Here is a 109,178-nt window from a genome sequence, read left to right on the forward strand (position 1 = left end):
CCCTAAATCCCATGATTTGCTTTTATTCATTTCCAGTTTGTCCTTTGGATACTGGAAAGCATCGGGGTAATCCAAATATAACTACAGGTGATAAATTTTGCTTCTCAGTACAGGCAGTCCTAATTTTTGGGAGCATGAAACGGCCCCAGCCACAGAGCCAAGGATTTGGCTCTCAATACCCCCAGGAAATGCCCCCAGAGCAAAGCTCAGCTCAGTGCAGGGAATTTTCATTGGAATTAAAGGTTAGCGGTCAAGCAGGGACTTACCTTGGCTGTGAAGGCTCTGGAGGAGGAGTGGAGCTGAGTGAATGAGCTGCTCTCCCCTCCAAGGACTTTTATACAGTTCCCAAGTCTCTTCCTGAAAATGCAATAACCCCCTGGGGAAAAATGACCAAGGTATTTACAAAACAGCCACACCCCTAATTACCCACCACCTTCAAAAGCTCCTTCAGCCCGATTTCTTTGATTGACTTGTCAGGCTCTGGATTGTCTTCCTCGTGTTACACAGCTTTAATTGCACCCTGCCCGTCGAGGGCCGCGAGTGAAAACCGTGTGGGTGGCTCGGCTGTCTCACCCTCACGGCACGATGAGTTTTAGGGTTGCAAAATGGATGGCAAAGGTGGTGAGTTTTGGGGTTCCTATCCTCCTGAAACCTCTCACCTGGAGTCTGGCAGGAAGGAGAGCTCCCAGTGCCCAGTCCTCCCCGAATGGTCTTGGCAGGACCAGGCTCTTGTGGAGAAAACCCACCATTCTCAGGTTCTCGCGCTGAAAAAAGGCAAATTCTTAGAAAGTTCTGGTTGGACATCCTTGGAAAACATCTTTAAAGTAACTTTCACCCTGTGAGACACCTGCAGGTACCAGAACTGAGCTGAGGGTCCCCTCTCTCTGACGGGCTCGTTTCCCGAAGGAACAAAACCAGGATAATGAAATCTGTGGCCACTGTGGGAGGCTCTGGTTGGGAAGTGACCTGTCAAACCCAGGTGGTGGCACAGGCCACTTTTGGAAGTGTTGGCTTCTACCTGTGAATTCCCCCAAAATGTAAGAAGGTTTCCTCAACAGGAGGGAGAACTTCTTCCCGTGGAGGGGGGCAAAGCCTTGGAACAGCTGCCCAGGGAGGGCCTGGAGTGTCCCCCTCTGGAGTCATTCCAAACCCACCTGGACATGTCCCTGTGTCACCTGCTCCGGGTGACCCTGCTCCCCAGCTATTCCGGGATTCTGTGATTTTAAGGTTCAGGGATTCTGAGGTTCTGTGGTTCCATGATTCCACGGTTCTGTGATTCCCTACCTGTGTCCATCCATTTCCCACCTAATTTTACGGCCATTCCACCATCACTGACAGACTCACCACCAATTTTCATTGCTGACATTTTTTCTGGCCAACACCAAGGTGCCCCACACAGAATTTCTCTTTGAAAATGGCAGTTTTGCTCATATTTTACTCTTTTTTTTTGCTGGCTTCTGGAGCAATGATGGGAAATCGGTGCTCGCGGAAGCCGCTTGTGCAAACCTTGCACCCATGAGTAAGCTGTGAGTAAAATGCTGGGTCAGAGACCACACATCCGAGCTCCCCACGCATCCCGATCTCCGCCGGCTCTTCCCTGGGGCGGGATGGGAGCACCTGGGTGCAGAGCACCAGGATGGTGCAATCACGGATGCAACCATGGCTTCGCAACAGCCCCGATTTCTCATTTTCCCTCCCATTCCCAGCCTGACCGTGGAATTCCAGCAGGACTCCTGATGCGTTTTCACTCATTTTCCCACTTGAACTCCCTCATGGAGCCACGAGGTTTTGTTGGGCAGAGATCTCCTGAAGCCAAGGGGTGGCTCCCGCTTGCTATCACTGAAACAATTTCTGGAGTTTCTATCCAGAGGCGCCAGTTGGAGGCTTTCATACAGAAGCCAGATCCGTGTTTACTGCTCAGCCTGTTTACCAACAGCTGCAGCAGAGGGGCCTTGGTTTAACAAGCACCGACAGGCTCGGGGCTGACTCCTGTCTTATCAGAGCTGGGGATGGAGCCTTGTTTTTATCAGAGCTGGGGATGAGTCCTGTCTTATCGGACTTTGGGTTGAGTCCTGCGTTATCAGAGTTCAGGATGAGTCCTGTGTTATCAGAGCTCCTCAGCCGACGAGGATGACTCGTCCCTGCCTTGTTGCACAAGGAGAGGGGAGGAAACCTCCCTGTGCCAAGGATAAAACCCAGCCTCGGACTCCTCCCAGCCTCAGGAGCTGAGCTCTGGAGAGGGCGGATCATCTCCGGCTCCTCGTGTCCAACCTCTGGATGTAAAACCATCCTGTTCTCCCTGGGTCTATTAAATATTGAACCATCCAAACTTGGGGAGTGCCTTTTGACAGCAGCCTCAAGAACCAGGGAGTAAGAAATGGAATTTTCAAGTCTTTTCTGTTTTCTTTGCTTTGGGAGGGACTGAAATTTTGGAGTGGTTTTTGGTCAGTTGGATAAATGCAAAGATTTGAAGGCTCCGGACTTGGTTTTCTGGGAGTCTCTGGGAATTTGAGCTTTCAGAGTTCTTTTGCTCCCTTGATGAAGGAAGGAAACCCACAGAAATATCAGCAGTGAAGTGGTCGATTCTAGAAATAGATGGAAATAAATGATAACACCGCCTAATTTTAGAATGGAATTTAATGGGGCTGGTGACAAAATCCTTGCGTCATTTTCCCACGTGATGATCTTATGACATTTTACAGTGTGAAAGATCCTCACTGTGGCATCACAACATGGCTTAGAGCTCAGAAGATTTGGGTCTTCGGTGTTCAGGGCAAAGTTTTCTGGATTTTTATTGATTTAAAAGGGTCAAAATCCCCCCAGGTGGGTGAAAGCAGAATGGTAAAAACCAAACAATGTGATTTTATGTCTCACTTTTAAATGGGCCCAGATCTATGGGTGGTTTTTTCCCTCCTAACAAGTATCTGGATGAGTCAAACAACCCCAGAGAAGAGTCCTGGAAGATTAAATGTTGGGCAAACCCCACATCCCAACCAGCACTGGAACCGTCCTCTCCCTGTGCCTAATTTAGGGCCTGATCCTATCAAAAAATGCCATAAGCAGGTTATGGGGAGGAAGCCAAGGAGCTCGTTGGAGTTGCCTCATGCACGAGGTTCTACGTGCTCGGGGTTACGCCATCCCCAGCAATCTCTGGGACAGGAGCCTGGAATTGTTGCCAAGTAAACAACCTTTCACTCCCGAGGTCAGACTGTAAATAATAATCAGTCGGAAATCCCCCGGGAGATTTGCAGATCTCATTAATAAGGCTTGTAAGGCCTGGGCTCCCTGTGGTGGGAGGAGCATCTCCAGCAGGAGCCAGGTTAATGAACAGAATCCCAGAATTCTGGAGTAGTTGGTGTTGGAAGGATCTCTGGAGATCTCCCAGTCTCCACCTGGAGCAGGTGGCACAGGGACACATGCAGGTGGGTTTGGGGATGGATGTCTCTGGAGGGGGACACTCCGCTCCTTCCCTGGGCAGCTGTTCCAGGGCTCTGCCACCTGCACGGAAAGAAGTTCTTCCTCATGCTGAGGTGGAACTTGGGGTTTGGTTTATGCTCATCCTCCTTGTCCTGTCACTGGGCACCCTGGGAAGAGTCTGACAGGGTTCCCTTGCCACCTGAACTTCTCTGCTGTTGAAAATGTCGTGTTTTGGTTCTATTAATACAAATGTTACGTTTAAGTGTGGGTGTCAAGTACATGTGAAAAAGGTTGGAAGAAACTCTTTGTGTTGTGGAGACTCCTTGAGGACCCATTTGCATTTTGAGTGGAGGAGCCAGAGATGAAAGAAATCATCCCAATATTGAAAATATCCACAGACTGAAAGGTTTTATTTTCTGACCCATGATCCAAAGGAGAAGGAGAAAAGAATCTTTTCCTGTCACCACAGCACAAACCCCTTTTTCCAGCAGTTCTTGGGGGAGTGTTGTCAGCACAGCCCCATGCGAGGAACGTGGAGCTCTGTGGCCGTAATGACATGGTCAGGGAAAAATTCCATTGTGGCACATCCAGGGACACTTCTGGGATGTGGGAGCTGCTGCTGGGCCAGTCACTTCTTCTGGATGGGGGACCAGCGGGTGCTCTGCTTGCACTGCTGGGTCTTGATGGTGGGGACAACCACGGGGCATTTCTGCTGCACCACCTGGGCGCATCCCTCGCCTTCAGGGCTGAGCTCTGGACCTGGGAATGTCCCAGTTTCATATCCCAGCCCTCCACCATAGTACCCTGACCCCTCAGTGACCCTCCCCGTGGTTAGGGTATCACTCAGGGGTGCAGGGTATCCATACCCAGCCCCTGCTCCCTCAGCGATTCCCAAATCCCCTCGGTGGCAGACGGATCTTCCCCCTCCCCCCGCACTGCTGATGACCGGACCCAAGTCCTCGCTGCTGTATCCCATTCCCACTCCAGAGCCATACACTGGGACTGTCCCCACCGTGACATCCCAGCCAGACGTGACCCCACAATCCCCACTGATGGACCTGTCAGAGTCACACGAGTACCCCCCTGAGATGCTGTAGGGGGCTGGCGCTGGCCGGGCCGGGCAGGACAAAGGTCTCCGGCTGTAGGTGATGGAGCCTTCACCCTCGCAGGAGAAGGAGGCGTTGCCGTGGGAGTTGGAGAGGGCCCTGGTGCAGAACCTGTGGTGGCTCAGGGAGATGTCCCGGCTGTAGCCCCGGTTCTGCCATCTCCGCCGGAGGCAGTGGTAAAGCTGGAAGAGGAAAGCAAAACACCCAAACTTGCACCACTTTGCTTCATGTTTGTACCGGGGCAGGTGGGGAGCCGCCAGGTGGTGTGGCCAGGAAAGCTTGGCCAGGGCTTGGGGCAATTCCAGGCTTTGGAACCGAGTGCTGCTGAGCTGTTAGAGAATCATGGAATCATGGACTGGTTGGGGTTGGAAAAGATCTTAAAGCTCATCCAATGCCACCCCCTGCCACGGGCAGCGACGCCTTCTGCTAGACCAGGTTGCTCCAAGCCCCTCTTCTTCAAATCCAAAGATATCTGGACTCTTCCTGGGACAGCCTTCCTCTTTCTACCTCTATTTCCAGAGAATCCAAAAACTGAAATATATTCTGAATCCAAAACCCGAAATATAAAATCTGAACTATATTCTTTTCCCATCTAATAACTGTCAGGGTTTTCCCCACTCATTTTCATGTCCACAGCCATGGAGCTGCAAAAATACCAAGGGTCATCCTCGTTTCTGTTTCCAAACCGTTGCAAGAGCGATGGATCAAAGTTTCCACCCTGGCTCTGTTATTGCAGCCCCAAAATTCTTTCATTGAAGGTGATTGGCCCAGACACAGAGGTTTGTGGCCATTCTGAGGTCCAGCACAGGGTTGTTAATAATTACCATCAAAAATGTGTCCTGCACATGCAAACCCACAGAGGTTGTGCAGTCCCCACGTGCTGGCCCTGCCACAGACCCATCCGGGTTTTTACCCTGCTCATCCCTCTGCACCCCAGCCTGGTGCCTTGATTTCACCTCTCTCCCCAGGGATTGGATCCATAACGGAGCAAGAACCGAGGACTTGGCTCAGGCAGAGGGGTCCTGCTGCTAGCGTGAGCCAAGGTCTCAAGTGAGCCACATCCCACTATTAGGAAACTACAAAATCCCAGGAAAAAAAAAAGCAGACTTACCCTCTTCAGCCATCGGAAACACATTTAGAAGGTAAAAGTCGACGGAATGAGGAGCTTTAACAGCCTCTGGAACATTTATATGGCGTTTAACATATATGGGAAGTGAGACACCCTCGGGAATGAGAAGGATTTATTTACCAAACCGGCGTTTCAGTGTTTGCTTTGCCTCCCGATCCGTATCTCCCTTCACACCGCTCATTTCGCTGCCCTAATTGTTACTTCTGCCTAATGAGCCTATTCCTGTGCCCCTGCCCTGGGCTACGCAGGAATCCTCCGGTCCTCAGCCCCGGGAGAGGTGGGTGGGGATGTGGGTGTAGGAGAATGCGGAGCGACATTAGGGAGTGTGGGGCACAGGGCAAGAAACGCTCACAGTGCTCTGGTGACAAGTTGTTCCCTGCCGCAAATCCCTGGTGGCCCCAGGGGGAGTTTTTTTTCCGAGGAAAACATTTGCATATGAACCAGAAGGTCGCCAAAAGTGATTGATGCCCGGATATGGAATTTTGCAAGGGTGCTGTAAAGAGAGCTTAAGGATAGAACAGCGGGAGGTGTGAACGTCCTGATGCTTAAACCCAGCCTGGCTGGATTACGCTTTAATGAAGGATTATGCCTCCAAATCCCTCTCTTCCTTCTTTTTCATATCCTTCCTCTGGTTTGGAAAGAGCACCAGGCCGCAGGGAGTGGGGGAGTCTGGTGGGGGTTGCAGATCCAAGGTGCTCCAGCCCGGCCCTGCAGAGCAGCTCCTGGAGGCTGGACCGGCTCTGTTCAGCTCCGGGAAATTTTGCTGTGGGGACAGAGAGTCCCAGCTTTGGCCAAAGCCCCATCCCCTGGGCAGAAATCCGTGTACAGGGTGGTGGTGCTGCCAGGGCAGGGTGCAAAGCCTGGGAAGGGAGAGATTTGAGGGCTGGAGGAAGATTTGGAGCTGCCTGAGGGATTTGGTGCTGGTTTTATTCCCTCTTGCCTGGCTCAGGGTTGATTTAGGTGGCTCGCAGGTGAGGCTTCCCTCTGGGTACAGATCATGGAATCCCAGAATGACTGAGGTTGGAAAAACCCTCCCAGACCATGGAGTCCAGCCTGTCCCCCCTTTGTCAGCCAGCCCAGAGTGCTGAGTGCCACCTCCAGGCATTCCTTGGACACCTCCAGGGATGGAGACCCCAAACCTCCCTGGGCAGCCCCTCCCAAGGCCTGAGCACCTTTTCCAGGAGGAAATTCATCCTGATGTCCAACTCGACCCTCCCCTGCCACACCTTGAGGCCGTTCCCTCAGGTTTGCGGCAGGAAGGGAGAGGATGGCAAGGCCGTGGGTGTTGTCATGGTTTTATTGCCTGCCTGGGGCATCACCAGCTGCTCTTGGGTCATCCCCAATCCCTGCTCTTCCCAACTGACCCTGCTGGACCTGGTCAGGTCTCCCATGAGCTCCACAGAGGTCATTGGGACCTTGGAGGACACAGGAGGGCCTGCACCATGCCCAGGCACCAAAGGGGTGTTGGTGTGGATACAAAAATGCTGCTAGCAAGGATTTTCTTGCTATTTTCTAAGTCTGTGAGAGACTTTTCTCTCTCACAGAAGAGGCAGCAGAGTTATGTAAACAACCAAACACCTGCAACCTTGAAAAGTCTTGTTTATGGTACAGTAGAAAAATATTTTGACAATGCATGTTTTAGGATTTTGGCCAATCGCCCCAAGGGGTGGCTGATCTTTGTTCAATTAGACTATGAAGAAAAAGTCTATTAAAGAGTTTGTAAAATAATTAAATAGATCAATCTTGCTGAACAATTCCTGCCTGCTGGATCTTCTCTCCTCCTCCCTACAGCTGCAGGACACGGTGATATACCGTGGGGCATTTTAATATGTTGATGCTGTGGTTCCTTCGAATTTTGGGATCTTCTGTTCCTCCCTCACAGAGCCCAGGTGGAAAATGAAAGTGCAAAGTCTCTGGGACAATAAACTGGGTGGCTTTGGAGTGAAACATCTCATCAGAGACATTTCTACATCGCAAGACCATGAAATGCAGGTTGATAATGCAAGAAAGAAATGAACTCTCAAAAAAGGGGCAGCTTTGAGCAATTACATTTATTGGATATAAAAAGTGCCTTTGGAAAAGCAACAGGACATTATCAAAGGCACCCCGACACCAAGGCACAGCAGGGGAATCCTGGAGTTCTCAGATGAGGATGCAGTGTCCAAGGGCGAGGGGAAGACATGCTGGGAAGGATCAGGCAGCCAGAGGCAGGGCTGGAGGCATGCTGGGAAGGACCAGGCAGCCAGAGGCAGGGCTGGAGGCAAAGAGGTGCCGTGGCAGAGACTCAGAGCTGGAGTTGCCCACGGCTGTTACTTCTGCTGGCTGTAGGGCCAGTAGGAGCTCTGCTTGCTCTGGTGGGACACGATGCTGGGGATGACAATGGGACATTTCTGCTGGGAGGAGCCTCCGCTGCCACCTCCAGAGCTGATGATGATGGTCTGTCCCGAGGAGCCGCCGCCGTATCCCCCTCCCATCCCGTAGCTGGATCCTCCACCACAGTATCCAGAGGATCCTCCACTGCCTCCCCCTACAATGATGCTCTTTGATCCTGAAGATCCACCACCATATCCTCCTCCCATCCCATAGCTGGATCCTCCACCACAGTATCCAGAGGAACCACCACTACTTCCATCTCCCATTATGATCTTGGTTCCTGAAGATACACCACCATATTCTCCACCCATGCCATAAGCTGAAGATCCTCCACCACAGGAACCACCACTACCTCCCCCTACAATGATGCTCTTTGATCCTGAAGAGCCACCACCGTATCCCCCTCCCATCCCACAGCTGGATCCTCCACCACAGTATCCAGAGGAACCTCCACTGCCTCCGCCTACAATAATGGTCTTTGATCCTGAAGAGCCACCACCGTATCCTCCACCCATCCCGTAGCTGGATCCTCCGCTGCAGTATTGAGAGGAACCTCCACTGCCTCCGCCTACAATAATGGTCTTTGATCCTGAAGAGCCACCACCGTATCCTCCTCCCATCCCGTAGCTGGATCCTCCACCACAGTATCCAGAGGATCCTCCACTGCCTCCCCCTACAATGATGCCCTTTGATCCTGAAGAGCCACCACCGTATCCTCCTCCCATCCCGTAGCTGGAGCCCCCACTGCAGCACCCAGAGGATCCTCCACTGCCTCCGCCTACAATAATGCCCTTTGATCCTGAAGAGCCACCACCGTATCCTCCACCCATGCCATAACCTGAGGATCCTCCACTGCAGCACCCAGAGGATCCTCCACTGCCTCCACCTCCAATGATGCCCTTTGATCCTGAAGAGCCACCACTGTATCCCCCTCCCATCCCATAGCTGGAGGAGCCCCCACTACAACAGGATCCACCTCCTCCACCACCAGAGCTGATGATGACTTTGCCAGAACCCCCTTGTCCCCCGCAGCAGGAGGAGCCCTGGGACTGGTAACTGGAGGAGCCGCTCCCGTGGCAACCGGAGCCCTCGCTGTGGCATCCACTGGACTGGGAGGACATTCCGTGGCAACCTCCAGAGCTTTGTCTGGAGCACATCTTGGAGCAGTGACCCTGCAAGGAACGGAGCTGTCAGAGAGGAGAACCTTGGAGATGCAGCTGAGCCTTCCCAGCAGACAGAGAAGGAAGAGTTCCCAGGAATGACCCCTTTTGTCCCATCTTCTGCAGCCCTACAAGGATGGCAGCTTTAACCTCCCTCACCCCTGTGAGAGCTGCCGTGACATCCCAGGGAGCTCTCTGCAGGTCACAACAGCTCCAGGAAACCTCTGCGTGCGGAAAGGTTGGGAATACTTCCCGAGGTTTGCACACATGCTCTGGCACGCCTAAAAAATTGTGTGGATCATTCTGGATGTCTCACACTGACTCAGCAGCTGAAAGTTCAGCTTTCAGAGATCCAGCTGCAACTCCCCTCTCTAAGGGAGGGAGTTCTGTTGGCACCTCCAGTTGGTTTTTGGTGGAGCCACCACGGTTCAAAGAACGCCCAAAGAACAACTGGTGGAGAGATCTCCCTGCATAGAGGTTCTGGCAGCTTCCGTATCCACGGGCTTACCTTCAGTGCTGGTGGGAACGTTGTGATGCTCGGTGTTGGTTGAATGAGGAGCCCTGGGATAGCTGAGCTTTTATACTGGGTTCATCGTGCTCCCAAGGGAAGTGAGACACCCTAAGGAATGCTGAGAGATTTATTTACGGAGCTTGGCTTCAGCTGCCTCCTTCCTTGACTCACTTGCAGCAGAGGTGATGCGAAGGAGGCGCATCAGCCCCGTTCTGTATCGCAGTCGCTAATTCTGGTTAATGGTTCCCTTCCGGGAGCCTCACTCTGAATTTTTGGGGCAAACAACATCTCAAGGTCTGTTTTAGGGGGTCCCCAATGTGTTTCTGCTGGGCTGGAGCTTCTCGGGAGCTCAGGAGAGTGTGGGGACTGAGCAGATGCTGAGGGATGGGGACTGGAGTGAGTTGGAGCCAGAGAGTGATGGAAGGACAAGGATAAAGGATGTGCTGGAGCAGAATCCCAGAGAATTTTGGGGAATTTCCTCAAGGACTGGCGAGATGGGGAGCAGGAGTATGTCCATCCTGCTGACAAAGGCCAGAGGTACCACGCCGATGGAGTGCCCTCCATTGGAGCTGCCCAGATCTGTGTCAGAAGATGGTGTGAGAGTGACAAGGAGAATATTTCCCCTCAACCTTTTGGGAGCCCAAGGTCCTAGCTGCTGTGGGTTTGAGCCCAGAGGTCCAAGCTGCTCCAGCTTCCAGGAGTCTCCATTCTCCAGGTTGGAGTGGGGAAAGCCATGAAATCCTGCTATTTTCGAGGTTGCACTTGAAGGCCATCAAGACCTTACCCTTGAACTCCAGGACATTAAACACCCCCTCTGCCTCAACAGCACCCGTTTCTGAGGGTCTCCACTGGCCACCCCCCCCATACCTGAGCTGGGGAGTCACCTGGATATTTTCCCTGCTGGAGGATGACAGTTTGTCAGCACAGCTGTCCCAGCACTGGCTCTGTGTCACGCGTGTTTGGAGCCTGACAGCAGCATCCGCCCTCCTGGGACACTGAGTAGACGAAGGACTAATAGGGGGTTTTGGCAGTGGGGACGTGTGACAGCAGCAGCAGGTCCCAGCTGTCACCACGAATGTGACTTTGAACAAGCACACGCGACACCCTTAGGATGGGGACAGGGCCACCAGCACCGGGGACACACGTGCAGGGGCTTCCTTTGTTCGGCTTTGGAGTCCCTCCCGTGGCCTTATCTTTGTTCTCATCTCCAGATCTGAGGTGTCACCGCCGTTCTGGCTCCCAGCTCTGCCGTGTGGGTGTTGTACTCCTGAGGATCTCACCACCTTGATCCCTTCCGTGCCTTCGACCTGTAGGGACTTGCCCAGAGGGACACCCAGGATTAGCAGCTCGTTGGCACAGAGGGACACCCAGGATGAACAGCTCATCTGGACCCAGGGATGAGGAAAGGCCATGGAGGCTTTTGGAGGGGTGGTGAGAGGAGATCCTGCAAACCACGGAGTGTGGCGAGCCCAAGGTTGGACCCCCTTGAAGCACTGGGCCTGTAGCACATGGATTTGTTTGCCAGAGGTGTAGGAAAAGTGTGGCTGGAAGCACAGCTGCGGAAGGGTCGGCACTACCACAGCCTCTCTCCCAGGTTAGGGAGAAACTTGGATACCTGTGTTGGGGAAAGGGGAATGGGGATGTAAAAGGCTCCAGGGCCACGTTCTGAGTTTTGTGATGCTCCGCTGGGCCCTTTTCCCTGCAGTCCTGGAACCCTTTGGATGGGCTGGTGTCGCTGTTGTGTGCAGGGACGGCGAAGAACGACGTGCACTCAGGTCAGAGAAGATGGTCGAAGCCGACCAAAACCCATCTTTTTATAGCATGGATTGCAAAAGAGAAATTACATGATTGGCCCATCGGTCAACGACCTACCAAGGTGATAGGCTCTAACCACCCATTTCAAAATATTCTTCCCAATAAACTAAAACAATTCCACTACGTTCTCACAACAGCCTTGCACCTGCAAACGTTTACGGACTAGCCAACCATCAGACAGCTGGCTTGCGTGAGAACAGAGACCTTCTCATGAGACAGTACAAAGTGGAGAATTTTTCTCTGCTCGCCTCCTCAGCATCTACAGAGAGGCTGGCAGATCACGGTACCTCTTCATCTCCTCACTGCAAACACCTGGGAGGGTGGTTGATATGAGAGAGGACAAATCCCTGGCCAGATCCTCCAGCAGCCTGGGTCCCTTTTCCCAGCAGATTCCCTTGCGCACAGTGATGCTGACAGTGTGGGGTGTGGTCCTGGAGAAGAACTCTCCAGTTTTTCTCCAAAAGGCAGGGGCCTGTCAGTTGTGATCCCTCAAGAGTTTCATGGTTGATGATCCCTCTAATTCTTAATTTTGTTTCCTCCCTACCAGCTGTGTTTGTGAGATGGACAAAAACCCTTTGGGCTTAAAGTTTGCTAAACTCAAGACTAATCCCTCCTGTCCCAAAGAGGACTTTGGGAGTCCTTTTTGAGAGGATTTTCCCACTTTGAGAGGAAAGCCAGCTGTCTCTGGGCTGCGTCCAAAGGAGAGCAGGCAGGTTGGTGAGGGAGGGGATTTTTTTCCTCTACTCTGCTCTGGTGAGATCCCACCTGGAATGATGTGTCCAGTTCTGGTGTCCCCAACATAAGAAGGACATGGAATTGTTGGAGCAAATTCAGAGGAGGCCATGAAGTTGATAAAGGGCCTGGAGCCTGTTCCCTATGGAGACAGGCTGAGAGAGCTGGGAATGTTCAGCCTGGAGGAGAGAAGGTTGTGTGGAGACCTCAGAGCCCCTTCCAGGATCTGCCGGGGTTCCAGGGAAGCTGGAGAGGGACTTTTCGTCAGGAACTGCAGTGGAAGGACACAGGGAATGGGTTCAGGCTGAAAGAAGGGAAATTTTGGTTGGATATAGGAAAGATCTGTTAATGAGCACCTGCTCCAGAGCTGGAGGCTGGAGAAATTTTCCCAAGGGAATGTTTTGGATGTTTTATTCCTTTTTGGGAAGGACAAAGGAGAAAAGCAACCTCACAAACCAGTTCTGTCCGTGCACAGAAATCTTTATTTCCCGTCACATTTATGGCACAGAGGAGCCACCTGGGCATTCACAGCACAGGGATGCAGCACCGAGGGAACACAAGGCAAGGGGATGTGCTGGGAGCGAACTTGGAATGCAGAGACTCGGCTGTTCCCAGTGGGAACCGGAGCTGCCCATGGCTGTTACTTCTGGCTGCATGGCCAGTGGGAGCTCTGCTTGGTCTGGTGGGACACAACACTGGGGATGACAATGGGACATTTGTGCTGGGAGGAGCCTCCGCCGCCACCTCCAGAGCTGATGATGATGGTCTGTCCCGAGGAGCCGCCGCCGGATCCGCCACCGCAGCATCCGGAGGATCCACCACCGCCTCCCCCTCCCATGATGATTTTCCCTCCATAAGAGCCACCACCAGATCCCCCTCCGCAGCATCCAGAGGAGCCTCCTCCTCCTCCACCGCCAGAGCTGATAATGATCTTCTGGGCTGATCCCCCACTGCCACCACCGGATCCTCCACCACAGCACCCAGAAGATCCTCCACCTCCCATTATGCTCTTTGATCCTGAAGAGCCACCGCCGGATCCTCCACCACAGCATCCGGAGGAACCTCCACCGCCTCCACCTCCCATTATGATCTTTGTCCCAGAAGAGCCACCACCAGATCCTCCACCGCAGCATCCGGAGGAACCTCCACCGCCTCCACCTCCCATCATGCTCTTTGAAGAGGCACCACCGGATCCTCCACCGCAGCATCCGGAGGAACCTCCACCGCCTCCACCTCCCATCATGCTCTTTGAAGATCCACCACCAGATCCTCCACCGCAGCATCCAGAGGATCCACCACTGCCTCCACCTCCAATGATGATCTTGGTTCCTGAAGATCCACCACCAGATCCTCCTCCCATGCCACCACCGGATCCTCCACCACAACATCCAGAGGATCCCCCACCTCCCATTATGCTCTTTGATCCTGAAGATCCACCACTGGATCCTCCACCGCAGCATCCAGACAAACCTCCACCACCTCCACCTCCCATCATACTCTTTGAAGAGCCTCCACTGGATCCTCCACCGCAGCATCCGGAGGAACCTCCACTGCCTCCACCTCCAATGATGATCTTGGTGCCTGAAGATCCACCACCAGATCCTCCTCCCATGCCACCCCCACCACAGCATCCAGAGGATCCACCACTACCTCCACCTCCCATCATGCTCTTTGAAGATCCACCACCGGATCCGCCACCGCAGCATCCGGAGGAACCTCCACCGCCTCCACCTCCCATGATGATCTTCCCTCCTGAAGAGCCACCACCAGATCCTCCACCGCAGCATCCAGAGGAGCCTCCTCCTCCGCCTCCTCCACCGCCAGAGCTGATAATGATCTTCTGGGCTGATCTGCCGGAGGATCCTCCACCGCAGCAGGATCCGCCTCCTCCCCCGCCGGAGGAGCCCTGGGACTGGTAGCTGCTCCCCTGGCAGCAGCAGCAGCAGCCGCAGCCGTGGCACCCGCTTTGTCTGGAGCACATCTTGCAGCAGTGACCCTGCAAGGAGCAGCTTTTTACTCCAGGGCAGCCACCACCCTCATGAGAATTTCCCAGGGCCTGTGACCCCTGTCTGGCCCAACACCACTTTGTCGTGTCCAGGATCATCTTTTAAAGACTTTTATCCCAAAGTTATCCTATCTCCTTGTCCCAAAGCCATTCCATCTCCATCTCAATACTGATGAAAGACAGCCTTCAGTAGCACGGGCTGATCCTGCTTCTGTTTGGTCTGGTGGGACCAAGGCATCCCCAGGAGATTTAAATTCATCCCAGCAACTTTCCTGCCCTTCCACCACCACCCCCCGATGTTTTTAACCAAAACTTCTGTGTTTTTGAAGCAGAAAAGGAAGAGAACAATCCCTCCCTTGAGCAGACCTGGACTTACCCTCCTTGGCTCTGACCACGGACGCCTCAGGGCAAAGCTGAGCGAATGAAGCACCCCGAGATCCACCAACTTTTATACCATTTTTCCCGAGTGGGAAGTGAGGAATGGTGTAGGAATCCACAGGAATGGTGTAGGTTTATTTACCAAACAACCTCTCCTCCTTCATCCCACTTGTCCTGACTCACTGGATGCGGACAATGCCTCTCCCGTGCATCACTTCCTCGGCTGCCCTGCATCCACTGCACGTCCCACACATGAGCTTGGCTCCTGTGGTTGAGTTCCAAGATAGGATTCTGGGCTTCTAGTAGGATTCTGGAGGTTGCCACCCTCCACTCCAGCCGGGAGATGCCGCTGGTGACCGACACCAGAAGGGGCTGCGGAGCCTCCTTTTGTTGAGTGTTACAGACTGGAGGCACAGGGGCGGATTAGTGGGATGTCTGTGCAGGGAGCTGGACTTTGATGATCCTTGGGGGGTCCCTTCCACCTCAGGATATTCTGTGAGAGATTCCCAGGGGAACAGGGGCGGGACTGGTGTTTCTGGGGCACCAAAGGAATCCCTCATGGCTGTGGGAGATTTCCCACCACACCAGTGAAAAATTGATCGGGATTTTTGTTTAATTCCACCACTCTGGAGAGAGCAGAGGTCAGGCAGGCCCCGCCACGTCAATGATGGAGATGAACATCCCCCCTGTGCAGCAGCATCTCCATGGATATGGACCAAAAGGATGAGTTCCTGCCCATTTTGGGGATAACTCCAGCATTTCCAAAGAAGCAACAAGATTTGAGGCCGTGCTGTGCTCCTGCAGTCACCCTGAGAATCTCTGGAATTTGGATCCTGGTTTTCTTGGTCCTGGGCTGTTTCTGGGAGTGGGGATGTCTGACAGCACTGTTCCCACCTCCCCAGTGTGGGACCCCAAACCCTGGCTTTGCTCTGTGTCAGTGTTTGTGCAGTTCTCAGGTATTTTAGCACCCTCTGGCTTCCCATAGTAAAATCCCAGGGAATTCAGCTCTTCCAGTGGCAAAACACTGGCTGGAGGGGCTCATCTGGACATTCTTTGAGGTTGTTTGCATCGCTGAGGTCCCCAAGGGGGAGAGGGCAGAAGGTGGAGGGACAGGAGAAGCCGTTATAGCCGTGGGTCACTCCTGGGACAACTCCAGGTGTCCGTCACCTGCCTCCCGTAGAACAATTCCAAGGTTTAATTCCCTTTCCCTGCTAATTGCCAGAGTAGACCACATCAAAGAGATCACTTCCCACAGGGAAACTCCCTCTGAAGACTCACACCCGGAGCTGCGTTTTAGCCCTGTGGGAATGAGGAAATGCCCAGGTGTTCCAGGCTGAGCATCCCAGCCCTTGGAAGGGCCTTGCTGAAGCCCTGGGCCTGCCTCTGGTTCCACTGGGGGTTCAGAGCTGGAAAAGTGCTGGAGAACTCCCTCATTTCTCTTCCACAGCTGCCTGTGAGAGCACCAGGAGCTCCTGCACCATCTCATGAAGGGCCTGAGCTTCTCTCACCCCTGTAATTACACCTTGAAGTCCTTTGTAGCAGAATTTTGACATCTTCTATCTCTGAACCCACTCAGAACTTTCTTGGGCATCACCAGAATCTTGGTGAGGTAAAGAGACCCCAGTGATCAGCTTTGTGGTACCTCCTCTGACAGGCAAAAGTCAGGATCGTCATCATCAAGAGACATTAAATAGTGACCTGAGAATATTTAGTGAATCCAAAATCTCTTCTACCAGTGGGGTTTCGGTGCAGTTTTGCTCTGGAGCTTTATTGCAACAGCACCAGCTCGGAATAAAACCAGGGATGGAAATAAAGCAACTGGGACCAGAAAATCCAACCACGCACACACAGAACTCTCTAGAACTGCAAGTTTTATTGTCTGGTGCAAGCACTAGAAAATTGAGGCAGGAACAGGCACACGGAACAACCCTGGCTGGAATTACGGAGACACAACACCAGAGGTTCCGGTCAGAACATTCCCGGGGGAAAGGAGAAGAGAACAATGCAAATAATCTTAAATTTAACAGAGGAGGAAATGTGAGGCATCTTCGTATCTTGGGCTTCCTTGGTGTCAGAGTCCTTCTGGCAGCCACTACTTGTGCTTGGTCTGCGGTGGCCAGCAGATGGGCTGGGTCTGCTGCTGCATGGACATTCCTCCAGAGCTGGAGGAACCACCTCCACCTCCACCTCCGCCTCCACTTCCGATGATGACGATGGGACCTTGGCCCTGGTGGCCTGAGCCACCTCCACCTCCTCCTCCACCTCCTCCCCCAATGCACACAGGGCCTTGGCCCTGGTGCCCTGAGCCACCTCCTCCTCCACCACCACCACCACCGCTAATAATGATGGGACCTTGGCCCTGGTGCCCTGAGCCACCTCCTCCTCCTCCTCCTCCACTGCCACCTCCAATGCAGATGGGACCTTGGCCCTGGTGCCCTGAACCTCCTCCTCCTCCTCCTCCACCACCACCACCACCGCTAATAATGATGGGACCTTGGCCCTGGTGCCCTGAGCCACCTCCTCCTCCCATGCCACCCCCACCAATGCAGATGGGACCTTGGCCTTGGTGGCCTGAACCACCACCTCCACCTCCACCTCCACCACCACCACCACCACTAATAATGATGGGACCTTGGCTTTGTTGACCACCACCACCTCCTCCTCCTCCACTGCCACCTCCAATGCAGATGGGACCTTGACCCTGGTGCCCTGAACCTCCTCCTCCACCACCACCTCCTCCTCCACCAATAATGATGGGACCTTGACCACCTCCACCTCCTCCTCCTCCTCCACTGCCACCTCCAATGCAGATGGGACCTTGACCCTGGTGCCCTGAACCTCCTCCTCCACCACCACCACCTCCTCCACCAATAATGATGGGACCTTGACCACCTCCACCTCCTCCTCCTCCTCCCTTGCCACCCCCACCAACACAGATGGGACCTTGGCTTTGTTGACCACCACCTCCTCCTCCTCCACCACTACCTCCTCCAATGCAGATGGGACCTTGGCCCTGGTGGCCTGAGCCACCTCCACCACCACCTCCACCACCACCACCACCGCTGCCTCCACCAATAATGATGATTCCTTTGCCCTCGTGGCCTGAACCTCCACCACCACCTCCACCACCACCTCCACCACTTCCTCCATCAATGCAGATGGGACCTTGGCTTTGCTGACCACCACCACCTCCTCCTCCCCCTCCGATGCAGATGGGTACATGGCTCTGGTGGTCAGAACTTCCTCCTCCGCCACCTCCACCCCCTCCAATAATGATGGGGCCTTGGCTTTGTTGCCCTGAGCCCCCTCCTCCTCCACCTCCTCCTCCTCCTCCTCCTCCTCCTCCAATAATGCAGATGGATCCTTGGCTCTGCTGGCCACCGCCTCCTCCTCCTCCTCCTCCTCCACAGGAGGATGATGGCATGTGAGTCTGATAAATGATCCCGCCACCTCCACCACTGCCGCCGCCGCAGCCGCCGCAGCCGCCTCCTCCTCCATGGCAGGACGACCCCTGGCTCTGGTATCCCATAGATCCTCCTCCACCGCTGCTGTGGCAGCATCCTCCTCCACCCCCTCCATGGCAGCCGCCGCCGCCGCCGCCGCCGCCGTGGCACCCTTGGGACTGCTCAGACATCCCTTGGCCATCTCCTTTCTGCTGGTGGGAACCCATGGTCTGTGTGATGGGAGTCCTGCAAGAGAGAGAGAAACCAGGCCTGAGCTCTTCTGGAGGGAGAAGTTGTGTTACTGGGCCACCCCATCCCCTTCCAACATGGAATTGTCTTCTCTTCCAATTTTGCTCCTTCCTCCACCTCTGACTGATGCAAAAATTTTCAACCTAAGGAATTAATGAATTAAACTGAAAACCTGTGAAGTTTTCAGCTTATTCCATCTACAGAACCTCCTTATCCAGATGTAACTGTTCTTTTTTTTACCATTCCTTAATAATTCCCTCTTGCAGCGGGTGTGTCGCTGCAAGAGGCACATGAGGCCATGGTACCCCAGAATTACCCTCATCCAAGTGTGGTTTGGGTATTTTGAAAGGGCTGCAATGCTCAGGGACAGGGATTAATATTCCCTGGCTGCAGGAAAGAACCCGGTTTGTCATTTGCATAACAATAACTTCACTGTGCTTTGAAATTCTTCAATCCCGCTTTCAAAGGAGCTCAGTGTTTAATTTCTCCTTCAGAGAGGAGAAGGAAGAGGAACAGCCTGTGGAAAAGTTGTCAGCGATGCAAAAGAAGGGGAAAAAAAGCCCCAAACTTCAGCAGTTCCAGGGCAGCACTTGCAGGGTTTGATGTGTCTGTCTCCGAGAGATGCTCTGAAGTTTGAGCACTTAATCCCCCCCCCAGCCACGTCCTTGTCTGCCGGCAGCAGGAATTGATGTTCCTGTGAAAGGGAAGGGACAGCTCTGAAAGGAAACGATCAGCAGGATCAGGTGTCCAAATGCCTAAGGAGAAAACAAGAAGCAAAGTACTCAAAAGAAACCCCTTTCCCATTTAGATGAAAGGCTGGAAAATGAGGATAGAGCCCCACTTTGTGTTTCTGTTCCTTTGTTTCCGACTCTCTGCTGAGTACCTGCAAACTCCCTTTTTCCTGCCCCTTCCTGCAAGGTTTATTTTCCAGGAATATGTGTGTGTGTGTGTGGTGGCACCACGTAGTGCTGGGCCCAGAGAAATCCAAGGGGCTCCAAACCCCCCATTTTCCATGTCCCAGTGCTCTCCTTTTCCTGTGTGATTACATAATCCCTGAATTGGTAGAAAAACAAAAAATAACTGCAAATAAAGAGGAATTTTCAGACTTTGAGACCCAAAAGCCGTATTTAATCCCACATTTCCATTTTAGCATTCCAAGCCTAATCAGCCAAATGAATTTTCATCAATTGCCTGAAATCTCTTACCGTGTCCCACGGCACGAACCAGTGGAAAGGAGTCAACGGGAGTGAGGGAACGTGGTATGAGAGAACTTTTATATAGGATCTGGTCCTCCTCTTGGAAAGAAACAATGATTGATTTATTTACAGCCAAACCCAGCCCCAGCTGCCCACTTACTTCGCATAATCTCGGGCTCGTCATTGCAGAGATCGGTATCGCCCTTCCTTCCACCACTTCTTTTGTTGTTGGCGGCGTTAAAATTATTGGATGGCTCCACCTCCTCCAGGTAAAGTGAGGAAATAGGGAAAACCAGACACATTTTCAGCCTAAACAAGTGATTGAATTTTATGTCCCTCTCTAGATAAAGTCCAGCATTCCAGAGAGGAAACACGAGGGGTTTTTGTCTTTATGGACACAGGAAATTTATTTCTCATCCTAGAAAATATTTCTGAGCTGCCAGACGCGGCCCTGGCGTGTCATTAAGGTGTGATGCAACCCAGATTGTGGATTATATGTTCCTAATGACACCCACATTATTGCCAGGGGCTGGAGGGACACGTTGGGCTCCAATGAGTCCGAGGACCTGGAGCTCCTCAAAACACAACAAATGCCTCCAGAGGCAGAGGTTGGAGTGATGCAAATCTGGGAGGCTCCAGGTGATTTATGGCCTTTGGAGAGTTTGACCTACAGAGAAGTGGAGGGAAGAAACCCAAAGAAGGAGTGAAATGGTCTTTGGGTAGATTTGGAGAAAGGCTGAGGCAGTTGGGATTGTTCAGCCTGGGGAAGAAAAGTTTTGGGGTGACCTTATTGTGGCCTTCCAGGACCTGAAGGGGCTACAAGGAACAGGGGGAGGACATTTTTATAAGGGTTTGGAGTGAGAAGGGGGAACGGGTTAAAACTGAAAGAGGGGAAATTTTCCTTGGATATAGGGAAGAGATTGTTCCTTGTGAGGGTGGTGAGGCCCTCATCCCTTAACTGCAGGGGAATCCACTCTGGATAGGGTTTGCTCCCACTTCTCCTGTCTTTCTTCTGCCAACCTGGAATTGTTCCAAGCAATTGAAGTTCCTCCAGCAAAACTCTCCAGCTCCAGGCAAGCTCCAAAGTGCCAGAATTGGGAGGATCTTTCGCTCAGATGGAGCTGATTGAGGCAACAGGAACTTCATTTATTATTTCAGAGCTGTTCTTGGTGACAGAGCCAGAGGCTGCGCCACCCAAGTGCCACCTTCCTGCCCAGTTCCTGCCCTGGAGCATGAGGCTGCTCAGCCTTATCTCATCTTTATCTCATCCTCCCCAAACCCCACCACAGAACCTGGGTGGAGGTGACACCACCAGCGGTGGCACAGGAGAAGGGACCCCCTCCCCAGCACTCAGGGCTGTGCTGAAGGCTCTCGTCTGAACGGGATTTCGTGGGATACCTGTGGGGTTTTGTTATAAGAAGCCACAAAATTGTATTAACATTTCTTATTATGAAAACTTTTGGAAGTTTCTTATCTGCGTCACTCCTGAGTGCTCACTCCTGGCTGTTGGAGGATGAGCAGCCAAGAGGGTAGAGCCAAATACCCACAAAAAGGTTCAATAAAATAAATTTCAAAAACAGAGCAAAAAAGTGAAATAAAATAAAAATCATCTCCCCTTCCCGCCCGGCCTTTCCCGAAGTTTGGTGCTGTATTTCCCACAAAACCAAGATGAAGTTTAAATTCAGGAACACCCAGCTGAGACCACCCAGCTCCCAACGGGAATGTCCAAGCCCCTCCATGGGGTGTCTGGGCTGGGAGGAAAGTAGGGCAGGGAAGGGAGCCGTGAAGGGATTCCGGGGCTGTGGTTGCAGCACATGCTTTGCATATCTAGAACAGCTTGTTTATCTCTGCTCTTGGGACCAAGGGTGCTCAGGACACAGCTGTCAGAGCTTCAGCACGTTCTGGCACAGAAAAGATGAATCCTGGGATTTCATGTCCGTGTGGGGAAGGACAGAGCTTGGTTTGGTGGCTCTCAGTGAGCGCGGGACTGGTGAGGGGCACCTGGATCCCGTGGCCAGATGTGGGCACAGATCTCACTGCAAGGACATGTTGAGGGGCTGGAGGAGGGAGTGGAGCTGGGAAGGGGCTGCAGAGTCAGTCCTGGGATCATATTCCTGAAGTTCCCCACAAAGAGAAAGGCTCGCATTAACTGGGCTGGACTTTACTGCCAGTCTCAGTCCTCGGTGCCCATTTCTCCACACCAGGCACAGCTCCTGCTCAATCCCCGGTGTCACACGGGAGCAGGAACTGGAAATGAAGGATTATTTTTAATCTGGAAATGTTTGTGCCTCCACCCCTTGGGTTCTGCTCCTACTTTGGGGATCAGAGTTTCAATCCTTTGCTCGCGTCGCTGTCAGCTCTCCCTCCTCAGGTCTGTCCATGAGAACCTGTCCTTTTGTCTTTATTTTGATATTAAACCCTCTGGGATCATGGCCAGGGCTCCTTCTGGGAGTTATTTCTAATTATTATTGGCAGTGTTTCTCTTGAGTTCTGGGTGCATTTCTCCTGAATCCTGGGAGCATTTCTGCTGCTTTCAACACCTGCTGCGATTGGTGTCTCCCTGCCAAGAATTTCGACACAGCCAGTGAGGTCTGTGTACCCCAACAAGGGCAACTTTCCCCCATAATTAATGGTCGGTAGTTTTGGCAGTGGAACAGTCGATTGTCCAGCTGTGCCATCCTTCCCTAATTTCACTTTTATTTGGTCCCTGCACTTGGCCACAGACATTTAAGCCACGGCCACACCCTGGTTTCCATTTTCTTCTTTCCCCCATCCTGGTTCCTCATTCTTTCGAGGCTCATTGGGAAATCATCGGTGCTTCACTGGGAATTTGGGAGCTGGGAGCACTGCAGCTCTGAGATAGCCCAAAGCAAAGCTCAGCTTAACACAGCCTGGCCTGGCTTTAAATCCCAGAGGATCGGAGATCAAAATGTTCCCAACTGCTCCATTTAATTGCTGGCAAAGCTTGGTGGTGTTGGGGTGAAGGATCAGGAGGCTGATAAAGGGGATTGGAGCCTGTTCCCTATGGAGACAGGCTGGGAGAGCTGGGAATGTTCAGCCTGGAGGAGAGAAGGTTGTGTGGAGACCTCAGAGCCCCTTCCAGGATCTGCGGGGAAACTGGAGAGGGACTTTTCCTTGGGAAATGCAGGGACAGGACCCAGGGAATGGGGTCAGAGTGGCAGAGGGGACATTTCAGTTGGATATTGGGAAGGAATTGTTCCCTGTGAGGTTGGGGAGGCCCTGGCCCAGGTTATTCCAAGAATTCCCAGTCCCTGCAAGTGTCCAAGGCCAGGCTGGAGGGGGCTTGGAGCCACCTGGTCTGTGGAAGGTGTCCCAATGTGGGCAAACAGAAACGATCACTTTTAGACAACCGAAATTTCTGAAAAAGGGGAAGAACGCTTTGAAAAGAAATTAAATCTGAGCCTTTCTGGCAAACCAGGAGCTGGAGCTGAGTCTGAGTGAGGCAGACACCGGCAGCAGATGAAACAAAAAGGAGGAGAAGTCAAAATTGAGCAAGAGCCCCTCTCCACCAGAGGTGCAGATCCCTTATCACACCCACAGCCTCATCACGGGAGGGTTTGGTAATGGCAGCAAAGATTGGGGCCACTTCCTTCCTCCACACAGCAATCTTTGGCCTATTTTCCTTGCGTCATTCCAGTTCTAGTCCAATTATCCCTGGTGCTGGACTTCCCACCATGGTGGTGACCAGAGAGAGCCCCGAGACCATCGTCCACCACCTCCTCAGGTGGGAAAAGACCATTTCCTTCTGCTTCCAGATGGGGAATGAGCCACGAGAGGGTCCCCAAGCCCACACCCACCCCAGAGCCCTGTGGGGTGACCGAAGCGTCACCTCAGAGCCAAACTTCCTGTGCTGATAAGGGAAGCCGTGGTTTGCCAGGCAATTATGGACACTCAGCTGGAGATGACCAATCCATCCAGCTCAGGGCTGTGGCTCAGGCACCTCCATGGGTTTGGGGATGGCACACGTGACGGGATGTTCCCAGGAAGCAGCTGCCACTGCCCAACCCACTGGCACGGGGTGGAAGGAATCTTTTCAGTTTTAATGGAGCTGTTCCTGGGCTGGGGCAGCGTGAGGAGAGCCAGGCCTGCCTGGCATTTTTTCCCAGGTTATTTGCTCGGGAGGATCCCCTCCCAGGAGGGAATTCTGCTGGGGAAGGGGTCCCTGCCCATGGCAGGGGGTGGGACAAGGCGATTTTTGAGGTTCTTTCTAACCCAAACCATTCGGAGGTCCTGCAATCTTAACATTTCAAAGCGTCCCCAGAGGGAATAGCATCCACCATAAAGGGATGGAAATAAATCCCTGTGGTTTTCCTTGGGTCACTCCCTGCAGCTCTAAATATTGGAGAGAGCCTTTATTTGATCCCACTTTGCTCCAAACTTTTTATCTTCACACGCAGGAGTTTCCAGAGCACCTCCTGGGCATTTTTCCATTCTCTCTCCTCCCCACCATGGAACGGAAGCATTTCTGAGATGCCATGAGGGCTCGTTGGCCAAACCTGTCATTGTCACCCAGACACCAGCAAGGCCCCGACTGCGTCACTGCCAACCCCATTCCAGCGTCCACCAGGGATCTGTGGGGACGTGGCAGGACAAACTCCTTGGGAAGAGGGAGCTGCTCATGCCCTGGCCAGTTTAACTGCATTGCTTCCTATTTTTGAGGATCCACCCAGCTCTTTACTGGGTCATCTGCCCAGTTTTTCCCTGTGACACTGAGGCAGCTTCCTCCCCTTGTTATTCAGAAAATTACAGTCATCAAATGGAAAGTCTTAATTGCTCCATTCATTATCCTCGGGAGTCATATCCGACTGTTAATTTATTTGCCTTGGAACTCCCCAAAGGCTTTGTGAGGTTTTTGGCCTAAATCAGAATTAGCTGCTCTGAGGACAGTTGGAGGAAGGAATGTCACCAACACAGGGGACCCTCTCCAGTGCCCCCAGCTCCGGGCACCACTGGGGCCACCAAAACCAACCCCAATTTTCAGCTGCCAACTCTGGAGCGGGGAGAAGCCTTGTGGCTCCAGGGCACTGTGATTTTTTAGGATGTTGGAGCATTTCCCCCTCGCTGACAGCTGATGTTTGGTTATTCCCATGAGGATTTCCATAGAGGACAGGAAAACCAGGACCTGGTTTGTAGGACACGTCTGAAATGTGATGTTTTGTGTGGGGTACAGGCACTGAAAGTCTCCTTATCCTGTTTCCAAGGGCCTGGAGTGACAGGACGAGGGGGAATGGCTTCGAATGGACAGAGAGAAGGTTTAGATGGGATATTGGGAAGGAATCCTCATCTGTGAGGGTGGGGAGGCCCTGGCGCAGGTGGTCCAGGGAAGTTTTGGCTGCCTCTGGATCCCTGGAAGTGTCCAAGGCCAGCTTGGATGGGGCTTGGAGCAACCTGGGATGGTGGGAGGTGTCCTGCCCATGGCGGGGTGGGATGAGATGAACTTTAAGCCCCTTTCCACCCAAACCATTCCATGGTTCCATGATCCTTAAGGACTCACATTTCAGGGACAGGGTCCCTCCAGATTCTCCTCCTGGAACTGCACCTCCAGCACAGTTGGGTGAGGTCAGCCCTCGCCACTCCTCAGCCTCATCCCATCAGCACCACCCAGAGAGAGCTCAGGGAAGTTGGGATGGAGAGGGAGAAACGTCTCCTGAGAAAAGAGCAAATCTTAATTCTTCCTGCAGCGTGAAGATTTGATCTGGACAACCAACAGGGTTTTCTCCTTTCCAAGCCTCCGGCTGCTGGGAACGTTCCCACAGGATGTGAGCAGGGTAAACACAGGCAGGTGCAGGAATAAACTGATGGAGAGCCTTGGATAAACTCCCAGAAGCTCAGCTGTGACCCACCGTGGTCCCTTCCAGCCTCCCCCGGTCTGGGATTAATATTTATCAGGTTTGTCCCTCCTTTCCTTGGAGCGCTGCCTCATTTCTCCATCACTTCGCTTGGTCACGGGCAAGAACCACCCCGGAGGAGCCCCGGGGATCCCGGACCTGCTTTTCCACCTCTCCCCACAGGCCCTGCTCCATCCTTTTATCACAGCAGCGTCAGCAGTGCTGCAATTTGGGATTTCAACAGCCGGGAACGCCGGTCCTGCTCCACCTTCCCCACCCACAGCCAGTCCGAACTCCCCAAATCCCCGTGGGCAGCACCTCAGAGTCTCCCTTCCACGGGAAGGACAAAACCTGGCAGAAATGTGGGTGAAATGTGTGTCTTCTGGGGGTACATGTGACAGGTTGAGGGCCCTGGAGAACCTTCCACAGCCTGTCTGTCTCTCTGTCTGTCCCTGCGTCTGTCCGGCTCCTCCCTGGGCAGCTCCCACGGCGGGATCCGGGCTGGCAATCAGCAGAGCTCGTTATCCAGCAGTTCATTACTAGCACCTCCTTCCCAGCGGCTCATCCCATACGCCTCCAGCCGCTCCAGGAATGAGTCAGGAGGGAACATTCCAGCGGCTCGGCACCCGCACAGCCACAGGATGGGGCTCTGAGACCGTGGAATGGTTCGGGTGGGACGGGACTTTGAAGATGATCTCATCCCACCGCTGCCATGGGCAGGGACACCTTCCACAGTCCCAGGCTGCTCCAAGCCCTGCCCTTGGACACTCCCAGGGATGGGGCGGCCGCAGCTTCTCTGAGAGACCTCCCGTAATATCGTCAGGGGCAAATTTAGCGTCAAGTGACAGAATTGCTGTTTGTTTTCAGCTCTGAACATCCCCGGGTGAGGCCGGGGCAGCCCAGGCTGAGCTCCCCGGGGCACGCTGGCTTTGCTGCCGGTCCTGTGGCACTTCCAGCACAGCTCTGACCCCAAATCCCCTCCGTCTCCCTGGGCTGGGATAACTTCACCACCCAGCATTTTGGGTTTAACCCTCTCGGTGCATCTGTCTGCCTCTCCAGACGGTTCTCGATGGAGGTTTGTGGATGGCAGAAATTCTCTGAATGCCCTCTCTAATTCCTCATCCTCCGTGTTTTAAATTAGGAATAATAAAGAGCGCGGCCGCCCGGTTCATTGGAGGAGCAGGCTGCTGAGGGGCTCAGACGCATCGAAATGCAAATCCCGGGGAGTTTTGTTGCGGTGCTTTTGTCCAGACGCGGTGGAGCTCGGCAGGGCTGGGTGGATGGGGAGGGTGATGTGGAGAAAAGGATGAACTGAGGGCATGAGGAGTTCTGCAGCTGAACACGCACACCTGGGACCTCTTAAACCTCCCCTCCTAATGGGGGAGAGGAAGGTGAGGGTGAAAAACCATGGGGAGAGGCAGGAAAGGTCCTTTGTTCGTGTTGGTGCTGCCAGGACCCTCCGCTGGTGTGGGTTCGGCACAGGGGAGGTCACACCTCCATCCTGGGGCTCTGCCGGTGTGGGATTGGCACAGGTGGGGTCACACCTCCATCCTGGGGCTCTGCTGGTGTGGGATTGGCACAGGTGGGGTCACACCTCCATCCTGGGGCTCTGTTGGTGTGGGTTTGGCACAGGTGGGATCACACATCCATCCTGTCCTTCTGCTGGTGTGGGATTGGCACAGGTGGGGTCACACCTCCATCCTGGGGCTCTGTTGGTGTGGGTTTGGCACAGGTGGGATCACACATCCATCCTGTCCTTCTGCTGGTGTGGGATTGGCACAGGTGGGGTCACACCTCCATCCTGGGGCTCTGCTGGTGTGGGTTTGGCACAGGTGGGGTCACACATCCATCCTGTCCCTCTGTTGGTGTGGGTTTGGCACAGGTGGGGTCACACCTCCATCCTGGGGCTCTACTGGTGTGGGATCGGCACAGGTGGGGTCACACCTCCATCCTGGGGCTCTGCCGGTGTGGGTTGGGCACAGGTGGGGTCACACCTCCATCCTGTCCCTCTGCTGGTGTGGGATTGGCACAGGTGGGGTCACACCTCCATCCTGGGGCTCTGCTGGTGTGGGTTTGGCACAGGTGGGGTCACACATCCATCCTGTCCCTCTGTTGGTGTGGGTTTGGCACAGGTGGGGTCACACCTCCATCCTGGGGCTCTGCCGGTGTGGGTTGGGCACAGGTGGGGTCACACCTCCATCCTGTCCCTCTGCTGGTGTGGGATTGGCACAGGTGGGGTCACACCTCCATCCTGGGGCTCTGTTGGTGTGGGTTTGGCACAGGTGGGGTCACACATCCATCCTGGGGCTCTGCTGGTGTGGGTTTGGCACAGGTGGGGTCACACCTCCATCCTGTCCCTCTGCTGGTGTGGGTTTGGCACAGGTGGGGTCACACCTCCATCCTGGGGCTCTGCTGGTGTGGGTTTGGCACAGGTGGGGTCACACCTCCATCCTGGGGCTCTGTTGGTGTGGGTTTGGCACAGGTGGGGTCACACCTCCATCCTGGGGCTCTGCTGGTGTGGGATTGGCACAGGTGGGGTCACACCTCCATCCTGGGGCTCTGCTGGTGTGGGTTTGGCACAGGTGGGGTCACACCTCCATCCTGGGGCTCTGCCGGTGTGGGTTTGGCACAGGTGGGGTCACACCTCCATCCTGGGGCTCTGTTGGTGTGGGATCCGCACAGGTGGGGTCACACCTCCATCCTGGGGCTCTGCTGGTGTGGGATTGGCACAGGTGGGGTCACACCTCCATCCTGTCCCTCTGCTGGTGTGGGATTGGCACAGGTGGGGTCACACATCCATCCTGTCCCTCTGCTGGTGTGGGTTTGGCACAGGTGGGGTCACACCTCCATCCTGTCCCTCTGCTGGTGTGGGATTGGCACAGGTGGGGTCACACATCCATCCTGGGGCTCTGCTGGTGTGGGATTGGCACAGGTGGGGTCACACCTCCATCCTGTCCCTCTGTTGGTGTGGGTTTGGCACAGGTGGGGTCACACCTCCATCCTGGGGCTCTGCTGGTGTGGGTTTGGCACAGGTGGGGTCACACATCCATCCTGGGGCTCTACTGGTGTGGGATCGGCACAGGTGGGGTCACACCTCCATCCTGGGGCTCTGGCACAGGTGGGGTCACACATCCATCCTGGGGCTCTGCTGGTGTGGGATCGGCACAGGTGGGGTCACACCTCCATCCTGGGGCTCCCTGGTGCTCCCTGAATCCTTTGGCCACACGATGGAGCACAAGGAATTCCCGGGCTGTGGTTTCTGAATGCACACGGAACGATTTAGGGGAGATTTGGTTGGGATTCTGTGGTGGACAGGGTCGTTCTCATCCTTTTTTTTTTTTTCAGTTTGATGTCCTGCTCTGTCCTGGCAATTCCAGCACACGGCACTTACTGATTCCCTGTTTTTGTCATCCCGGAGCTGCCCCGGGTTTTTCCTGAGTTGATTTAAGACCCACTCTGGGGATCGGGGTGATTTTTATCAGCCCCAGTGGGCGTGGAGTTTGTCTTTCCATGATTGATGTAGAACGGGGATTTTCAGCTCTGAGTCGAGTGAAAAGGGATGGAGGAAAAAAACCAAATTAGAAAGGAAGTAGTTTGATGCAGTTAGAGGTTTTATTGTGCGTGTTGGGGATGTGCCAGAGAGAATAAAATAATGCAAACTACGGAGCAAACTCTCTGACTTCCAGCTGCTACGCCACAGGTGGATATTTAATATATTCATTATATTTAAGGAGTTTTTATTATTCTATTTAAGGACTAAATGCTTTGAGAGTGAATTGCTTGACACAAGAGACCCCCCTTGACTTGAAAGCCAAGTTCTGTTTTTCATCATTTTCCATTTTTTTTTTGGTCTTATTTCTGTTAGTTTCGTATACAATTAAAATCCCTGAATCCCTGAGGTTGGAAAAGCCCTCCCAGACCATCAGCTCTGACCTGTGCCTTATCCCCACCTGGCACTGAGTCCTTGGACACCTCCAGGGATGTGACTCCACCACCTCCCTGGTCAAGAACACCCAGATTTCTTTACAAATTTCCCTCTGGAACAAAGTTGGAAGCAGAAAATAAATGTTTATTTTTTAGCGGCATTGGCGTGGGGAGCCCTTTGGTGGCACTGAGGCCACCTGGATGTGGTGTCATCCATGTGAGTGGCCGGACTCACATCTCCTTCACACAGCCATGGAAATCTCCTCGTGCCACGGGGAGATAAGAGAAGGAGATAAGAAGCTATGAGACCTCGAAATCTAATACAGAGACTACACGGAGAGGATTGAATAAGGGCTGGCTCCTAAAGGTGCCAGAAGGTTCCCAAAGGTGCCAGAAGGTTCCTAAAGGTGCCAGAAGGTTCCCAAAGGTCCCAAAAGGTTCCCAAAGGTGCCCAGGAGTGATTTCAGCAGGAAAAGCGTCATGTTTGTGGGAGATGCCCCTCAGTGCTGGATGTTCTCGGGCTCTTCACACCCTGGTTGTCCCCCGGGCACCCTGGTGAGGTTTTACTGCCCACAGTTGTACTGGTAACTGTTGGACCACTGGTAGGAGTAGGGGCAGGAGCTGTCCTGGCACACGGGGGCCGGGGCACACACCTGGGGACACCTCCTGACCACGGCCTGCCCGCAGCGGGGCACACACAGCTCCCTGCCCTGCACCAGGGGCTGCGGGAAGGGCACGGAGCAGGGGTCCAGACACCTGGAGCTGCTGCAGGACGAGGAGGACGAGTGGTGGCCTTCCACCACGTGGGTTTCCACGCAGCCCGGCCGGCAGGGCCCGGGGCACCGCGGGCTTGCCAGGGTTTTCCTCATGGTGCAGACCTTGGTCCCCGTGGGGGCACAGGGAGAGCAGGACCCGCAGGTCACCACGCCGGGGCTGTGGCACTGCTGGGTGAAGGTGGGCGCGGAGCACTTCATCCCGCCGGGAATGTAGCACTGCTGCTTGTACTGGTACCCGTAGTAGGACATGGCTCTGGAGGATCCTGGAAAACATGGGAGGGAGGTGAAGGAATTCCCTGCTGGGCTCTGGCACAGGAATTTGAGCTCTGGCTCTCAGCCCTCAGCTCTCCATCCAACTGCCACGGCAGGGACACCTCCCACTGTCCCAAGCTGCTCCAAGCACCATCCAACCTGGCCTTGGATGCTTCCAGGGATGGGGAATCCATGGAATAACCTGGGCCAGAGCCTCCCTGCCTTCACAGGGAACAATTCCTGCCCAATGTCCAACTGTAATTTCCCCTCTGTCACTCTGACCCCATTCCCTGGGTCCTGTTCCTGCAGTTCCTGAGGAAAAGTCCCTCTCCAGCTTTCCCCACAGCTCCTGCAGATCCTGGGAGGGGATCTGAGGTCTCCACAGACTGAATGTTCCCAACATTCCCAGCCTGGCAAAGACTGATCCAAACCTGGATAATTATCACCTGAACCAGCAAAATAAGTGGCCTGCAGTAAAGGAGAGGTGTAGAACTCAATTTTAACAAAGCAAATAAAAGATATGGACCAAAGAAGAAGATGGAGAAACATCACATCCCAACTTGGGCGAGGCTCTGTAAATCTCAGGCTCAACTTTAAACTCCTTTATCTGTCTCTGCCTTCAAGAAAAACAGCAACAAACCCAAGAAAGAACCTTTAGAAGAACAACCCTCTTAATTCCCAGTGTCAGGCTATTCCTGCAGGATCCAGATTCCAGTTCCAAGTCCCAACAAAATGGTATTTTCTTAGGAATAGAAACAGGGAAACAACTTACCGAGCTCACGGTGGAGAGTAAGGACTGGATGGAAAGCTTGGAAATGGGGGTTTTTATATGGACTTTTTATAGTCCTTCAGACTTCATGGAAAACCTGAGCCACTGAGTATCAAATCCTAATAAACCACAGCAGGGAATTTGTTCACGTGCAACTTTTTCACTGGCTGTAATTATTTTACTCACTTGGGCTCGTTAATGCGTTGCTGTCCCCAAATCCCATGAAAAACACCTCACACCCTGCGGGTTCTTTCCATTTTAAAGCTTTATGGGGAGAAGGAAAAGCCACCTTTTATCCCATTGACCTCGTTAGGTACCTAAAGAAATCCATCTCTGTCCTCCTAAAGCTCCTTTTGTCGGAGTGACGATCGGGAAGCAGCAGTGGGGGAGCGGGAATTGATGGTTCTCACTCCATTTTTCCTGCATAAAGGCAGCCGGGACACTGAGGAATGAAGCTTTGGAAAGCAGGACTGGGAGAGATGCACCCAAGGCTGGCACTGAGCTGCTCCTCATGTGGCTAATCCTGTGCCCCTCAAACTTCCTAAGAGTCATTCCCTGACTTTGCTCCAAGCCCCATCCAGCCTGGCCTTGGACACTTGCAAGGATGCAGAATCCATGGAATAACCTGTGCCAGGGCCTCCCCACCCTCACAGCGAGGAATTCCTTCCCAATATCCCATCTGAGCCTCCTCTCTGTCAATCCGAACCCGTTCCTCATCATCCTGTCACCACCTGCCCTTGCAAAACGTTTCACCCCAGCAATAACAGAACAGGGAATTCTTTCCTCATGACCCCATTGTCCCACCCTGCGATGATCCCAACAGCTCTCGGATCAGCCCAACAGCTCTGCTTTGCACCCAGAGCTCGGCTCTGTCCCTGTGCCTTGTGCTGGGCCCTCCGAAGGGATCCTGCTGCCGCAGTGTGATGTCATTAGGGTAATTAGCAGCCTTTGATGTGCTGAGACGCGGCCCTGAAATTGACTCTGTGCTGGCGTTGTTCGTAATGGGGCTGAGCCAGGACAGCTTGGCTCGTGTCAGACATTAATGAGCATTTGTGAGGGGTTTACGAGGTCCTGTTATGAAGGTGTTGTTTAACGTCCTGTCAGTGCTGCTCCTGCTTTATGAGCGGGTAAACACCAGGGTGAGCCAGCTCAGCACCCCAGGAGTGTCTTCATTAATCAGTAATGTCCTTATTTATCACTAAAATGTCTCCATTTATCACTAAAATATCTTCATTTACCAGTAGAACAAAGCTGAGTTTTGGGGTGAGAACAGGCCCTGATAAAGGTTTTTTTCCTTCCTTCCAGCTCTGAGCATCCCTTTAAAAAAAGCCCCTGTGGATGTGGTGGTTTAGCTCTGATTTTATGCATCTATTAAATATATGTATTGGAAAGGGGAGTAGAGTTATCAGGGAATCAGGGAATGGGTGGGAAGGACCTTAAAGAACATCTCATTCCATGGGCATGTGGGAGGCGGAATTCCCTCTCCAAACTCCTGACAGGAGCTCCCACTGACCAAGAGGGAACGGCCTCAAGCTGTGCCAGGGGAGGCTCAGGGTGGATATTTGGGAAAATCCCTCCTGGAAAGGGTGGCCAGGCCTTGGGAGGGGCTGCCCGGGGAGGCCATCCCTGGAGGAAGGACTGGACGTTGGTCTGGGTGACCAGGTGGGGATCGGGCACAGCTTGGACTCGATGACCTTGGAGCTCTTTTCCAACCTCAGGGATCCTGGGGTTCTGTGTTTGGTGTTTCATTGGTGTCAGTGATGGATCCATCCCTGGTCCCCGCTTTATTGAGCACTTCACCCCCACTGGTGTCCTCAGGGATCTCCCTCCTCCTGGGCTCAACTCTTGCTTGATCCTTTCTGTTTTATCTTTCCGAAGCCAGTGATTTTTGTGCTTTTCATCTTTACCTTCAGAGGAGCTGGAATTTGCTCCTTCAGCCTGTTTGAGCTGGTAAATTGAGCTGACACTGCTCTGTTGTGTTCCTCACTCAGGTGCTGAGTTTTGGCCATGCTACACCTGTTGATTCATCACTTTTATTTCCTGGTTGTGTCTGAGCTGTTAAAACTCCTGTTAACAACGATACAATGACAACGTCAGGGCACTAATGAGCTTTTATGATGTGTTTGGAAGCACTTCCAGAAAGCCTTGACATGGCTCTTGTCAGGGTTACTGTTCATGTTCACAGAAATCCACCCTGCAGTGACAGGAACCCCGAGCAGAGAGAACAAACCCCAGCACTGCTGATTCCTCCCACGCTGGAGTAAAGATATTAATTTTTAATTATTAATAAATCCCTGAAATAAGATTTAACATTTAATCTTATCTTCAGCTGGCTAAACCCAGTACCCAGGTATTAATTCCAATGTTTTTGACTTTGGGGATAAGTTGCTGGCCAATCTAAGCTGAGGTGAAGGCGGATGTTGCAATTCCCATGGTTATCTTCCATTATCAGTTGTGGCTGTCCCACCCCTGGAAGTGTCCAAGGCCAGGATGGATGGGGCTTGGAGCAACCTGGGATAGAGGAAGGTGGAATGGGATGGTCTTGGAAATCCCTTCCAACCCAAAGGAGAAGGCTTTGAGGTGAGGTTTAATAAAAGAGAGCAGAAGTAGGAAAAGACTTTTGTTTTTAAACCAAATGGAACCACAATGGAGCAGCTGCTGCGGGTGGGAGTGTCCATCCAGCTCACACCGGTGCCATCCTTGGCATCCCTGACTCCACTCCTGGCTGTCCCAGAGCCTCCTCCTCAGGTTTAGCAGGATGATAACCCCAATCAGCAGCTGGGATTCATCAGCAACTGGGATTCCAGAGGCATCTCCCACTCATTGTTCCCAACGTGCCGCGTGAGTTGTTGTTCCAAGGGCTTTGGGTGCCCTTTGATTGGAGAAGTGACTCCCTGGAAAAAATGCCTGCCAAGGTCTTGCCTCGGTCACACCCCATTTATGGCCTTTTTGCCATTCCCTAAATCCAGCCATGATTGATGGTTTTGAAAGTATGGGGTATTTAATGTGATGTAAAATGTGGTCTTGCCTTTCTTTCTGTTTTATTGTTGAAACGTGTAAAGGAATTGTGTGCTTGGTTGAAATCAGGTTGAAAGAGGTGTCCCGACTTATTTGGGTCAATAACTATAAAATTCAGGATTTTTGCAGTGTGCCAGAGCTCTGATCAGACTTTGTATTAGTCTGAAGAACCCAGAACACAGATTATCCCTCTTCCATCAAATATTTCATCCAAGAACCCAGAACTCCCCTTTATCCCTCACTTTTTCAGCTCTTCCTGGGCTGACTCAAGGATATTTTTATCCAGAGAAGTGCCTGGTTCCCCCCTGCCTAGGAATGAGTCCATCTACGGAGAAGATCAAGCCTAAACCCCATAAACCTTTTGCCTTTGAGATGCAGAGATGAAGAATCCCCTCTCTATAAAGTTGAAATTGCAGAGTGGGGAAGGCAGTAAAGGACAGGTCATGCGGGACAGTAGGACAAACCAGTAATTAGCAAGAGTGAGTTATCTAAAACAACTGACATCCATTAACAAAGTTGGATCTTGAAAGAATCGTGGTTACTAATTGATTAGGAAGTTCTGCACGTGGGTGATTCACGTGCTGGGCACTCTGGGGACGGGTATAAAAGCGTTCAACCGCACACCTTGCCACGATCATTTCTCTTCTCTCACTTCTCTTGTGCTGTAGGTAAGTGAATTCCTGAATTCCTGAATTCCTGAATTCCTGAACTCCTGAACTCCTGAATTCCTTCTCTAACCGAGCCTTTGAGTGTGGTTTTGGGATCAGTCTGACATTCTCCTGGTGGAAACCACCAGATGTGGCACTTGGTGCTCTGGTCTGGTTGCGAAGGTGGGGATTGGTCACAGGTTGGACTCGATGATCTTGGAGGGCTTTTTCAACCTCAGTGACTCTGGGATTGTGAAAATGAATCCATTTGTGGCTGTTCAGCCACTGGGAGATGCAGATCTGGGTGAGATCTAATTACTATTCCATGAAAACTCTTTCCCCTTGTGTTCAATACATGAGTTAGGGACGTATTTTAGGTGCTGAGCTATGAGAATTCTCCCTGTCCCTTGAGCCTCTTCATAGCCTTTTCTGCTCATGTTTGATTATGAAACTGATACGAATTTGTGTTTTATTTTCCTGCCCTTCCCTTGCCCTGCAGATCCCCATCCCTGAGCCATGGTTCACTCCCTGAGCCCCTGCACCGACGGCAGCGCCTCCCCCTGCGGCGTGGCTGTGCCCCAGCCCGTGGCCGACACCTGCAACGAGCCCTGTGTCCGGCAGTGCCCCGACTCCACGGTGGTGATTTACCCTCCCCCTGTGGTCGTCACCTTCCCTGGGCCCATCCTCAGCACCTTCCCGCAGCAGAGCGCCGTGGGATCCGCGGGAGTCCCCGAAGTTGGAGCCGGTGTCGGAGCCGCTGTCGGAGCCGGTGTCGGAGGTGGTTTTGGTGCTGCCCGAACCCCTGGAGCTTCCCAAGTTTACGGCGGGGCCAGGTGGAGCCGGGGGTACCCAGCTGGGAGCTGCAGACCCTGCTGCTAAAGCCAAGGAGTGGCGGCTGGAAGATGGTGAGCGGCAGGACGCGGATCCACGGCTGAGCTCCGGGGCACAGCGTTTAGGGAAAGGAGCATTTGGGGCAGCATCGAAAGCATCGGTGGATGTTTGAACGCCTCAAAAATCCATTTCCATCCTTCTCCTACCCTTCCTGATTTTTTTTCTCTAAAGCTTTCCTCTCTTTCCAAGCACTCTGTTCTCAAAGCTATGGACTGTTCCTGATTCCTTGGGGGCTTGTAGGGATCTTTGTGGCTTCCCACTGACAGTAGGTTTAGATTAGAGTTTAGGCAGAAATTAGGAGGAAATTCTTTCCTGTGAGGCCCCGGCACAGGTTGCCCAGAGAAGCTGTGGCTGCCCATCCCTGGAAGTGTCCGAGGCCAGGCAGGACAGGACTTAGAGCAACCTGGGATAGCGGAAGGTTCCCTGCTCATGGCAGGGGTGGAACTGGATCATCTTTAAAATCCCTTCCCACCCAAACCATTCTGTGCTTCTGTGACTGTGGCAATGTCAAGGATCTGGTACGAGATCCACTTTAGATCCATTTTCTAGCACTTTCCATGGTTACTGATGGATAAAAAGGGTTCTGGAGTGCCCCAGCCCCTGCTCTGCTGCTGTGCCGTGTGATCAGGGCTGGGTATCACCACAGGAGAAGCAACCCCACACATTACCTGAGTCACCCTGGACCAAACCACGGCTTGTGGGCAGTTTGTAACCAGTGCTGTGTCTCACCTCTTCTTCCTCATTAAACCAGACATTGCAGCAGGTTTGTTGGCGTGTGGGTGTCTCTGTGCGTTCCCTGTCCTTGTCCCGCTGCACCAACCTGATCCCATCATCAGGATAATGAAATTCCTGAGGACTCTGGCCAAGGTCTGTGGGTGCATCTCCTTTGCACAGCCACAGCTGTCCCTTCCTTCCCCACATTTCCAGTCTCTGTGGAGATTGTTGCTCAATACTGGCTTTTCTGGCACCTGCTCCTGGTGTCCTCGGGCTCAGCCTCCCCATCTTGGCAGTGACACAGGATTGGAGAAGCCCTCCAGGATCATTGAGCCCGAGCTATGCCCGATCCCCCTGTGGTCACCCAGACCAACGTCCAGGAATTGACTGGACACCTCCAGGGATGGCCACTCCAACCCTCCCTGGGCAGCCCCTCCCAAGGCCTGGCCGCCCTTTCCAGGAGGGATTTCCCCAAATATCCACCCTGAGCCTCCCCTGGCACAGCTCGAGGCCGTTCCCTCTTGTCCTGGCCCCATTTGCTGGGATAAGATCCCAAATCCCCCCAGGAAGAGCCCGAAATTCCCTCTGGATCCCCCTTTTCTTTGGGATGAGCCCCCCCAGCTCCCTCAGGACTCTCCATTCCCTTCTCCTGCTGCTCCAGCCCCTGAATATCTCTCAGCATAACCTGGACATGATGGTGATGCTCCCTCATGGAAGTGGGGATTTCTTCAGGAATATATTGGTAATAAACCTTTCCCAAGCTCTCCTGGCCGTGTTTGAAACGTTATGTAGCATGTGAGCAACAGCACCAGTGGCACTGAGGATTGCAAGGGGACCTGGGGATGTGGGGTTATTCCGGGTAGTCACTCTTTGGGGAATTATTATCCTTACATGGAAGGAAATCAGAGTTTCCCAGGCACCATAATAATGTGTAATAATGTTGGTGAGCCCTGGAGCAGGTGATGAAACCAGATTCTCCCCAACCACATAAACCCTACGAAAGAGAAATCCCCCAAACTTCAAAAGCCAGGGATCTTTGTTGTTGGGAGGATGGAGTGTTTGGGAAGGAGCTGCAGTTTATTGGGGCTTCCCAAGATGCTCTTTTATGGCCTAAGTTGAGATCTGCATTTACCACAAATCAGAAATATCAGTGAAATTATGAAATTCTGCCGGTGGGATTTGATAGAACTATTTTGGACACATTTTTATTCATTTGGATATAAAAGCTGCTCATGTGAAATGTCCTTTTGGGGACTAAAGATATCGAGTATCTCACTAAGAAGATTTAATGCCTTTTTAAGATAGAAGCGTTTGCTAATAACTCTTAGGTTCATTATTGAGCCTAATTATTGGGGTGAGCGATAATTGTGAGTTAACAATATCCATCTAAATAAGGCGAATTTTGAAATTCTTTTCTCCTGTCGTTTCCAACAAGGCCATTTTTTTCCTGTTTCATGTCCCACTTCCCCTTCTCCTAAAAGGCCGCACTCTTTAACAAATAATTGGAAAAATTAGTCCAGTTTGGGCAATAACCAGGGGCCCAACTTCTCATTTGGGACAGCTTTAGTCTTCAGGGAGGATCCTCAGCCTTGCAGGGAATCATCGTGCTGGCAGCTCCTGTGGCGTCACCCCTGTGGTTGGTTCCCAAGGGAACATTTAAATGGATAATTCCCCAGTAAATACATCCTGCTGGAGGCTGGCAGTCTGGAGTTGGAATGGAATCCCAGGAGTTGGTTTTCTGTTAGTTAAATTACCCGGCTGTTGGCTGTTATGATAATATCTCACTCAGGCCGCAAATTCCTCCCATCATCCAACTTTTCCTGAGCCTCGGGGCATGAATGAATTCCAGGTTTAGGATCTGAAAGGGGTCTACAAGGAAGCTGGGGAGGAGTTGATGGTCAGGAACTGGAGTGGCGGGACACAGGAGCTGCCAGCACGAAGATTCCCTGCAAGGCTAGACTCCAGATGTTAGGGACTGTCACCACATCTCCACCTCAAAGACTCTTGCCCTGACTCACTTCTCCCACTAGAAGGAAAAACCTTGAGTAACCCTTGACCTTGGGTTTATCCAAATATTTCACCAGAAACAGCCATTGCTTGATTGATTTTTCCCCCACAGACACTCCTGGAGCAAAGCTGGGCTTTGTGCTTGGGCAATAAATCACAAGAATGAGAGATTGAGGGGGAGTCTCGTGGTCATCCAAGGCAGGAGATCGGTGGCATTCGAGGTGAAAGACACCTAAAAGACCAAAGGCAGCCAAGCTGTGACCATCTTCTGGAGGGTTCAGCTCCTCTGCAAACGCAGCAGCCGGTTCTTCAGGGAGTTCCTGTCAGCCCCTGCCCTGTTGCCTCAGGAGACTGAGGAGCCCTGATTTAGATTTAGAACACTACAGATGATTTAGCTTTAGAATATAAGAGATGATTTAGATTTAGAACACTAAAGATGATTCAGATTTAGAACACTAAAGATGATTTAGCTTTAGAATATGACATGATTTAGATTTAGATTTAGAACACTAAAGATGATTCAGATTCAGAACACTAAAGATGATCACGTGGCACAGAACGAGGTGGTTCAACAAGCAGAGCCCAGACAGAACTGCCCAGATCCCCTGTGAGCCCAGTTCCATGTCAAAGACATCAGCCAGAGTCACAAATGTCACTGCAGAAGTGGCTGTGAGGGGGCACCTCTGGGCTGATTTCCCAGGCATAGCCATGGCCACCCCTCCTCTTGCCGTGGTGGCCTCCTGCAGAAGCATTTCCTAATGTTTCCCAGCTCTCAAAGAAAAGTAGAGGAAGGGCTCAAGAAAATAATTAAGGGAGGAGGTTGGAGAAGCCATTCAATGGGCAGAAAACCAGGACCAGCCAGCAGAAATGGTGCTCCTCCAGCCCAACATCCATTTCTGTCCATCATGTCATTGATTTCCCCGAAACTCTTTGACCAGGAACCAGCTCCAGGTAGCAGAGATGTGCTCCACAGCTCCATTTCCTTCTCTGGGAAGGGGCAGCCCCAGGCAAGAGTTAGGTCTGGTCTGATTTCCCAGTGGCCCAGTTTGAGAAGGACAGCCCCAGATCGAGATGCCCCAGGAAGAGGCGTCAGGGAGGAACAGCCACCCAAGCAGAGCAGCCCTTAGAAAATGGCAAAGCTTTTAAGAAAGGTTTCGCAACCCTTCTGCTGTCAGCAGCAAAATGGGCTGGGTTCCCCCGGGAAAACATTAGGAAATGCCGGAGTCTCCCAACACTATAAACTCAGCTTGTCTCCCTTGGATGCCTCTGGCACCCCAAGGCTTTTCCTATCTGCACGGAGAGTGTGGAAGGGCTTGGACAGCCATGCACAGCAGGGCAGATGGAATAAAACCCAGGAAGCCAAAAATTTGCGTAAAATTTGCAGCCCTCCCCAGGGTCCTTTGGCCCAAATTTAACCTCCATCCCTGCCCAAGTTTGCCAGGACGGCATCATTTGTGAGGTCCTTCCCTTACGACTTCCCCCTCTGATCATTCCCGAGGCAACACCGCTTCCCCCGGGGGACAGGAGCTGCAGATGGTGATTTCCTGCCAGTCCCAGCCCTGTCACCTGCCTTCACCTCCTGTCATCTCTTATATTCTAAAGCTAAATAGTGTCCTAAATCTAAATCAGGGCTCCTCAGTCTCCTGAGGCGACAGGGCAGGGGCTGACAGGAACTCCCTGAAGAACCGGCTGCTGCGTTTGCAGAGGAGCTGAACCCTCCAGAAGATGGTCACAGCTTGGCTGCCTTTGGTCTTTTAGGTGTCTTTCACCTCGAATGCCACCGATCTCCTGCCTTGGATGACCAGGAGACTCCCCCTCAATCTCTCGTTCTTGTGATTTATTGCCCAAGCACAAAGCCCAGCTTTGCTCCAGGAGTGTCTGTGGGGGAAAAATCAATCAAGCAATGGCTGTTTCTGGTGAAATATTTGGATAAACCCAAGGTCAAGGGTTACTCAAGGTTTTTCCTTCTAGTGGGAGAAGTGAGTCAGGGCAGGAGTCTTTGAGGTGGAGATGTGGTGACAGTCCCTAACATCTGGAGTCTAGACTGCCCTCTTATTGCAGGGCTCCTTAGGGTGGCTGGGGGTCCTTTTAAAGTGCTGGATGAGCCAAGACAAAAGCAGAGCCGACATTTGATGCTACTAAACAGAGTAATTTTAATGAAAATGAGAAGCAGGGAGGAACAGAAAGAAGAAATTGGCAGAGATACAAAAGGGGCTTTGGCAAGTTCCCTATGGTGAGCGATGTTTTTCCCGGTGGAAATGGTGGAGTGTACCAGACCAAACGTGTTTCTTCACCGTGTTCGGTGTCAGGTGAGGCGCAGCAGGGACACAGAACAGGAGCTGCTCTGCTAAAAGTTACCTTTGGTCAGAGTGGAGCAAAGTGGACTTTGTTGCAGAAATTCCCACTACTGTGGCAACACAAAGTGGCTGCGAATGAACTTAAAAAGCTCTTTCCTCACACCCAAAAGTCTCTCTCTACTCCACCAAAGTGCTCTAAAGGTGCCTCAGCCCTTTCAGAGTGACAGCTGGAGAGACAGGAGATCCCACAGAGGGTTACATTTGGAGTATCCTACACCACCTGGCACCCACACATCCCCCAGAGTCAGAGGCGTGAGCACTCGTCTTTTCTCAGCACCGTAACCTAAACCATGAATCCAAGTCCTGCATTTCATGCCTTGGGCGCTAATTCTGCTGGGAACAGCTCAGATGGTTCTGTTCACAAACTGAACGGAGAAGGGGAGACTTAATCCGCAGTTTCCAAAGTGACCCAGGAGCCCAGAGAGCCCCTCAAGCTCCCCAGAGAGCCTCCCAACAATTGAGGTTTGCACAGACGCTCCCACAGAGGCTCCCAGAGGACTTCACGAAGCTCCCGATGTTCCTGAAGCCGGCGGGGGGGACGTCTTGGCACTGGTCCCAGTAGCAGCTGAAAGGGCGCCCAGACCAGAAGCTGCAGAAGCCGTCATTGCTGACTTGGGTGCAGCACCCAAGACTTGCCAGCGGTCTTTGAAGGAAGTCATCCTTTGTTGATTTGGAGAGCCTGGAACACACACCCAGAAACAAATTTTATGGGCTGCTGAGGGCAGAGCAAAGGCTCCGACTTGGTGCCTCCTGCGCATCGGTTTCAGCCTCTTAATTAACTCATTTATTTTGCTAATCTCCTGAATCTCAAAAAAGAGTTGTTGTTTTTTTCGCCCATCAACTTTTGGAAACTGCTGACTAAATGTGGTGCATTAGGGTTTTGCCAGCTGAGAGCTGAGCTTTCCTGCCCCAGAAATCAGAGAAATGTAATAAATGAGAGAAAAATATAAAAAATATAACCCAGCACTGAAAATGACTTTTGACTACAAAATTGCGGTAGCAAATTTCCAGTTTTCAGCACTTTAAAGCCTAATATTAAACAAGCACAGGAAAGAGGAGCAAAAAGCTTTGAGCGGAGGAATTCCTTGAGATGGCAGGGAATTTTGCATTTGGGATTGACTCTAAAATGACAAGAAATTTCTTACAGAATGTCTGTACCTGTACACAGACACAGGTTACATATAAATATACTCATATATATAAAAATATATATATATGAATAATATAAATGATAATATATATTTTATATATATTGTATTTATAGACATAAATACAATACATATATTATATATATATTTATATATATATAATATATATTCATATAAATATTTACAGACACCGCAGTACCTATCAAATAAACAAAGAAACAGCATGTATCTTATATATATTCATATTCATATTCATATTCGTTGTATGCATTTATACAGAAATATTTGGGCAAACATACACACATGAGAGTAGAGTCAGTATTGCCTTACCTGCTCTGCGAAGAGGCAAAGTCGGGAGGAAAAGCCGAGAGGAGCGAATGATTTTTCGGAGTGGGGGTCTGTTTTTACACCTTCTCAAACTCGGGAATTATCCAAACGTCATCCGACTCTTCATTCTTCCAGCTGGCGTCACTGGAGCCAACCGTTTTCATATTTTCCACATTTGGCATCGTGGCACCAACGTCAACCCCTTATAATTTCTTTAATCTTAAAAGAAGGACATGTTTCTGGGGAAATTGCCCGGAATTCCTTGCGGCCGGATGGGGAGATGTTTATTTGGGGAGGTGTTTATTTGGGGAGATGTTTATTTGGGGAGATGTTCAGACCATCAGGAGTTTCACGGTTGCCTCGTGGGTGCTCCGTTGGCTTGTTTTTGGCGCCTGTGGTGCCGCTCGTGGAGGACTGAGGGAAGAGGTTTTGCTTTGCTGTGCCGAAGGTTGAGGAGCCTCTACTGAGCATTGCCACTACCTGCCCAAGCTTCCCGGTGATCCTGGTGGGGCTTTCCCGCCGGATTTGTATCCCAGGTTCTCCAACAACAACCCAAAGATGTTTTCCAACCGCCTTGTGGGCGTTGCCGAGTATTCCTTCCTCTTTTAAGTGATTTTTTTGGGATACTTTTTGACTTTCATCGAAGTTTCAGCATCACCTTAATAGGGGTCAGGAACCAGAGACCTTGAGGAGTGACCATATTATTGAATCTGGAGGCCTCTTTTGGTGTCAAACTATTAATATTTAAATCCTGCAATACTTTGCAAACTGAAATCATTAATGAGTGTTTACGAAGTGCTTTGGTATGCAAAATTCAGATGAAGCCTCTGCATCCTGTTTGCTCATTATTACACTTATTTTATATTCAAATTAATGCCAGAAATTAGGTGAAGGTCACCCAAGGAGTTCTGCCCTAACCTCCAGCGTTCCTCACTATCGTCATGTCTACACATGGTGATACTTCGTGGAAAACGTACCAACAGGGTTCTTTTGGTGTTCATGTAATGCTCTTTTAGTGCTAATCCTGATCATTTCTTTATTGCCAGATCAAGTTCAGCCTTGAATTCTCCACTTTGCTCTGCTGAACTTGGGTCAAACCCTCCAGTGAACAGCACTGCAAAAAATGCGGTTGTAGTTTTGTTAAAAACATTCTTCCTGCTCCTGCAGCAGCATGGCTTTGATTCAGGAGTACTTTGGAGGAATGGAATTAAGATTTATTTATAGTTTTGGTCCTTTTTCTGAAGTTGATGAGGTTTAACATAAAATCCCTATGTTTACATTTCCTTTAAATAAAACCCCATGGTGCATCTTTCTACTGAACACAAATATTTTCAAGCATGTGGAAAATTTTTCCTTTTTTACTGAAAACTCCTCTCTCTCCAATGACTTGGAGAAATTAGAAATGGCTTTTATATTACGCCAAAATAAGCTTCGGATTTGACAACAGAGACAATAAAATGGTATCAGGAATGTTGTTGGCCCAGAAAATGTGAAGATGAAAGAAGCCTGTAATATGTGGGACACACGGGAGGCTGGGAACACACTAATAAACCCAAACAATGAGGAAGATTATATTAATTGAAGATATGACGTGTACAGGCAAATTTGTTTCCCAGCTAATACGGCTCCAAACCTTTTGAATCCACAGGGCGTCTGAGATAAGCCAGGAGGGAAAGCTGGAGTATAAAAAGGGCTCGGAGCTCAAAGCTCCTCATCAGCTCTCCTGCCTCTTCCTCCCGGTGAACTCGGTAAGCTTTTCCTCCTTTCCTCCTCTGGACTGGGAATTTTCCTTCCAGAATTTTTTGTAGGACTGTGGCTCCTCTGAACTGTCAGGTTTCTCTGTTCCTTTTATCTGGGCTTGCTGGGTTCGAGTTTTAAAGCTGCAAGTGGAACTTTCCTGGTCCTGTTGGTACCTGGATTCCCTCATAAGGGATTTTAGGACAGCAGAGGTAGGAAAGGGTTTCCCCACCATGACTCTTGGTGGATTTTTCCTTAAATCTTCTGTTTTAAGGGGGATTTCAGGTCTGTTTGGCAGCACAGATGTTCTCATGTGTGTTCACGCTCCGTGATTTCTTCTGTGGGCTCTCAGCATTTCCAGGTGCAAATTAAAATGGGTGGAAAGCACTGAAATGGGGCTTGCAGCGATGGACCCAAAAACTGAAGGGTGTTATCACAGTAGAACTTTGGAAATACTTTCCTGATGGAGTTGGGAATGCAGAGCTCCATGAAAAGCTGATATCCTAAAAGAAAATTAGGGTTCCTAACCAGGTTCTCTCAGAAAAAACCCTAAGGCAGCATCAAGGTTTTGATCTGTGGCCGCTGATTCCATAGTCAGGGGCTCCTCCAATCCCAGGAGTACAGAAATACTTTAATATGATTATATTAAATCTATATGAACATAGAATAGAAAATAATTTAAAGACAGTGGGTAAATGAGCAGATTATACAAACGGGGTGTAATGAGGAGCTGAGGTCATAATTTCGCCTCTGCTCTTGGTGTCACAGGACCAGCGAAGAAGTTCTGGGCTCTGACGTTGTCGCTACTCCTTTGGAGTATTTACCACTTTTCCTTTCCTCCCCGTTGCAGGTTTTACCTCCATCTCCCAAAGATGACTTTCCTCCAAGGCCAGTGTGAGGATGACTGCTACTCCTCCTGCAACTACGGGAGCCTCTATGGCTACCGGGGCTACGACTGCGGGAGCCCCTGCAGCTACCGGGGCTACGGGGGCCTCTACAGCTCCCGTGGCCTCTACGGCTTTGGGGACCGCTATGGCTACGGTGGCTTGTATGGCTACCGCAGCCTCTACGGGTCCGGGGACTGCTACGGCTCTGGCGGGCTCTACGGCGGCTGTAGGGGCTTCTACGGCTCTGGGGACTGCTACGGATACCCCGGGTTTTACTCCGGCCGCTACGGGTACCCCTTTGGCTCCCGCTACGGCCAAAGGTTCGGCTACGGGGGGTGCTACACCTGCTAAAGCTGGGGGGAGCGACCCCGAAACGCAGACGGGGTTTGGCAGGCGTGGATTGCTGGAGAGTCTGGCAGCAGAGCCCCTTGGTGTGCAGAGCCCACTTGGGGACAAGAGCCACCCCCGGGGTGCTCCGAGTGCTCTGCGCTGCTGCTGAAGGGCTGGCGGTGATTTGTCTTCATGCCACTCATGCTGCCTCAGCCCCAACTCTCCTCTTGACCCAGATCTTCTCCTCAGTTCTCCAAGCAAACCAATCTCCATGGTTTCGGCAATGCTGTACAAAACGTTCCCTCTGACTGGATGGTGCGGGCAGGGTGTCGTGTGACTTTGGGAATGTGGTCTTTCCATTCTGTATCCCTTTCGAATTATATCTGCCTTGCACTCCTATTAAAGACTTTTTCTGCATCAATTCAGCATTTCTGGGTTTATTTGTCACCTGTGTTTCTCGAGCAGCTTGAAATCTTTGGTGTGCAACATTCTCAGGAAGCCTCAGCATCCTGTTTGCTCTTTAGTATGCGTGTTTTAAATTCAAATTAACGCCAGAAATTAGGTGGAGGTCACACAAATATCTTGAAATCCTTCACAGCAAAAGGATTGGGTGACAAAATTACGAACTCTGCAAGATTAAGGACTGGAGATGTCAAGGGTAACGCTGGAGAGGTTGGACCTCAGTCCTGTGACTGCTCTTTCTTGGGAGAAATTTTCCCAAACATCCAACCTGAACCTCCCCAGCACAGCTCGAGGCCATTCCCTCTCATCCTGTCCCTGTTCCCTGGGATAAGATGCCAAATCCCCCCTGGCTGCCCCCAGGAAGAGCTAGAAATTCCCCCCTGGAGCTTCTTTCCTGCAGACTGAGCCCCCCCAGCTCCTTCAGGATTCTCCAGACCCTTCTCCTGCTGCTCCATTCCCATCCTGGACATGCTCCATCCCCTCAATGTCCCCCTTGCCATGAGGGGCCCAGAGCCGCACATGGATTTGAGGAAAGTCCCTTCAGAATTCCACAGCTCCCAGAATATCCACGTAAACCAAGGACAGAGGCAAGAAAACAACTGGATCTCCAGAGTTTTTTAAATGCAGGAAGTATTTAATAGAATAAGAAAAAGAGCTGGCAGAGATACAGAAAGATTATAGTTTTGGGATCCTGGATGCAGCGCCGGGAGATGAGTCACTGCACTCCAGAACACATTGAAGCCATGTTGTTCATCCTTCAGGTCCTCGTAAATCCAGATCAAAGGCGAGACAGTTGTAAATCTTCCTTACCCAGGGCTGCAGCACCCTGCTGGAAGCGCTTATTGAAAATGCAGATGACTCCAAATCTGATTTCACAGAGGTCCTTCAGCCCCATTGCAGCAACCCTGAGAAGTTCCACATAAATTGCAGATCATCCCTCCCGCTGCCGAAGGGGCTGTGGGAGGCTTTCAATGCGGAATATCAGGAGCGTGGAGAAAGACAGGAAGGAGCGGACAGAGAGAACAGCAAAAGCAGAAATTCCAAGAGGTTTTAGAGCACAGCAAAGCCCCCATTTGTAGCAACTTCATCCTGGGGGCTCAGCACTTGTGCAAACAGCAGCCGTGGGCTCAGCCATTGGTCTTCAGTTGGTGCAGATCCGGTTGTGGGCATTTTTCCATGGGATTAGCAGCAGCAGGGGTAGCAGCAGGAGTAGGAGCAGCACGAGGGGTAGTAGTAGCGCGTGGTGCAGGTCCTGTAGTTGCAGCAGGTGCCGTAGGAGCGGCGGTAGCTGCTCAGGGAGTAGCAGGGGCTGCAGCAGCTGTAGGTCCGGTAGCAGGGGGAGCAGCACAGGGTGTAGCAGGGGGAGTAGCAGCAGTAGGACATCTTGGGATGGAGGGGTGGAGGGGTGGAGGCAAACCTGGAGTAGAGTGGGAGAAAAAGGGTGAGCTCAGTTTGTAGGAGCAGAGTTGTGATGTGAGTGAGGTGGGCTTGGGTGGAAATGTTGAGGGAATCCCTTGGGTTTGGGGGTGATTTTCATGTGACAGATTCCCAGAATCCCAGAACCCCAGAATCCCAGGATCGCTGAGGTTGGAAAAGACCTCCAAGATTGAGTCCAACCTGCACCCAGTCCCCACCTTATCACCCAGCCCAGAGCACTGAGTGCCACGTCCAGGAATTCCTTGGACACCTCCAGGGATGGGGACTCCAAACCTCCCTTCCAAACCCTGAGAACCCTTTCCAAGAAAAAAAATCTTCCCGAAGAAGGAATCTGTGGGTGTTTGCTGCCCAGCCTCCGAGCACGGGCAGCTGAGGTAAATCCCAGCTCAGGGTAGGGGCGTGAAAGAGTCCCGGTGTCTGAGTCGAATCCCTCACAGCGTTTTCTAGAGTTCTTAGAAGTGCTCACGCACAACTCAAGGAGTTCATTAAGTCTCCAACCTCTCTATCTGCTTTTAATCTTGGCACATAAACAATTCCGTTTCCTGGGCAATTCCGGCTTTGTTAGAGCCAGTTCTAGCAAGGACACTCTGCTGGGCAGTGAAGGTTAAAACCCTGCAGCTCAGAGCTTCCCCGGGGACTCCAGAGGGACAAAAACAATTCCTGGGACTTTTCCATATTCCCCGTTGCAACACCCTGCCACAAAAAGTCATTTCCTCCTTGCACAATGATTCTGCCCAGGCCTGAAAATTCCAGGTGTCACCATGGGAAAAAAAGAAACCCAGAACTTCAAACTGGGCTTCCCATGTCTCCGAGGAATGGGAATGTTCCCGCATCTGTGCCCCCCGGATTAAAAGCAACCGGGAGAAAACACCTGTGAGCAAAGGATTTCCCCCCAGGTTCAAGGATTCTCCGCAAGAACAGGATCTGGACTTACCGAGATCAGTGGGAAGAGCAAACCCAGAGGAGCTGTGTGAGGAGCGCTGGGGTTGGGAGCATTTTTATATTCCCATGGTGGAAGTCGGAGCAGTTCTCCGTGAACTTCCCTTCGTCACGGGGCAAATTTGGGAAGTACATCAGCAGCCCAATTGCTATAATTGTTTTCCTCCGCATTTAGGGCAATTTTGGAATTCCTGGGGCTGGGCACTGTGATTACAGCCTGGGAGATTCTTTCATCTTGAGACTTTCCAGGACAAAAGGATTTCTGGGAAAGCACCCCAAGGACAGCTGGGAATGGGACTGGAGGCTACACAGAACAGCTCCGGCCACAATTCCTGGTGAGCTGGGAGTCCATGGATTGGTTCTTTACCTTGTGGGCCCACAAGGGAGGTGGACACTGCACATTTTGGGGTGACGTAAAACACCGGGGGAGCGGAAGAGAATTACCCTGAGTGCTCCAGGATTTCCGTCACAATTAATGACAGGCATTCCATTGATTCTTTCAGGTTCTTCTCCTGCCTATAATTTGTCCTCGAAGAGGTGCAGGCCAAGGCACGGGATCAATTAAAGCAGCATCTGAGAAATGTGGTTAATTTTTATGGTGTGGGGGTTTTTTCTTTTTTTTTTCCAGAGGAAATTATTGGAAAAACTCACTTGCGTCAGTGTCTTGTGATAGCATCCACGTGTCCGATATTTATAGGATTTATATATGGGATACCTGGGCATGAGCTGGCCGTGTGAGCTCAGCCCAGAATCCATCCCTGTGCCGGGCTGCATCCAAAGGAACGTGGGCAGGAGGGTGAGGAAGGGGATTCTCCCCCTTTGCTCTCTCTGGTGAGATCCCACCAGTAATATTGGGTCCAGTTCTGGTGTCCCCAATGTTACAGGGACGTGGAATTGTTGGAGCAACTCCAGAGGAGCCACGAGGTTGATAAAGGGACTGGAGCCCCTTCCCTATGGATCCAGGCTGGGAGAGCTGGGAATGTTCAGCCTGTGGAGACCTCAGAGCCTCTCCCAGGATCTACAGGGGCTCCAGGAAAGCTGGAGAGGGACTTTTCCTCAGGAACTGCAGGGACAGGACCCAGGGAATGGGGTCAGAGTGACAGAGGGGGAATTTCGGTTGGATTTTGGGAAGGACTTGTTCCCTGTGAGGGCGGGGAGGCCCTGGAACAGGTAATTCCATGGATTCCCCATCCCTGGAAGCATCCAAGGCCAGGTTGGATGGTGCTTGGAGCAGCCTGGGACAGTGGGAGGTGTCCCTGCCCATGGCAGGGGTTGGAATCAGGAGATCTTTAAGGTCCTTCCATGATTCCACATCTATAATAACGAGCCAAGGATTTTTTGTCTTAAAAAACTTTCGGGGTCCTCCTCAGCTTTAGTGACGAAATCCAGGTCTCAGAATGGACAGGGGAATTCACAGGAGGTAAAATGATAAAATGATTTTGCTGAGCAGCCTCTGCCTTTGACGGGCTGGAGAACACAAAGGGTTGGACATTCCCCCTGAGGAGGGATTTTCCTGAGGCAGGGAAGCAGGAATCACTCCCTGATCTGCTGTCGAGGCATTTTCCAGTGAGGTGCACCTGGATCTCCGTCACTCTGCTCCAGGGGATGTCAGGAATTAATTTAAATAAAGAAAAAACCTTCCTTAGCCCCGGGGCTCCCTTCGCCGTTCTGGTTGGGTTACACGAGGCGCCTTTCAGCAACAAACCGGGAGGATTTAAATAACCCAGACGTTGCCAAAGGAGCTTTTAATGACTGTTTGGGGAGGACATTGATACCATAAATTCTGTTGAGGCTCAGCACTTCCCCAATGTCTGTTATTATCCTCATTTAATATGCAAATGAGGCTTGGCTCACTGCAGGGAAGGTCATACAGGGAGGTATTTGCTGAATTTTAAAAAAGCCTCTTGATTTGTGCTGAGAAGCCATAGGTGAGGCTGAAAATCAGCATTAATGAGATGTGTTGTACAGTTTTATAATTTTAACTCCTATTAATTCCCTTCTCCATTCTGGATTCCATCACTAAAGCTGAGGAGGAGACAAAAAGTTTTTTAAGACAAAAAAAAAGGTGGTTTTTTTTTATATTGTCGGGTTGAGTTGAGAACAGATTAATGATCCCTGATGGCGAGGAAACCAATTATTTTAATTGAAGTTGTGACGTGGCCAAATAAATTTAATTTTGTTGCTGTTTACATTGGTCAGATCATGTCTGAGTGACCAAAGCACCTCCCAAAGAGCTGAGGGACACTGAAAGGCCAGGAATTGTCCTGGGAAGTTCAGTAAGTGCAGGACTTTTTCCAAAGTTCCTTCCCTGCTCCAAATTAATGCAAAATTTGGATGTCCCAAATCCTGAAAATCCAAAATGGAGTTGGAGAAATGGGAACTCACTTTTGTGCCTACAAACACAGGGAAGAACTCAAGACAGGGTTCGGTCATTAGGTGGAAATCTAATTTATAGAACCTCTTATTAATTAGAGAAACATGGAGTCAAATTCCCAGGGAATAATAAATTGAGGCGTTTAATGAAGTGCTCTGATTTATGGGAACAGGTTAAAACCTGTTCATCCCCAGGAAACTTCAGTGCTTTTCACCATCTTCATTTGCTAAAGAATTTTTTTCTATTTTATTCCTTCATTTAATGCATTTTTCCAGCTGTTCTGGGCTGGCATTTAGGCCAGAGCAAACACAAATATTTCAAAATTTTGTGTTAAAACGTACTTCTAAAAAATTTACCAAAATGTGTTTTTTCTCTCCAGATTTTGTCTTTAACTATTTTGGCTTTAACTTTTTATGTCCTTAACTTTAACTCTGTTTTGTCTTTAGCTTTTTTGTCCTTAACTTTAACCCTATTTTGTCTTTAACTTTTCTTTTATCAGTGCAGAGGCATTTCATCTTCTATCCTGTCAGTAATAAGATTATGCAGAAATCAAACAATTCTAACTGCTCACAAATAGGGAATATTTGTGTGTGCACATAAAAATCACTTAATTACTAAATTTCTTGAGCTATGATCCACTTTTCCCTATTTTTTTCTGAAACCCTGCTGTGACTGAAATCAGCACCTCTTTTAAACGTTTTTTCCTGTGTGTCGAGTAAATAGTTAGCGAAGCCCAACAGAATATTAAAAAGAACATTAAAATATAACCGAAGGCAGCAGCGTGATGCAAGAGATCTTTTAATGAGACTATGAAGAAGTTACAGCTTGGAGTAGCACAGGAGTAGCCAGAGGTTCACATGATCGTACACCGAGGAGTTGCTGCACCTCACAGCAGAGGTTTGGCGAGTAAAGCTGGTGTTGGAGGCTCTCGCACCTCCTGCTGTGAAGTTACACCTCAGAACACACAATTTCATCCCCAAAGACTGAGAAGGAACAGCGAGAAAAGTGAATTATTCAGAGTAACTCAGCAGGCGTTGAGGAGATCCCAAACCCTCAGGACCTGTCCGCAGCTGCCGTCAGCGGAGTTGAGCGAGAGCAAAACTCATCGCGGGGCCTTGTACACGGATTTTGGGGGTTTTTCCTGCCCGGCGCTGGGTTTAGCACTGGTAGCAGGGGTAGCAGCTGCCGTAGGAGTATCTCTGGAAGTAGCGGGTGGAGTAGGGGGAGCAGTAGCGCGGGCTGTAGGAGGGGCAGCAGTCGCGGTAGCCACAGAACCTCCCGTAGTAGCCCTGGTAGCCACAGGGGCTGCCGCAGTCGTAGCTGCGGGAGCTGAACACGGTCCCGTAGCTGCAGGGGGAGTAGCAGGAATCCTCACACTGCCTCTGGTAGCAGAAAGTCATCTTGGAGCTGGAGGGAGGCGAGTCTGGAAGGTGGTGGAAAAGAGGAATCAAAGAATCGCGGAACGGTTTGGGTTGGAAGGGAATTAAAGCTCATCCTTTGTTCCAGCCCTGCCATGGGCAGGGACAGCTCCCACTACCACAGGTTGCTCCAGCCTGGCCTTGGACACTTCCAGGGATGGGGAATCCATGGAATATCCTGTTCCAGGGCCTCCCCACCCTCCCGGGGAATGATTCCTTCAGTAACTCTAACCTGGACCTGCCCTCTGTCAGCTTGAAAGATAAGATCAGGTTTGTCCCAGAGATCCAGCAGGAATTTGCTGCTTCTAGGAAACCCCGTGCAAGCATGGAAAACAGGGAGAGGAGAGAAGGGCCAACGCAGGAACCAACTGAACCTCTCCATTCAAGGCCACCCTCTGTGGGAAGAGCCTTTCCCTGCTATCCAACCTAAACCTCCCTGACACGGCTAATCAATAGTAAATCCTGAAATAATTCATCATATCATCAAATGAAGCACTTCTCACAGTGCATGTCTAAATAAGCCAAATTTCGACATCTACACGGCACCTGAACACCCCGTTTTTACCAAAAGCCCTGAACTGCATGGCCATGAAATCACTTCTAAAATACAATTTTAAAGTTTAAGTTCCACCCCTACCCTGCTACAGCAAAACCCAGCAGCAAAGCCCCTTAAGCCTGACTTACCACGCTGAGCGAGAGCTGAGGCTGAAGGTGCGAATGGAGAGCCTCAGATTTCTCTCCCTTTTATACATTTATCTGCCCCAGCCTCTGGTGCTTTAAACTCCTCTTCATCACATCCCAAACTCACCCTGTGCACGTCATTCCTGCAGCTGATGGAATTGTTTTCCTGGCTTTGGGATCGTTACTCAGTTCTTGGCTGCCAAAAGGATGACTTTGTGTTGCTCTTTTCTTTCATGTTCAGACTTCCTGGGTCAATTACATTTGCGGAATTAGGGTGGCGAAATCCTGAGTTATAGCTGGAAAAGGAAGGAAGGATATTGAGAGCAGAATTAATGGATGCTTGCAATCCCAATTTGGGATGAATGGACAAAGGTCAATATATGAAACCTGTAATGACTCTGGGTTCATCTGAGGAAGAAAGAATTTAAATTATTTTTCAAAACGAAAATCCCTAGAAACAATTTATGGTTTGGGTTTATTTCAAAATCGTATTTTTAGGCCAGAATATTTATATTATTTTTATTTATATTTAAAAAAAAAATATTCTTAATTAATTCGACCAAACTTCAACAAACTCCTAAGTCGTAGAAAGAAGTGGGGATCCTTTTCCAAGACTGGAAATACATTTGAATGAAACCAGACATCAACGACTTTATGAGAACCTTAAAGCAGCTGGAAATCCCCAACAAGTCTAAATTATTTCAAGCAGAAATAACGATATTTGAAATCTCCAGGTTCATTTTATGATATTTGAAATCTCCAGGCTTGTTTTATGAAATCCACTCACAATTTCCTGCAGAGCCAGCCCAAGCAAGGCAAATCTTGCTGGTCCAAAAAGATCTGCTCAGTGTTTGTTTTTACTTAGATCAGAAAACGATTCACTCAGGGGTTCCTGACAAGGACAAAGATAAAAACCCCAGGGATTTATCTCTGTAATAACTGCAGTTTTCCCAATAAATCCTCCAAATTCTAAAAATGACTTAATGTAACTTCTTCTCAATATTGTTGAGGTGTTTAATTCACCCTAATGAAGATGAATAATGCTGAGCCCTGTGGAGGTGCAGCCCCAGCCTGGGGTTCCCTGGTGACCTTCACCTCCAAAAACCCTGTTTTGCTGTTTACTCCCATCCCAAGGGAGGATAATGACAGGCAGCACATCATGAGTTCTGGGCCTTTCTCTGAATTTCGAGTATCAAAGCCTTCATTAAGACTTATTAAATATTTTCAGGCACAAAGAGATTTATTATTTCAATATTAACACCACGTTGTTACGCCCGGCTGTTATGTAACACTCGCTCTAAAAACGTGGATTGGGGTGTCCTGTTCCCTGGCTTTATTGAAGTTGTAATTTATAGCTTCGGAATTGGGTCTCTGGGAGCTTTTCCCCCTCTAAAAATACATCCCAGGCATACCATTTCAATGCTTACAGGCCAATTTTCTGGCTGAATCAATATCCCCTTGCACGGCGGCTCCAAATCAAAGAGCTGCTCGTTCCCCCTTTGGAAGTCACCGGAAATGTTGGGAGGGATCGGCAGGAACGTGCTGATGTGTTAGTAGGAGTTATGAAATCCATGAAAAGCAGGGGTTGTGCTTCCCTTCCATGAGTGTTCCAGAGGCGGGGGGAAAAAAAGCACAACAAAGCACAACAAAGCACATTCGCTGCTCTTCCAAACCTGCCGCGTTCGGAATTCCGCAGGTCTTTGCTGATTCCGAGGAGTCGTCGCTGTCCCAAAGAGCAAATTCAGCACGATGATACCAAGGCTTAATTAGCCGGAGTGGTTTTGGGATGAAAGGGACCTGGCGGGCGGAGCTGCCCTGTCACGGTGCTGGACCCATAATCAGAAACCCCGGGGAGCAGCGGGATATCAATGAGGGAAGGAAAATTCCCACCTCACAGGCTGGAAATTGGAGCTGGCGCAGGGAGCAGGCACGTGTTCCACGTGTGGGGCGGGACTGGGAGCTCCATAAAAACCCCCGCATCCCTGAGGAGAAATCATTCTCTTCTCCTGCCTTCTCCTCCTTGTAGACGAGGGTAAGTCGGGAAAGATCTGGGAAATTCGAGTGGATGATGAAGGGATGAATTTGATGCTGCTCTTCCTCCTTTATTTCCCTGCTAATCTACAAGTGCTGCAGCTAAAGGGAATTAAGGTTGTGACTTAGGCGTTATTCCTATGCAAAACAGTCTTTTCTCCATGGATTTTTAATATTTAAGTGTTTGAAAGAGTCTCAGTCCTGCACGGATGCCCTTTTCCCTTCAAGTCTTCGTCTCAGTGCAGCTCTGAAGGATTTTCCAGCCCATTCCCTGCCAGCCCTGCTTTGACGCAGGGTCACGGTTCACAATCCCGTTTTTCAGTGGGGCTGTGTGGGAAAGCCCAGGAAGGCTAATCAGAGTGGAGGATTAGGGGGAAGAACTGGCACTAAATTCGGGATGGAACAAAGGATGAGGACAGTGGCAGTGGTTTCCTGTCTCTTCCTTCCCTGCAGCGTTTACTCGGGATTTACTCCCTGTCGGGAACACACCTCACAGGCTTTTTCTCCCTTCCTGCCTTCCAGACTCGCCTCCCTCCAGCTCCAAGATGACTTTCTACTACCAGCGGCAGTGTGAGGATTCCTGCTACTCCCCCTGCAGCTACGGGACCGTGTTTAGCTCCCGCAGCTACGACTGCAGCAGCCCCTGTGGCTACCAGGGCTACTACGGGAGGTTCTGTGGCTACCGCGACTGCTGCCCCTCCTACAGCCCGCGCTACTGCTCCCCCTACTCCACCTGCTACACCCAGAGATACTCCTACGGAAGCTGCTACCCCTGCTAAATCCACGGGGGTTTCATAGGGAACCGGGACTGGGAATTAATGATGGAATTCACGGCTGCTGCTCCGGGGAGGCTTTGCCGGAGCTCCGAGTCCAGGACTGCGACGGGAAGATGCAGCCCTTGGGAGAGCTCGGGGTTCCTGTAAAGCTTCTTCAGTGTTCTTCCAAAATGTTTTGTTTTCCTTTTTCTCTGCTGTATTTCTTACCCCTCACTGGGTTTGCTGATGTAAAGGAAACAGGGTTTAGTACTTGTTAACAAATAACTCTTTTATAGCTCTTTCCCAGCTAAATTTAATGAAACCTGGGTTGTGCCTGTCCTAGGGATGCATTTCTGACTTAAATGCCTTTGAAACTGTGTCAGAGAAACCCTAAATCATCCAATCGGCTTCGTTTCATTGGACTGGAAGCAAGTGGAAAAGTCTGGAAGTGGAAAATCAACAGCAAAATTGTTCCAATGAAACCGGGAGATTTTCTGCACATATAAATTAATGTGGTGCCCATTCTTTCTGCTCTCTGTGCTACTTTAGGTTGTGAATGTGAGCTTTACTCTTATTAAAAACGTTACAGCATCATAAAATGGCCCTGGTTTGCTTTTTCTGGCTTGCATGGACACAGATTTTTGTCCCCAGCTTGATGTTTTATGGAGCCACAGCACCCTGTGGCTTTTGTGAAACTCCTTGTCAGCTCAGCTGAACCCAAGCACACATTTTGCAAACCAATAATAGCTCAGCAGAATCTCAGAAAATGAATTCCAATTCCAGAATTTCCTAGGAAATATTTGGAAATACCCCTTTAAATTTGCTTTCACATCCCAGCTCGAGTGCAGACATTGGACATGACACAATCTGTAAATCACTAAGGCACAGACTGGCTACACATTAATTAAATTTTGGGGGATAAGACAAGAAGCTGGGAGAAAACCCCTCTTTCTCCCATGCTTTTGTGCTGGCAGTGTGTGGAATTTTTCCATCTTTCTGGATGGAGAGACCTGATCTATTCCAGAGCAGAAAATTTCACTTTACCTTCACTTCATGAAGTGCTGGTCAGGACAGGTGAGTGCAAGCGTTGCTCCCAGGCTCCATCGGAATGACAATGGAAGTGTGGAGTTCCCCGGCTGGTCCTTGGGATGAGGAGTGACTCAAATTATTCATGACCGAGGTACCTGAATGGCGGCAGCAACAACCTTGTAATAGCCCGGTGCTGGCCTCAGAGTCTGGGCTCAAACAAGCTCTGAAAGCTCAGTTAAACCCTCGAACCCTCATTGTGAGTGTAATTGCTGCCCTTCGAACACACAGAGGCGATGCCAGCATCCCAGAATCCCAGAACTATGGGTTGGAAAGGACCTCTGGAGATCTCCCAGGGCACAGTCCCGCCAAGGGAGCAGACCTGGCTTGGGCTCAGCGTAAAATATGAAAGTAAAATTCATTGAAAACCTTTCCCAGTAAAACTGGAGATTATATTTCCAGCAAATTTCAGGATGGAGCTTTCCCAAGGCTTTTGATGAATTTTGATTGATTTATCCATTCAGAAGCACAGCTCAAGTTGCTGTTCAAGCTGTATCCTGACATTAAGGCCTCTAAATTTAGCGGCAACTGGTCATAATCTCAATCTTTTCTCTAACTAAAGCTAATCAATAAAATCTGGGGAGTTACAGACAAATTCCTAAGTAAAAACTGGAAAGTTTCATGTGTCTCAGGATGCACAAGTAAAACCAATTGAGACTGAAATAAATTCTACTGTCTCAGCTCTACAGACTGATTTAGCTACTTTTAACAGCTAAAGAGTTAAAATTAATGGAATTTTAACATATGTTTTGCTCACTCAAAGAAATCTAAAGATAAGACTAGAAATAAATCCGAATTTGGAGGATGAGGAGACAAAGCAGTTCATTGTTGGGTCTCCCGTGGCTGTTTGTGCAGAGCCACATTTGAATGAAAAGTTTGAAAGGTATAAAATAAATTCTGACGAAAGCAAACATCGAACTGCTTCAACTTGTACCTCTGAAGTGACTGTTTTTTAAATAATGGAGCGTCTGAGAAGAGAATTAGGCTTTAAATAGACTAATAACAGCCTATAAATCCACAAAATAGTTACGGGCGTCTGAGAGGTGCTTTGAACTTCTGAAATTATCGACTGTGGAAAAAAGTGAAGACATTGCAGTTTTTGGTTGCAGGACCACAAAGGAATAAATAAATTAATTGAAACTTTTCCGTTTAAACCTGTCCCTTGGAACAGGGATCATGACTCATCTCCATCCTTTGTGTGCTACAAGACAAAGGTGTCTGAGCTGCTGAACCTCTCACAAGCCCTGGTCATTCATCTGCCTCCTGATGATAAATGTTGTGGTTTGAGCTTCATCTGGGGAAGAATTTCTTCCAGGAAGGGGTGGTCAGGACTGGAAGGGGCTGCCCAGGGAGGTTTGGAGTTGTCATCCCTGGAACTGTCCAAGGAACAACTGGACATGGCACCCAGAGCTCTGGGCACGGTGACAGAGTGGGGACCAGTCAAAGATTGGATGATGGTCTTGGAGGTCTTCCCAACCTTAATGATCCTGGGGTTCTGTGAACATATCCCAGCTCAACATGGAAAACCAGAGGACCAAACTCATAAAAACCAACCAGAAGCCAAATTGTTCATGCAATGCAGGTTCTTTATTGTGGATGAAGCAGGCCGTAGGCAGTGTCAGCAAGAGACAAACCAGCACAGCTACAGTGCACTGGAAACACAAAAATCCTAAGGCAGCAGCAAGGCACAACCCAGGGCTCCACCCCAGAGGTTCCCCCTTCCCAGGGTGGGTGAGGAGTCTCGGAGCTGGGCAGAGCAGGGCAGACCCTCACCCGAGGGTCAGCACAGCTGGGTGGGATGGCAGAGAGGGGGGAGCTGGTGGAGGCAGTGCTGGAAACCCCAAAGGCGCCGGCTGAGGGGCTGCAGGGTCACCCTGGCAGGTGATGGGGACCCTGCAGCTCCCGGGGCTGCTGGGCCACCCCTCAGCAGGGGCTGCAGCTTCATCCTGGCTCAGGTGGCAGAAGACAGGAGGGGCTGGTGGTGGAGCCCATGGGCAGAGGCAGCACTGAACTCCAGGGAGATTTGGGGTTTAGCAGGGCCCACAGCCACCCCCGAGGGACCGGGAACCACGGCCCCAGCCACCACAGGCTCCATAACCCCCATAGCCTCCAAAGCCTCCATAGCCTCCAAAGCCCCCATAGCCCCCAGAGCCCCCGAAGCCTCCACGGCCTCCAAAGGAGCCACCAGAGCCGCCTCCAACGAAGGGAGCTCCGGCCGAGCCCACAGAGCTGTGCTGCGGGAAGGAGCTGAGGATGGGCCCAGGGATGGTGACCACTGAGGCCGGGGGCTGGATCACCACCGTGGAGTCGGGGCACTGCCGCACGCAGGGCTCGTTGCAGGTGTCAGCCAGAGGGGCCGGGGTGGCCACCCCGCAGGAAGGGACACACAGGCTGGAGCAGGACATCCTTTGGTTCAGCAGGGAAAGCTGCAAGACAAGGCAGAGCCACGGCTCAGGCCAAGGACTCATCCCAAATCCCTGCTGGCTCTCTCCCCCACCTGGAGCCTGTGTCCCAGGACACGCTCTCGAGCATCTCTGGCATTCCGAGCAGAACCCCTTCCACAGCTGAAACGGCTGCTGAAATCTCGCTCCCTCACCATCCCTGGGTCTTGCCTGCCCATGGGAATTAAGAAAAACTCCCACATCCAAATCACCAGGCTCCCAGAGGACTTGAGCCCACTGGTATAACCCCAACCATCCTCACTGTGCACTGCGAGAGCTGGTGGAGCACAGAGACAAAGATTCCCTGGGAAATCCACAGCCAAAGATTCCTTGAGAGAGGCACAGACGGTGAAGGAAGGATGGAGGGAAGACTTGGACTTACCACAACGATCAACGAGCAGAGACAAGTGGAGGAAGCTGGATGGAGACCTGTGGAGCCCTTGGATCTTTTATACACCCCAGAGTGCCTGGGGCATTGTCCAGGAGGTGGTGACAGGAGCCCCAGCTCACCACGGAATCAAGCGGACAAACCTCATGACACAAATTGCAATGGCAATTACCTCCATCCTAATTGGGGCTAGGAACAAGTAAACGTGCCCTGGAGAGCCAGCAGGCCCTGGGAGGGACAGACAGTGACCAATCACTGCGTGAAAGATCAATTGTTGCTGCAGCTGAACTCAGAGCCCCAATAAAACCCGACGTGTCCCTAATCCCTCACTTTGCTTATGCACGAGAGTTTTGGGCATCATTCAGGAGTGCTTTGAAATCCTGGGCACAGCCAGCACATCTCTCATTAATCCCTTTTACAGGCTGCTAAATAGGGACGCCGGGAGGGAGAAGCCATCCCACCCACTGAAGGCGCATCCCACAAACGCCAAACGTGGCCCCATCCCGGGAAGGGCAGGGGTGGTCACAGGACCACAGAGTCCCAGAGTGGGTCAGGATAGAAGAGGGTCATCAGCCCCAGTCTTCTGCCCAAGCAGGGTCATCCCACATGGCACAGGGCTGGGCACAGAGGGTTCTTGGAAGGAGAATCCCTAAGGAATTTTTCTGCCACTGGAGGACTTGTGAAGCCCCTGATTCACTTGACGGTCACGCAAAAAGCAGCAGAAATGGGTCCCATGTCAGATGAAGCTTCAACAATCCATCTTGGCATGGATGTGGGTGGGACACGAGTGGGGTCAGGAGCTGGATACCTGAGTAAGGGGACACCAACACAGAGGAACAGGATCAAGAAACAGGATCAAGAAACGCTCAGCTCCTCCAGCCCCGTGTCTGTGAGCTGGGTCCTGCCTGAGCCCTCCTGGAGGGTCTGCATTGCCCAGCTGGTCCCGAGGGCTGGGCCAGGGGGTGTTGGCCGAGCCCCCCAGAGCCAGGCTGACCCTGCCTGTGGTCCCAGGACAGGCCCAGCTGGGCACTGCTGGCTCACGGGAACAGCCAGGCTGAGGCTCAGGGTGGCGGGGCTGGGCACAGCCTTATCCCAAAGGCAGCCCAGGCTTCTTTGTAAGCAAAGTGAGGGATTAGGGAAAAACAAGGGTTTATTGGGGCTGTGAGTTCAGCTCCAGCAGAACCATGCCTGTCATGTAATGATGGGCCATGGCTGTCCCTCCCATTGCCCCTCTCTTGCCCATTTGTTTCCACACCAATGTCCACAATGAGTGGATGACAGAATTGTCCCGCGCCCCTTCACTTTATGAAGCTGGTCAGCGTGAATTCCGAATTATTGGGGGTTTGCGCCCCCTCCCTGGACAATGCCCCAGGCTCTCTGGGCTGTATAAAAGAGCTGAGTTCCTTGCAGAGTCCATCCAGCTTCCTCCACTTGACTCTCCTCATCAACCGGGTAAGCCCAGCTCTCCAAAGCCTCTCGGGGATCTCTCTCTGCCTCTCTCAACACAACTCCTTCCTCACACCTTGGCCTCTTCCTGGGGGTGTTTTCCAGAAGTCTTTGCCTGTCTGAAGGATGTCCTGCTGTGTCCCTTCCTGCGGAGTGGCCACCCCGGCCCCTCTGGCTGACACCTGCAATGAGCCCTGCGTGCGGCAGTGCCCCGACTCCACGGTGGTGATCCAGCCCCCGGCCTCAGTGGTCACCTTCCCCGGGCCCATCCTCAGCTCCTTCCCGCAGCACAGCTCCGTGGGCTCGGCAGGAGCTCCTTTTGTTGGAGGTGGCTCCGGTGGCTCCTCTGGACGCCGTGGAGGCTACGGGGGCTCTGGCGGCTATGGGGGCTATGGAGGCTTTGGAGGCTATGGGGGCTATGGCAGCTGTGGGGGTGGTTGGGGTTCTGGTGGTTATGGTGGCTGGGGCAGCTGTGGGGGCTCCAGAGGCTATGGCGGCTGTGGGCCCTGCTAAGCCCCAGCCCAAGTGCGGCCTCAGACCCAGGAGAGCTCCAGGAACGCCCCCAGCACATCCCAACACGCCAGCACCTGAAGGAAGGACATCCCTTGGGCCCTGCCGGCCGCCGGAGCTGCGACGCCTCGTGCCCGCTCAGGGCCCCGCTCTGCCGCCTTCCTGCCGCGCTTGAATCCCTGCAGCAATCGCTGCCTGCTCCCAGCACGGCCCCAGCTGGGCTCCCGCGGCTCCGCCGATGCTCCGCTGGGCTCTGCCCACGGCCAGGAGACACGGGGAGCCCTTGGACAGGGCCCCGCTCTTCTGCCAACTCCCTCCTGCCCTCCCACAGCAATAAAAGCTGCCTTGCATTGCAATGTTCACCCTGCTCTCGTTTGGTCTTTGCTCCACACCCAATGCTCCGAGTCCAGGGGGGTTTCCAGGAGGGTTCCACTCAGCCCCACTCACACAAGGCGCAGGAGAACACCGGGAGCTGCCAGGACTCCTCCTGCCTGTCCTTGGCCACCCCGCCCTGGGCAGCAGAGCTCCCCCGAGCCAGGCCCTGCTCAGCTCCCTGGACAAGGCCTCTCCCCCTCTCCCTGCCCGGCTCCTCCCCACTTTGGGCTCCTGCTCTGACGCCCCACAAGAGCCCCGGCCCACACCGCCAGGTCCCTTCCCACTCCGGACACTCCCAAAGGGCTGCCTGGAGCCCCATGGCCGTGGGCATTGGGGTGCAAATGGAGGCCCCCCAAGGGACACAGCCCAGCTCCGGGGCTCCTGGGAGGCCCTGGCTCCAGAGGGGAGAGGGAGAACAACCCCCAGCACCGCTCCCACTCCTTTGCCTCCATCCCCTCAAGCATTCCTGCACCCTGGCACCACCTCCTGCTCCCACTTCTCCTCTGGATCCCACTCTCCTTGGAGCACTTCTGGCCCCACCTCCTCCCCACTGCTGGTGCAGAAGCCCTTCCTGGGATCCCCAGTGTCACCCGCCCCTTGCCTGGGACGCGGCTCTGCCCAGGAACAGCAGGAGAACTTCCCACAGCCCCGTGCTCTGGGCCACTCCGTGGTGGCCCTTTGTTGCCCTTCCTCACACTGAATTGCATCTCTGAAATTATATTTATCATATTGTTAATATTGGATATATTGGAACTATTGAGATAAATGAATAGAGCACGAAAGAATATTGTCTGAAATGGATCTATATGAACTTACAAACGAATTTTACTTCCCACAGCCCCGTGCTCTGGGCCAGACCATGGCAGGCCTTTGTCGCCTTTCCTCACACTGAATTCCATCACTAATATTAAAATGTTATTTTATATATTCTGAATATTGGATATACTGGAATGCTTGGGATAATATGAATAGAGTATGACGCAATATCAGCTAGGTCTGGCCTGTATTAACTTTCAAATAAATATAAATCCAAACCCAGGGAATTGCTGGTGTTAATTTGATATCCGAAATAAATTTTCAGACATATCGATAGACAAGAATAAATGATGTTTTTTGCAATCGTCCCATTGCTCCTCATGTTGAAAATCACTCTGGGAAATGCTCCACCACTCCTTTGGGGGATCCAGGAATGTTCCCAAACCAGGCCACAAATGACCCCACACTCTACACCCCACCCAAGCTGCTGGCCACAGCCACCAGGCCAGGGTCACCAAACCCCTGTCACCTCTGTGCCCTCAGCGGGGGCACAGGCACAGCCCAGGAGGACACAGCAGTGGCCAGGTGTCACCACAGGGGATCCGGGCAGGAGTTTGGAAGAGTTGGAAGCACCGGGAAGAGTTTCTGTGAGAAACTTGCAGCACATTCCCATCATTGCTGTGGGCTCGGGCAATGTCCTGCATGTCCTGCTGCTGGAAGCACACGGGAAGCTGGGAGGGATGGGTTCCCCACGCCCAGTGAGGTCCAACGTCCCCAGAAGGAACATACGGAGCCAACTGTCCCAAGGCTCCAAGAGCACTGCCCAGGGCGATTCCAACAGCCCTCACGGACACCCAGGAGATTGGGGGGAGAGGGAAAAAGGAAGGATGAAGGAAAACCAGGAGTCAACATTGCAATGCAGTAGAGCTTTTATTGCAGGGGGAGGGCAGGAGGGGCTTGGCAGAAGAGCAGGGCCATGGCCAAGGGCTTCCCGTGTCCTGGCACTGGGCAGAGCCGGGTGAGCAGGAACAGGAGCCCAGGGCGAGTCTCTGGGATCAGGGCACAAGGAGCCCTGTGGGGATGCTCAGGCAGGGCAGGGACAAGGCACAGGTGGTTTCCAAGCTGGCATGAGGCTTCCAAGGTGCAGAGCCCAGCGATGCCGAAGGGCTTTTCTTCCACATGGCATCGGGTCGGGATGTGCCGGGGTTTCTCCTGGAGCTCTCTTTGGTCTGAGGTCGCACTCGGGGTGGGGCTTAGCAGGGCCCACAGTTGCCGTTGAGGTACCGGTGGCCGCTGCTCCAGCCTCCGTATCCACAGCCCCCGAAGCCCCCATAGCCGCCGTAGCCCCCGTAGCCCCCATAGCCTCCACAGCCCCAACCCCCATAGCCTCCACGGCCTCCATAACCCCAACCCCCATAGCCTCCACGGCCTCCATAGCCCCAGCCCCCATAGCCTCCAAAGCCCCCGTAGCCTCCATAACCCCCGTAGCCTCCACGGCCTCCAAAGGAGCCACCAGAGCCGCCTCCAACGTAGGGAGCTCCTGCTGATCCCACGGCGCTCTGCTGCGGGAAGGAGCTGAGGATGGTCCCAGGGAAGGTGACCACTGAGGCCGGGGGCTGGATCACCACTGTGGAGTCGGGGCACTGCCGCACGCAGGGCTCGTTGCAGGTGTCAGCCAGAGGGGCCGGGGTGGCCACCCCGCAGGAAGGGACACACAGGCTGGAGCAGGACATCCTTTGGTTCAGCAGGGAAAGCTGCAAGACAAGGCAGAGCCACGGCTCAGGCCAAGGACTCATCCCAAATCCCTGCTGGCTCTCTCCCCCACCTGGAGCCTGTGTCCCAGGACACGCTCTCGATCATTTCTGGCATTCCGAGCAGAACCCCTTCCACAGCTGAAACGGCTGCTGAAATCTCGCTCCCTCACCATCCCTGGGTCTTGCCTGCCCATGGGAATTAAGAAAACTTCGACATCCAAAGCGGACGGAAAATCCTCAAGCTCCCAAACACTTTGAGCCCATTGTTATTATCCCAACCATCCTAACTCTGCATGGGGAGAGCATGAGGAGGATACAGACTAAGGTTCCTCAAGAAAGCCCTGAAAGATTCCTTGAGAAAGCCAATGATGAAGAAGGAAAGAAGAGGGAAGACTTGGACTTACCAAGTTGATAAGGCGAGTCAAGCAGTGGAAGATGGATAGAGCTCTGTGGAACCCTTGGACCTTTTATACATCTCCAAGAGGGCCTGGGGCATCAGGAAAGGGAGTGGTGGCAAAAAAACAGGTAATTAGGAATTCCAGCTGACAAGCTTCATCAGAGAGATAATAATGCAATACAATTATACACCTCAACATCAGGGAGATTGGTGTGGAACATGCCCTGGACCAGAAGGAGGCAATGGGAGGGACAGCCATGGCCCATCATTACATGACAGCCAAGGTGCTGCTGGAGCTCAGATCACAGCCCCAATAAACCCAGATCTGTCCCTAATCCCTCTCTTTCCTTACAGAGAAGCCTGGGCAGCCTTTGGGATAAGGCTGTGCCCAGCCCCACCACCCTGAGCCTCAGCTCAGCCGTGCCCATGAGCCAGCAGGGCCCAGCTGTGCCTGTCCTGGGACCACAGGCAGGGTCAGCCTGGCTCTGGGGGGCTCAGCCAACACCCCCTGGCCCAGCCCTCGGGACCAGCTGGGCAATGCAGGCCCCCCAGGAGGGCTCAGGCAGGACCCAGCTCACAGACACGGGGCTGGAGGAGCCACAGGGACCTGGCCCCGCTGCTGCCCTTCTGCTCCTCCCGTTGTGCCCCCTCTGTCTGAGCTGTCCCGGGCTCTGTCCTACTGCTCTCCCCATTCCCCGGGGGTTTGGGGTCTGCCACGAGTGAGATCTGCCCCCTCTGCTCTTCGTATGGCTATCAAGGGTAACTGGGACATGGAAATCCCAATGTCCTCCAGAACCTTGGATTGTGGTAATTCGTAGAGATGTTGACCTTGACCTTGGGATGAGCATCTCTGTCTGGCACTGGGAGCTGGTGGGATTTGGAGACACCCCAAGAGTAGCTTCTCCTTTTGCCCAAGCTGCCGCTGCCTCTGTTTACCAGCCCGTAAAAGGGACATAATGACAGGGCTGATGGCATTTCAAAGAGCTTCTGCAAGATGCCGGGAATTGTTCTCTGTAAGCAAAGTGAGGGATTAGGGACAAACCAGGGTTTATTGGGGCTGTGAGTTCAGCTCCAGCAGAACCGTGCCTGTCATGTAATGATGGGCCATGGCTGTTACTCCCATCACTTCCGTCATGTCCAGGACACGTTTTCACACCTGTGTCCCCAGTGAGGGGATGCCATGGAATTATCTTGCGACATTATCTCACTGATGAAGCTTGTCAGCGTGAATTCCTAATTACTTGTGGTTTTTGCCACCGCCCCCTTTTCTGAAGCCTCAGGCTCTCTGGGATGTATAAAAGGGCTGAGCTCCTTGCAGAGTCCATCCAGCTTCCTCCACTTGACTCTCCTCATCAACCGGGTAAGCCCAGCTCTCCAAAGCCTCTCGGGGATCTCCTTCTGTCTCCTTCCATGCAATTCCTTCCTCACACCTTTGCCTCTTCCTGGGGGTGATTTCCAGAAGTCTTTGCCTGTCTGAAGGATGTCCTGCTCCAGCCTGTGTGTCCCTACCTGCGGGGTGGCCACCCCGGCCCCTCTGGCTGACACCTGCAACGAGCCCTGCGTGCGGCAGTGCCCCGACTCCACGGTGGTGATCCAGCCCCCGGCTTCAGTGGTCACCTTCCCTGGGCCCATCCTCAGCTCCTTCCCGCAGCAGAGCACCGTGGGATCAGCAGGAGCTCCCTACGTTGGAAGCGGCTCTGGTGGCTCCTTTGGAGGCCGTGGAGGCTACTGGGGTTATGGAGGCTACGGGGGCTTTGGAGGCTATGGAGGCTACGGGGGTTATGGAGGCTATGGGGGTTGGGGTTATGGAGGCCGTGGAGGCTATGGGGGTTGGGGCTGTGGAGGCTATGGGGGCTACGGGGGCTACGGCGGCTATGGGGGCTTCGGGGGCTGTGGATACGGAGGCTGGAGCAGCGGCCACCGGTACCTCAACGGCAACTGTGGGCCCTGCTAAGCCCCACCCCGAGTGCGACCTCAGACCAAAGAGAGCTCCAGGAGAAACCCCGGCACATCCCGACCCGATGCCATGTGGAAGAAAAGCCCTTCGGCATCGCTGGGCTCTGCACCTTGGAAGCCTCGTGCCAGCTTGGAAACCACCCGTGCCTTGTCCCTGCCCTGCCTGAGCATCCCCACAGGGCTCCTTGTGCCCTGATCCCAGAGACTCGCCCTGGGCTCCTGTTCCTGCTCACCCGGCTCTGCCCAGTGCCAGGACACGGGAAGCCCTTGGCCATGGCCCTGCTCTTCTGCCAAGCCCCTCCTGCCCTCCCCCTGCAATAAAAGCTCTACTGCATTGCAATGTTGACTCCTGGTTTTCCTTCATCCTTCCTTTTTCCCACTCCCCCCAATCTCCTGGGTGTCCGTGAGGGCTGTTGGAATCACCCTGGGCAGTGCTCTTGGAGCCTTGGGACAGTTGGCTCCGTATGTTCCTTCTGGGGACGTTGGACCTCACTGGGCGTGGGGAACCCATCCCTCCCAGCTTCCCGTGTTCTTCCAGCAGCAGGACATGCAGGACATTGCCCGAGCCCACAGCAATGATGGGAATGTGCTGCAAGTTTCTCACAGAAACTCTTCCCGGTGCTTCCAACTCTTCCAAACTCCTGCCCGGATCCCCTGTGGTGACACTTGGCCACTGCTGTGTCCTCCTGGGCTGTGCCTGTGCCCCCGCTGAGGGCACAGAGGTGACAGGGGTTTGGTGACCCTGGCCTGGTGGCTGTGGCCAGCAGCTTGGGTGGGGTGTAGAGTGTGGGGTCATTTGTGGCCTGGTTTGGGAACATTCCTGGATCCCCCAAAGGAGTGGTGGAGCATTTCCCAGAGTGATTTTCAACATGAGGAGCAATGGGACGATTGCAAAAAATATCATTTATTCTTGTCTATCGATATGTCTGAAAATTTATTTCGGATATCAAATTAACACCAGCAATTCCCTGGGTTTGGATTTATATTTATTTGAAAGTTAATACAGGCCAGACCTAGCTGATATTGCGTCATACTCTATTCATATTATCCCAAGCATTCCAGCATAACCAATATTCAGAATATATAAAATAACATTTTAATATTAGTGATGGAATTCAGTGTGAGGAAAGGCGACAAAGGCCTGCCATGGTCTGGCCCAGAGCACGGGGCTGTGGGAAGTAAAATTCGTTTGTAAGTTCATATAGATCCATTTCAGACAATATTCTTTCGTGCTCTATTCATTTATCTCAATAGTTCCAATATATCCAATATTAACAATATGATAAATATAATTTCAGAGATGCAATTCAGTGTGAGGAAGGGCAATAAAGGGCCACCACGGAGTGGCCCAGAGCACGGGGCTGTGGGAAGTTCTCCTGCTGTTCCTGGGCAGAGCCGCGTCCCAGGCAAGGGGCGGGTGACACTGGGGATCCCAGGAAGGGCTTCTGCACCAGCAGTGGGGAGGAGGTGGGGCCAGAAGTGCTCCAAGGAGAGTGGGATCCAGAGGAGAAGTGGGAGCAGGAGGTGGTGCCAGGGTGCAGGAATGCTTGAGGGGATGGAGGCAAAGGAGTGGGAGCGGTGCTGGGGGTTGTTCTCCCTCTCCCCTCTGGAGCCAGGGCCTCCCAGGAGCCCCGGAGCTGGGCTGTGTCCCTTGGGGGGCCTCCATTTGCACCCCAATGCCCACGGCCATGGGGCTCCAGGCAGCCCTTTGGGAGTGTCCGGAGTGGGAAGGGACCTGGCGGTGTGGGCCGGGGCTCTTGTGGGGCGTCAGAGCAGGAGCCCAAAGTGGGGAGGAGCCGGGCAGGGAGAGGGGGAGAGGCCTTGTCCAGGGAGCTGAGCAGGGCCTAGCTCGGGGGAGCTCTGCTGCCCAGGGCGGGGTGGCCAAGGACAGGCAGGAGGAGTCCTGGCAGCTCCCGGTGTTCTCCTGTGCCTTGTGTGAGTGGGGCTGAGTGGGGCCTGCCTGGAAACCCCCCTGGACTCGGAGCATTGGGTGTGGAGCAAAGACCAAACGAGAGCAGGGTGAACATTGCAATGCAAGGCAGCTTTTATTGCTGTGGGAGGGCAGGAGGGAGTTGGCAGAAGAGCGGGGCCCTGTCCAAGGGCTCCCCGTGTCTCCTGGCCGTGGGCAGAGCCCAGCGGAGCATCGGCGGAGCCGCGGGAGCCCAGCTGGGGCCGTGCTGGGAGCAGGCAGCGATTGCTGCAGGGATTCAAGCGCGGCAGGAAGGCGGCAGAGCGGGGCCCTGAGCGGGCACGAGGCGTCGCAGCTCCGGCGGCCGGCAGGGCCCAAGGGATGTCCTTCCTTCAGGTGCTGGCGTGTTGGGATGTGCTGGGGGCGTTCCTGGAGCTCTCCTGGGTCTGAGGCCGCACTTGGGCTGGGGCTTAGCAGGGCCCACAGCCGCCATAGCCTCTGGAGCCCCCACAGCTGCCCCAGCCACCATAACCGCCAGAACCCCAACCACCCCCACAGCTGCCATAGCCCCCATAGCCTCCAAAGCCTCCATAGCCCCCATAGCCGCCAGAGCCCCCGTAGCCTCCACGGCGTCCAGAGGAGCCACCTCCAACGAAGGGAGCTCCTGCCGAGCCCACGGAGCTGTGCTGCGGGAAGGAGCTGAGGATGGGCCCGGGGAAGGTGACCACTGAGGCCGGGGGCTGGATCACCACCGTGGAGTCGGGGCACTGCCGCACGCAGGGCTCGTTGCAGGTGTCAGCCAGAGGGGCCGGGGTGGCCACTCCGCAGGTAGGGACACAGCAGGACATCCTTCAGACAGGCAAAGACTTCTGGAAATCACCCCCAGGAAGAGGCCAAGATGTGAGGAAGGAGTTGTGTTGAGAGAGGCAGAGAGAGATCCCCGAGAGGCTTTGGAGAGCTGGGCTTACCCGGTTGATGAGGAGAGTCAAGTGGAGGAAGCTGGATGGACTCTGCAAGGAGCTCAGCCCTTTTATACATCCCAGAGAGCCTGGGGCATTGTCCAGGGAGGGTGGGCAAAACCCCAATAATTCGGAATTCACGCTGACCAGCTTCATAAAGTGAAGGGACGCGGGACAATTCTGTCATCCACTCATTGTGGACATTGGTGTGGAAACAAATGGACAAGAGAGGGGCAATGGGAGGGACAGCCATGGCCCATCATTACATGACAGGCATGGTTCTGCTGGAGCTGAACTCACAGCCCCAATAAACCCTTGTTTTTCCCTAATCCCTCACTTTGCTTACAAAGAAGCCTGGGCTGCCTTTGGGATAAGGCTGTGCCCAGCCCCGCCACCCTGAGCCTCAGCCTGGCTGTTCCCGTGAGCCAGCAGTGCCCAGCTGGGCCTGTCCTGGGACCACAGGCAGGGTCAGCCTGGCTCTGGGGGGCTCGGCCAACACCCCCTGGCCCAGCCCTCGGGACCAGCTGGGCAATGCAGACCCTCCAGGAGGGCTCAGGCAGGACCCAGCTCACAGACACGGGGCTGGAGGAGCTGAGCGTTTCTTGATCCTGTTTCTTGATCCTGTTCCTCTGTGTTGGTGTCCCCTTACTCAGGTATCCAGCTCCTGACCCCACTCGTGTCCCACCCACATCCATGCCAAGATGGATTGTTGAAGCTTCATCTGACATGGGACCCATTTCTGCTGCTTTTTGTGTGACCGTCAAGTGAATCAGGGGCTTCACAAGTCCTCCAGTGGCAGAAAAATTCCTTAGGGATTCTCCTTCCAAGAACCCTCTGTGCCCAGCCCTGTGCCATGTGGGATGACCCTGCTTGGGCAGAAGATTGGGGCTGATGACCCTCTTCTATCCTGACCCACTCTGGGACTCTGTGGTCCTGTGACCACCCCTGCCCTTCCCGGGATGGGGCCACGTTTGGCGTTTGTGGGATGCGCCTTCAGTGGGTGGGATGGCTTCTCCCTCCCGGCGTCCCTATTTAGCAGCCTGTAAAAGGGATTAATGAGAGATGTGCTGGCTGTGCCCAGGATTTCAAAGCACTCCTGAATGATGCCCAAAACTCTCGTGCATAAGCAAAGTGAGGGATTAGGGACACGTCGGGTTTTATTGGGGCTCTGAGTTCAGCTGCAGCAACAATTGATCTTTCACGCAGTGATTGGTCACTGTCTGTCCTTCCCAGGGCCTGCTGGCTCTCCAGGGCACGTTTACTTGTTCCTAGCCCCAATTAGGATGGAGGTAATTGCCATTGCAATTTGTGTCATGAGGTTTGTCCGCTTGATTCCGTGGTGAGCTGGGGCTCCTGTCACCACCTCCTGGACAATGCCCCAGGCACTCTGGGGTGTATAAAAGATCCAAGGGCTCCACAGGTCTCCATCCAGCTTCCTCCACTTGTCTCTGCTCATTGATCGTTGTGGTAAGTCCAAGTCTTCCCTCCATCCTTCCTTCACCGTCTGTGCCTCTCTCAAGGAATCTTTGGCTGTGGATTTCCCAGGGAATCTTTGTCTCTGTGCTCCACCAGCTCTCGCAGTGCACAGTGAGGATGGTTGGGGTTATACCAGTGGGCTCAAGTCCTCTGGGAGCCTGGTGATTTGGATGTGGGAGTTTTTCTTAATTCCCATGGGCAGGCAAGACCCAGGGATGGTGAGGGAGCGAGATTTCAGCAGCCGTTTCAGCTGTGGAAGGGGTTCTGCTCGGAATGCCAGAAATGATCGAGAGCGTGTCCTGGGACACAGGCTCCAGGTGGGGGAGAGAGCCAGCAGGGATTTGGGATGAGTCCTTGGCCTGAGCCGTGGCTCTGCCTTGTCTTGCAGCTTTCCCTGCTGAACCAAAGGATGTCCTGCTCCAGCCTGTGTGTCCCTTCCTGCGGGGTGGCCACCCCGGCCCCTCTGGCTGACACCTGCAACGAGCCCTGCGTGCGGCAGTGCCCCGACTCCACGGTGGTGATCCAGCCCCCGGCCTCAGTGGTCACCTTCCCTGGGCCCATCCTCAGCTCCTTCCCGCAGCACAGCTCTGTGGGCTCGGCCGGAGCTCCCTTCGTTGGAGGCGGCTCTGGTGGCTCCTTTGGAGGCCGTGGAGGCTTCGGGGGCTCTGGGGGCTATGGGGGCTTTGGAGGCTATGGAGGCTTTGGAGGCTATGGGGGTTATGGAGCCTGTGGTGGCTGGGGCCGTGGTTCCCGGTCCCTTGGGGGTGGCTGTGGGCCCTGCTAAACCCCAAATCTCCCTGGAGTTCAGTGCTGCCTCTGCCCATGGGCTCCACCACCAGCCCCTCCTGTCTTCTGCCACCTGAGCCAGGATGAAGCTGCAGCCCCTGCTGAGGGGTGGCCCAGCAGCCCCGGGAGCTGCAGGGTCCCCATCACCTGCCAGGGTGACCCTGCAGCCCCTCAGCCGGCGCCTTTGGGGTTTCCAGCACTGCCTCCACCAGCTCCCCCCTCTCTGCCATCCCACCCAGCTGTGCTGACCCTCGGGTGAGGGTCTGCCCTGCTCTGCTCAGCTCCGAGACTCCCGACCCGCCCTGGGAAGGGGGAACCTCTGGGGTGGAGCCCTGGGTTGTGCCTTGCTGCTGCCTTAGGATTTTTGTGTTTCCAGTGCACTGTAGCTGTGCTGGTTTGTCTCTTGCTGACACTGCCTACGGCCTGCTTCATCCACAATAAAGAACCTGCATTGCATGAACGATTTCTTTTGTTATGGATTTCTTGATCCTGGCAGTCAATGAGTCTCTGACTGAGCCATGGTGTGAAATGTCCAATCGTGGAACGATAGGATGGTTTGGGTGGGAAGGGACCTTAAAACTCATCTCGTTGCACCCCCTGCCATGGGCAGGGACACCTCCCACTGTCCCAGGTTGCTCCAAGCCCCTTCCTACCTGGCCTTGGACACTTCCAGGGATGGGGCAGCCCCAGATGCTCTGGGAAATCCATCGCAGGGTCTCCCCACCCTCACCGGGAGGAATTCTTTCCAAATATCCCATCTAAACCTCCTCCCTGTCAGTTTGAACCCGTTCCCCCTTGTCCTGGCACTCCATCCTTTGGGGAAAGTCTCTCCCCATGTTCCTTGTAGCCCCTTCAGGTCCTGCAAGGCCACAGTTGGGTCACCCCTGGTCTCTTCCCAAAGCTGAGCAATCCCAGCTCTTCCAGCCTTTCCTCCCAGCAGAGCTGCTCCATCCCTCAGATCCCATCCTGGAGCCTCCTCTGGGCTCTCTCCAGCAGCTCCAGGTCCTCCCTGTGCCGGGCCCCAGGGCTGGGGCAGCTCTGCAGGTGGGGTCTCACCTGAGCGGGGCAGAATCCCCCCCTCCCCTGCTGCCCACGCTGGGGCTCAGCCCAGGACACCCCTAAATCCTTCTCCCAGGGCTGCTCCAGCTGCTTTTCCCCAGCCTGGATCCATCCTGGGGGTCTCCCCAATCCCAGTGCAGCTCCATGGCCTTGTTAAACCTCCTGAGAAGGGAATTCTTTTGCTAAAACCCCTCGTGGCAGCTCTGAAATTCTCCCAGAAAAGTCTTTCGAGCTGCGCGAGGCAGGAGCTCGGGCTGTGGCCTCAGGTAGGTGGGATCTGTGTGTGGGCTGCACATTCCTCCACCCACAAATCCACGTCTCGCTTTGGGCTTGGGAAAAAGGGATGGAAATTTGCCCTGTCCTGAGATGGAGGTGGTAAATCAAGGGCTAAGCATCACCTGAGCCCTTTCAGGACCTGCTGTAAAAGCAGCCACTGCCAGGGGTTCAGGAGGGGCCCGGGGAGTGTCAAATGCTCAGCACACATTTAATGTATAAGAAGTGTTCCTGGGATTTCGTGACATTTGAACTCCAAGAAGAAACATGGAATGTCTATAAATGAGGATAAACAACAGTGTAGGTTCAACTGAAAATAGAAGAACAGGGAAATTATTATCATAGAATGCGGGGATTTATTATCATAGAATTAAAAAATGTCCTGAGCTGGAAGGGACCCACAAGAATCATCAAAGCCCGGTTCCTGGCCCTGCAGAGACATCCCCAAATCCCAGAATGTCCCTGGGAGCATTGTCCAAACGCTCCTGGAGCTCAGACAGCCTCGGGGCTGTGCCCATTCCCTGGGGAGCTTGTTCAGTGCCCCACCACCCACTGGGGGAAGAACCTTTCCCTGATATCCACCCAAACCTCCCCTTTTTTTATGTGATAAAGGAAACCAGAAAATGTATTTTGGTACAGAAAAATTTATTTGGAAAGAGAAGCTTTCCTACAATTGTGGAACAAAACTGTACAGGATACAAAGAGCATCGTTCCAGGGGTTCAGTGAGGCTCTGGCAAATCACCAGCATCCGAGTGATGCCGCCTGTCAAAACTGGGAATTTCCCTTTTGGCGGCGTCGCCCTGTGCAATTCCGAGCATTTTAAGTCACCTCTCTAAGCTCAGTGCCAGTAAAAAATCCGGGATAAGCCAAAGCACCACGGAAAGCGGATGACTACGCTGGAAAGCTGCGGGAGAACAGCTCTAAACTAAAGGAAAAACGAGGAATGGCCACACGAGCCTGCCTTTCCCGGGGGCTGAGCTCCTGCAGCTCCTCAGGAGGAGCCGGAGCAGCCCCGGGCCCGCTGCTGCAGCTCCACCCCAAATAACAACTGGAATTTATCTAGAATTTCCTTTGCTGCTTCTTCGCACGGCCCCGAGCTCAGTACGTCCAGCGCTTCCCGGAGCGGTAGGAATTGCAGGGATGAGTCCATTGGGAAGAGTAGGTGTAGGAATATTTGGGGGCGCAGCGCGGCTCGGGACGGGCCAGCACCGGGGCTGGCACTTTGTCCCCTGCTGCCTCCAACCTGCCGGCGACCTCCGCGGGCAGCGGGGCCACGGCCGGGGGCTCAGTCACGGCCACCTCCGCTGGCTCCGAGGCTCCCACGACGGTTTGCTGGGGGTAGGTGGTGAGGATGGGCCCCGGGAAGGTGACCACGACGGGCGGCGGGTAAATGATGACCCGCGAGTCGCCACAGGCCACCACGCACGGCTCGTTGCTGCTGCTGGCCAGGGGCTGGGGACACTTGGCCTCGCAGGGGGTGGCACAGGCCAGCTGGGTGGAAGCCATCGCCCGGCGGTGGTGGGCAGCGCCTGCAATTCGTTCGCAGAGTTCAAAAACCCGAACAAAACCACCAAAAACGAAAGCAACAATCCCTCCCAGCTCCTGGCTCTTGACATTTGGCTCTAAGGGATCGTTAGAGATAATTTAGATAAAGACAAGAGTTGCGCATTTGTTTATTGACGTTTGGTTCTAAGAGATCGTCAGAGATAATTCGGGTAAAAACAAGAGTTGATCGCTTGTTTATTGCCATTTCGTTCTAATATCTCGTTAGAGGTAATTGAGATAAGGACAAGAGTTGAGCTCTTGGCTGTTGACATTTCAGTTTCAAGGTCTTGTTAGAGATGATTGAGATAAAGACAAGAATTGATCTCGTGATTATTATCATTTGTCTCTAATGCATCCTCAGATGCTTAGAGCCAATTTATCTCTCACCCTTTACTTCCCCGCACCGATTTGTTCTGAATTCCTGCTTTAAACTTTCCCTCTTTTCTCCTCCTCCTCCTCCGGGAGCAGAACTCCTCCTCTTTCCTTCCGTGCCACCTCCGAACCCCAGCCTTGCCCCAAACCCTCCCGGCCCTTGGGAGGAATTCCCGAGGACGCGTCCGAACTTGTTCCCACAGCACCTCTGTTCCTCCCACACGGGGGAAAAAAAACCCAAAAATCTGGATTTTCCACGTATTTGAGTGTGGAATAATCTGCTTAGCACCCTGCTTAATTTTTGTATTATTTCCCTTGCAGATTCCTGTTGTTTTCAAGCAGGAAAATATTCTGCTAAAACACAGGGAAAAAATCGAAAGGCTGCGAGTAAGTGGGAGTGCAAAGTGCTCGTTTAATAAGTGAAACATATAATTAAAATACTTATATAATATTATATATATAATTTTTTTACAGTGATATAGTCAACTCAAAAAAGAAAATTACAGTTTCACCTTGGGGGAATGTATTCAATCGTCTTTATTTCTTCAGGTTAAATCCTCCCACCACTCGCCTGGTGTAGCATCAGAATAGTTTTTTAAGCTTGTAAGTCAAACCTTTCGTTGTGATAATTAAAAAAATAAATGCAAAAAACCCATGCAGGGCATTTTCCTCCGAATTCCCTCAAGTTAGAACGTAGCTTTGACCTAGAGAAATGCTGAATTTAATCTCCGTGAAAGCACTTTAGAACTTTAAATCAGTTTTAAGCGTTAGAAATGAAAGTTATTAGCACAGTTACGTTAATAGGCTGTAATCATCCCTTGGTGTAGCTCGATGTGACTCCAATTAAATTAAAGATGCGCTGATTCAAACAACAGCAGAGCTGCACGTCTGGAGCTGCACCGAGCTCACTTCCAACCAGGTTTTCCATGAATTCCCCCCTCCCCAGCCGCTGAATCCCTGGATCTCGCCCTCCACACCAAAGCAGTCCTAAACCCCTCTCCCTGATCGTGCCACACAATCAAACCCGAATTTAATTTCCCCGAATATTTTTCAGAATTAAAAGACTGAAATTCCTCATTCTGCCATAATTTAAAAAGCCTTGGAAAAGCCCCCGCTTTTATTTTTGCATCCTTTACCCAGCACGGAAAGCACCTGCAGGAAAGATCTCCTAAATCCCTCAGAGCCAGAATATTTAGGCAGGGTTTAGCCCCGATTTTAAGGAGAAATCCACCAAAAGCAGAGGGAAACTCAAGGTTTTTAGAGCCGGGGAATAAAAACTTACTCAGAGAGGCAGAGAGAACAAGTCAGGAGAGGCAGTGAGAGACTCCCGGCGTGGAGAGAGTTTTTATATCCTCGCCCGGATCGCCGGGAGCGGCTGAGACACCCTTTGTGTAAAGCGCTTTAATTACTCCGGGAGCAAAGCCCGGTGCAGGGATTGCTCCTGGAGTTGCAGGAATTGTTTTGCTCACTGTTTATGATTATCTAAAGCCGCGTTAGGCAATAACCCCAAAATGCAGATGGGAACCCGCCAGGTCTTTTCATCTCGGAATTTCCTGCTTTTCCCCTCCTGATTTCATTAAGAGGTAAAAACACACCGAGAATTAATGAGGCTTTTTAGCTTATCTTGGCTAAAAACTGGAGTGCACAGGGAATCTTGGAGATGCCGGGCGTGCCAAGATGATTTTCCTAATGGAAGCACAACCAAACACTGGGAATTTGTGCCCATGCCTCGTCTAAACGCTGGAAAATCAGGGATTCTTTCCAAAATATTGATGGGATTTACAGCTGTGCTCCTCAGTCAGGAATCTGGTGCAAATCTAAAGAGCAAAGCTCGGAGTTATCTTTGGAATAAAAACGAAGCCGTTTATGAATTATGCCGATTGTGAAGTTTAAAATGAGGAGTTGATGAAACACTTTCCATAATTTATTCTTTGTGAGGTCACAGCAGCCCGGATCCTCTTGGATGTCATTATTGTGATTACCATGAGATGATTTCCCTGGATGACAAACTCCCAGAGTTTTTGAGATCCTCTTTGAAATCTCATTTTCTGATGTCTCCGGAATATTCCTGATAAGCTCCAAAGCCCTGGGGGATCTCTGGAGGTGCCTCATAAAATCGGAATAATTCCTGTGATGTCATAGACGCCCCGGGATGGTTTTGCCTCATTTCGATGTGGGCATTTCCATGCACAAAGGTTCCCTCCGGAGGGATGAGAGAGTGGACTGAGCCCCAGGAAAAGAGCACGGGGATTTTGGGAAGGTCCTCCCAGTGGCCTCTTCACGAACAGGGAAGAGCTGGGGCTGTGTGGGATTCTGTTCAGCCTTTTGGGGCCATGTCCATGGTAAAGGAATCCTCAGTTTTCCAGGATTTAATCCAGACCAGGTTGGATGGATGTTGTCTATGAGGAGGAGCTCAAAATCCTGCCAAAACCCGTCCATTTTCTTCTCCTGAAATTTTCCATGTCTCTGTTACAACCCTTTGGAATTTCTTGCTCCAAGACCTTCCCCCTTCCAAGGATGCCTCTCAAAATTCCTGTTCCAAACCAGGAGAATTAAATTATTGCTGACATGGAGCAAATGTGAAATTCATCCCAAGTGTGGAATTCACCCCTCCAAAAGGATTCTGGTGAAGTCGCCTCAGCTGATCCCTGTAGGATTTGGGAGTTCCCAATCCAGGAACCAAATCCTGGCCGGCAAAATCAGTCCCTAGAATACAACAGGACCAACCCTTCTCAAAATTCCCCAGAATCTTGTCCAGAATTTTCTACTTTCCACCCAATTTTTGTGTTGTGCTCCAGTGACTGCGGCTGATTGATCAGGAATTGTGGGGCCAGGACGAGGGGGATGGATTCAAACTGAAAGAGAGGAGATTTAGGTGGGATATTGGGAAGGAATTCCTGGCTGTGAGGGTGGGGAGGCCCTGGCACAGCTTTTCCAGGGAACTTCTGGGAAAATCCGTTCTCAAAACTTTTCCAAATATTTTTTCAGAATTAAAAGACTGAAATTCCTCATTCTCCCATAATTTAAAAAGCCATGGAAAACCCCCCGCTTTTATTTTTGCATCCTTTACCCAGCACGGAAAGCACCTGCAGGAAAGATCTCCTAAATCCCTCAGAGCCAGAATATTTAGGCAGGGTTTAGCCCCGATTTTAAGGAGAAATCCACCAAAATGAAGAAAGCGTCCGAGGCCAGGCCGGACGGGGCTTGGAACAAGCTGGGATTGTGGCAGGGGTGGAACTGGGCGAGTTTTAAGCTCCCTTCCAGCCCAAACCATTCCGTGAGTAACAAAGGGAATAAAGAAGGAGCGCAGACTTGAAACCCCACAACACAGAGCCTTAATGTCGTCGGGGCCCATTAATCCTAAATTGTTTTAGAAAATTACATCCCTGTGCAGGGCAGGGGCGGCTTTAATGACAGCCAGGGTGGTTTTTGTGACCGAACCGGTTCCGTGGGGCTGCAGAGCCCCGGGGCTTGGCTGGTCCAGCTGAGTCAGGAGCGCTGCCTAATGAAGGAATAATCAAAGGACGAGGATTTGGCGTGGGTGCTCCGCTGCTGGAGCTTTGCAGCCCTCGCTGTCCTCACTTCAAAGAGGCTCTGCCCGCTGACATCACCGGGACAAACATCGCATCAGCAACAATTCCGCCCACGAGGCAGGAGGAGCCGAGGTGCAGCTCCGGAGTGGTGGCAGCAGGTAATTAATGGCAATTAAATTGTCACTCAGCGTCCGGATCCACGCGTTTCTGCACTAGCAGGAATTCTGATTTCGCACAGCGCCAGTGAAAGTTGAATAATCCCCAAAATCTGAGGCGGTGACCCCCGGCCTAATCAGGACAAGGGCAGAGATGACCTCGGTTGACCTGCTCGGAGGTGATTGTCCAAGAGGAGGCGTCACCCGGGCTGGGGATAAATCCCAAATCTGCACAGGCAAGGGATTCCTGGGTCCGTGGAACCTGCCCAGGCCCCAGAGCACGCCCAGGGTGGTGCATCCTGCGGGGCATCTGCAGAGAAACCTCCCCAGTCCCAAATTCCTGCAGCAGGAGGAGGGTGGAGCAGAAGTGCGGCTCCTGAATGAACCATCCGTGGGGTGGGTGCGAGGCAGGGAGGGTCTTCTCCGAAAATATGTGCCAGGTCGGGAGAGCAGAGCCTTTTCTGGAGGGTTTTTTTGGTTGATAAAAAAGGGAATTTTTCTTTTAGGACGGTCCAGCCTTGTCAGGACCCCGAGGTGTTTGGGGCATTGAGGTTCACTGGGGTTTTTTAGTCTTTCCAGGGCTTCACAGAGCAGCCAAGCCCCCTAAATTCAGCAGCAGAACCCAGGATTTGTACTTTTTGTTCACTTCCAGCTGGGATTAAACCCGATTTTAAATCCTGAGCAATGACTGAGACCTGATGGCAGGATAAACTCAGGGAAATAAATGTTGGAGGAGAACAAAGGGAAAGGGAATGAAGGGAGGAGGCAGAAGAAAAACCTCTCCCTCAACATGTGCTGACCAGAGCTGTACTGAGATGTTTTATTTATATCTATTTATATATATTTATACACATATAGTTTTATTTTTATATATTTATATATTTAAATATTTATGCATTAATATATTAATATATTAATATATATATTATCTATTAATATATTTATATAAAATATATTTATATATTTATATATTTATATTAACATATATTTATGTATTTGTATATTTATATTTTTTATATAAATACGTGTATATATTTATATTAAAATATATAAATATACACAAATATTATATAAATACAATGTAAATATAACATAAGTATTATATAAAAATATAAAAAATATTCAAATTATGCACATTATGTATAAACGTTGTGCATAAATATGATACATAGATATGATACATTTATATATAAATATAAAATTACGAGAAAATTGAAATGCCAGGTTGGTCCGGGCAGGAAAGCAAATTCAGTTATTTAAATGATATAAAATCTGCTTGGAGCACACCTGAATTCCTTGGTTTTTTAAATTCATCCTGGTTTTTGGTGTTTGGGTGGAGCCCAGAGCCAGGCAGAGCCCCAGATCCGAGGCCCTCTGGTGACTTTCCGTCTCCCTCTGCTTGCCCCAGGTGGCATTGCACAACCTGCCTCAGCTTCCCCACAAATCCCCAGGTTTTTCTTCTCTCAGCCACTCCAAACTCTTCGTTTCAGAGCACAAAAAGGGTGCCCGTTTTTCTTCTGTCCCATGATAACCCTTGAGTTAGGAAAAGGCACCAGGGGGGGCTCCAGGGAAGCTGGAGAGGGATTTTTCCTCAGGAACTGCGGGGACAGGACGCAGGGAATGGGGTCAGAGTGACAGAGGGGAGATTTGGGTGGGATATCGGGGAGAAATTGTTCCCTGGGAGGGCCTGGCCCGGGTTATTCCATGGATTCCCCCATCCCTGGGAGTGTCCCAGGCCAGGTTGGAGCCACTTGGGATAGTGGAAGGTGTCCCTGCCCTTGGAAATAGATGAATTTCGAGCTCCATTCCAACCCAAACCATTCCAACATTCCATTCCATGACGCCGCGAATTTCTATCTGCTTCAATGTATTTATAAATAGGGATGCTGAAGGTGCCGCTCATTTTCCCGGAGTTAGGCATAGGATGAATCCCAGGCTGGTTTGGGGTGGAAAGACCTTAAATCCCATCCCATTCCACCCCTTCCCGTGGGGCAGGGACACCTCCCACTGTCCCAGGCTGCTCCAAACCCCACAGACCAATGTGGGTTCCGTGTCCCTCCGCTTTGTCCTGTCTGAGGTGTCACATTAAAAACAAAGCCTGCCCCGTGTTGGCTGTGACAAAACAACCCCAGGGGTGATCCCTGATCATTCCTGGGATAACCCAACCTGGGAAAAGGTGCTGGAGGAGCTGTTGGCACCAGCAGGGCAGAAATGGATGTGGGAAAATAAAAGGCCCAAACATCCCTGATCTGTAATGTGGGGCCTGCAAATGTCGTGCTGCCTTCCCAAAGTTCTTTGGAATTTATTGCCACTTGGCTTTGGAATTTATTCCCACATGTCTTTGTAATTTGTTGCCACTTGGATTTGGAATTTATTCCCACTCGATTTTGGAATTTATTCCCACACAATTTTGTAATTTATTCCCGCTTGGATTTGGAGTTTATTCCCACTTGTCTTTGGAATTTATTTCCACTTGGATTTGGAGTTTATTCCCACTCGGGTTTGGAGTTTATTCCCACTTGTTTTTGTAATTTATTCCCACTTGGATTTGGAGTTTATTCCCACTTGGATTTGGAGTTTATTCCCACCCAGCTTTGGAATTTATTCCCACTTGTTTTTGTAATTTATTCCCACTTGGATTTGGAGTTTATTCCCACTCGGTTTTGGAATTTATTCCCACCCAGCTTTAGAATTTATTCCCACTCGGTTTTGGAATTTATTCCCACTTGGCTTTGGAATTTTCCCACCCGGCTCCCAACAGGGTGGATTTACCCAGTGAGTTCCTCCCTCCGGGGGAAATCCCACACGAGCTCCTCCGGTTTTCAGGAGGATTCACGGCAGGGAAAGCCGGGGTTATTTAATCAGGAGCAAACCGCAGGAATGTAAACAAAGGATGCAGGAGGAGGACCCGGGTATTTTTAGCAAGCTGAGGGTGTGGCAGCTGCATCTGCTGGGAGTCACCCTGGTCCTCCTGGGGTGCTCTAGGGTGACAAATTCTGGCCAGCACCGGCCTCTGTTGCCACCAGCGTGCCCTGGGGGGCTGAATTTAATGGAAATTCAAATGCTCAGGGGCTGGAGTATTAACAAAGCACCATTAATGAAGTGTCTGTGCCTAATTAAGTGATGTTATCACCTGGTATTTGAACAGCTGGAGTATGATAAGACATGGTTTGATTCGTCCCATCTTCTGTTTCGATGTTTAGGGTAGGAAAAGCAAAAATAGCTCAAAGATGAGGATTTGGGATTTATTTCTTCTAAATATCTGTAAATGTTTCTGTCAGAACGTTCCTTGAGAGGGCAAAACAGAAACTTTTTATGAAGAAAATAAAAGAAAATGCAAATTTAGGAAATGAGGGAAGAATAAGAATATGATGAATTGGCGCGGTCTGTGCTGGTCCTGCACTTGGGGGAAGCTCCTCTGGAGGTGGAGGGGGAAAGGCAGGGATGTCAGGGGGGATTGGGAATGGAGATTCTGCTTGCTGGAAAGGTGATGAACATTCCCTTTGCACATTCCAGGGTTTTATCAGCTGCATCGGATCTCTGCAGGATAGGAAAGGTCTGATTCCAGGACTCCTGAGCTGGGTCACATGAGGGAACTCTACACCAGGCACTTTGCCTATGGAAATCCAGCCACAACAGTCATGAATATTCTGAAACTCCTTCCTTGAGGACACTTGGAGATTTCCCAGGGAATAATTTTGCCCCTTCTGACCCTCGGAGAGGCACTTCCCATGCTGGAGGTAGTTGGGATTACAAATCTGATTAAATCAAACCTCAGGCACTGCAGGAGCTGTGAGAGGGAGGAAAACCAGAGTAAAACCTGACTTTAATCCACAGTCTGGGCCTGAGAGATTCCCATTCCTGCAGCCCTGTGGAGCTTCCCGGCGCTGCCACCACGTCCTGCACGCGCCACCTTCCTTCAGAGCCCTGGGCCCTGGGGCTGCTGAGGGAATCTGATGCCATGAAGAGTTTTTGCCTTTTCTTTTATACCCCTGTTATACCTTTTTACAACTTCTGTATTCCTAGTGCTTTTTGCCTACATTCTTGGACTTGTTTGTTAAGCTGAGAGATTAAACATTTTAGAAGCTTCGTAGTTAGGGATCAGTGTGCCCCAGACCCCAAGGTCCTCTCCAGAACATATTCTGTAAACTAAGATAGAACCATTAGGGGAAGGTTCCTTGAGGAGGGGGGCTCACTTGAGCCTCTCATTGGGGAATCTTTGATAGATCTGCTAATTAGTAAAACCTATAATGTTATACCCAATGTTGGGGGGACAGGGAGACACAGAGATAGACTCGACGGGGTGCATCTCGATGCATATGACCTGGACGTGTACACCTAAGGATCCTTAAAATAAACACCAAGGTAAAATCCCTTTTCCCCTTCTAACCGTGTATGACTCTTGATTTTAAGACCAGGAAAAGGCATCAAATCCATAGCCAAATTTCACGTGGGACACGGATTCCAGGGCACTGGGGGCCGCTGAGCAGCGCAGGCGTGGCGCAGACCCCAGCGGAGGTGACGGAGGAGAGGCAGCATCCCCTCCTTGGTCCAGGGAGCAAAAATCTCCCGTCACAGACTCTGGGACAGTCCCTGGGGTGAATCTGTGGTTGCAGAGGAGAAGAGGAGGTTGTGTGGAGACCGCAGAGCACCTCCAGGTTCTGCAGGGGTTCCAGGGAAGCTGGAGAGGGACTTTTCCTCAGGACAGGACACAGGGAATGGGGTCAGAGTGACAGAGGGGGAATTTGGGTGGGATATTGGGGAGAAATCGTTCCCTGTGAGGGTGGGGAGGCCCTGGCAGAGGTGATTCCATGGATTCCCCATCCCTGGAAGCATCCTGGGCCAGGCTGGAGAGCCCTGGGACAGTGGGAGGTTCCCTACTCATGGCAGGGGGTGGAATGAGAGGATTTTTAAGGTCCCTTCCCACCCAACCCATTCCATGCTCCTGTGGGGGTGGATTGTAATTTATTAACTTTATTAACAAACCATTGCTGCAGTCAGTCCATGGGGCCATCCAAGATACTCAAAATACCCAAACATCCCAGATTCCTGCCCAATGAAACCCTGGGATGATGCAACTGCATCCCTGAGGGGAAGTGAAGTTTGGCTCCCACCACCTTGGAATTTCTGCCAACTCCTTCCCCAAGCACCGGGGCGTGCAGAAGCTGATTCCCTGAAAATCCAAACCAGCTCCTGACGAAGAAAATGCAAAATAACCATCTTGAAAAACCGCCGCTCCCAAAATCCCCATCCGTGTGTTTCTGAAGTGCAGCTGTTGCTCAACATCTGGATGTCCAAATCCAACGTGTTTGTGTTGCAATGCTCTTGTGTACAAAGATAATTAATGTTTGTGGAGCATTCTCTGTCATTAGGGGAAGGATTGTTCAGGAGCTGGGGCTGATTTACGGACAAAGCAGATTTGCAGATTTCAGTTGTGGATTCCAAGAATTTAAATGGATTCGTGTGGACAGAAAGGCCCGGGGGGGGGGAGTGAGGGAGGGTGGTGGAAACGGGATTCCCTGGAAATTCCAGTGGGGGAACGTGAGCTCATTAATTCTCGGCTTAATCACTTCTCGCTATTACCAAATATATATATATATATATATTTATAATCTTTATTTATTTCACATTTTAAGCTGCACATCCCCACGTTGCAGATTGTCCTTGCCTGGCTTGTCCCAGGGAAGGTGACAGGTCCTGCCCGCACACGCCTGACCCAGGATTTTTGTCCTATTTTTGGGGAACAGCCTTGTGAGTCGGCTGGAAAATTCATTCCAGGGCTTCAATTAATTTAGAAAAAAAGAATCTGCATTTTTGTGCTGGGCCCAGCAGCATTTCACACCGAAATCCAGGCTGGATGAACTCTTCGAAAAGGCAAAATCTCATCAGTTTTGAGTGGTGGTTTGGTTAATGCTGATTTGGGGCTGTTGAGCCTCAGGAAAAGGCCCCAAAGTCACTGCTGGGACTCACAAGGGTTCAAAATAAAATGTAGAGGAAGAAGTTTTCCGTCAGAACTGGAGTGACAGGACAAGGGGGGTGGGTTCAGACTGAAGAAGGGGAAATTTGGGTTGGATTTTGGGAAGGAATTGTTCCCTGTGAGGGCGGGGAGGCTCCGGCACAGGTTATTCCATGAATTCCCTGTCCCTGAGAGTGTCCAAGGCCAGGCTGGAGCCACCTGGGATAGTGGGAATGTCCCTGCCCATGGAACTGGGGTGGGATTGGATGATCCTTGGGGTCCCTTCCACCCCAAACCATCCTAAAAAAGCAAAACCCAAAAGTGCATCTGCATGACAGCATTTAATGGGAATGAGAAGCTCAATTTACAAGTGCAAAACTCGCTGGAAAGGATAAAATCAAAGAATTCCAGGACTTCAGGAGGGTCCACAACAAATCCCCACTCCCATGATTTTCATAGATTTGAGAAGAAGGATTTTGCAAAGAGATTTGCTCTTACAATTGCTGTAAATATTTTGATTTTGGTTGGGTTTTTTTCCCCTGGCTCGCATTAAATGAGATAAAGGCAGGAAAAGAAGCTGGGAGAGCGTTACAAGGCGGGGCTAAGCAGGAATAAAGCACAGCAAGGAGCTACAAATTCCTAATTTTCAGAAATGCCAAGTAGAGTGGATTTATTTATTTCCTTTTTATGCTGGTTCAGCAAAATTTACAAATGAGGAGGAATTTGGATAAAATTTAATTTTGGAACCCAAGATTTTCAGTCGTATTTTTTTGGATGGATTTTATAATTTTTTATTTTGAGAGAAATTGATAATAAAACGTCCGGGTTGGCATAAAAACGAATTTATTGACACACAGCTTTTAGCAAACCAAAAAAAAAAAAAAAAAGAAAAATAGAGATCTATTTTTTAAAATCTTGTTTCTTGGGAAATTCTGGGCTTTGGTTTGTCCCAATTTGGAATGAGGTCAATAGAGAAATTTCAGTTTTCTCGTAGTTTGGAAATTCTAGTCCTCGGGCAGGTCTAGTGCCAGGAATCCATGGATTTGTGGACTCCATGGGAACCTCGGGAGCTCGGCACTTCTACAATCCAGTATCCATAAACTTAGTCGGGCTCTGTCTGACTGCTCAGTTGTGCTTTTCAGTCTATCCACAGATATCCAGGCAGGGTTTAGGTTGGCCTGCAAGTTCCACAACAAAACAGTTGCGATAAGTGAGGAGGAAAAGGATTAAAATTCCCTGGATCCCAAAAGGAGAACCCGGGGTTAAAACCTGACCCCAAACCACACCTACCCCTAAACCCATGGGATCCCCTGGGGCCCAGGAACTTCCTGAGGTCCAGCAGAGCCGTGGATCCCACGATGGTCTGCTGGGGGAAGGTGGTGAGGGTGGGGCCGGGGTAAATCACGGAGTAGGGGGGCAGGTCGGGCTCCACGATGTCCACGATGGTGTCGGGGTATTTGATCACGCAGGTGTCGTTGCAGGTCACGGCGAAGGGCTCGGGGCACGCCAGGCCCGCGGGGAGGCAGCACTCGTGGAAGGGAGACATGGGGCAGAGGCAGAGCTGGAAAACAGCGGGAAAAGAGGGAAAAGTGAGAAAAACCATCCTCGGTCGAGCAGGAAATTTCTGTGTTAAATAGTAAGGTTTTGGTAACGTGGTTATGGGGATTTTTGGCCAATTGGGAATTCCAGAGCTCAGGTGGGAGTTGAGTGTTCGTCCAGGAATTCCAGCCGGGAATTCTTGTCCTTCCTGAGAAACCCTTCTGAACTTCCTTGTTGTCAATAAAATGGTATTTTTTAGACCACCACTATTTTAATCCCAAAAAGCTTTTATCCTATTGCTTCTCTTCCCAGGATTTTCAGTGTGTCCCTCCCACTCCTACAGCCAATGGAAACCCTACTGAAAACCACAACTCCCAACTCAATCCCAGATTTTAAACTTGGATTTCAATCCTCATTTAAATCCCAAATGTGGAGGCTGGAGCTTGTTGCCTCCTCCCACCCGGTCCCAAGTGGAACAGTGAGATCCAGGCTGGAGATCCACCCATTTTTTATGGGTCTCATTAGGGACCAGCTGGATATTTGAAATCCCAGAGCTCTTTAAACCGAGCCCGATATTGAGGCCAGATTTTTTCTGGGCATTGTTTAATTACAGATTCAAGGCCGTGCTTGCCCTGGATTGTGCCCACACGAATTGGGCAAGGAAAACATAGAGGGAGAAGGGATAATTTTCCTCACTTTATCTCCCTGAAGCTGCTGGGGAAGAAATTAAGGACTGGCAAAGTGGGGGCTTGAAGTGATTTCCTAAATAAGTTCCCACTTCACCCCGGGAATCTGCGGGGGAGACAAAATCCAGGGGGGATTTCTGACGTCTCCACCTGAACATCCTGTTTTAACCTTCTCAGTCCTCAGGGAATTCTGAGGTTTTTTCCAATGCATTCAAGTCCAATCTCCTCTAGACTTGAAGGTGAGGAAAAGGCAACCACGGAGGATTTTTCCAGCGGGGTGATTTTGGCTTTGGGAAAAGAAGATTGGTCTGAGGGTTGGGATTATCGAGTAGTTCAATGCAGACAAAGAATTTGGCAAAGCTCATCCCAGAACTCCTGAAAGGAGGTGAAAAAGGAGCACTTGGATGTTCCTTCTACATTGGGAATTCAACACTAGAAATGTATTTTCACCCAAACCAGCAGTAAAGTGGCTTTCGAGTACGGAAAATCCGTGTTCTGCTCTCTGTAGGATTGGGAAAATATTTAGGACAGTTTCTCCAACTTAAAAGACACCGGAGGCTCCTGGAAGACAGCTGAGGGTGGGAACATGGTAGAAATTAAATTTTTAATGACCATTTCTTTAATGACGCCGAGTCTTTAGAATATGAAAAGAGCACCATGGAATTATTGAGATCCTTTAGGATTCAGAGGGAGTTTTCTGTGCCCTCCCTGGTTTCCATGAGCTGAACTCTCCCCTCTGAAATGTAAAACTTCAATTAACTCCGAACTAAAGGATAATAGAAAGGCTCTTTCTGGCAAAAACACCCCCTCGTCCTTTCACGAGCTCACCCTGTCATTTGATATTCAGATAGCAATAATAATAATAATAGTAATAATTGATTTAAAATTCAGTAATTGAGTCAAAATTGACTTACCCGGATCACCCAAGGAGAAGAGTAAAAGAAAAGTGATTAGGAAGCTTCTACGTAGCAAATGCTTTTATACCCGTCCCCAAACCGCCTGGAGGATGTGACACCCTCTTTGCATGAAGTCTTAATTAGTTGCAAAACAAACTTTGCTGCCTGCATAACTTCTGCAAGTAATGAAACTGTTTTGCTCCCTGTTTGTGTTTGTTCCCTCTCGGAGCTTCCCAGAGCGTGCTACGCCCTCGGGGCAGGATTCACTTTGCCCTTTCAAGGGCCAGAAAAGGGCTTGATCTGCTCCTAATTAACCACATTTCAGTTATTTCAGGGCCTGATCAAGGGTTCTTTTATTTGCATTGGGTTTTCCCTCTCAGCTTCTGTGGAAGGGATTCCAGGGAGGTGCAGCGGCATCATTTCCTATCAGGGAGCAGCGTTGTTTTTATGATTTCCCAGGGTGGATGGGATTTTTTTATTCCAAAAACCCTCCCAAGGCATTAACTGTACCCCTACACAGCTGGATATCCATGGATAAGGAGAACAATAAATCCCTAATTCCATAATTCTCGATAAATTCCATAAATTCTCAATAAATCTTGAATTTCGCGGCATCAGCCTCTCTTGGACTGAACTCCTCTGAACAGGGCTGACCCCAGCGAGAAAGCTCTGCCTTATCTTCCATCTGCTCCTTACAAATCCTGGGATGGGGTTTAAGTGGAGCAGCTGGATTTGCTCCTGGGCTCCGCAGGGTTTGACCCCGGTGCAATTAAAGGCACCCAGATCCCACCCACGACTTCTGGCTCCTGACTCAAGGTGAAGTCACCGAGTGTCACACGGTTTTGTTTGTTGGGGTTTTTTTCCCCCCCTCCTCTTCCCCCAGTTTTTGGGTTGTAAAGGATAAAACTGTGGGAAAGGGAAGGTTGGAACTGGTTTCCATCCAGGTTTTCTCGGACAGAATTAAAGGGGAAAAAAGTAGGCAAGAAATTGTTCTGTCCTGATGAAAACTTAATTTAACACAAATTGGAGATTTAAGTTTAATATAAAACCATGAAAATATTGGAGAAAACCGGGGTGGGCAGTTTATCAACATTTTTGAGTGAGCAGACATGGGTTTAAAATATTTTAAAAAATACTTTAAAGGGGAAATCAATGTCAGAAAAATCATAATAAAGAGACAAATTAGGATTCCCACAGAAAGAGATTTCTGAATGAGCCACTGGTTGTGCAGCCAGGAATATTTTGGGATAACAGTCCCCCAGACAGTTCCATTTATTTATTTTCTACATAAAAGGTGTCCTTAATTTAAATCCTATTGGAATACCGGGATAGGGCTCACTTAAATATTTGGGGACACCCTTAAAAGCACAATTCCAGCCTCTGTGTTGCATCCTCGATGCCCAAATCTGCATAAACCACTTGGGATCAGCCCGAACCCTTCTGTTCCCAGCTTCCCATAAACGCTTTTGCCTTAGGACCCCTCTCGGGCTGCAGATAATTTATGCTGGGGGGGGGGGAAGGGGGAGGGAAAATTTAAAGTAAATAATAATTAGGAACAAAGGGAGGCAGGGAAGGAAGGCAGCTCAACTTCCTGGCACCTCGCAGTGGCTTCACTTAGAATACGAATCCGAGGAAAGAGAAATAAGAATTGTGGATGTCCCATCCCTGGAAGTGTCCGAGGCAGGTGGGGATGTCCCAAGATGTAACTCTAATTAACCTGCCTAAGGTTCTATGAAAGCTGAAATGTCATAGATGAAGGTACAAAGGGACACTAATGCACATTTCTATATTTTTTTATTTTTATATTTTTATTTCTAAATATTTTTGTATTTTAATATTTTAATATTTTAATATCTTAATATATTTATTATTTTATCATTTTATAATTGTATAATTTAATAATTTAATTTTTATATCATTTTTATATTTTTATATTTATATATTCATATATTCTTAGATTTCTATATTTTATATTTTTATAATTTTATAATTTTATATATTATATTAATTTTATAATTTTATAATTTTATAATTTTATAATTTATATTATTTTTATATTTTGACATATTGATATTTCTATATTTGTATATTTTTATATTATTTTTATATTTTTATATTTCTATATTTTATATTTTTTATATTTTTATAATTTATATATTTTATATTTTTATAATTTTATATTTTTATATTTCTGTCTTTTTATATTTTTATCTCTTATTTTCTTTCAGAATCCACATATGAAGATTTGGTTCTTGCCCTTTAACCCCTTAACACTCTTTGTAAAGATAACAATTAACTGTATCTACATAAAATTCACACAAGGTGCTGCCAGGTGATGCTGGCATTCTGTGAGCCCTCCCCCAGACACTGCTCAGTGCTCCGTGTTCATTCCATTCCCCTTTTCCAGCCCCTTGCGCCGCAGAACATTTCGGGACACCTGGGGATTTCTGCTCTCTCTGCGTTTTTGGGCCCTCTACAAAAAGCTCCTTCGCCCTTCCCTCGCAGCCGAATTTTCCGTTGCCTTTGGCAGATTTTAATTCCAGTTATTATCTGGGTTTAGCAGGGAAGCACGGGAGGCAAATGAATTGTCAGAGGTCACCCTGGGAGCAGCTGGAAGAGCCTGGAGTGAAGCGGGCCCTCCTGGCTGACATTTATCACCTTCCCAGCCACCGCAATTCCAGCAGCTCTCGGAAGCCTTGGCTGCCGTTCCATTGGATCCGTGGGGCACAGGAGAAGTCCCCACAGCCAGGAATCGGCGGATTGGAGCTGGGAAAGAAAGGAGTGGGAGTTCCATCCTCCTGGAAACACCAGGCGGGGATTAAGGGAGGGGCTGGGAGCGCTTTTGGACGAGTCCTGAAATGGCTTTTCCAGTTTGACACCGGAAATCTCTGGCACGGGGAGTGAACACGGCCCTGGGTTTTAACAAATTATTCTGTTTTAGAAGTGCCCTTTATAGTCACGTTCTCCCAATGTGTTGTTTTATGGAATTATGGAATGGTTTGGGTGGGAAGTACCTTGAAAATCATTTTATTCCCACCTTCCACTATCCCAGGTGGCTTCAGGCCCTGCCCAAGCCAGCCTTGGACATTTCCAGGGATGGACAATCCACAATTCCCTGGAAAACCTGCACCAGGGCCTCCCCACCCTCACACAGAACAAATTTTTCCCTAATATCCCCCTCAGAATGAACAGTGAACTTGGATTTCTTTCCATTTTCCCTTCTCCATCAGGCAAAAAGAAAAAAAAAGAGCTGAGTTTTCCAAAGGTGCTTAAAGCCTTTAAGGCCCAATCCCTAATTAATCCAGGCCTTTGTTTATGTCTTTCGAAACCTAAAGCTGCCGCTTAAGAAATCTGCAATTACTGGGGCCCTGCAAATTGCTCACGATGGGGTAATGATCCCCAGTCAGAAAATAATTCCTTTTTAATGAAACTCCTTCCTCAAAAATCATCCCTTAGGAAAGACTTGGTTCCCAAGGAATAATCATATCAGTGTGGATTTATCTGCTTTTTAACAGCTAAAGAGGGGGGGAACCAAGCAAATTTATAATAATAATAATAAATAAAAACAGGAGGGTGAAGCTGCGGGAATTTTCTTCAATTAATTGAAATATTAACGAAGCCTTTTGTGTGTGTGTGAGGTCCTAATTAATTCCAGGTTAATTTTTCAGGACTGAGTTCTGCGTTCTCTCGGTGTGGGTCACACCAGCAGCCTCGTTTGCATTCTCTGACCTTCCCACTCTGCTCAGGTTCCCTCATCAGGGATGTTTTCTATCCTAGAATTCCAGAATAATTGTCTTTTTTGGACTGTGAGGCTCAGAATCAAACTGGAAAGCCAAATTCTCTGCTCAAATCATTCCCCTGCCAAGCCCCAAAATCTTTATTAAGTCTTAATAAAGGGTTTTTATTTGTTATTTTTATATCAATCTGAAAAATTCAGCTGTGAGACCTTTCCTTAAATCCAAAATTAACCGTGAGTGATCTCCGCATTTTGATTTAACAATTATTCCCTTTTTGTGTAATTCCTGAGAAATCAGTGCTGTCCAAGGACATCCAGGTTTTCTCTGGAACAAATTCCAGCATTTGCCTGTTCTGGGAAATCTGGCAGAAGTAAAATACCAGTTTTCAAATCAAAATCAAACCAGAGAAAATATTTATAATTATTAATATTATATTTAGAATAAGTATTATTATAAACTTAATGTATTTCTAATACAATATTATTTCTAATACATATAATTAATATTTATCATTTATATTATTTACAATATTTTATTCTTATTTCTAAGTATCAATATTATATATTTATTATAGTTATATTTAAAATATCTATTTATGACCAGAGAATGCCCATTAACAACCTTGCCACGTCCTTCAGGGTGACTTTGTGACTCCCTTTCAGAGCTCTGCAATCCTGCTGGATCCCTAAAAGCTGCTAATGAGTGTTTTACATGAATAAATCATTAATGAGAGTTTGCAAAGAGCTTGGAAATCCTTTAATCTGAAACTTCCTGGGGCCGTTCCCGGGGACTGGCGTTGCCTTGGGAACTTTGCAGAGTCACCCATTTTTGCAGGAATAACTCCAAGGAGGGGCCTTTTTTTTATTTCTCATTCTTTTAAACGGGATGAGTTGCTAAAGGAGGGGAAATAGGAATAAAAAGGGGAAATTAAATGATTTTCAGGGAAAGGGGATGGAGCATGAGCCCTTTTCCTCCTGAAATCTCCCAATATTCCCGCTTATTTCGGGGTGCCCCAGCAGTGGGGAGGTGGGGGCGAGGGAGGGAATTTTCCCTGCTCCAAACCTTCTCCAAGCAGGAATGATGAGGCTCTGCTGCAAAATGGCACCTCCTGCCCAGATTTTTTGGAGGGAAGGAGCGCTAAAATTAAGGAGCAGAAAAACCCCAATTCCTTCTCCGTATTTATGGGGTGATGTGACCCTGGAGCCCTGGGGGAGGACTTGAGAGACGGCCTGGAGCTGGTGGAGCCAGTCCAGAGGAGGCTCCGAGAGGATCAGCGGGACGTAGGAAAGGCTGAGGGAATGGTTCTGCCCCCACAGAAATTGGGGTTTTATTTCTCATTCTTTCAAAAAGGCCATTTCTGGCCACCCCCACTGTGCCCTCGGGCTTCGGTTGCTGCCTGAAATGCCTCTTTGGGCATCACTCTCAATTAAAGCTCTGCCAGGGCGAAGAGCTGCACCAAGGCTGACAAAAAACCTCATCCCCAAGCCTATTTTGGGGCTGTTTTGGCAAAAAAACTGCAGCTTTCAGCCCAGGGGATGAGTCAGGGAAAGTGCCCAGTGCCCCCTGAGCTCTGCCCTTCCCTACACCCAGATTTCCTGCCTGGAGCTGTTTACCTGCTCCTGGTTTGCTCCTTCAATAGAGCAGTAATTTTTTTTTTTTTTCTCTTTAAATCCCTCTAAATGACGAGGTGTGACGGGGAGAGCCCCGAGGCGGCGACTCTTACAGCAGAGCTGCTCATCCTGCGTGCACCAAACGTCCCAGTCCCAGGTGCTCATTAATGTGTCATTATCCCGAGCATGGAATTGGCTTCGGACACCCGTGGCGGGTTGAGCAACAAAAGCCCTTAAAGATAAACAGATCAAAGCTCAGCTGTCATTCCAGTAATCAGCTCCTAATGAGGTCAGGATTCTTGGCCTCGTAAGGCTTTTTTTTAAAAAAATTTGTTTGCAACACTGTATCCATGTTAAATCCCAAGAATGGAATAAATTTAATGGAATAAATTCTGTTAAATGGATGGAATAACCTGGATGAAGGGAGGGGCAAATAAACTCCATTCCCTGGGATTCACAAATCCATTCCGTGGGCTGGTGTTATCACAGCGATTGCCCGTCAGTGTGTGAGGAGGGGTTACAGGAATCCATGGAATGGTTTGGGATGGAAGGGGCCTTAAAGATCATCTCATTCCAGCCCTGCCATGGGCAAGGACACCTTCCACTATCCCAGGCTGCTCCAACATGGCCTTGGACACTTCCAGGGGTGCTTATCCATGGAATAACCTGTGCCAGGGCCTCCCCACCCTTGCAGGGAACAATTCCTTCCCAATATCCCATCTACATTTCCTTTCTGTCAGTCTGAACCCATTCCCCCTTGTCCTGGCGCTCCAGGTCCTTGAGAATTGTCTCTCCTCATGTTCCTTGTAGGCCCCTCCAGGTCCTGGAAGGCCACAGTTGGGTCACCCCAAAGCTTCTCGTCTCCAGGCTGAACAATCCCAGCTCTTCCAGCCTTTCCTTCCAGCAGAGCTGCTCCATCCCTCAGATCCCATCCTGGAGCCTCCTCTGGACTCTCTCCAGCAGCTCCACGTCCTCCCTGTGCCGGGCCCCAGGGCTGGGGCAGCTCTGCAGGTGGGGTCTCACCTGAGCGGGGCCCTGTTGGTACCCCCCCATTCCCACCTCACTTTGTTCCCAGTGCTGCTGCGTGAAATCGTCGTAAGAATCCCAAGTAGCCTTGGATCTGTTCCAGGGGCTTTGTGGGAGGTTGTTACAACACACAAAACAACTTTTTAATGAAAAAATTAATAACCCTGGGTTCTGACGCTGTCAAATGTTGTCTGCCCAGGGAGTAACCAAATTTCAGCTGACGTTACTGCCCGAGTGACAAAACCATCCCAATTTTGCATTGTGGCTGCAATATTTCCATGGCTGATGCACTTTGTGTGTCTCAACCATTAATGAATATTTGGGATTGACTTTGAAGTTCTTCCCTTTCAAGAAGCCAAAGCTTCAATTGTTCTCCAGCCCCGGGGAGCTGCAGACAGACACCTCTGAGGCTTGGGAATATGGGATGAAGGTAAATGAGAGATGGAGGTTCTGATACTGCTGGGAGGAAGCTTCAAGTGAAATGTCCTTTTTTGATTAAAAAAATACTTTGTAAAAGAATTCCCATCGGTTGTGGAATCATGGAATGGTTTGGGGTGGAAGGGACCTTAAAGATCATCTCATTCCAACCCCTTTCATGGGCAGGGCCACCTCCCACTGGATCAGGTTGCTCAATATCTCATCCAGCCTGGCCTGGAACGGATCACATCCTGGAACTGATCATTTCTTCTGCCTCAATTATCATAGGATGCATTCCCAATTAGTTTTGTTCTTCTCCAAATTGAAATCTTAAAATAATTCTCAAAATAAAATCCCCAGTCTGGGGATTGAATTACTGCTCGAATCATTTTATCCCTTCATGGTCAGTTTAATTCTTGTTTTGCTGCAGTCACGAAGTGCTAAGCTCTGCTTTAATGAATAAAATGAAACATTTCTCTCCTCAGAAATGTTTTGGGGTGGAAAAATTGAAGCTGGAGACTTCCTCCCCTTGGTTAGCCAAAATTACCCACTCAAATTATCCCAGCTGAGCAGAAATGATTGTTGGCTGCACCACCTGAAAGAAGCATTTGGAGTTCTGGGTTTGGCTATGGCCATAAATAAACTGAAATTAGGTGTCCAAGCAATTGCAGGGACGCCACCAACTCCCGAGTTCCCAATTGCTCCCATTCCTTTCCAGGAAGGAAAGAGTTGTCTGGATATTACCAGTGGTCATTCTGACCTCCAAATTGTGGTGACAGGACATAAAACTGGAGCACATTCCAGCCCTAATTAGGCCAGGGAAGCAACTTGCCCAGTAGCCTGTATCCACCCCCAGCTGCTGAATGTTTTATTTCCATGGAGAAACAGAGTTCAGCTCCCTGTTGGAAAAAGGGAAGGGGAAACTGCTCCTTGAGACTTGACAGAAGTTGCTCTGAGGGTTAAGGGGGAAATTATTCCCAGACAGGGCTTCAAATGTGAAGCTGACTTGGAAAAAAGCCCCACATTTTTAAAAAATTCTGATTTTGGTTGTTAAATGTACTTGGAGATTCTACAGAAGGTGAAGGAAGTGACACAATAAACTATAAACAAGAAGGTGTTTCTGGAATAAAATGCCGAATGTTGACTGAAAAACTGAAAAACTTGGTGCCACACAGGGTTTGTGACCTCATTGGGCTCTCACCTAAAGCAGGGTTTCATTCTCAACGAGAGATTCAAACCAGACCTGTGGCACAATCTGAAAACACACAGAAAAACAGCTGCAATTACATTTATGCAAAATATGCAAATGCTTTGTGAATCCGGAGCTATCTGGGATGAGTCTGGCATCGTTTTAATTGGGGAATGGCTGTGAGACAGACAAGGCAGTGACTAAACTGCCAGACAGAGGAGGAAAAACACGTTGCTTTCCAAGGAGATCACCATAAAGGTCTAAATTACCTGAATCAACAGTGCTGGGCATAAGGAGCGTTTGATCTATAATTAAGTCACATAAAATGAGGTTCCAGTGTGGAATGGGGATGCCACCAGCAAGGAAACAGGGAAGGAGCATTGAAGCACCAAATCAAAGGACAGTGCAGGAGAAGGGAGTCTTTTCCATGCAGGATGAGCTTGGGAAACACGTCCCATGAGCAAAGGCTGGCCCTGGGGCTGTCCAGGACAGTATAAAACCCACTCCGACTGCAGGAGCCCTCATCCACTTCTCCTGCCTTCTCCTGCTCGGTGAAACAGGTGAGCTGCAACCACCTTTGCCTTCCTCTTCTCCTTCTCCTTCTTCTCTTTGCCTTCCGCTCTGGCCTTGGTGCTGTGTAGCTTTTGCTGAGACCTTTGCTCCTTGATCCTGCTCCCAACCTCTGCTCACTGGCAAGAGGGGGGAGAAGCCGTTGGGCTCCTTGCAGGGAAACTGTGGGCATGGGTTCCAGATCCTTCCTTCCTCCCAATTCCCTGTCCCTCCTCCCCAGACTCTGCTCTTTCTCCTGCTGAGGCTGTGCCTCACATCCTGCCTGTGCCTTCTGCCAGGTGCTCCTCCAGCCACAGCCATGTCCTGCTACGACCTGTGCCGGCCCTGCGGCCCCACCCCGCTGGCCAACAGCTGCAACGAGCCCTGCGTCCGGCAGTGCCAGGACTCCCGGGTCATCATCGAGCCGTCCCCCGTGGTGGTCACCCTGCCCGGGCCCATCCTCAGCTCCTTCCCCCAGAACACCGCCGTGGGATCCTCCACCTCCGCTGCTGTGGGCAGCATCCTGAGAGAGTCCGGTGTCCCCATTAACTCAGGGGGCTTTGGGCTCTCTGGGCTCTCTGGCCTTGGTGGCCGCTACTGTGGCCGGAGGTGCCTGCCCTGCTAGAGCTGAGCCAGACGTCCAGCGAGTGCCTCCCCCAGGAAGCCCCAAGCCAGGTGCTGGACTGAGGCTGGAGCTGCTGGCCAGCGTTTCCTGAGGCCTTGGGACTCCTCGAGCCCTCCTGCCAAGGAGGGAGGGAAACGTGGCCAGCTGAGGCTTCTGCTTGTCCTGCTTTCTTCTGCGCCTCCCGAGGCCCTGTTGTCCCCTGCTCTCCTGGCCCAGGGGCTCAGCCCCAAGCCAGCGCAGCGGGGTCCTGCTGCTCCCGCTGTCCCCGTGCCTGTGGGAGGCAGACATGTGTCCCGCTGCTGCCCAGGGCTGCCTGCCTGTCCCTGCTGCTGGGGCAGCCTGACCCCGGGCCCTGCCCACCCCCCTGCTTTGTTTCTGTCTTTACACTCAATAAAGTTGACTCTGCATTGGAACTGGAGTCTCCTGGAGTTCCTTCCATTTTGGGATGTGCAGCTAAAGCTGCTCCATGGGGGATGGGATGCCCTGGGTGGGTTTGGGTGGGCAGTGGACATTTTACATGCCTGGGTGAGTTGAGAAGCTCCAAGGGCCACAGTCACTGGCAGTGCCATGGGGCAGTGGAGGGAGTGTGGCTTTGTGTGAGTGTGCACGGGGTGACCAGGAGGTGTCCCAGGGGACAGGTGAGCCAGGAGGGAGGTTGGGGATGTGCTGAGGATGGGTGCACAATGTGGAAATGAGAGAGGGATGGACGCACAGGGACCATGATCCCTCATCTGAAATAGAGGTGCAGTGACAGTGACATGGCCTGGGACTGTACCCAGGCCTAGAAGAGAGCAGGAAAAGCATCTGATGCCCCACCAGAACTGCCCTGTGGTCAGAGGCGTTAATTGCTGTGGAGTCAATTCTGTGTGTGTCACTATGTCCTGAAGGAACGGGAGTCTGGAGCAGTCCTGCAGAAATCTGCTGGGCAGACTGTCCTCTTGAGCTTTTTTCCAACATCGAGGATTCTGGGATTCCTCCCCATGAGGGACCCGTCCTCAGTCCATTCCCACAGTGCCAATATCAGGCAGAGGACTCGCATCTCTCTTTGCACAGCTGCCCTGGGTGCCACGTGTCACCTCAGGACCTTGGGTTGTCCCTATGCTCCAGGGTTTGGATGCTGTGCTGGGATGCAGGCAAGGAAAACAATCATTTGTAGGTGGAAATGCACAATAAAGGCTTTGGGAAGGTGCCTGTTAATCTGCACAGAAATACCATCTGGAAGGACAGTGTTTTGCATCATCAACTGGAACTCAGTGTCCAACCTCCCTCTTGGCTCAAAAATCCCCTGGGGCATCTCCTGGGCACCCTGTGCACACTCACACAATGCCACACTCCCTCCAATCCCCTCCAGGGCATCCCATCCCCCATGGAGCAGCTTTAGCTGGGTATCCCAAAATGGAAGGAACTCCAGGAGACTCCAGTTCCAATGCAGAGTCAACTTTATTGAGTGTAAAGACAGAAACAAAGCAGGGGGGTGGGCAGGGCCCGGGGCCAGGCTGCCCCAGCAGCAGGGACAGGCAGGCAGCCCTGGGCAGCAGCGGGACACACGTCTGCCTCCCACAGGCACGGGGACAGCGGGAGCAGCAGGACCCCGCTGCGCTGGCTTGGGGCTGAGCCCCTGGGCCAGGAGAGCAGGGGACAACAGGGCCTCGGGAGGCGCAGAAGAAAGCAGGACAAGCAGAAGCCTCAGCTGGCCACGTTTCCCTCCCTCCTTGGCAGGAGGGCTCGAGGAGCCCCAAGGCCTCAGGAAACGCTGGCCAGCAGCTCCAGCCTCAGTCCAGCACCTGGCTTGGGGCTTCCTGGGGGAGGCACTCGCTGGACGTCCGGCCCGGCTCTAGCAGGGCAGGCACCTCCGGCCACAGTAGCGGCCACCAAGGCCAGAGAGCCCAGAGAGCCCAAAGCCCCCTGAGTTGATGGGCACTCCCTCCTCACTCAGGATGCTGCCCACAGCAGCGGAGGTGGAGGATCCCACGGCGGTGTTCTGGGGGAAGGAGCTGAGGATGGGCCCGGGCAGGGTGACCACCACGGGCGAGGGCTGGATGACCACACGGGAGTCCTGGCACTGCCGGACGCAGGGCTCGTTGCAGCTGTTGGCCAGCGGGGTGGGGCCGCAGGGCCGGCACAGGTCGTAGCAGGACATGGCTGTGGCTGGAGGAGAGCCTGGAGGGAGGGCAGGGAAAGAACCAGGAGCAGAATGTGAGGCACAGCTGGAGATGCTTCTCTCAGGAGAAGGAGCAGAGACTGGGGAGGAGGGACAGGACACCCTGGATCCCAAAGTGTTCCCTATAAAGAAATCCCAACACCTCCCAGTTCTCCCCAGTGAAGAACAAGGACAGCAGAGATGGTGGCAGAAAGATCCGGGCTCTCAGTTCTACACGGAGGGAAAGATTTGGTTGATACCCAAAGAAAAAGAGAACAAGAGAAAGAGAAGAGTGAAGCAAAGGCCCTCGTTACTCACCTGTTTCACCGAGGAGGAGAAGGCAGGAGAAGTGGATGAGGGATCCTGCAGTTGGAGTGGCTTTTATACTGTCCAGCACAGCCCCGGGCCCAGACGCGCCTTTGCCCATGGAACATGTTTACCAACAAGCTCATATTTTATGCAAAGCAACCCAATTAAGTAAACTGGAGGTTGTTTATGTTCCCTGCAACGCTGCCTTTTCATTTCCCTGTGCAGGACATGCCCATTCAGCCAAACTGGCTCCTTTCAAGTGACAGCATTAGAGGCCAAAATGTTTTCGGGGTGTTTTTCAGCCAGAACCAGGCTGATGTTTCAGCCAGCTGGGTGGAGTGGTGCCGTATTTCCAGGTGATGTCAGCACCTTCCCCTCCCGAGGCAGCCTCCGAGCCTTTGGAGTAATAAATGCAGTTTTTTTCATTATAAACCCAGGATTAAAGGGCTGGCTTTGGTGGGGACTGGCCGTAGACGTTGCTCTCTGTGACTCCAAGGCCTTTCAAGCCTTCTTAGACATCATTTATTCATCAGAGAGACTGCATGGGTTGGTTTTGAACTTTTTTTGGGATCTCATATTGCCTTTAGAAGAAATTATCTCTTTTCTTCTGCCTTTCACCCCTTTCAGCATTGCCTGGGGTTCTCCAATCAGCAGAACAAGAATGTTCCAGAAGGAAGGACGCTGCTTTCCCAACAACAAACATTAGTCAAGGTCGTTATCTTGCAGAAAACACTTCCTAATGAGAACCTCTGACTTCAAAACTGTTTCCTCTTCCATTCCTCACAGCCATCCCTCCACTTCTTCTCCCCCCCTGCCTCTGACCAAACCCTACACACGGTCCCAAACACTCGGGAATATTTCCAAGCAGGACACAACCTTCACCGGGAGCACCTGAGGGCTGGCAGTGCCAGCAAACCCAGCCTGGGGAGCAGCAGGGGTCAGGATGTCCCCAGAGATGCCTGGCAAGGGAAGGATTCTGGGCTCTCAGCTGCATTTCCTGGGGCAAGACAAGAGTTGATGTCCCCAGGAGCAGTGACAGCCCTGCTCGGGCACCACCTGCACGACTGTGACACCCCTCATGGCAAAGGGGGCAAAACTCCTATTCCAGCGAGGCTGGGTCTCCATCAGAGACTGGAAACTCTTTAATCCCAGAGCTGCAAGGCAGATTCCTCCTTCAGGAGGATGAAGGGGGCTCCCAGGTTGACAGGAGATGTTTCTCCAAACAAACACATTCAGAAGAAAACACCAGGTGTGACTGAAACAGGGCAGATCTAAAAGCAAGATTTCCTTCAAAACACGCACCAGGTTTCCAGCCACGGCATTTCCACTTAAATGCCTTCCACAGGCAAAACATTAAAAGCACCAAAGGCATTTCCAGCCCTCTCTCCTTCTCCCTGACCCAGCCCTCCCCACTGAGGGTCTCCATAAAGCCTCATTCTCTCAGAGCAGGTCCTGGTGGGGGTTGCCTCCCTTCCCTGGTTTCATTTTGACCTTATTGCTGTCAGTGTCCCCTCCTGGCTCAGACAGGGATGGGAGGGCATTTCCACAGGGTCTCCCAGCACATGAAGAGACAGGGAAACTTGAAAGGATCACTTTATTTCAGATGTTGAGTCCCAAAATAGGGCAGCAGAGCAGCCTTTGAGTGTCACAAGATGACTGCAGGGCCAGGTACAACCCATTGCCCAGGGAGAAACGCTCCACAGAAAGCAGGAAAAGAAAATTGAACATTTAATGACTTTGACAGATGCACTGGCTGGCACATGTCCCTTCAACTCATTTGGACTCCCTCTGCATCCGGGCTTTGGAAGAAGTGCTTGGAGGAAGGAAGGCAAAGGTCCAACTGCAGGTGGTAGAACACAACCATGGCCTTGGGCAGGTGGGTGGAACTTGCACAGAAACCATCAGGTCAGTGGCTTGACTCATCAGCTGGAAGTTGTCCAACCTCTGTCCTGGCTCACCTGTCCCCTGGGGCACCTCCTGGTCACCCCGTGCGCACACACACAAAGCCACAATCCCTCCACTGCCCCATGGCACTGCCAGTGACTGTGGCCCTTGGAGCTTCTCAACTCACCCAGGCATGTAAAATGTCCACTGCCCACCCAAACCCACCCAGGGCATCCCATCCCCCATGGAGCAGCTTTAGCTGCACATCCCAAAATGGAAGGAACTCCAGGAGACTCCAGTTCCAATGCAGAGTCAACTTTATTGAGTGTAAAGACAGAAACAAAGCAGGGGGCTGGGCAGGGCCCGGGGTCAGGCTGCCCCAGCAGCAGGGACAGGCAGGCAGCCCTGGGCAGCAGCGGGACACACGTCTGCCTCCCACAGGCACGGGGACAGCGGGAGCAGCAGGACCCCGCTGCGCTGGCTTGGGGCTGAGCCCCTGGGCCAGGAGAGCAGGGGACAACAGGGCCTCAGGAGGCGCAGAAGAAAGCAGGACAAGCAGAAGCCTCAGCTGGCCACGTTTCCCTCCCTCCTTGGCAGGAGGGCTCGAGGAGCCCCAAGGCCTCAGGAAACGCTGGCCAGCAGCTCCAGCTTCAGTCCAGCACCTGGCTTGGGGCTTCCTGGGGGAGGCATTCGCTGGACGTCCGGCCCGACTCTAGCAGGGCAGGCACCTCCGGCCACAGTAGCGGCCACCAAGGCCAGAGAGCCCAGAGAGCCCAAAGCCCCCTGAGTTGATGGGGACACCGGACTCGCTCAGGATGCTGCCCACAGCAGCGGAGGTGGAGGATCCCACGGCAGTGTTCTGGGGGAAGGAGCTGAGGATGGGCCCGGGCAGGGTGACCACCACGGGGGACGGCTCGATGATGACCCGGGAGTCCTGGCACTGCCGGACGCAGGGCTCGTTGCAGCTGTTGGCCAGCGGGGTGGGGCCGCAGGGCCGGCACAGGTCGTAGCAGGACATGGCTGTGGCTGGAGGAGCACCTGGCAGAAGGCACAGGCAGGATGTGAGGCACAGCCTCAGCAGGAGAAAGAGCAGAGTCTGGGGAGGAGGGACAGGGAATTGGGAGGAAGGAAGGATCTGGAACCCATGCCCACAGTTTCCCTGCAAGGAGCCCAACGGCTTCTCCCCCCTCTTGCCAGTGAGCAGAGGTTGGGAGCAGGATCAAGGAGCAAAGGTCTCAGCAAAAGCTACACAGCACCAAGGCCAGAGCGGAAGGCAAAGAGAAGAAGGAGAAGGAGAAGAGGAAGGCAAAGGTGGTTGCAGCTCACCTGTTTCACCGAGCAGGAGAAGGCAGGAGAAGTGGATGAGGGCTCCTGCACTTGCTCTGCCTTTTATACTGTCCCACACAGCCCCGGGCCCACCGGCACCCTCTGCACATGGAATGTGTTTACCAAGCTCATCTTGCATGCAAAACATCCCAATTAGAGAAATGGGGACACTGCAACGCTGCTTTTTTCATTTCCCTGTGCAGGACATGCCCAGTCAGCCTGCCAGGCTCCTTTCAAGTGCCAGGATTAGAGACCAAAATGTGTCCGGGGGCAATGCCACGTCAGCAGGGATGGGTGATGCAGCCACTGTTGGGGACTGTCCTATATCACCAGGTGACACCAGGCCCTTTGTCCTCCAGGGCCTCACTTTAGGGTTCTCAGAATGATTGGTGCATTTCTTCTGGCAGCCCTAAAATAACAAGCCAGATTTTAAATTGCGTTTTCTGTGACAGGAGTCACCTCATCCACTGCATAATCAAATATTCGACTCCATCAGAGCTGGCTGTAAACTTGCCTGTCACCCTGGGCACTCTAAGTTTGAAGAATCAGGAATTTCACATCCAGACAAATCCGTGTGCTCTTAGCCCTTCCATGCCTTGGTGGAGAGCCCTCAGCATCCTCCAGTCAACGGAAGGATGCTTGAAAAGCAGACAGAGTCCTCTCCAACACACCATAAGTCTGCTCCCACCACCTCCACCCAGCACCAAGTGTCCGTGTTGGGCCTTTCCCACCGTTCCTTCTCCATCCCCAAATCTCCAAAACCCTTCTTGGAGCCTGCACCCAAACTCAGTAGCAGGCAGTGGAAAAAGCCTGCAGAGCTCTCCAGGAGACATCAAAACACATCAGAAGGACTCATGGCCCGGGAATGTCATCAGGAAAACACTGCAGGCAAGCAGACAGCAAGATCACCGGTTCCTCTTCCCATCAGCTCAGCACTCAGACATGCAGGGTCCAGCTGGCCTGGCCTTGTCCCACAGTCAGCATCGAGGGGCTGCTCTTTAATGGCCTTTGAGCTCTCCATTCCCTGCCTTTCCTCCCTGGAATGGTCTTTGAGCCCCTCCATTCCCTGCCTTTCCTTCCTAGAATGGCCTTTGAGCCCTCCATTCCCTGCCTTTCCTCCCTAGAATGGTCTTTGAGCCCTCCATTCCCTGCCCTCCCTCCCTGGAATGGTCTTTGAGCCCCTCCATTCCCTGCCTTTCCTCCCTGGAATGGTCTTTGTGCCCCTCCATTCCCTGCTTTCCCTGGAATGGTCTTTGAGCCCCTCCATTCCCTGCCTTTCCTCCCTGGAATGGTCTTTGTGCCCCTCCATTCCCTGCTTTCCCTGGAATGGTCTTTGAGCCCCTCCATTCCCTGCCTTTCCTCCCTGGAATGGTCTTTGAGCCCCTCCATTCCCTGCTTTCCCTGGAATGGTCTTTGAGCCCCTCCGTTCTGCTCCAGGTAGAGCGAGGGTCACTTCGTGTGTTTGGACAACGCTCTCAGGCACAGGGTGGGATTTTGGGGTGTCCGTGCAGGGCCAGGAGCTGGATTTGATGATTTGTGGGTCCCTTCCAATCTGGGTATTCCACGATTCTGTTCCTCCCCTGAATGGCAGGGACTGGAAGGTGTGGGAGGAAGCAGGAGGCACCTTGTCCTCTTCTGCACCACCAACCACTCGACAACCCAACACCTGAGCAATGTTGTCCCCTGCCCGATGTCATGAGCCACTGTGAACTCCCAAGCTGTGCCTGCATCTCTGCCAGCCCTGCTGACCACTGCAGAGGGGACAGGAGGGCATGGGGGATGGTGTGGTGGCAGGAGCGAAGGGTGACAAGTCCTTGGTATTCTGTCACATGCAGGACATGAGCCATGGAAGGTGTTCCAGGAAACATTTTTCTACTGAGCAGTGAAACACATCGACCAGGGAGGTTATGGAGTGTCCATCCTTGGACATATTGAGAAGCCATTGGCATCTGGCTCAAGGTTGTCCGACCTGAGTTGAGGGTTGGGCCACATGACCTCTCTAAGTGTATTCCAACCCCAATAACTGTGATTTTGTGACTTCCCATTTAGCAGCTTTAGCTGGGTATCCCAAAATGGAAGGAACTCCAGGAGACTCCAGTTCCAATGCAGAGTCAACTTTATTGAGTGTAAAGACAGAAACAAAGCAGGGGGGTGGGCAGGGCCCGGGGCCAGGCTGCCCCAGCAGCAGGGACAGGCAGGCAGCCCTGGGCAGCAGTGGGACACACGTCTGCCTCCCACAGGCACGGGGACAGCGGGAGCAGCAGGACCCCGCTGCGCTGGCTTGGGGCTGAGCCCCTGGGCCAGGAGAGCAGGGGACAACAGGGCCTCGGGAGGCGCAGAAGAAAGCAGGACAAGCAGAAGCCTCAGCTGGCCACGTTTCCCTCCCTCCTTGGCAGGAGGGCTCGAGGAGCCCCAAGGCCTCAGGAAACGCTGGCCAGCAGCTCCAGCCTCAGTCCAGCACCTGGCTTGGGGCTTCCTGGGGGAGGCACTCGCTGGACGTCCGGCCCGGCTCTAGCAGGGCAGGCACCTCCGGCCACAGTAGCGGCCACCAAGGCCAGAGAGCCCAGAGAGCCCAAAGCCCCCTGAGTTAATGGGGACACCGGACTCGCTCAGGATGCTGCCCACAGCAGCGGAGGTGGAGGATCCCACGGCGGTGTTCTGGGGGAAGGAGCTGAGGATGGGCCCGGGCAGGGTGACCACCACGGGCGAGGGCTGGATGACCACACGGGAGTCCTGGCACTGCCGGACGCAGGGCTCGTTGCAGCTGTTGGCCAGCGGGGTGGGGCCGCAGGGCCGGCACAGGTCGTAGCAGGACATGGCTGTGGCTGGAGGAGAGCCTGGAGAGAGGGCAGGGAAAGAACCAGGAGCAGAATGTGAGGCACAGCTGGAGATGCTGCTGGGCAGGAGGAAACACAGGCTGGGGAGAAGGGACAGCCTGGATAGGAAGATAGAAAGGACAAGGAATTGAAATCCCCAATAGGGCCCTACAAACACAGACAAGGCCTTCTCCCACCTCCCTCCAGGGTGGCAAAGAGAATGGAAATGATCACCAACTGTCCCAGCAAAACATAACTGAGGCAAAGCCTCAGTGGAAGCCAGAAGAGACAGAGGAAAGAAAATAGAAGCCGAGGAAGGCACTCACCTGTTTCACCGAGCAGGAGAAGGCAGGAGAAGTGGATGAGGGATCCTGCGCTTGCTCTGCCTTTTATACTGTCCTGCTCCACCCTGGGCCCAGGGACAGCCTTTGCACAGGGAATGTGTTTACCAAGCTCATCTTGCATGCAAAACATCCCAATTACAAAAATTAGTGGTTTTATTTTTGCCCTGCAACGCTGCCTTTTCCTTTCCCTGTGCAGGACGTGCCCAGTCAGCTTCCCAGCCTCCTTTCAAGTGCCAGGATTAGAGGCCTAAACATTTCCAGGGAAAATGATCTGTCAGCAGGGATGGGTGATGCAGCCAGGGCTGAGAAGTGTCCCACTGACCATCTGGTGCCAGTCCCTGGCCCTTCAGGGCAGGACTTTCAGGTGCAGAGGCAGACCCATGGATATTGGCACCATAGGACAGGACTGAGGATGGTCCCTCATCTGAAGGGATCCCTGAAGCATTAGATTGGAAAAGATCTCCCAGACCATCGCGTCCAACCTGTGCCTGATCCGCACTTTGTCACCCAGCTCAGAACACTGAGTGCCACGTCCAGCTTTTCCTCGGACACCTCCAGGAACTGCGACTCCAGACCTCCCTGGGCAGCCCCTTCCAAGGCCAGAGCAGCAGTGCCCAGCCTGGAGAGGTGATGCCTCATTCAGGGTGAGGGATGGAGCCGACCCTCGCAGGGAGATGACCAGGCTGGAGCCTCAGGGCCCTGAGGAGTCTGGCCCCATTAGCAGGAAACACTTTAAAGTCATGCCCTGGAGAGCCAGGGTTGGAATTATTTGGGGTGTTGGACGCTCCTCAGCACTGGCTGCATCACCCATCCCTGCTGACGTGGCATTGCCCCCAGACACATTTTGGTCTCTAATCCTGGCACTTGAAAGGAGCCTGGCAGGCTGACTGGGCATGTCCTGCACAGGGAAATGAAAAAAGCAGCGTTGCAGTGTCCCCATTTCTCTAATTGGGATGTTTTGCATGCAAGATGAGCTTGGTAAACACATTCCATGTGCAGAGGGTGCCGGTGGGCCCGGGGCTGTGTGGGACAGTATAAAAGGCAGAGCAAGTGCAGGAGCCCACATCCACTTCTCCTGCCTTCTCCTGCTTGGTGAAACAGGTGAGTAGGAAGGGTCTTTGCCTCACTCTTCTCTTTCTCTTCTGGCCTTGCTACAGCTTTTAGTGAGATTCTTGCTCTTTGATTGTTCCTGAGTCCTGGCTCCAGGTAACCTCCATGGGAGGTGGGAGAAGGTCTTGGCCTTCCTTTGCTGGGAACACTTTGGGGCTGGGGCTGTTGAATTCCTCCCTTCCTTCCTATCCAGGCTGTCCCTTCTCCCCAGCCTGTGTTTCCTCCTGCCCAGCAGCATCTCCAGCTGTGCCTCACATTCCACTCCTGGTTCTTTCCCTGCCCTCTCTCCAGGCTCTCCTCCAGCCACAGCCATGTCCTGCTACGACCTGTGCCGGCCCTGCGGCCCCACCCCGCTGGCCAACAGCTGCAACGAGCCCTGCGTCCGGCAGTGCCAGGACTCCCGTGTGGTCATCCAGCCCTCGCCCGTGGTGGTCACCCTGCCCGGGCCCATCCTCAGCTCCTTCCCCCAGAACACCGCCGTGGGATCCTCCACCTCCGCTGCTGTGGGCAGCATCCTGAGCGAGGAGGGAGTGCCCATCAACTCAGGGGGCTTTGGGCTCTCTGGGCTCTCTGGCCTTGGTGGCCGCTACTGTGGCCGGAGGTGCCTGCCCTGCTAGAGCCGGGCCGGACGTCCAGCGAGTGCCTCCCCCAGGAAGCCCCAAGCCAAGTTTCCCATGGAGCTGCTGGCCAGCGTTTCCTGAGGCCTTGGGGCTCCTCGAGCCCTCCTGGCAAGGAGGGAGGGAAGGGAGGTGCTGTCTGGACTCGTGGCCAGCCTGTCTCAGCCTTGAAAATCCTGCTTTTGAAGAGTTTCCTTGTCTCTGTGATTTTGCATTTCACCCTGACGTGGTTTAATGCTGTAATTGCCAACACTGAGTGGAGGGGTTTTACTCAGGAATTAAGGAAAGGTGGAGTCTTGCTTGCTGTCTCTCAGCTGGAACGGTTTCAGTGGCTTCTTTTCCCTTCATAAATATATATTTTCCTTTTGTTTTTGCTGAATGCTACTTGACTTTTTATCATTAAACTGATGTTGCATCTGATTTTGAGTTGCATTGTGGTTTTTCCCTCCTTTTTACCTCCCCTTGGGGCAGAATTATGTGAAAATCTGTGCAAGGATTTCGCAGAGGAAAATGTGAATCCAAAAGTCATCACAACCCACCTGATAAAGATAATTTCCTCATTGTTTATACTGTTGAGAAGCACTGAACAGGTTCACAAATATATTTCTCTTTTTAGGATTTTTTTCCCTGATTCTTTAATCCCACCTCTGTGTGTCCCTTTTTTGGTAACTTTGAAACTCCTGCGAATCTGAATGTGAATATTAATATGGCAGAAGCAACACTTGCCATTGTGGCAACCAAAAAACATCTAAGAATAATAAAAGTGTAAAATAAATTCTATTTGAAAATTAAATTATCCTAGAGCTGAGATATAAATATTTGAGGAGCTCTGGGCAAGGCATTTGGGTTCAGCATGGAGCCAGCCCAAATGTCCACAGAACAGGGAAAATAGGTGGGGTTCTTCTTCTCAAATGTTTCACACTTACGTTTAAAGTTTATTGAGAATGATCTACTTGCGAATTTACAAATTTGGGGGGAGCAGAGTTTAGCAAAAAGATCACATAGAATCCTAAACATCCTCATTGGAAGGGACCCTCAAGGATCATCTAATCCAGCTCCAGGTCCTGCACAGACCCATAAGAATCCCAAAATGCCCCTGGCAGCGCTGTCCAAATGCTCCTGGAGCTCTGGCAGCCCTGGGGCCGTGCCCATTCCCCGGGGAGCCTGGGCAGTGCCCCACCACCCTCTGGGGGAAGAATTTTCCACAAATATCCAGCTCCAAACTCCCTGGCAGAGCTCCAGCCATTCCCGGGCTCCTCTCCTTGGTCACCCAGGGCAGAGATTGGAGCTGCCCCTCCACTGGGTCCCCTTTTAGTCTGTGGCTTGAGGCAGCAGAACCAAACAATGAAAGGCGGCCAAGGAAAACATCCCAGACTGAGAGGAGTCTGGGCTTGAAAAGAGGTGGGTGAGTTTTCCAAACAAATAATTGGAGGGGCTGGAAAGCCTCCACAAGCCCCGCTGGCGAGACTGGCGGGATGAGTTATTCTCCGGGATCCGGGAGGAATCGTCGAGCATTCCCCCAGGGACATCAAAGGGTGGCTTCGTTCTGCGTGGCAGGAAGGCGCCGTCCCGTGACGCAAATGGACATGGAGCTCAAGGGGTGGAGGAGTGGAATTTGGGAGAATGAAGAGTCTGGGTAAGGGGAAATAAACCCCGAAATTTCCCCTTGCTGATCTAAAGGGAAAAAAGGGAGCCGCGTCCTGGAGCCTTCCCAGCCCAGCATCGCAGGGGGTTGTGCAGGATGTTGATGTTTTTATTAAATGGAGGTGCTCATTAATATTTCGGGTAGAATTTTATACCTAAATGGGTCTTCTCCATCTCCTGGAGAGACAATTCCTGAAGAATGTGGAGATGATTTGGGAGCCACGTCCCCTTTGGATCTTCAGGTGGAGAAATGGGTGCAATAACTCCACAGATATATTTATGAATTTATCAGGTTATTGAAGCATATTTGTTTTGCATTAATTAGTTCCCACACATA

The 109,178-nt window shown here is 51.5% G+C and overlaps 19 protein-coding genes and 3 long non-coding RNA genes across 33 annotated transcripts in view; 7 read left to right on the top strand and 15 right to left on the bottom strand.

Moving 5' to 3' along the window:
• The window catches only part of LOC116436325, a 1,872-nt gene extending 1,501 nt beyond the window's left edge, over positions 1-371 (bottom strand). Inside the window, exon 1 of the long non-coding RNA XR_004236969.1 lies at positions 267-371. This is a non-coding gene — a long non-coding RNA (uncharacterized LOC116436325). The remainder of the gene's footprint in view (positions 1-266) is intronic.
• Positions 372-3,799: 3,428 nt separating this feature from the next.
• Positions 3,800-5,914, bottom strand: LOC116436243. Its single transcript, XM_032093291.1, has 2 exons — positions 5,635-5,914; positions 3,800-4,705 (listed from the first exon to the last, which is right to left on the bottom strand). Exons 1-2 carry the CDS (start codon positions 5,656-5,658, stop codon positions 4,046-4,048), a joined length of 684 nt encoding a protein of 227 aa, XP_031949182.1. The 5' UTR covers positions 5,659-5,914; the 3' UTR covers positions 3,800-4,045.
• A 1,770-nt stretch (positions 5,915-7,684) lies between these two features.
• Positions 7,685-9,798, bottom strand: LOC116436211 (loricrin-like). Of its 3 annotated transcripts, none has more exons than XM_032093247.1 (3): positions 9,694-9,798; positions 8,837-9,197; positions 7,685-8,626 (listed from the first exon to the last, which is right to left on the bottom strand). In XM_032093247.1, the coding sequence occupies exons 2-3, from the start codon at positions 9,180-9,182 to the stop codon at positions 7,962-7,964; spliced, it is 1,011 nt and encodes a 336-aa protein (XP_031949138.1). In that variant the 5' UTR covers positions 9,183-9,197; positions 9,694-9,798; the 3' UTR covers positions 7,685-7,961. The 3 variants fall into 3 exon arrangements, with proteins under 3 accessions (XP_031949138.1, XP_031949137.1, XP_031949136.1); XM_032093246.1 differs by having other exon boundaries at positions 7,685-8,431; positions 8,537-9,197; XM_032093245.1 differs by having other exon boundaries at positions 7,685-9,197.
• Positions 9,799-12,702: 2,904 nt separating this feature from the next.
• LOC116436205 (loricrin-like) lies at positions 12,703-14,728 on the bottom strand. Of its 2 annotated transcripts, XM_032093234.1 has the most exons (3): positions 14,625-14,728; positions 13,432-14,239; positions 12,703-13,356 (listed from the first exon to the last, which is right to left on the bottom strand). In XM_032093234.1, exons 2-3 carry the CDS (start codon positions 14,222-14,224, stop codon positions 12,884-12,886), a joined length of 1,266 nt encoding a protein of 421 aa, XP_031949125.1. In that variant the 5' UTR covers positions 14,225-14,239; positions 14,625-14,728; the 3' UTR covers positions 12,703-12,883. The 2 variants fall into 2 exon arrangements, with proteins under 2 accessions (XP_031949125.1, XP_031949124.1); XM_032093233.1 differs by having other exon boundaries at positions 12,703-14,239.
• Positions 14,729-16,480: 1,752 nt separating this feature from the next.
• Positions 16,481-19,713, bottom strand: LOC116436192 (FK506-binding protein 5-like). 6 transcript variants are annotated; one of them, XM_032093203.1, is made up of 5 exons: positions 19,524-19,713; positions 17,525-18,315; positions 17,450-17,467; positions 17,144-17,188; positions 16,481-17,008 (listed from the first exon to the last, which is right to left on the bottom strand). In XM_032093203.1, exons 1-5 carry the CDS (start codon positions 19,696-19,698, stop codon positions 16,595-16,597), a joined length of 1,443 nt encoding a protein of 480 aa, XP_031949094.1. In that variant the 5' UTR covers positions 19,699-19,713; the 3' UTR covers positions 16,481-16,594. The 6 variants fall into 6 exon arrangements, with proteins under 6 accessions (XP_031949094.1, XP_031949091.1, XP_031949092.1 ...); XM_032093200.1 differs by having other exon boundaries at positions 16,481-17,188; XM_032093201.1 differs by having other exon boundaries at positions 16,481-16,888; positions 16,952-17,146; positions 17,402-18,315.
• A 9,240-nt stretch (positions 19,714-28,953) lies between these two features.
• Positions 28,954-31,702, bottom strand: LOC116436256 (late cornified envelope-like proline-rich protein 1). The gene is made up of 2 exons (XM_032093308.1): positions 31,088-31,702; positions 28,954-30,326 (listed from the first exon to the last, which is right to left on the bottom strand). Exon 2 carries the CDS (start codon positions 30,310-30,312, stop codon positions 29,851-29,853), a length of 462 nt encoding a protein of 153 aa, XP_031949199.1. The 5' UTR covers positions 30,313-30,326; positions 31,088-31,702; the 3' UTR covers positions 28,954-29,850.
• A 2,989-nt stretch (positions 31,703-34,691) lies between these two features.
• On the top strand, positions 34,692-35,927 carry LOC116436275 (claw keratin-like). The gene is made up of 2 exons (XM_032093328.1): positions 34,692-34,770; positions 35,249-35,927. Exon 2 carries the CDS (start codon positions 35,266-35,268, stop codon positions 35,626-35,628), a length of 363 nt encoding a protein of 120 aa, XP_031949219.1. The 5' UTR covers positions 34,692-34,770; positions 35,249-35,265; the 3' UTR covers positions 35,629-35,927.
• Positions 35,928-40,494: 4,567 nt separating this feature from the next.
• Positions 40,495-42,878, bottom strand: LOC116436335. The gene is made up of 2 exons (XR_004236979.1): positions 42,197-42,878; positions 40,495-41,397 (listed from the first exon to the last, which is right to left on the bottom strand). It is a non-coding gene; the product is annotated as an uncharacterized LOC116436335 (long non-coding RNA).
• Positions 42,879-43,839: 961 nt separating this feature from the next.
• Positions 43,840-45,568, top strand: LOC116436272 (keratin-associated protein 6-1-like). The gene is made up of 2 exons (XM_032093325.1): positions 43,840-43,941; positions 44,781-45,568. The coding sequence occupies exon 2, from the start codon at positions 44,803-44,805 to the stop codon at positions 45,166-45,168; it is 366 nt and encodes a 121-aa protein (XP_031949216.1). The 5' UTR covers positions 43,840-43,941; positions 44,781-44,802; the 3' UTR covers positions 45,169-45,568.
• Positions 45,569-46,221: 653 nt separating this feature from the next.
• LOC116436326 lies at positions 46,222-48,083 on the bottom strand. Its single transcript, XR_004236970.1, has 2 exons — positions 47,981-48,083; positions 46,222-47,026 (listed from the first exon to the last, which is right to left on the bottom strand). It is a non-coding gene; the product is annotated as an uncharacterized LOC116436326 (long non-coding RNA).
• Positions 48,084-58,360: 10,277 nt separating this feature from the next.
• On the bottom strand, positions 58,361-58,735 carry LOC116436270 (claw keratin-like). The gene has a single exon (XM_032093323.1). The coding sequence runs from the start codon at positions 58,733-58,735 to the stop codon at positions 58,361-58,363; it is 375 nt and encodes a 124-aa protein (XP_031949214.1).
• A 1,996-nt stretch (positions 58,736-60,731) lies between these two features.
• On the top strand, positions 60,732-61,118 carry LOC116436266 (claw keratin-like). Its single transcript, XM_032093320.1, has one exon. It carries the CDS (start codon positions 60,732-60,734, stop codon positions 61,116-61,118), a length of 387 nt encoding a protein of 128 aa, XP_031949211.1.
• A 2,381-nt stretch (positions 61,119-63,499) lies between these two features.
• LOC116436253 (claw keratin-like) lies at positions 63,500-63,979 on the bottom strand. 2 transcript variants are annotated; one of them, XM_032093305.1, is made up of 2 exons: positions 63,709-63,979; positions 63,500-63,633 (listed from the first exon to the last, which is right to left on the bottom strand). In XM_032093305.1, exons 1-2 carry the CDS (start codon positions 63,977-63,979, stop codon positions 63,500-63,502), a joined length of 405 nt encoding a protein of 134 aa, XP_031949196.1. The 2 variants fall into 2 exon arrangements, with proteins under 2 accessions (XP_031949196.1, XP_031949195.1); XM_032093304.1 differs by having other exon boundaries at positions 63,500-63,609; positions 63,658-63,979.
• A 1,898-nt stretch (positions 63,980-65,877) lies between these two features.
• Positions 65,878-66,351, top strand: LOC116436254 (claw keratin-like). 2 transcript variants are annotated; one of them, XM_032093306.1, is made up of 2 exons: positions 65,878-66,193; positions 66,242-66,351. In XM_032093306.1, the coding sequence occupies exons 1-2, from the start codon at positions 65,878-65,880 to the stop codon at positions 66,349-66,351; spliced, it is 426 nt and encodes a 141-aa protein (XP_031949197.1). The 2 variants fall into 2 exon arrangements, with proteins under 2 accessions (XP_031949197.1, XP_031949198.1); XM_032093307.1 differs by having other exon boundaries at positions 65,878-66,184.
• Positions 66,352-68,732: 2,381 nt separating this feature from the next.
• Positions 68,733-69,110, bottom strand: LOC116436267 (claw keratin-like). The gene has a single exon (XM_032093321.1). It carries the CDS (start codon positions 69,108-69,110, stop codon positions 68,733-68,735), a length of 378 nt encoding a protein of 125 aa, XP_031949212.1.
• A 1,996-nt stretch (positions 69,111-71,106) lies between these two features.
• LOC116436271 (claw keratin-like) lies at positions 71,107-71,481 on the top strand. Its single transcript, XM_032093324.1, has one exon. The coding sequence runs from the start codon at positions 71,107-71,109 to the stop codon at positions 71,479-71,481; it is 375 nt and encodes a 124-aa protein (XP_031949215.1).
• Positions 71,482-73,914: 2,433 nt separating this feature from the next.
• On the bottom strand, positions 73,915-74,322 carry LOC116436262 (beta-keratin-related protein-like). The gene has a single exon (XM_032093315.1). It carries the CDS (start codon positions 74,320-74,322, stop codon positions 73,915-73,917), a length of 408 nt encoding a protein of 135 aa, XP_031949206.1.
• A 22,023-nt stretch (positions 74,323-96,345) lies between these two features.
• LOC116436293 (feather beta keratin-like) lies at positions 96,346-96,651 on the top strand. The gene has a single exon (XM_032093347.1). The coding sequence runs from the start codon at positions 96,346-96,348 to the stop codon at positions 96,649-96,651; it is 306 nt and encodes a 101-aa protein (XP_031949238.1).
• A 1,834-nt stretch (positions 96,652-98,485) lies between these two features.
• Positions 98,486-98,791, bottom strand: LOC116436292 (feather keratin 1-like). The gene has a single exon (XM_032093346.1). The coding sequence runs from the start codon at positions 98,789-98,791 to the stop codon at positions 98,486-98,488; it is 306 nt and encodes a 101-aa protein (XP_031949237.1).
• Positions 98,792-101,696: 2,905 nt separating this feature from the next.
• LOC116436291 (feather beta keratin-like) lies at positions 101,697-102,002 on the bottom strand. Its single transcript, XM_032093345.1, has one exon. It carries the CDS (start codon positions 102,000-102,002, stop codon positions 101,697-101,699), a length of 306 nt encoding a protein of 101 aa, XP_031949236.1.
• Positions 102,003-104,421: 2,419 nt separating this feature from the next.
• LOC116436288 (feather keratin 2) lies at positions 104,422-105,127 on the bottom strand. 2 transcript variants are annotated; one of them, XM_032093343.1, is made up of 2 exons: positions 104,874-105,127; positions 104,422-104,425 (listed from the first exon to the last, which is right to left on the bottom strand). In XM_032093343.1, exons 1-2 carry the CDS (start codon positions 105,125-105,127, stop codon positions 104,422-104,424), a joined length of 258 nt encoding a protein of 85 aa, XP_031949234.1. The 2 variants fall into 2 exon arrangements, with proteins under 2 accessions (XP_031949234.1, XP_031949233.1); XM_032093342.1 differs by lacking the exon at positions 104,422-104,425 and having other exon boundaries at positions 104,822-105,127.
• A 1,764-nt stretch (positions 105,128-106,891) lies between these two features.
• On the top strand, positions 106,892-107,197 carry LOC116436289 (feather keratin 1-like). The gene has a single exon (XM_032093344.1). It carries the CDS (start codon positions 106,892-106,894, stop codon positions 107,195-107,197), a length of 306 nt encoding a protein of 101 aa, XP_031949235.1.
• Positions 107,198-109,178: the final 1,981 nt, after the last annotated feature.

Source organism: Corvus moneduloides, chromosome 29 (genome assembly GCF_009650955.1).
Source record: "Corvus moneduloides isolate bCorMon1 chromosome 29, bCorMon1.pri, whole genome shotgun sequence".
In the NCBI taxonomy this organism is placed as follows: domain Eukaryota; kingdom Metazoa; phylum Chordata; class Aves; order Passeriformes; family Corvidae; genus Corvus; species Corvus moneduloides.

Coding starts and splice junctions, on each gene's coding strand:
- LOC116436243 (XM_032093291.1), bottom strand. CDS start 5,658: ATGTGTTTCCGATGGCTGAAGAGG. Junction 4,706..5,634: donor GTTTCCGATGGCTGAAGAGG/GTAAGTCTGCTT, acceptor TTCCTCTTCCAG/CTTTACCACTGCCTCCGGCG.
- LOC116436211 (XM_032093245.1), bottom strand. CDS start 9,182: ATGTGCTCCAGACAAAGCTCTGGAGGTTGCCACGGAATGTCCTCCCAG.
- LOC116436205 (XM_032093233.1), bottom strand. CDS start 14,224: ATGTGCTCCAGACAAAGCGGGTGCCACGGCTGCGGCTGCTGCTGCTGC.
- LOC116436192 (XM_032093199.1), bottom strand. CDS start 19,698: ATGACGAGCCCGAGATTATGCGAAGTAAGTGGGCAGCTGGGGCTGGGT. Junction 18,316..19,523: donor GGTTCGTGCCGTGGGACACG/GTAAGAGATTTC, acceptor TCTCTCTTGCAG/GACTCCCATCACACAGACCA. Junction 17,147..17,401: donor CAGTGGAGGAGGAGGAGGAG/GTGGAGGTGGTC, acceptor GCATGGGAGGAG/GAGGTGGCTCAGGGCACCAG.
- LOC116436256 (XM_032093308.1), bottom strand. CDS start 30,312: ATGTCCTACTACGGGTACCAGTACAAGCAGCAGTGCTACATTCCCGGC.
- LOC116436275 (XM_032093328.1), top strand. CDS start 35,266: ATGGTTCACTCCCTGAGCCCCTGCACCGACGGCAGCGCCTCCCCCTGC.
- LOC116436272 (XM_032093325.1), top strand. CDS start 44,803: ATGACTTTCCTCCAAGGCCAGTGTGAGGATGACTGCTACTCCTCCTGC.
- LOC116436270 (XM_032093323.1), bottom strand. CDS start 58,735: ATGTCCTGCTCCAGCCTGTGTGTCCCTTCCTGCGGGGTGGCCACCCCG.
- LOC116436266 (XM_032093320.1), top strand. CDS start 60,732: ATGTCCTGCTGTGTCCCTTCCTGCGGAGTGGCCACCCCGGCCCCTCTG.
- LOC116436253 (XM_032093304.1), bottom strand. CDS start 63,979: ATGTCCTGCTCCAGCCTGTGTGTCCCTTCCTGCGGGGTGGCCACCCCG. Junction 63,610..63,657: donor AGGCCGTGGAGGCTATGGGG/GTTGGGGTTATG, acceptor GGGGCTGTGGAG/GCTATGGGGGCTACGGGGGC.
- LOC116436254 (XM_032093306.1), top strand. CDS start 65,878: ATGTCCTGCTCCAGCCTGTGTGTCCCTACCTGCGGGGTGGCCACCCCG. Junction 66,194..66,241: donor GGGTTATGGAGGCTATGGGG/GTTGGGGTTATG, acceptor GGGGCTGTGGAG/GCTATGGGGGCTACGGGGGC.
- LOC116436267 (XM_032093321.1), bottom strand. CDS start 69,110: ATGTCCTGCTGTGTCCCTACCTGCGGAGTGGCCACCCCGGCCCCTCTG.
- LOC116436271 (XM_032093324.1), top strand. CDS start 71,107: ATGTCCTGCTCCAGCCTGTGTGTCCCTTCCTGCGGGGTGGCCACCCCG.
- LOC116436262 (XM_032093315.1), bottom strand. CDS start 74,322: ATGGCTTCCACCCAGCTGGCCTGTGCCACCCCCTGCGAGGCCAAGTGT.
- LOC116436293 (XM_032093347.1), top strand. CDS start 96,346: ATGTCCTGCTACGACCTGTGCCGGCCCTGCGGCCCCACCCCGCTGGCC.
- LOC116436292 (XM_032093346.1), bottom strand. CDS start 98,791: ATGTCCTGCTACGACCTGTGCCGGCCCTGCGGCCCCACCCCGCTGGCC.
- LOC116436291 (XM_032093345.1), bottom strand. CDS start 102,002: ATGTCCTGCTACGACCTGTGCCGGCCCTGCGGCCCCACCCCGCTGGCC.
- LOC116436288 (XM_032093342.1), bottom strand. CDS start 105,127: ATGTCCTGCTACGACCTGTGCCGGCCCTGCGGCCCCACCCCGCTGGCC.
- LOC116436289 (XM_032093344.1), top strand. CDS start 106,892: ATGTCCTGCTACGACCTGTGCCGGCCCTGCGGCCCCACCCCGCTGGCC.